General features: G+C 45.7%; 1 protein-coding gene across 1 annotated transcript; it reads left to right on the top strand.

The window, feature by feature from the left end:
* The first annotated feature begins 46,613 nt into the window (after positions 1–46,613).
* Positions 46,614–120,672, top strand: LOC119464328 (homeobox protein MSX-2-like). Its single transcript, XM_037725250.2, has 4 exons — positions 46,614–47,016; positions 94,812–94,999; positions 117,355–117,635; positions 120,530–120,672. Exons 1-4 carry the CDS (start codon positions 46,695–46,697, stop codon positions 120,531–120,533), a joined length of 795 nt encoding a protein of 264 aa, XP_037581178.1. The 5' UTR covers positions 46,614–46,694; the 3' UTR covers positions 120,534–120,672.
* Positions 120,673–144,179: the final 23,507 nt, after the last annotated feature.

Genomic DNA, 144,179 nt, shown 5'->3' with positions numbered 1-144,179 from the left:
CACCATAGCCACTGAGCAACCACGGCGGGTTTTAATGAAAGTGAACCTGCTACAAACCTCAACAATGGTTCGTCCAGCGGCTGCTTTCAGATGCGATTGGCAAACGTCTCGCGCGTCGTACGCAAATCTCACCGCCTCGATGCCGCTGGCAATATCAAGCTGTCCGAACGATTCAGGCGACCGATGCCTGCCAACTGCGCTGTGTCTGAGTGGCATGTTGCCAGCCTTGTCTGAATTCAGTTTAGTTTAGGCATCTCAAGCGTCATTTAGCGAAAAACGTGCATTAAACTAGGTACAGGCTTTTTTGGACATCAATATGTTGAACATTTATTGCATACTGATCACTTTGTATTTATTGCATAGTGTGTTACTCCATGTATTGTATTAGCTGTATAAGCTCTTCAATAGACTTTCGTCTGGCGTTTTCATGCACGGACGTCGCAAGTTTTCTGCTTTTCATAACGCATATTGGGCATGTTATCCAGATCAAAATAATTTTTATAGCGTACATCTCTAGCCGTTTTTGTTGGTGGTATACGCACAGAGTTTGCTTTTTATCAACTTCACATTTCTTTATTCGCATGTTTTGGTCCAACCAATACGACGAAAAATAAGATTTTAAAAGACGTCTTACTCCTTTGGTGCGTTATCATTTTAATATTGTCTTTTTTATGACAAGGTGTTTATTTGAAACGCGACAGCGTGTTTCACAAATTCAATATTTTCTACCCTGATGAAGGTATTTGTATTTATAGGTTTTCTACAGATATTAATCTTGCCTGGTAGGTGGTTAGACTTCTGACAGTTTTTACTTGTGCACAAAGTTCATTTCACGCACGCACAGACGCATGCAGGCATATATATATATATACTGTCCTTTGAAGCACTATGTGCGATGGAGATCTGTAGAGAACGAGGAAATATTGCGCCTTGGATTTCAGCCAAGTACGTGCTTTTGCTATTGATCCCGCTTTCACGTAGCCTTATCTCCTGGTGGTTGCAGCTTTATAGATGGTATTTCATAATGGACAACTCGACTTAAGTACCAACAGCCGAACAGGAATAGTGCGTCCATGCGACAATTAGGCTGATGGTACAGAATCCCGCATTTTTAACTATATAAAATCGCGCGAGAACACTATAATATGGTCGTACGTCGTCCTGTAGGGAACATCGCATTAGACGACTCTTGCACACGAGAGTGCTTAGTGCACTTGAGGGTACTTCTGCCGGTCTCGCTGATGATCGCCGCTTAAAGGCGCTAAAATGACGCATGATGGACGCTCACGAAATATAGCTAAGAATGCGGGAGGCTGTAAGTTGAAAAGAATCATGGACTTTCATTGTAAAAGAACTGTATTCACGAGCGGATTCGGCTTTATTTGTCAACTCAGTCTGTGATTCGATATGTTTAAATAAACGAATCAAGTCATTGTCTCCTACGGCTTTCTAAGTTTGTTTATTATTTTTTATATCCGTTATTACCTTTCCCCAGTGCAGTAGAGTGAAGAGGGCCTGGCGAACGTATCCCTGCCTTTCCTTGTGTCTTCTCTCTTTCCCACGCTCTTTCATTCCTGTTATTTCGAAGAGGGGGCATCAGCATGCACAAATTTTCTGTCGAAAAAATATACCTTGAACAGGCACCATGATGTGGCAACGGCGAGATTGAGTTATTCTTTTCACTTTTCTGCGACGAGTCTTAGTGAAATGTGAACGCGTCATGAGGAGGTTGTGCGTTCGACTCTCACCCGCGGCAAGCTGTCTTTTCTTCCCCTTTCATTTTCTTTTTCCTTATATATATTATCTCTACATTCCAATAAAAAAATCACAGGTAATTTTCCTTATGCTATCCTTGGCGTCATGGAACACCATGCAAGTGTTCTCCCTGGATGATCACTGTGACAGTGCCAGGTGTAAAAGACAAAGCTGACACCCTCTTACCAGTTTGAAAATAATTTGCCCTTGTGCAGATACCATCGCTTGCCGTCGTGCTGAACCAGGTGGACGACCAGCCTCTGTCCGAAGAAAGAATTCTGCAAGATCGACGCGACTTAACATCGCATCAGAAGGCTGTGCAAGCGCTACTGCGCTTCTTGAGATCGACCGGCCTGTGTGAACGCATGTGATTGGAACGCCTTTTAAGTTGCCTGTTCCTGTTGTGTGCGTGCGTGCGTGCGTGCGTGCGCGCGCGCGCGCGCGCGCGCGTGTGTGTGTGTGTGTGTGTGTGTGTGTGTGTGTGTGTGTGTGTGTGTGTGTGTGTGTGTGTGTGTGTGTGTGTGTGTGTGTGTGTGTGTGTGTGTGTGTGTGTGTGTGTGTGTGTGTGTGTGTGTGTGTGTGTGTGTGTGTGTGTGTGTGTGTGTGTGTGTGTGTGTGTGTGTGTGTGTGTGTGTGTGTGTGTGTGTGTGTGTGTGTGTGTGTGTGTGTGTGTGTGTGTGTGTGTGTGTGTGTGTGTGTGTGTGTGTGTGTGTGTGTGTGTGTGTGTGTGTGTGTGTTTTCTTCTTTTTGAGCGAAGGTATGAAGTAACAGCGCGTAATGAACAAGGACGAGAAAGGAACGAAGACCACAGGACAAGCGTGGTCTTCGTTCCTTTCTCGTCCTTGTTCATTACGCGCTGTTACTTCATACCTTCGCTCAACTAAGAACCAACTAGCCCTCATCAAGTTGTTACTTTCTTTTTGTTCTCTCTGTCTCTCTGCCATTTTTCCAACCCCTCTATTCCCCACCCCAGTGCAGGGTAGCAAACCGGAAAGTCGCCTCTGGTTAACCTCCCTGCCTTTCCTCTCTCTCCCATTTGCCCTTCAGTACATCTGAAGGTGCTACGGAGGTCGGCGCCACATTTATTCAACTGACTCACTGATGCCCGATTATTCTCCAATAGGCGCCTGCACTACATCCCCTAAACCAACAATTTCAGCGAGGCTCAGCCATACATGACGTCCATCAGTGTCGCGGAGCTCGCTACACTGCGTGCTGCCTTCGATCACGTTTTCGATCAGCCAGCAAAGTGATGGGTGCTCTTTACCGAGTCTCTGGCAGCCCTTTTCTCTTTGAAGCCGCCATAAGCAAGATACCAGCTTGTTCGACACATCAACTGTGCAAACAGAGATGTGTAGGCTGCACCACAACATCGTGCATCTGTGGTTACCCGCCCGCGGCGATATAGTGAGAGAAGTTGAGGCTGACCTCGCTGCCCGAGTGACGCACGGCGACTGGTCGCAACTGGTGCCTGTGTCTTTCTCCAAAAGGGACGGCTCAGCCTTCGTAAGGGCCGTCGCCGGCTGATCTCTGGTGTGTTGTGCAGCGACAGTACGGACCTATTGTGAATACTGATCCAAAAGGTGTTTTTCATGTGCCGAGTGGCCTTACAAGGCGTGACCGTACATGTCTACACCATATTTGGTTTGAAAGTTTAATTGAAAGTTTATTTGAAAGTTTATTTAACATCAATAAGGTATACAATTACAAAGTACACACTCCTGGGACCCTACAAATTTGTTAAAGGGTCCCTACCGATTTTTATTAAGGAAAAAAAAACACTTATATAGCAGCTGCTATATTTTATGCTGCGATATCACATAAAACAAAAGTAGCTGAAATAAGTAAAAGAAGAAAATACGGTAGTAGAGAAAATTTTACACATAAGCTACAAATTTTTCTAACAATTTTCTTTTTTAAATCATGAAAAACATCTGCACAGAAAAGTTGCAGCATTCTTGGAGCACATTGAACTTTGAATGGGGGTACTTGCACACAGGAACTACATGAGAACAAAGCACATTTACCATTTTTATACCCTTTGTTTTCGGAATGAGAGGCGAACGCGAAAGCTGCGATTGATCGACCTTTATCCAGAACCAAAGTGCGGCAAGTTTGAATCGTCGTGGTCGTATCGAGAGCAGGATAATAAAAATGCATGCGTGCCCGCGGCGCAGTTTCGTTGCCGATATTTCCATTTCCAGAACTTCTCACTGATTCCTCGAAGCGGTATCGCAGAAATCTTGCTGAGATGACTCTCGTACAATGAGCAACATATTCACACAAGCGCAAGTCTTCAAAGTACACTATAGTTCGCGTACGGGAAGAGCAGACTCGCTGCGCAGCCTGCGTCCTCACACGATAAAGTTGTAGTGAGCTTAGCGATCCATGCATAAAAAGAAGGCGTACGTGCCCATCACTTGTGATTTCTAGCTCACGAGGAAATTTTTTTTATGGCTATTAAAGCGTACTTTTGTATGGATGTTGTAGGTCACGGGCCCAATAATTTCTTTAAGGTGAGCGGTCTACGGTTTATAATGTCATTAAAGACGATTTAAGCCGACGCCTTGGTGTGTTATGACAGCGGCAAAGCTGGTCGTTATTAACACATGCTGTATGAAATGAATTATATGTGTTATTATCTTGGTTCGCATTATTGCGTGAGTGTTATTTTTTGTAATGTCGCAGTGTTATGTGATATTGTCATTATTCGCATTATTGCTTTGAGACTCTTTGTTATGTCGTGGTGTTATTTTGACTTCCATGTGACAACGTCGTTGTATGGTCATTCTGTTACTCTGGTCTTTCTGCTACAGACCTATGTGATAAAGTACTCAAAGCTACCTATAACTGCACCACCTTTTCAAGGGCCAAAGAGTAGCCGGCGCCGTATTTGTGGGCCAACATCCTCTATTGTGCCAATAATAATAATAAAAAAAGGTCACGAAGGATGTCGTACAAGGAAATGCAGCCAACAAAATAAATTATATTCTCTCTCTCTCTCCCGCTAAAAGACGTTTCGAGTGCGCCAACGCATACGGCACGTTTGTGGCAGTCGATGTGATTTCTTAGTGTCCTCGCGTTCTGTTGTGCGTGTGCGTGTGTGTGTGTGTGTGTGTGTGTGTGTGTGTGTGTGTGTGTGTGTGTGTGTGTGTGTGTGTGTGTGTGTGTGTGTGTGTGTGTGTGTGTGTGTGTGTGTGTGTGTGTGTGTGGTGTGTGTGTGTGTGGTGTGTGTGTGTGTGTGTGTGTGTGTGTGTGTGTGTGTGTGTGTGTGTGTGTGTGTGTGTGTGTGTGTGTGTGTGTGTGTGTGTGTGTGTGTGTGTGTGTGTGTGTGTGTGGTGCGTGTGTGTGTGTGTGGTGTGTGTGTGTGTGTGTGTGTGTGTGTGTGTGTGTGTGTGTGTGTGTGTGTGTGTGTGTGTGTGTGTGTGTGTGTGTGTGTGTGTGTGTGTGTGTGTGTGTGTGTGTGTGTGTGTGTGTGTGTGTGTGTGTGTGCGCGTGTTGTTTTCAGAAGCACGTTCAGGGCCGCATTAATTACCTTGTGATGGGCACTGAATATAGATATGCAAATTATAGCAATAAACATCACTTCTTAGAGCGCTTTAGCTCTTTGCTTTTGATAACTGTATCTCGATTGCATAGCGCTACTTCACAGACATCTTATTGAATTAAATTATGAAAAAACGCCTATGTATATTAATATAACCTCCTGTCTTTTGTGAAAATCTGGTACGAAGAGGGGTACTTATAAAGCTTACAAACTTTACTCTGGTTAATTAACCAATTGGGGCTCCTTACTCGTTCATATCCTTTGTCGTCGCACCTAAACGCGGGGAATAAATGCCGCAGTATATTTTTATTATAAATATGCTGGACAGAGAATAACGTATTTTATACCGATAGTTCCCGCAGTCAGCACTGAATACGCCTGGAATACCCAATTTTGTTGCGTTCATTCTTTTTTTCTTTAACATCACTATAACAAACCTTTGTATCTAATTACGGTGTAATAAGACACGAAACAACGTGAAGTAAGACCAGGACGGGAAAGAGCGTCTTTCCTGTCCTAAAGATTCACACTCTTTCCTGTTCTGGCCTTACTTCACATTCTTTCACGTCTTATGACACGGCAATATGCACGAACCAACTATATAGCCGTATAGTGATACGTTACATTTTGTAGCTACGTTTTTTGTCTCTCATAAGTGTTTTTTTTTTTTCTGAGCATTTCTTGTGCAGCTTCCATTTCCAATTGGCCTCGTCTTATCAGCACTTACTTCTCGGATTTCAAGTCTTTCCCTCAGCCCCTCCTTTTTCTTCTGCATGTCAAAGACGTTAGGGAGAGGATCGATTTCTCGGCGCTGCTCGAAGCTCCGTGTGACCCCCCCCAAGAGTGTGCACGGTAGCTCGCCTTTCAACGTAGGCGTCTTCCGTCCGAAAAATCTGGAAGCCGTACTTTCCTGCCCGGCGAATGTTCAGCAGCAACGAACGTGCGCGCGTTGCCCACCTACTCACGCCGACAGCCCGCTCTGTCATGTTTTTCCGGCTAACAAGCTCGTATATTCCCACGCGGCCACATGCGCGAGTGCGAAGCTTCAGCGCCTGCTAACTGGTCCGCGAGGAAGACGATAAAAAAAGAAAGGAAAAGAAATGAGGGAGGGGGCAGGAAGCTGAAGAGAGGCGTCTTCGCGCCACCCCGGTCTCGTGGAGAAATGAATGGCAGGGCTGTTCCAAAACGAGCCCCGCGTCTTTCTTACCGGGAATCGACATCGTAAGGACATGCGGTAGCAGTTGACGGAACATGCGATAGCAGTCGCGGGCGTCTGACGTCGTGGGCCATCGCTGACGGGAAGTGCGGCTTTCCGCAGCAGCAGCAGTAGTGTAGTGGCAACGCTTCCTCGGCCGGCTGCGACCCATGCGTCGTTACCGCTGCGGCGCAACCCTTCGCCTCGGCCGCCGAGAGGCCGCAATGCTTCATTTGGAAGGAAACACAGCGCGGCGAAGCAAGCGTTGCGCAACTCGTGGGACCTCACTCGTGCAGGCTTCAAGTGTTGTCTGGTTCATGAGAGAGCCGAGATTTGTGTTCGGGGTACTTGCGCGGGTGCCCAGGAACGGCAAGTAACGTACAACTGTGAGAACATGGTCGTTGTGAGAGAAGTGTATGGCGCTGACATGCCACATCGTGCACTGTTGCAAACATATTTTTACTATGACTCTCAAAAATTGTGTAGGAAGGTGCAATCACTTTTCTCGCTTAAAAAAAGAAAGAAAAACAAAAAGCCTTACGTCCGGCTACCATTGCCTAAGTTTGATCATGGAATCAATATAGTTGCTACACGTCTCCAACTCACCGTATAAACATAATACATAGCATGTGATTACACAAACCGGAACAGCAGGAGGGGAAACGCCAAAAATTTGTTGCTCGATAGCTTCCAGAGTAAGCTTTATTATCGCTTTGCGCACCTGGTTTGTTGTTTATTGATTGCGACAAAACGGAAAGTGTGGCTACTAAAAAGCCCGCTATCCCAAAAACCGAAACAGCGCATAGCGCGATGACAACAAGCTGTGAAATAATTATCTCCATTCCGTAAACCATATACTTGTTAAGGCAACTACAAAACGGATATATATTTTTTGATTACGGAAAAATAGTACTTCTACAAAGCTTTCGTAACCAAACAGTTTTACTGAATGGGATCGAACAGCGCCTAAGACGGGACGAAGTGTAGACGACATACACAGCTTTATATGCGCTTCGTCTCGTCTGTAACGCTGTTCGGTCTCCTTCAATATACGCCAACCAGCCCAGTTCAGCACGCTCCTGCATCTAACAGTTTTACATAGAGTCTTGCCCACCGCGGTCTTTCAGTCGCGTTCTGCTGCTGAGCACTAGGTCGAGGGTTCGATACCAGGCCGCGGCGGCTGCATTTCGATTAGAGGCAAAATGCATAAACGCTCGTGTAATTTGATTTAGGTGCACGTTAAAGAACTGCAGGTGGTCAAACTTAATCCGGAACCTTCCACCAAGGCGTCCCTCATAACCTACTGAGCAGTTAACAATGAACGCCATAATTTTTTAAAGATAACTCTCACTTGTAGAGTTTGTCCGTTCGAAACGCTCTTACAGGTGAAGTTTACCAAATCGCGATACCAGTTTCTGCTCCGAAGTTCCGTTGTAAACTTAATGCTTCATTTTTTCCCCTCCAAATGATCAGAATTTTTCGAGCTTTTAAGTCCTTACAATGAAGATGTGCCCCCAACATATGAATTACCCATTCTTAAATGCTCTACAACTCCCCCTCCTCCGACCACCCACCCGCCCCCAGGGGCCCTTGCTTATCCAGGTCAGCTGAGCAGTTTACCTAATAAGAACATTTCGATGTTTACCATGGATTTGAATCTATAAAGGAAAGGTCCGAGCTAGAGCTCTCTGCTAATGCATTCTGGCTACTCAGCAAGGAGTAACCGAAAATTACAAAGAAGTATATACTTTGACGGTCCAAGGCAGACGTTGTCATGGATGCACCCGTAGTAATTTGTGACCTGGCCTAACATAATGGCGCGAGGATTAAGCCCAATTGGTGTCCCTCGCTTCAATGTTTGCGCTTACACTGAGGTGTCGAAAGGCTCGAACCAGGTTAATTTTTGTGACGCGCTGGCTTTACGGAAAAAAAATTAGGAAAGGAAAGAAACATGCATGGTATTGGGAACAAGGGACAGACACGAATGACATGACATTTGAATGATATGTCGAGAGAAATCAGAATATGCCTATTTCACACAGCGGTGGGTAGTTTTTTTTTTTTTTTTAATCGTGAAATAACAGTGGCAATGCCAGCTGTCTGTGCAAATTCTCGGTGGAACGCGCCGCTCGTCTGCTTACAGCGAAGTCTCCTTTCAGCCATTTTCGGGCGCGCCCTGTGCACCCTCTGGAAGCACTAGGCAGGGCCGTGACCAGACTGGCGCAGCTGTAAGCGATGCTGCGAAGGGCCAGTGGAGAGGTCACGGGGGAAGCCGAGAAGTTGACAGCGAGCTCCGAAGGCGCGACTTCCGTCACACCGGCGCTGCTCATCGCTCAGGGCGCCACTTCCTGCGTCCCGCAAACTCCGGCATGCATGGCCAATTAGAAGCTGATCTGCCTCGGACCACTGTTTCAACCATGGAACCAACAAATGCTCCAGTTATTTTTGCGACTTCTGCGCGGCCGCTGGGAGGGCGCGCGTTTCTGCAGTCGCGGGCACGGTTTCGTCCCCATCTGGGGGCTCCACGAAAGGAAGCTCGCTGCGCGCGCGTCTGCCGGGGAGGTGTCGAAGCCGCGCGCATTCTAGCGACGACCCGCGATAAGCGTCGCCAAGATCGTCGCTCGGCCGGGAAAGACCGTAGCCGAGATGCGTATCGTGCCGTCTTCCAGAGCTCCGTTCGGGCGGGAAGGCGCGGTCCGCGAAGCCAATTAGGGAGAAGCGCTTCACTAAGCAGTCGGCGCCGGCATGTGAGGGGGGCTAGGAGGCGGGGGGGGATAGCGTGGCGTGTCACGGGAAAAACAACACGGGCTCGGGCTCCCGCGATCGAGTTTCAGATGAATTATTCCTCTCTCGCGACGGAGCCCGTGGATCGGCCGGGGCTCAGCGCTCGTCGCCGCGGGCCCAGCAGCATCCGAGGGGCGCCGGGAGCAGGCCTGTCAAGAACGCGTCCCGTAAAGCTGCGCATTTCGGGCTCTGGGCGAGGTGATTAATGCGCTCCGTATAGCTGAGACAACCGTCTAATTTGTTCCCCCCCCTCTTTTCAAGCTCCAGCGTGCTTGTCGCGCAGAACGAATCAGATAAAGTGCACGAAGTGTGTCACCAAGGCGCCCGCGCACACACGCATGCACACACACACCCACAAACACGCACGCACGTGTGACCGAGGCACACAGTAAACACACACATGCACGCACACGTACGGAGGAGATGCACACGCCCGCGAGGCGGACGAATATATCGAGTTTCCATTTTGACTCTGCAGTCGAACTTTTCGAAGCGCCCTTTCTTATACCGAATGTGAAGTCAGTGCGAACAGTTTGTGCGCGACCTATTTCACTAAATAACAGTGAGGTCATCGGGACTGACCATGCTTTTGACGCCAAATTGGCTTTTTTCCTGCTAAATTTAGGAATTTTTGTAGTGACTAACGGGTGGAACTCGTCTTTCGCGCACGTTGGGGGTTTTGCCAGTCAAGGCGGTCATGATAGCTTCCTTCTCTTTTCTTCTGCTTCTTTTTTTTTGGTGACGAAGCGGTCCATCATTTTATAGCACAGATGATGCTTCGGATGTCGAAAGATCACTGCTTATCTGCACCTTCAAAGTTAAGGGGAATGTTATCATCCTAAGTAAACATTGAAAAAATTAATTAAATTATGAAGTTTTACGTGTCAAAACCATCATCTGATTATGAGGCAGGGCGTAGTGTGGGACTCCAGAATAATTTGGACCACCTAGGGTTTTTTTTAAGTGCACCTAAATCTATGTACTCGGTGTCTTCGCATTTCGACCCATCGAAATGGGGTCGCCGTGGCCGGGATTTGACCCTGCGACCTCGTGCTTAGCAGCCCAACATAAGTAAAAATGCTTCACGACTTGTAGCTCGCTCGAAATTCTTCATTAACCTTAGAAGAGCACTTTTTTTTTTGTCGCGAAGTAGAACTTTCTGCAAGACACAGGGTACTGTATTTTCGAAGTTTAAAATTGTACAGTCGACCACAAAAGTTTACGGACCATGGAATCTCAGAAAACGATGAATTTCTGAGCAGCTTGTGTCAGAAGCAAGGAAGCCTGTTTATCAGAATGTTATTGCATATACTATAGTAGAGGCTAGAAATGCGAATACCAGGCTGCGTTGTGAGACTGCCGTGACATTCAGCTCTTCCTCAGATCCCGTGGTCCGTAAGCTTTTGTGCTCGACTGTACAATAAGAAAGCTTGTTGATAGTCAGTATGTCTATTAATTTTTCTGCGAAAAGGAGGATATCTTTGTTGTTCCCAATCTGTTACAATATTATGGTTACATTCTATGTAGGAATAATAAGATTTACGCGTTCAATATAGTCCTGACTGTATAACATGAATTTAACGGGTTTTTCGGTAGTTTCGGGAGACTCGAACTGATGCTTTTAGTGTTGTTTGAAGTCTCAACTTGCCATTTTTTTTACTCTTGGTTAATGATACTTGGCTTTACAATGTTCAAGGTCCCCCCCCCCCCCCCCAGAACAAAAAAATAAGAAAGAAAAAAGAAAGAAAGAAAAGAAAACCTATGATCTATTCACCGAGGCTCCGTACTTAAAGTATTAAAGTTATTGCTGTTTGTGTAAAGAAAACGATGATTTATCTATATTGCAAGGACACTATTTATGCATCAGAGTCAGTGGAATGTTCGTTTGGGTGCTCTCTGGGCTCTTCCCGTCGATATATATAGTGGCAGAAGTATTGAAGGACTTGGTGGCGGTGACCTCAGCGAAGCAGAAAAAAAAAAGTGAGACATCATTCTGCTTTTTTGACTCAATTCACAACTAGTTATTGCTATTAACTGCATTTTTGCTATTTTGTCAGTTTTTGCTATTGGGCTATTTGCAATTTGTTAATAGCAGTACCTGCATGCGAAGCACTCGCCACATGACTCCTTGAGCGAAGTACCTTATCAGTTCATGCAGAAGGGCAGTGTTGCTCGGATGCGACCTACACAACCCCCGAGATGCAGAAAACACCATGTCGGCTATCTGCACCCAGTATCCATAATGCAGTCAATACAGGCACCTGAATACCCTGAAGGTATACCTGAATGGACTGCCCAATGATCCGAATCTGCATTATTTACTGCGGCAAATTAGTTTCGGTATACCATAGTAAAGACTTATAGAATGCAGCTTCTTTGTTACTTGTTGCGTAGAACGTGATCAAACGCCTTGGAAAAATCCACAAACAGGGCATCTTCTTGTATGCAACAATAAAAAGTTTCTGCAAAGTCGTGTGCCACTTCCAGAAGTTTGGTTAAGAACTCTTTTGAATGACTGGTGTTGTCCACAGTATAGTAAATTGTTCTCTGAACAAGCCATTATTGCTTTGTTGATCATGTGCTCAGTTAGTTTGCAATATTAGCTGGTTAATAATATCGGCTGGTAATCTGTTTGTACATTAATGAGTCCCGCTCACCATTGCGCGCAACTAATCATATGGTGCTATCTGTACCTGTTTCTGTCCACATGGCGAATATTACATATAGCAGAGGAAAAAAATCGATTTCAATAATCTTTTCCCCCCTCAATATCTACCTTGTACCACTACCTATGACTAAGAGATCAAATCAGGTCGTATCAGTCTCTTCCCTGCTTTTTTTCAACCAATACTCTAAACGTCTCTTGCTTAGTCTCGACTGCTGACCGGTTGATGCTTCCGTCCACTTGAAACACAAGCGCTTCTGGAAGGTGTACGTTACCTACTGTTCTCACTGGGTTAATCCCTTCACAATCCATTAGGACGCGTTGACATTGTTTGAGAATCCCGCCCCCTACCTACTCGATCCCCCCATTCAGGGTAGCCAACCGGAACTACGCCTGGTTAACCTCCCTGCCTTTGTATGCATCCATTATCTCTCTCTCCTGGATAGATCAAAAGGTCTTCACAATGCGCGATTCCTTCCACAAGGCATTAACATCATCTGATGCACAGGCAGAAAATGTCTTCGGACATTGATTCTAAGTTCATTATACTTTGATCATTAGCTCTGTTATAGCTTTTTCATAATAGTATACGATGGCGATTTCCTCGCGATATATCTGATTAGAGATGGGCCTGACACTTGAGATGACATATATGCTGTTCACCAACGGCACGGATCAAACATTTAATCGCGGCAGAGGTCCTCGAATTTGAATTACTGGATGCGCTTGGTCGCACACCTTCGTTCTTGGCTTTTGTATGAGATAACACGCTAACAGGATGAGAAATAAACGCGTTTGACATAACCCTTCGAAAGTGTGATGCCACAATCCGTCATTGCAAAAACGACAACTACATTACTGTTGGTGCAATGTCTAGACCACCCATTCATCATTCAGATGAACAGCCAGCTATCCCAAGCCCCACAGCAACTTTTTAGGGACATTAACTTTAGGACCAGGTGAGCCAGAACTGTTGTGGGTAATGAAGAGAGGCCATATTTTGGAAATGAATCTCTTTCCTTCGATTCTATTCATTTCTTATAATACCTATCACCGAGTGGCCTATCTCGTAAATATCGTGGGCGTGACGGCGTGAGAGCCAATTACGAAGTGTAAAAAGAATGAACAAATGAAAAGTGTCATTGCTATGTACGGCCCCTGAACTGCTTCCATAAAAAATGTCGCAGTTTCACCTGAAAGGCAAAGCATCAATTGCGATAGCAAAATTGTAGAGAGCTATACGGAGTAGGGATAGTAGAGTAGTTTTATTGGCAGCATAAACTTGGACACATTCGCTTTCTAACTGAATTGACAAGCGTGGTGTCATCGCGCACAAGCAAACATGAATAGATCACACTGAATGACCGCAGACAACGACTGTCAAAACGCTGGCGCGGCCGCTGCAGCGGGCGAAGAATCAGCTGTATAAACTTGGACATGCAGCAGCACCGGCAACACGCAGAACTGTTGTCGACGCCGTCGGCGTTTTGCCCGCGTTCGCTCAAAATGCGTGCGGCGTTGGTGACTGTTGCCGGAGCCTCTGATATAAATAGGCACTTAGTGCCGCAGCTAAACGTCGCCTCCCCCCCCCCTCCCCCACGGCCTCTCGCGCGTCCGGAAGAAGGCGCGTTTGCTCTACATATATGGTGATTGTAAAGGAGGAAAGAGACGCCTACTTCTGCAGCCCTTAAGCGAGCACGACGCAGAACGCGCGTTTGTTCTCCACCGTGCGTTCACTCCCCGTGAAAGCGCGCGCCCCTCGTGCTCTTTCACTCGCACATACAGCGTTCGGCGCGCGGCGACGATCTCCATTGACGTCATACGGAACCTCACGGCGACGGCGACGGCGACGGCCGACGGCAGAAATCTGCTTTTGAGTGTCCATATAATTGCTATCGCAATAAAATGTGATTAGCATTTGACCTGCAGATACTGTGACTCCTATTGTGGCATTGTTTGATATTTCTGTGTTACCAAGCTGCGAATTGTAATAGAACGGCAAAATTTCCCTTGCTTGTGCACTAAACAATGTATCTCGGAAGGTGAGGGATGCAAGGGTTGGCGCCATTGCTCATTTCATATTTGCATATCTTGGGGCACTATATCAGCGGGACATTCGTAGCCGGCGAGCCTCGTCTCACATCTATTTAGTTGCAACGTCTCAGTTATAGCGCGAGGCACATTATGTATATAAGTACAGCTATTGTGAATTCCGAAGCCTGGCATCACGCATAAAAACTGATTTCGGGATCAACTAATAAAAGACGGAAAAAATGCACAGTTTTGCCTGAAGGGCAAAGTATGTGACAGCGACAGCAAGCGTTAGCTTTGCGCTCTTTATAGCTACTCGGACGGTTTTCTTACGATACGCAATACCGTAACTTATTTTGCTTGTTGATTACGGAACTGTTCTCAGCGATGCCTGATATATATATATATATATATATATATATATATATATATATATATATTTAAGTACGTCTTTCTCTCCCCTTATTGTGATTCTGCCCAAGAACGAGGGCTATATTCGAGAGAGGACTTGAAGATCTGTCAAGGCTACTAACGGATCAAGTAGACACTTATAGGCGTTGGCTTATGGACGATACGTTCACTAAGCCACTTCTGCAGTTTCTACATGAGGAGGACCCGCCGTGGTTGCTCAGTGGCTATGGTGTTGGGCTGCTGAGCACGAGGTCGTGGGATCGAATCCCGGCCACGGCGGCCGCATTTCGATGGGGGCGAAATGCGAAAACACCCGTGTACTTAGATTTAGGTGCACGTTAAAAGAACCCCAGGTGGTCCAAATTTCCGGAGTCCCCCACTACGGCGTGCCTCATAATCAGATCGTGGTTTTGGCACGTAAAACTCCATAATTATTTACGCGAGGAGGATCTCCACGCTTTTATTTTAATACGTGTCTATGACGCAGGGCAAGCTATTCAAAGAAAAACAAAAAAAGGAAGACAGAAAAGGGGGAAATCCACTACTTGTGCATGGAAATGTTATTGCCGGTCACATTTTATTTTGCCGAAGACAGCGCTTGTCTCGGGCCTCATTGTGATTAATTTTTTTTACGACAATTCTGTTGTAGCCTTTCAATGCATAAACTTATTTCCCTCTCTCTTTCCTACATGTTTCTTTTTGCCCATTATTGCTTTTTTTTCTACTAACTGCGCTTGTCAATTGCAGGCCGACATGTATTACATGGTAGCACATGTTTGCTACGAAGGCAGTAGGGTGCAAGAGCTGTCGCGCGTGATAGAGCAGGGCTGCGCCGCACGAACGAGTCCTTGCGCAGGAGAGCTCGTATTCATGCGCTCAATGAGGAGGTAAATAGAAAGTACGCGTAACGGAATGCTGAAGCCGTGAAGGCCAAAGGACGAGTGTCAACGCGAAGCAGTTGGCGCTGAGTGTTTAGCTGCACTCTTTGACAGCGTCCGCCCGGCTTTCCATCCTGTCACCACAGAATTTGAGCGGTTTTACAGCGAAGCTGTTAGCCTCTAGTTGGTCTTATAGTTATCGTTCTTATAGGTCTTATAGCCTTATAGTCGGTCGGAATTTTTCGTGGGCTCGTTCTGTGCTCACCCAAAAACAGTACCACCACCTAGCGGTCGCAGCCACTCAGAAAGACTTCAAATGGCAGCTGGAAAAGGGCTTTGTCGTTGCGTTTCCGCGTAACAGAATTATGTTTTCTCGTATATTCGCATTACAATCCAAAGCTATCGTGTCTGAAGCTACTGTGTAAATCGCACCTTACGAATTTTCTGACGCAATTTACTTTGAGAAATTCAATTGGTTCAAATAACGCACTTGCGCATGGCGGAGGGCCTAGGAGAATGAGGATGTATGCTGCACTTCCTCACACGTGTGTGCGCGTGACGTACGTCGCTTGAGGTGGTGGTGCCTGTCTAACGTCATCTAACCGTATAACGTCGGTTGTGTATACGTCGGCGACAGCTTCGCTGTGCATCAACTTTCACAGTGTGGTATGGATGCGGATTTTTTTGCAGAGTGACTTCGGTTGTGCGGCGATTTGTGTGACCACTTGAGCTTTAGTCAACACTTCATTGACCACCATCGCTGTTTCAGTGATGAGTGCCGGAGGATGATACGCCATTGCGTGACTTATGTGTGATTGTGTTGGCATGTATTTTTGACAGACTCGTACGTAACAAATGACATGTATTCAGTTCCTCGTAATCAATTACATTTTTCGGTAATTTTGTAACCTTAACGATTATTTTGTTTACTCGGTAACGCTCACTGTAATTCAATTACATTTTTCAGTAACCAATTACATGTAACCAGTTACTTCAGTGACGAGACAACATGTAACAGACGTCGCAGATTTGAGAACCTGAATATGGTGGGAGCTGCAGTAGAATACCCGAGATGGTGCTATATACGCAGCAGCCTCACTGAACGTTTTCAGGCAGTCAAACCCGGGGGCTCAGTATTTGTTTCTTCATTTAGACGATCCACCAGATGTTTGCCGATGAATTGAACAGGTGCTCGTGTTTCTCGATAGCGAAGGCTACTTAGGACGTAAATGCGAGGAAACCACATACTGGCGATTTTTTCAGCTTTACAATGGCCCAGCCGAGAGCGTCTTCTTCAAATCCCAGCAACAATGAAGCGCTGCGCTTCATAGAGAACCCAGATGCTGAGTAACTATACAGTACTGTGTGCAAGATCTATATACGTTAGAACACCGCCTTACCCCTTAGCGCGCATATTGAGCGAACTGATTAAACCTTCTGTCTTTCCCTCTCTTTTTCCTCCTCGAGCAAGTTTTCAGTGTCGCTGGTGATGTCTTCACATCAAAAATGAAAAACGATGACTAACGAAATTTTTTAACTGCAATTGTTAGTGCAGATAAGCAATCTAAGAAGGGCTGCAGAGGACGCACTGACAGGGGTAAGCCAGCTCCTTCTGTTTTCTGTATCCATGCAATGATAATAAAAGTTAGGAGGAAAGTAACGTAGAAGTAATCGATTACTATTGTGTGATTACTCAGTTACTTTCGTGAGGCACTAATTGGTAACTGTAATCAATAACATTTTGAATAAAATAATTGTAATTTTATTTGGTTACTTTTTTTCTGCAACGCTACACAAGTCTGATTTTTGTTAAGTGTAGTCTATAGAGGAAGTATGCATTACAGGAAATTTACCTAGGACACTACGTAGGGCTGCGCAGGGGCCTAGTTGTAGCACTAGACAGCAATAAAGAGAGAGAGAAGAGACGAGAGGAAAGGCATGGATGTTAATGTGGCACACGCATGGTTTGCTACCCTGCACTGGTTGAAGGGACTAAAAGAGAGAATTAAGGGGAGAGAAAGAGCACTAGTTGCGCGCACGCATGGAAGTGCTCGCTAAGTGTATATAAACGGTCACCAAGACCTGTCAAAGTGAGGTACTGTAGTATTAGTATCATTTCTTTCTGCGCCATGAACGCCCGCGACCATGGCCAATTACAAGACCGTTTTCGGTCTTGTAATTGTAATTATAATTTATTTTTCACAAGAGCGAGTCAGCGCTCGGGGGCGTACTAGGCAAAACAGCCGGCTGTCCGGAGAGGTCCACACTGACGACGCTGGACGTCATACCGGGAACAAAGGCACAAAAGGTGTTCAATAATCTCTTCGCTTCCGCAAGAGTGGGGACGTCTACATGCTATAGCATGTAGACGTCCCCATTCTAATGAGGAACCAGCAAACCTTTGTAAATGCCACCCCCCTGAGCCAGATGTGACACAACAATATCGCATCAGAGCGGGAAGCTTTTGATGGCACCTGCAGATATGGTGTATGTAGACGACAGTTCGAGAAGTTAGGAGAAGACCAAGAACTGTGTGTCGAAGTTCGGGGCAGGAAATTTGGTTTTCTTCCAGCGTCGGTTCTGTATAGGCGGATCGTAACCGTTCGGGCTTTTGTTTGGGTGGACCGGGCAGCGTCGTCGGCGAAGTAATTGCCAGCAATGCCGGTGTGTCCCGGCAACCACTGAAATATGATGTTGTGCCCTTTATTCAATTCGAAGCAATTCAAGTTTATTACATACATTAGAAATGATACATAGTTATGCATATACAGAAGGAGGCCTCAAGGTTTTAATCACCGTTGACGGGACCTCCTGTGCAAGTAAAACAAGTAAAACTACAAAGTAAAAAAAAAAAAAACAAAGCAAACGAGAGAGCATATACATTACAAAAGAAAAATACATAGATAAGTGTATCAATAACGCTCACTGGTAGATGAGATTATTTATAGTTTAGAAACAGAAATTGTTTTAGGTTTTTCTTAAACATTTGCAAAGGAAGCTACATATTTCACATGAGTGGGTAAACTATTCCAAAATGTTACTGAAGAAAAAAGCAAAAGTGGTTCTATCATAATTAATACGGATACTAGGCAAGAGCAAGTTACAATGGGTAGCGAAGCGAGTATAATTAGGACTATAGAGCACATTTTGTGGGAAAATGTCTAAAGTGAGGTCATGGTTATACATTTTAAAGAATATAATGCCTGTATTATAAAGATAAAGGCTAGACAAAGGCAAAATATTAAGATCAACAAAAATGTGAAAGGAAGGTGAAAACCGTGGAGTGAATTCAATAATGCGAACTGCTTGTTTCTGGAGTTTAATCAATGGGGAGAGGTGAACGGAGTATGTATGACCCCATGATGAGATGCAGTAATTTATATGGCTCTGTATGAAGGCGTAATATAGTGTTGTGAGTACAGGGAGGCGGAAGTAGAATCTGGTTTTAAGCAGGGCACGTATGCCAAAAGATATTCTAATGCGGACTGACGAAATGTGTTTATGAAACTGAAGATGAGTGTCAACAATGACTCCGAGAAAAGTAACATGATCAGGTGAAGCAAGAGCCTGGTTGTTGATGAAAAGACAAGGAGACATCATTTTCCTGTTTGGTGAATGAAAAAGCATAAAAGACGATTTAGAAGGGTTAATTGAGAGCCGGTTTGGCTGCGCACCACTGCACAAGAAAATTTAAATCTGCTTGTAAATTTGAAATTATAACATTCAGGTCAGGGCTGTGAGCAAGATGGTGGTGTCTTCTGCATATAAAATACACTTAGAGCGAGGAAGACAATAAGGCAAGTCATTAATGTATGTTAAGAACAAAAGGGGTCCTAAAATGGATCCTTGGGGAACACCTTTAATAATATATGAGGAATTAGAAAAGCAATCATCAACAACAACAATATGCCGTCTATTAGATAAAAAGTTTTTTAGCAGGGATAGCGCTGGCCCAACAATACCATAACACTTAAGCTTCAAAAAACGAATGTAACGATCAATAGAATCAAAAGCTCTAGAAAAATCTATAGATACAGAAGCTAAAATGCCGCCATGATCGATGTAAGATTTAATATTATCCATGAAACATGCGATGGCAGCGTCACCCTGAGCGGAATCCAAACTCAGAAGTTAGTATGTTAAATTTCGTGTAGTACTTGTGTAGCCTTGTTTCAATCAATTTCTCTAGAACTTTGTCAAGGAAGGGAAGAACAGAAATCGGGCGGTAATTTTCACATAAAGATTTGACGCCTTTCTTCCAGACAGGTATGATCTTCGCAACCTTAAGTTGGTCAGGGAAAGCACCAGAACTGAAAGTAAGGGTAAATATGCAGCTTAAGATGGGTGAGATTGTAGAACGGATTAATTTGATGTGTTTTACGGAGATGTTGTCCAGACCAGGGCCAGTTGACTTTAAAGCCTAAAATGACGGATTCAGTTTCTTCATGGGTTAGAGGGTTGAAGAAAAAAGATTGTGGTTGACGGGCGAAGGAAGGAGAAAAATCAGGACTGTCAGGGAGGGTAGTATGTGCCGAGAAGTAATCACTGAAGGCATGAGCTATCTCATTCGGTGACGTTATGATCGCACCATTTATAGATAGTGATGTAATCGGGTCATGTGAATCAGAATTATTTAAGAATTCATTTACCAACTGCCATTTTCATTTAGTATTATTAGCGCGTATTGTTGAATTTGGTCTTCATAATAGCTGCTCTTTGCATTTTAAATAAGTGCGGATAAAATGTTTGAATAACACTTGTATCGTGCTTTAAGGCGCGTGTTGAAAGCCTGGCGCTTGGTTTTTTTCTTCTGTAGATGCCCTTTTTTCTTAAACAACGTAACAGGGAATTTGATAGCCAGGGGCAAATGGGAGCATGATAACGTCCCTTTGAGGACAGGACGGTAGCGCATGATCTCACGGCAGCATTAATAATGTGGGTAAGTTTGGTTAACGCAGCTTCAGGACCTGGAGCTTCAAGAACTGGCAACCAGTCTGCATCTTCAATAATTTGAGTGTACTTAATGTTATCAAAATAGTTTCTGAAGTGCAATTTATTTCCTTGAGAAATAGATTTGACAGTGCACAGAAATATAGGGTAATGGTTCGTAATATTAGTTTCAAAAACACCAACTTGAGCGGGTACGGTGAAATTAGAAATAATGTGGTCAATTAAAGACTGTGAACCACTGTTTGTATAGCGTATAGAATCAGTTATAAGAAAGTGATAGCCATATCTATAGATGTAGGTGAGGTAGTCTTTTGCCACAGTGTGAGAATATTCTAATAAGTTTATGTTGAAATCACCAAGAATTAAAAGATTTTTATTTTCGCTAGACAGTTGATGCAGTATAACTGAAAGTTCAGTGAGAAAGCTGAAATAATCAGATGAAGGAGAACGATAGATGGAACCACAGATGACTTTGCGATGGTTGTTATTTATGGCTAGTGTATCAAATTCTACCCAAACGGACGAACACTTGGGGATGTTCAGATTTCGGTCGTGACGTCGCGTGTATGATAAACCATTTAACACGTAGATGGCAGAACCTCCATATGGATCACCATCGCGATGGAAATACTCGCATGAGTAACATGATAGAGCGTAAAGGTCTTTATCTTCAGCCGAAATCCACGTTTCAGATAGACCAATAATTAAAAACGGACAGTCAAAAGAGCCAAGGAAGGCCGAAATCTCGATATAATTTTGACGCAAACTGAGGGCGTTCACATGAATTGCAGAAAAACCTGCAGCATTGGATGTGATCATGCTAGCATCATGCTATGATAAGTACGCCATGATGACTTTGATTGAAGAAGCTTGTACAAATGGCATGATCTAGGCATCTCTGAACACCTTAAGGTCTTTATCGTACGAAATGCGATAAACCCGTGTTTCCTGCGTTTTCCGTGCTTTGATATAGTGCTATTGTCAGCCCACAGGAATGACCATTTAGATTGTCTTTTCAAGGCAAGTGCTTTACCAAACAGAACCTTATTTTCAGGGGTCAGATGATCATTAAAGTAGATTGGCGTTCCACGAGAGTCAGCACTTTGCCTTTCATTTGCCTCATTCGACACATGCGCAGACAGGGATGATGCGCGGGAAAGGCCAAGACAACTTGCCGAAGGGCGAACCTTACGAGCTTTAGTAAGGGAGCTTGATTTGAGAGCTTGATGGTGGTACTTTCTTATCTGATGTATCAACGGTACTTTCATGTATGCCAAATTGAAGTGCTTTCAGAGTCGCAATATATGACCCAATTATAAGGTTGATCTTGCCGGACGTATTTTACAGCAGCATGTAAGCTCTGTTGATGTTGTCATATGCGAAAATTTGGACTTCATCGCAGTTAGCGTAGCCAGAATGATAAGAGCACTTGTAGACGTGGTGGACGAGACCAACACATCGGTATCGGTTGTGTAGTCGCGCGCGCGTGTGTGTTTGTGTGTGTGTGCACGCCTGTGTGCGTGCGTTTCATCCTTTTTCCGCATTGTGCCACGTTCACGGCGGTTCCGCTTTGAAAAGTAATTCTTGACACCGTTAGTTTCCCCCCTCGGCTCCTGTGCTTAGTACAAATGTCCAGCTGTGAGCGGGAAGGGCGTGTGCGAGAATCCGTCCGCAGAGTGACGTCCGAGACGCGATACTCCTCGACTCGGCGCGGTTAAAGGAGGGTTCCTCCCCCTCTCAAACAAATGCGCTCCCGGCGAAGATCGACTCGCGGCCGACCGTCAGCGCGTCGTCCGTTCGCCGGTGAGTGCGAACGGGCGCCCGTCCTCTGCCCGGCGGAAGAGGCCCGCGTGATTTGACGAGGCCGGACCGCGGGGTACGTTTGCGGCGCCGGCCGCACGTGCATGCAAAAGAGCTGCCGAAGCGCCGCCTGGGGGCTGCCGCCGCCGCGAGGTGGTGTCAGGGCGCAGACATGTGTTGCGGGAGAAGCCGTCGGGAGCTATTTCGGTTCACGGGATGACACGCTCCTGCCGCGCCGAGATAGACAGCAGTGTCAACTTGTCAGACAGTTTTGTTAACTCATTAGAGCGCCCATTAACTGTGACTCCGGGCACTAAAATATCCTTCGCAAACGGGGGCGGATCGAGCGGCTCGGGATAATTGTGTCCCCGCCACCGTCGCAACCAACGAGCGCCAGATGCTCTTGCCTCCGCATCGATGGCGCTACCCCCCCCCCCCCCCCCCCCCCCCCCCCCCCCTCTTCTATCCGACCGTGCCAGCGCGCGCCTCTGCCGACCGCTGACGCACGAAATCTCGGCGGCGAGCCTTCGCCGGGCCAAGAAGACAGGCGCGCATGCCAGCGGCAGCGGGGCACCCCGACTCTTCCTCCTCGGAACAGGCCGGCCCTCGAGCAATGTTACGGATGGCGAAGAAGTGACACCGCTAAGTATTTATTTACGTAACGGCAAAACTCACAATGGAAACATTGCGCGTGTCCTTTTTATCTAGAGATAGGAGTACTGGCAGGGACTTGTGTCACGAGCTGTCCCGTTTCTTACGGCGCTGGTCTGAAGTGTCGTTTTGTATGTAAGCGGGGTAGAAAAAGAAAGCAAGAGAAAGATAGTGGCGACGCTCATTAGGCAGCATGGACCAAAGAAAATTCAGAGACCAGCGCCGGTATACTTTCGAAAGATCTTGTATTTTTCGTCCCTTTTGCCCTTCGTCACTGGTTCTCACTAGGCAATTATCACCGGGATTGGGCACCGAGCACAATGGAAGATAAAATCCCATTGGCCGACAAGGAAAAAACAAACAAACAAAAGAATGAAAAATTAACTTGCCTCGTATTCATAATGCACTTCGTATGCTGAAGTCGGTGTATGCTGAAGTCGCAAGAACAAGCGCCGTCCAATCGCCATAGCGAACACATTTTAAGCGAAGCCGGTCAGCGAATTAAAATAAAATCTTCTTATGAAAGCGAAGATTTGTGAATTCGGTCCCTGCATCGTTACAAACTACAGCCCGAATTTTGTAGTAGTTTTCTCTTTTCTATTCGTTTATTCATAGGTCACTGACTGGCATGCTGCCGCGCTGTTCCCACCGATATGAAAGGAAAAAAAAATTCAAGGAGAGCAATCTTTACTGCCCCTAGGAATCAATTTTGTAAAGACCATTATTCTAGTTTATTCTTGTCGCCATTTGTCATTGATTTCCACGCTGCAATACCGTCTTTATTGCTGGGATCGACCATTCGGCGTGGTGGATGATAAGAAACAAGATTAAGGGAAAATATCGTTGCAAAATATAGTAACTAATCGTGAACAGGTGCACCGCTGTCAAATCAATGCGTACACATATGTTTACCTCGTCAGTAAATGAACTTGTTTTAGGTTAAATATGCTCGAGCACTAAAAAATCGCTTACCTTTATTCAACGTAGCGCTGACATTATAGGAATACAAGGGGCCAATGTGACGAAGCCTTTCTGTAGTCAGTGCCGTTTGTCACTGGCCGGCCGCCTTGTCTATTTCCAAGGTCACAAATTGGCTGGAATTAGCTCTTACGAAGAAGTGTAGCATAAAAGCTTTCTGTGAATACGGGTCCTGATGTGTCCAGCACCGATTCGCTGCGCATATAATTTAAAAACTGACCACCCGAATTTGCGTCGAAATGCAAAGCGCGCGGATGGATAGACTGCTAGGAAATGCCACTCCTATGTGCGAAGCTGCATGGCCGGATGCAAAATAATAGGATGGGCACAACGTTTAGATTACGCAGCGTAATAATTTAAATCGAAACAACTTATTTTCCTCTAAGCTTGCTCTAAACAGGTGCTTTGAAACAGAACACAACGGGAACAGGATGGCACGCAGCCCTGTCACCCATGCTACATTCGACGATTCACAATAGTAACTGTTCTCCGCGCTGAATTAATGCTGTAAACAAACCGAGGAACACTCGCGCGAGTCTCCAAAGCTGGAAAATCGCCAGCTCGTTACTTATCATCGCCATTAACAACATCAACAACGCCACCACCACCTCCTCCAACAACAACAACAACAACAGCAACAACAACAACGACAACAGCAGCAGCAGCAACAACAACTACAATAATAATAATAATAGTAGCAGTAATAGTAATAATAATAATGATGATAATAATAATAGTAATCATCATTAGTAGTGGTAGTAGTAGCAGTAGTCGTGAATGGGCGGGAAGAAACTTGATATACTCTCCCCCTCTCGACGTCAGGTTGGCGTAAGCTGAGTCGTGGCAAAATTGGCGAGGGCGAACGTGAAGGAGGGCGACGTGGCCGAGATGAAGGCGGGGGAGGATGTTGCTCCTGTTCTGCCTCTGCGTTCTCTCTTCGCCGACGACTGCTTTTACGCTTCCGCCCTATAAAGAGCAACATGGACAGAAATTAGAAATAGATATGCTTTAGTATTCATGTGTTTTGCAAGATCACGTAGGATACCTACAAAGGAACCATTTATGCTTTCCACTCTCCACTAAGCTGTTCGCGGTGGTCGCACTGGTGAGTGTCGGCGTCGGTGAGCAAGAACGAAGACCTTAGTTCTTCTATCTGTATGCGACGCTATACGAACGTTTGCGAGTATCATATTTGTTATATATGTCATGCTAGCCGAGCTGCAAAAATCCTACCTTCTTCATTCCATTAATAATACCATTTCTGTTACATATTGTTCAACAGCGGGCGAAAAAAAGTAAGCCTCAGCCCGCAGCTACTGTTGTTTAATTGAGCTCTGCATTTTCAAGGATACACGCTGCGAAGCAGCTTCGCCTTCTGGCAAGCACACTCTCGTTAGCCGAGTGTAATAACGCACATACAAGGCGCACCAGACTGCACAGACTAAAAAAATCGGACCTCCGTCACTGCATCGACGCGAGGCATCTCTTCTGCGTCGGTTGTGGTTGGAAGTTCCCTTCACGACAGCTTATTCAGCACTAATCGGAATGACTGACAGTCCTGCATATGATGTCAGCCGGCTTGCAGCGAGAACATAGGCCACCTACTGTTCCACTGTACTCGATTCGACATACAAAGAACATCAATGTTCAATGCATTGAGGCGACTAATATGATCGTCCACTGACCGTACAGACGTTACTGGAACAACGTCCTCACCGATCATCGGCCCAGAAGGCAGTGAAATAACTTTTGTGCTTTTTGAAAACGACTGGCTTATGCGAGTGCCTTTGACTGCGTGGTGGTGTCCGCGCATGTGCACATATTCACAGCCTTCCTCTCTTTCTCTAATTTCTATTCACCTCCCCCAACGTACGGTAGCCAACCAGACGCTTTTCTAGTTTACATCCCTGCTTTCTCTCTTTCTTTTCTCTTTCTTTCTTTCAAGTGTTCCACGTTCCCTGACCCTCTGTGACCCTCTGTGATCCATTCATCTGTTTGCTTCGAGTGTCCTTTTTGCTTGCATTTTAATTCTAAGTGGTGGTGCTCACATAAATGATAAGACATAGTTTCTTAGCCTATGTTGTTCATCATGGTCATTCCTACGACTGGCGACGACTTGTCTACGCGCTTGTGGGAGTGCGTTAGTGAACGTCCTTGATACGTGTGAGCAGTACACCGTCACACTACCACATCTTTAGATAAATCGTGTAACGGACATTTTGTTCAGAACATTTTAGCTCCTCGACGTTACTTACTTTTCGAAATAAATTTGTATCATGCCTGCGAGACACTTTTGTTGCGGCCAACGAGTTTTTCTAAGTTTTATTCTATTTTCATTTAACTAAAAAGCAATAAAAAAACGGAGAGGTAAACAACCTCAGAGGACAAGAATAAGAACGTTGTTGTTGACCCTATGACAGAGCGCGAGCACATCGTGAATGTACGCAATGTAAAACTCAGTTAACATCTAAGTGCGACACGCAAGCTCATTATTAGCTGCGATGTGGCGACCAAAGGGCTTCCCAAAGAGGTCTCGCAGCTTTTCCTTACAGACGTCCCAGCTCGTTATGTCGACTTGGTGCGTCCCGAACCAAACTTCTTGTATTTTTATTTTTAAATATGCATATATTTTTGTTAATTGCTTGAAGCATACCGCGCAATTTCACCTCTCCGGGTGGGCTGCCTGAAGAGGCGGAGATTACTTGCTCAACAAATCACAATATCCAGGTGGTAAATTAAGATTTATTAATTAACGTATTAGTTGATAATACTATTAGCATTCTTTGGTAACTTGTCCAAGTTCGCGGTATGTCTCTATGTCTCTATGTATCTATCTCCGCGCCTAACCTCTTTTCTGACGACTTGGGTCCCTGGTAGTCCACGGTCAAATGGGCAGAGCACCGGGCTGTTGTGGTAGGTGAACCGGGTTGAAAATCATCCGTCGGTCCAACTTCGGTCACTGGGTACCTAACTATAGGCATGTGGTGCTTTTCGATTAATCTCTCTGACGTCACCTTGGTTTACTGGGAACATGCCACTGGATGTGAGCCGGTGTGCAATGGACCTCTTTCACGTCAGCTTGAGTAACTGGGTATGACTCTGGGTATGGGGTGAACCTCTTCAATCACCCCTGAAGGATGGATGCACCGCCAATTTTCAATTTAGGGCACATGTCGCCATTGATGTATTGGAGCATAGCAGTGTTGCAGCCATGTCTGCTTTGCAGAAATTCGAAGATTAGCGTGGCGTCACTTTTGAGATATACGCCACCAAAACCTGCTAAAACAATGCATTGGCGTCACAGTTAAGATAATCGTAAACTGCTTAACTGGAACGCCAATGTATTTCGCAGCAAGCTTTTAGGCCGTATATCTCGAAAGTGGTGTAATCTGACGATTTCTGCTAAGCAAACATGACTTCACTATACTGCTCAGCTTCAAATTCGTATTTGCAACATGCGCCATGTCAGGAGAATTAAAAAAATAAATATTGTATCTTTTTAATTCGCTACCTGAACACTCAGATTTGTCCCGCAAGTAACGCCCACCTCTTCAGATGAAACACCTTAACAAAACAAATTGCGCTGTGACAGGCCACTTTCAAAATAACATTTTAACAAAGGTGCGTTTCCGACGCAGAAATCTAAAGGAAAACTACATTAATTTGCGGAAAAAAACATTCATTCACAGTTATTATTGTCCACCAAAAGAAAAAAAAAAGATATGTAGGGCGAACGCTCTCAGCAGAAATCGGTACACATTTTTTTTTAACATTTATAGCTGGATGAGTGCAGAACTCGGACGAACACTACTTTCTTAGCATCCCTTTATGGCAAATGTTCAATCCTGGCTTTCCCAAGAGCCCCCGCGCAAGCTGCCCCACAAACAAAAAAGGAATACCTCCTAAAAGCTGTGGAGAGAGCCAGAAATTACATAAACGCGCGATATCGCTCATTAATAGCCGAGCACCACGAAAAAAAATCCGACTTTCACTTTTCAAAGCCAAGCTTTCTTTGCCTGCTTCACAAGGTTTCGCGTGTCGTGCCTGTGTCTGCGCACGATGCAAGGGAGATTCCGGAATCTTCAAAAATCTCCTGTTGCAGATTGCGTAATTCTAGCCCCTGAGCTGGATTATTCAGAGAGGCGGACATTACTTGCACGCAAAAGGCTAAGTAATTAAAGAATCACAAATTACTTTCGTAATTAATTACCTTACGGCACGTATTGCAATTTACGAATTGTAGGTGGTGAGGTTGCAAGGCGTATCCATTTAGAATGAATTTCCATAATGACACCAGTTTCGAGATAAGTTCCATCAAACTCGCCGTAAAATGGCCCGTTGTTCCACTTACTTTTTTAACAAAACGCTCTTTTATGCATTGAAGCAGAAAAGTAACTGGAACGCCCATGTATTTCCTGCCATAGTTTGTGAAATAATATCTCGAAACTAGTGTCATCCTAGGGATTCATTTCAAGTGGATACGCCTTGCAAGCTCGCCGGCTAGAATTCATAAATTGAATATGTGCCGTAAAGAAATTAATTAACAAGTTAATTAGTGAAATTTTGTTAATTATTTGATTATGTGTTTCGATTTCTCGTGCTAGCCGCCTCTTCGAATAATTCGGCTCAAGGACAAAAATTATGCGATTTTTACTGGCGATTTTTTAAAAATTCCTGAAAGCTTAAAGTTTATCACCCCTTACATGGTCTGCGTACAGTGAAACATTAAACGAAGCATAACATCATTTACACATATAATGTCGGGTCATAGCTTTCTCTAAAGCACACATAACTTTCAATTGAATATTGCATAATGTTAAACATATTTGATTTTAGTAAATTTGTTATATTTCGGCACCCCGTCCTTGGGCCATTGGGTATGTGCCCATCCTTGGCCAATCTTCCAGAATGGTTATGCGGCACTGTGACGCAAGAGGTTTAGAATGCCTAAATATATTCGAATGCATGTCGCACTTCTCTGCGCATACATCTTTTATCATCATTCTTCTGCTCGACAAGCATCATGCATCGCATTATCGTGACACCGCTCCATCTATGTATCACATTGTGCAACCGCCTGATTTGGTATCTGCGTTTTGGCTACGCTTGTGAATGATGTAGTGCGTAAACATAACATTGCATGAGATTACGTGTTGACTAGGATGAAAATAAACACAATTGTACACATTACACTTAGTTGTATGATGTTCAACTATTTCCTTTAATTTCCCACTACTGTTATTACTATGCACAATATTAACGATAAAAATTTTGTTCTTTGTTGTACTCGCTTTGTACTTATTTGTTTGAAAAGCAGCTGCTGTTCTGTGAATTATTTCGTTCGTTTTGTGACATGTCCTTTTTGTTATTTCTCGTTCCCTCCTTACGTAATGCCCTGTAAAGGGCCTCTACGGGTAAAATAAATGATGAAATGATGACGATGATGAATCGCTGGACTAAAGCATGGCTTTACATCGATCCCAAGATGTGCGTTGTATGTGCATTGTTTCTTTAGTTGCTGCCGTTTGTGCTTGCCCTGGAGGATTTCCACGAAGCCTCAGCCGCGCTGCAGAATCAACAGCAGTCACTGAAGGTACAAACTGCATGACCATGCAGTGTGCCACTGCAACACAGCCGATTTCTCGAGCACAAGCTGTACTCGTATATCCTCCACGACAACGCAGCGTCCGCGGCGCTCGGTCTAAATTTTGCGCGCCGACCATAGTGTACTACTGAGCCGACCATGTGTACAGTTGAGTGAGCCAGTGTGATCACTGTAGTTGAGCCACGTGACTCTTCCGGAAGCAACTCCGCGCTCTGTGCCTAATTGCCGCAAGAGGTGTCATCTGCTTTCGTTCAACGCTGCATGATGAACGGTAGTAGAATTTCAATAACGACTCTTGGCTGAACCTTCGGTTGAACCGGTTCGGAACGGCTCCTCCAAAAGGCTCCGGTTTCGGTTCAGTTCCAAGATGACGAACAAAAATATCGGTTTGGTTCGGTTCCGGTTCGGTTTGACACCCAGCCGCGCATGGTCAACACTCGGACCAGGTGCGGAGCAAAAGGAGAAATGCCATCGACTTAGCATCTATGCTAATTGATCACAATACTCCCGACAAGAAAACTATTTCGACCTCTCTCGTTATTCTTTTTAATCAGCCTAGCTATACTTCAGCAACATTTAACCTATATAGGAAGAAAAAGGGAGAAAAAAAAAGTGGGCTCTACAAAATACAACCTTTTACGCGCAGCCTGCGCAGATGATTGACATCCGCCCTTTTACTTCTCGCTCTAGAAACGTTGTGCCAAAGGAACTGTTGGAGCAGAGGAGTGCGGTACTAATGAGGGAAGTGGCCCAATTATCTGCCCGTGTGTCCTAGCAAGGGAGGAAGATATCGGGCAGGCGGGGCCCTTCTCTTTTGTGCGTTGCGCCTGTCAACTGCTGCGGGGCAAAGGTGCGCGACTCCCGCGTGGGATCAGACATGCAATGTGCGCAAAATATGCCGCCGACTGCTCTCGAAAGGGGGGGTGTGAAACAGGGTGGTGGGGGGAGGGGGGTTGAGGCCCGACGTTGCACCTGCCACTCACATCACTGTCTGCCGGCTCAGTGCGCCTTCTAAGAATACCCACTTGTGTCCCACCGCATGCGCACGGCGGCGCTGGGGGAATTAGATGAGCAGAGGCCCCACGGCGACAGTTCGACGCCATAAACAAATTACAAGCGATCGTTGCCAGCATTATTTCCGTCTCAGTGCTGCAGCCACAATTCCAGTGCGTAGCGCATTGCCTGAGAACGAAAGAACGGGCTCCTTCGTAGCACGCGGGGCACTATTTTTGAAATGGCGAATGCGACGTCATGCGCATAACGGATGGTGAAATAGTTTTGCAACACCAATTTTCTGGATATAATCCAGCGGCATTCAATTCCAACTGGGTGGCAACGTAGAAAAAGAAGATACTTGAGGTACGGCTTCGTGCGCGAGAAGCTGTATAGACACTTGCGGGCGGTTTTATTCCGCGACGAATGTGTGTATAGTTTACGCCATAGGTTGATACGCGTACGTCTGCTGTGAAAAAGCCAGTGTCTAATTCACTGCGAAGGAGCGACTGACTCTTACTTAAAGAATCGGATTTTTTTTTTTTTTTTTTTTTGGGGGGGGGGGGGGTAAAATCCACATACCTATAGTGCTATCCCAATGCATGAATTCTGGGATTTTACGTGCCAAAACCACGAATTGATTACGAGGCACGCTGTAGTGGGGGACTCTGGACTAAGTTTGACCAGCAAGGGATCTTTAATGGGCCCCCAATGCATGGGACAGGGTCGTTTTTGAATTTAGCCTCTGTCGAAATGCGGCCGCAGCGGCCGGGATTTGATCCCGCGACCTCGTGCTTAGAAGCGGAACACAATATCCGCTATGCCACTGGGGCGGGTAGTGTTATCCTTACATTTTAGGTGAGTTCTGATGTCGCGAAATACCGTGCTCCTCTTTCTATTGACATCCCAATGCTTAGGCAGAACATGTTTATAGCGCTGGCTTATACAAGCGCATGCCCGCTCACACACAAAGGGGGCATCACGCTTGGAGCACTGTCGAAACTGAAGGTCGCATGTTTAGTGTCAGCAAGAGTGTCATTAGCTTGCGCAGTTAGGCTTTTCTTCCGCTTGCAGTAAGAAGTCCACCATCGTGGTTAGGTCAAACTAGCTACGAGGAGAAACACACTTGCGCAGTTTTACGCAAACCGTGATGTGCGGCGCCAATCACCCGACAAAACTGCGCCTCGCAAGAAAACCTAGTAAACGTGACACTTCCTCCCAAGCTATATAGTTTGATACTTTCCCCAGAAACATCAGCTGCTGCATATGAGGTCTGAAGTCTTGGTTATTTGAAAGGTATTTCTTCCGCAATCTCTCAAGAAGCTTCCACTTTTCGAAATGGTACCATGGCAAGACCAAATAAAGGTCTGAATGTATCCGCTTGTCGCACAAGGAACAAAGTGCAAACGCCCAAAACACTGCCCTTTATGTGACACCGGCTACTGCTCGTCGCGTTTCAAACAAGAAGTGAAATCAGGAAAGGCATTCAAAGACACTGAATGCACTTAAAGACACGAACACAGGGAACATTATGTACACGAGTCCAGGAATTTAAGGTGCAGAATACAGCGCAAGATCACCCAAAACATGTCAAGCATTCTGCGTTCTTTATAGAGAAGTGAAGCGCAAAATACGCAAAGGAGTCCGAGAACACGCGCAGAAGCTCGCTGTTTTGTAGACGAATTGAACAACGCTACTACAGATAACTACATAACACGCCACATAAATAATGGCGTATAACAAACATAAACGTGTAACCACACGAAACTAAGGAACATTGAAGTCAAATTAAGTGCTCTTCTTAACTGAAATGTAGAAGTAGAACTGTGCGAAAACTATCGACGATTTTTGTCAATGCAAGCGAATCGCCGAACGCTTTTAGAAAGCTATTCGTTCAGTTACTAAAGGAATGAAGCACTAGAAAGCGTATATTTCTTGCAGCGATGACAATTAGGTAGCGCTTGTTTCATTGAGTAAGTCCGCAGAGAACAGAGCCATTACTCAGTATACAACTGTAGGGCGGCAGGAGCCCTCTCGTGCAGCCGCTGTAGCGGGAGAGGGTGGTGTGAGAGGGCAATCCCTCCCGAGCGCTCTGCCACAGCGTCTAAACTTTCTCAAAGCTTTCGTGCGACAACGCGTGCCGGCTTATCCGCTCACACGCACAACTCTAGACGATGGGGCTAAGGAATGTCTTCAACGGAGCCAAGTTCTACCTTGGCATTGTCGCCAATTGCCAACGGGTATGTTCGCAACCACCGGAATAACCTTGGATGTTTAATGAAATTTGACTAAATATTTATTTTACCGTTGCAAATGCCATATCTCTAGAGCTCGTAAGTTTGTAAGAACTGCGTTCGCATTGAAGTTTTTTTTGTGTGATCTCATATATTTACCAATGGCGTTCTGCACCCGCCCTGCAACTTGCATGGTTGCGCGAGAGCACGCGTCCTTTGTATTGGCGGCGAAAGTCCGACCGCGAACCACCAACCACGAAAACGAGCGAAAAAGCCAAATAAAGCTGAGTAAGTAAACGAAAGTGGACGACAAGAAAATGCACCTCAAGTGGAAGCCGAGCGCCCATTTCCCGCATTACCTGTGCGATGCTCCACCACTTAGCTACTGCGGCGGATGTTCTATATCCGCCGCCTTGGCGGTGAGTGGCGCTAGCTCACACTCTCAGGGATAATTTTGTACACATATACAGATAAAGAGAGAGGCGAAAATGATAAATGAAAGGCAGGAAGCTTAACCGGGACTCAGCCCGGTTGGCTATCCTGCACTGGGGGAGGAAAAAGGGGAGGGAAAGATTAGGAAACATATACAAATACCAAAGAACGTTCAGGAAAAGACTATCGCCGCTGTAGCTCAATGGTAGAGCATCGCACGCGTAATGGGGAAGCAGTAGGCTGGGCTACCACGTACCTGCAGCAACTTCCCTCTTCTTCATCGTTTCTATACTTCCATTCAAAGGAACAGTCAGTTTCCCCTCTGTTTCCCTAGTCATTGTCCCTTGCTTCATTGTCGAGCCTCCTGGTTCCAGTTTTCTCCCTCATTAAATCTGCATGACACATATGATCTGAGTATTATTGGGACTTCTTTATTAGGGGTGGGCATCAAGGTTTAGTACGAATCTAGGCTCTTGGTATCTCCTAAGAAAATTTTTAAAACGACAGCAACCAAGCTGTCAATTGGCTTTGATATTCACGTTGAGACGTACGCAATAACAACGAAAATTGTATGTGGTAAAGACTTTTCTCTGCAAGGCCGCTTGACAACGCAGGGCGTCGCGGCAAAATTCAATGCAAAGAAAGAAAGCGAAAACACGCGAATAGTTGTTTTTATAATGTAATCATACATCAGTTGACTCTCTCCCTCTTTTCTGAAAGGGGGAGGCTTGCAATAGAGCTCCGTATACTCTAAAACGTCAGTTTCTCATTTCCCACAGTGTCAATGTGAAATAGAGAGAAAGAGAGAGAGAGAAAGAAAAAAAAGCAAGGATAGGAAAGGGCAGGAAGGTAAACCAGATGGGCGTCCGGTATGCTACCTTACACTAAGTGATTAGAAATTCAAAAACCAGCTAGCCCAATCTCTCATGTTGCTAAACTTGCACTGGTAGTAAGGAAAATTGGGAATACAAAGAAGAAATGAGGGAGAGAGCGAGCGCTACGCGCGTGCTGGAGGATGAATAGGAGTATAAACGGTCACTTAGGCTGGTGCACTTCAGACTCGGTTCTAGTGCTCGAATGTGGTCACGGCGCGAGTATTTTTGACTCAGAAAGTCGTCTTAAGTTCCGCCTGTTTAAGGTTGTCTGGAAAGAGGCTGTGGACGCCGTAGCGATGACACGCATACAACAGGTGCTCGATGGTCTCCTCGCATACTGAAGCGCCGCGCATGTCGGACTATCGGCCATTTCAATACGGAAAGAATAAGCGCTCCTAAACGTCACTCCCAGTCAAAAGTGGTACATCAATGTTGCTTCTTATCGGGACATGCTAATTGGCGTTTGTGCTTCAAGAGCCCTCTTTTGCTTAAAGGCGAAGGTTTCAAATTGAAAGTTGGTGTGGCCGTAACTTCCTCTGGACTATATTGATGATACACGGCATCCAAATATATTGAAGTGAAGACTAACAAGTTGTCGCAGCAAGTAGCCCACTCATGTCGTCTCATGTTCGTGTGTGCCGGCGAATAACGTCCTTAATTTTGTTATAACCTGTCTTCAGTGCTGGATTACCCTTCTTACTCATCAGGTTACGCCCCACTCAGTCCGCTGGTCTGTGGGCAGCACTCTAGGTTTTGTGCTTTAAATCAATGACGCCGAAATGGTATGGTAATCTCAACTCGGCAATAGCTGATTTCTTGCACTATATTCGACCGTTAACCTACAAACCTGCAGAGTTCGTAAAAGAAGGGAATTGGTCATTGCTAATTTGAACTACATTTCACGCCGTAGATTTCAGGAATGTTCGCTAGAAGCAGCAACAGGCCAATAACACTGCGCGAGGCTCTTTCCTGAAATAAAATTGGCTTTTCATGGTTGGCAAGGCAAAGCGATTCGGCTGGAGCACCGACTATTTTCTTTTCACCGACAGATCAAAACATGGCCACCTATGAAAGAGTAATGTGCGCGAAAATCCCTGGCATATTGAGAGCGTCCGGAAAGTTAGTGCCTGCTTTAGTTGTCCTGCAGCTTTAAAATTTCGCATTTATTTGAGATGAACAAACTTTATCATGAACAAAAGGACCATTAAATATTTATGCAGTGCGTATGGCAGCAGAGGGTGACGCCATTCGATGGCAGACTGCACAAGTCGCGCCACATGTTCACGGCGCATGGACACTGATTCGGCATTGATATGCGATGTGTTGCGTACATGTTTTGACGCCGTGCGACGTTTTTCCTCCTGGGCTCGGCGAAGGAAAGAGTTTATCGAATCAAGCGTGAGACACTGAATCTCTGTGGAGTACACAGGACAGGCGCTGACCCCTGTCCTGTACACAGGACAAGACAGGGCTCAGCGCCTGTCCCGTGTACTTCTCTGTCTTGGGTTGCCGTTACTTTTGCGCTGCTGTTACTATGAAGATAAACTAACTCGCCCGGGTTTACACTCTATCGCAATCTCAGGGGGTGCGGAGACGAGTCTTCATCGCTCAACCATGACAATATTTTCGCTGACGTTTCGCCAAATTTTCTGCTAATTTTAATCCTAATATCCTAATATAGTCCTAATCCTAATATTCTAATCCTAATAACGCAAGGTTGGCAGCAGAAGGAAATTTCCTGTTACCTTTATGTCATACTAATTACGGAAAGATGGCTTCCTCTTTTTGCGCACACAAACTTTGGAACAGTCTTTCATATGCCATTAAATTGTCATCTACCTTGTACTCATTTAAATACTAACTTAAGAATTATTTGCTGTCTGATTAACTTTCTATAATGTTATTTTGCTAATTTGTAGCTGCGTAATCAGCTGTGATTGTGTATGTTTCCTCTTCCTTCGCTTAAATATGTGTCCCCACTCAGCTTCTTGCTTATTTCTTGCTTATTCCATTTTGTTGTTTTCCTGCTCTAGCTGTATTCCACTTAATTTTTTATATAACAATTAATCAAGGGCCCCGGTGCAGTCTCTGACTATGGGACCCTTGTCTGTATATCATTTCTTGTGACTAATTGTATGAACGAATAATAATCTGAAATTTAATCCGCGGATGATATTGCTGAATGTCTCCGTAAACTTGTGGAAATTAAATGCTGACAACCACACAACATTTTAAGACAGCGTTTAAGTTCTCCGCCATTGTTGTGCTAAATAAAACTAGTTTTATTAAAATAAATGGATAAATTTCAAAATTATTTGAAATTTCATACAGGCATTGACTTTCCTGACATCATGGAAGAGGACAGCTTCTGTTAAGGTCGCTGAAGATTTTTTTTTACTCACACATTCTCATGAGGATTTGCTTCTACCGACGTAACCTGAGGTTTCGAGTGCCGATAACCGCACTTGTACACCCGTGATTTACGGAGAGCTTGTGCAAGGATCCTGAAAGTGGTAAAAACAAAGTGCGAGATTTCGCGCCGAATGTACGATTATATACGGCACGACACCCCCGTTAAAGCTACTCGGGGGGCTTGAATTTACATGCCCACCATAAACATGTAGTGATGGATTGGCTACTTGGGAGGCCAGCTTGGCTACAGGCATGTCTCGTACAAGAAAAACTTACATCAAATCATATGCCAAGTATGACCCGCAAAGCTTTGCGGCACTGAGGGACGTAGTGACGTTATAGCATCATCTGATAGACAGCCCGAAGGAGTCAGTTCTGAGAATCAGACTCTAAACCCTGAACTTCTCTCAACTTGTCCTTGATCGAATTAGAAAACATCTTCGCAACGTGGGACAGCAGATCCACTCATAGAACGCACAACATTTTTGCGGCATTCTTCCTGAGGGATCTCGTGTAAGCGCTTGCGGTCACTTCATTACAGCAGCTAATTGTCGCACTTAGGTTAACGAGGACGTCCTCCTGTATATATAGTCGGGAGGCTGTGTTACGATTGTGTTGCTTTTTGCATTTCTTTCAGCAGGCTTGTGATAGGAAAAAGCATAGAGCACTTCTAGATCACGGTACTATAGCTTCGGCTCGATACAACCCTCTTGATTTTGCCCTCCGGGCTCACTACAACCGTCCAGGTCGACGAAATCCGAAAACGAACTCTTTTCTCCGTTTCAGAGCAGCTAACCTGGTAAGGCACTTTATCGGCGAACATTCTGGTTGGATATTCGCCACCACGCAAGCTCTAAGTTGTTTAAACGTTTTAATGCGTTCGCATTCTTAGGGTACTACACACACTCTCTCTATGTTTGTATCTATACTTGTATCAATATCAGCCGTGGTTGCTTAGTGGCTTTGGCGTTGCACTGTTAAACGCGAGGTCGCGGGGCGAAATCCCGGCCTCGGCAGGCGCGTTTCCGTGGGGGCGAAATGCAAAAACGCCCGTGTACCGTGCATTGAGTGCACGTTAAAGAACCCCAGGAGGTCTAAATTATTTCGGAGTCCCCACTAAGGCGTGCCTCACAATCATATCGTGGTTTTGGCACGTAAAACCCCAGAATTGAAGTTAATGTAATGCTTGTATCTATGTTTGTATCTAACCATTTTCTCGCATACCTGGGTCACTGGGTAGTCCGCGGTCGAATGGTTAGCGCATCGGGCTGCGGTGCTGGGGTAACAGGGTTCGAAACCAGCCATCGGATCATCTTGGGTCACTGAGTATGTGCCAATCTGTTCATACGGGCCTTTCTTCAATGAAGCTCTACAAACAGGCACCTTCCCTACACCACTACTCATGTATCGAGTACACCCAGAAGCATACTCATCACACTGTAAGACATGCAATGCACTACGTGGAGACCTCCATCACATTAATGGGCACGCCCATCAGCTCCAAACAATATCAGACACAGCATAAACCACAATGCTAAAATAAAAACCGCTGAGCAGTCGGAGGCTATACTGCTCAGCGAATGCCCAGAAGACCAGCTCTGGGCTGTCCGACTGCCGGTGGACGCCGCTGCGGTTCAAGGCCTGGCCTGCGTCTGACGGAAAGGGGAGCTCTCCGTTTCCCTTTCGAAGCCAGCAGGGACTCTTGAATAAAGATGTTATATATATATATATATATATATATATATATATATATATATATATCTTTCAAGCCGACATGATTCACTGTAGATGCGGGACTAGGTAGGTACCGCTGTTCGAAGAAACTCTTTGACTGCCTACTTAGAGCACTGGGTATGTGTCATTCGGTCTGTGCTGGTCTTCAATGAACGCTTTTCACGCCAACGCTTTAGTGAGCTGCGCCGTGAATGCACTCGGTATGTGCCGCTCTTCAATGAACATCTCGCCAACTTGGGTCACTGAGTATGTGACATTGAGTGCGCGGCAAACGAGGGAACAAGTGTCAGCGTTCGCAAGCACCGGCACGCCGCGCTTCTCGTCGCGGGGGTCACGCGCGGACTTCTCGGCAGAGACACTAGATGGCGCGGCGAGTCCTGAAAAAATTGCGAGAGAGTAGCCCGGTTTTCGCATGACGCGGTTCTCAGCGTTCGCACGCACCGATGCGGCATGCATTTCGTATGCCACGCGCAGGCTTCGCGGCGGCGGCGCTAGATGGCACCGAGTGTTCTTATAGGGAAGCGCGAAAGAGGAGTCACGCTGCAGTACACGCCTCATACGCAACTCGTTTCGTCGGTGGAAATACGTTGTGTGACTATAATTATTCAATGCTAACCGCATTACCGTCGACAGTCATCATGAGATGGTTTCTGCCGAATTTCTTTTTCACTTCTTTTTCTCGACGTGAAACATCTTTCATTTCTGTCAGCATAGATGGTCGCTAGTGAACCGCATGTGAAAAAAAAAACATGTAATACTAATATCACGTATATATTTTCAACCGTGCTACCCACGCGTATTACATTGGTATCATTGTGCAGAGGAAAGAAGCCATTATTCGTTCATGCATGTGTCGTGTGCGGAGATGGCGGAGTTGTCGCGCCATGCATGGCGCTACCGGCTCGAGCTAAACGTACCATTGTCCATCCGAGCTGAAGTGGTAGTGTTTGAGAGAGCTAGCTCACTCTGCCGTATATATAGTAGGTATAGTCCATCGCACTCAAACCGGTGCTCATCAGGAGTTATAAGGCCTATAAGTGTGCAATTTGTCGCAAGAAATTTTACGCTTGCTCGGCTATGGCGCCCCTGCGTTCGACACGTAGGGTCTAGAATTAGCGTGGAGGGACTGGGGCAGCAAAATAGAATAATACCCAATCTCTTTACACAGGCACCACAGGGGAATGTGCCTGTGTTCATGGGGAGCGCAAGCGCTGGAGATTAAAGTGCTGGACCCGCAACCATCTAAGAGCGCGGCGGGCTCAAGCGGCGCCACCGGTAGAGGGGTCATTTCGGTACCCTGCGCCCGACTGTGACGCAACTGCCCGACCACGATGAAACGTAGATAAACATGACAACAATACACGATGGATTATCATATGCCAGTATTATCAAGATATATGCATATAACGATATGCGACATTATTAGGTCTGGGATTGACATAGACTTCTAATGAGCTGGTGGACGCAGGTTAGGCGTGGTCTTTAAGATAGAAACATGAACGGGTTCGTGTTACCATTCTATATTTCTTAAAGCAAGGTTTTACTAGAGCGCCAACTTTGAGACTTGTGGCGGTAGTTAGGCAGAAAAATGAACCTGTGTGTACGAATGTGTTTAACCTTTAAATAATTAAATTAATTATTTCATACCTTTCAATCGATTGATGAGTCGAATAAACAGGACTATAGGTGTATGTTGCATGAACCATAAAGCAATATTTAAATGACGTATATAAAAGAAAGAGAGGGACAGTGAGAATGTGCCGACGTTCTTGCGTTCGATTTTACTAAGTTGCTGCACTTAACGTTGAAGGTCGCTTCGCTTTGCTGGTTACTTTAGTACTCATTGAAATGTTTCATGCCGATAGCGAAGGGAGATGCAGACGACAGCATGTCATCTCTCGGATCGCATAACTTGAGAAATGTACCAGCCATGTACACGCGCTTAGTTATGTAGACTTCTTCCTTTTATCTAAGTGCGTTTAACTTGAGTAGTACAGAGATAAATCAGCGCAGCACTTAACCTATTCCTTTCGTTTCATTTATTAACTTTCAGGGTCGTTCAGGCGTTACAGAAAGGAGTGGCTGACAAAAAAATAGACAAAAATAAACAAATCGCGAAAACAATGTCAGCAAGCTGCATGTTTAGTGTAAGTGGCGTGCCACAAAAGAGCGCATAATCGAAGCGTGCGCCACGCATCACTCAAGCCAGCAAGGAAACAAGACGGCCCCGCGGCAGCTTTGACAGAGGGAGAGACCGCATACGCCACAGACAGCCGACGCGATCAACGGACACCAGAAGCTTCGAGAAGATACGCGAAGGTTACGGCATCGAGAGAGGGGAAAGAGATAGCGCGTGCGCCGAAACACCCTCTCAGACGGCGAGTCGAGAGAGACAGGGTGTACTACAACGTGAGCGTGCGCCAACGGATGATTCACCGCCCTCCTCGAAGGCTTCGGCGGCCGCGTCCGAAAACGCGAGGAATGTCTAGAAGATTTCCAGGCTTTGTTCATGGTACGGGATCATGACTCCTTCAGAAGGTTCGAGAAGCGCCGGCGAAGGCAATAAAAGCGCCATGCGGGAATCAGCAGGGGGATCAGACCGCGCCGGTGAAGAGATGTGACGTGGAGACTGACCGTCTGCGGAAGAAGGGGATTCCCCGGCAAGCTAGCCGACGAGTTCATCGAGCGTCTGCATTTCCGGAAGAAGTTCTTTCTTCGAGATTGCCTCGAGCTACGCCGAGATCGTCCGGTTCAAGACCAGCACGGGTAAATACGAGTGGACATTTTGTAGTCTTATTGATTCTGTACTTTACGTGTTGGAGTGTTAGTGCTTGTCGTTAATTATTTTCTAGTTTTGTTAACACCCATCTGATTTGCATTGTGTTGTAACTAGCCGAAGTTTGTATGTGTGTATGTAACTGCCTTATTTGAAGAATATATTTTGTTGTCTTTTGACAACTATGGGCTCTTACTCGGTCTTTGGACCACAACCGGCATTCGCTGGCGCACCAGAGGGCCCCTTATTAATTGTCCTTGCTTTCATGGGGTTATTTTCGGAAACTGATAAGTTGGCTTTGGAATTTGGCCTGGCGTTGGCGCCTCGTTCACGGGGTGTGTGACATTGTGCCAAATTAGACTTGTACATTGTGGAATCTTAGATGGATACGATGGAGGTGGGAAGGTGATTCCAGTCCCTTCTAGTATAATGGGAATAAACGATTCAGAATGCAGGTTAGTTCTTGATACTGGAACGCCAACTTGGTGTCTATGGTGAATGCGCCGTGACTACTTAAGTAGTTAGGATTCATTAGCAATGCTTGTTTCAGATTTGTGGACTTGGTAGTTCCTTAGCACCTTAATAAAGTTTTTAACAGAGACGCTGTTAAAGCTTGAGGAGAAACGTCCGAAGTCCGCAGAAAACTCCCCGCCGTTGCCTAGCAACAACCAAGCCACAGCTGCGCACCACCTGGCCCAACCTCGCCTAGCCGCGCATGCGCCGAAGCAGTAGCGATGACGTCACCTCGCGTTACCGAGTAACTGCCGGCGCAGGTGCGCGCTCACTTCGCCCGACACAGACACGGCTCCGCCGAGCCCCCGCCAGCTGCATGCTACTGCGCATGCGCCGTGACGTCATCCCGGCGCGTCGTCTGCTGCGTGCCGCCCGTACACTGTGCATAGCTTTCGCCCCACTTCCCCTACGTAAACTCGGACTGCAAGTGCTTCGCGAGGCGTTCCCCGATGCCACGGACCACGAGGAAATGATTTTACACTTCGTATAACTTAGCATCACTTGGCATTACTTCGCATAACTTAGCATCACTTTGTATAGCCATGACCAGCTAGGAACCGATCAGCTTCGCTGTGTCTTTAGCGTTGCGCCCCTAGCGCAAGCTACCCCGAATTTTTTTGACTGACTGACTGTTTCAGATTTTCATTATTCTAATACATTTTGTGAAATACAGGTAAACGAGAAATTTGACGATGCAGTAGAAGGTCAGGAAAGTTTAACGTTTTTTATTTTTAATTTGTGAAACAGCAAAGCAATCCGGGAGCCTTTATCGCTGCGATAAACCAAGCAGAGTGGTTCTGGACTGACTATATAGATATAAGACAGCGTACGTGCCCCAGACAGATGACGCATACTCTAGTTTGCCTAGTTTGCTTAGTTTGCCTACTATTATACTTTACAAGACTTTACGAAAGTCTTGTAAAGTCTTGTGAATGTTACGAAGAAGAAAACAAAGTGTTCTGTTTGAATTATTTATAATTCGATCAATATTTGCCTGCCAGGAAAGTTTGTCAGTAATATGCAGACCGAGATACTTGTACGGGCTAACGAAGTTCGGAGCGCTGACATTAAGATAATAAATATAGGGTTCAGGTAGTTGACTCATGCGTGTAATTCGCATGGCTTTGCATTTGTTAGTGTTCAGTTTCGTTAACCAAGTATTGCACCAGCTGGAAATGTTATCAAGGTGAGACTGAAGGGTAGAAGCATCGGCTGTGTTAAAAATTTCTCTGTATATATAACGCAATCGTGCGCAAAAAGCCTCAATCAAGAATTAACTGAGTTTGAAGGTCGTTAATATACGTATATATAAGGAAGAGAAAATGTCCTAGCACAGATCCCTGAGGAACACCTGATTTGACGGGACAATTAAGGACGGGCGTCATGCGCGTGAGTTGTTACGCGCTCTGTGTTCGATTGCCTAGGAAACACTCGATCCATTTAAATTTATTACCATGTAGGTTTAGTTTAGTAAGTTTGAAAAGCAGTAGCTTTGACACGAATCTTGGGTGGCGTGAACTTGATGCACGGAGCGAATCGCCGAATTGAAGTTCAATTCTTGGCTGGAAGCTCAGGATGATCAGGAACATATGTACTGGACAAACTAGCTTCAATATTTGTAACAAGTTATTAATGACCCGCTGGTCCGTCTGCTTAATTAATTAAAGACAGCTAAAGTTTTCTAGCTTCAGCTTTGGCGAGGGCCGCTTGAAAGTATAGCAGTTGACATGGCAGCCGAAAAAGCGCTCGGTCACTAACCACGTTGCGTTGATCTCACGGGCTCACCGCAATATTGGCCACGGTGGCTCAAAATCCTATGAAGCGCTACACATTGCACTGAGTCAACTCTCGTGAAGAAGCGACCCAAAGTGGCACTCGCTTCGCGGAGACGGGTTCTCTTGGTCGCCGGTATTCGGTACGCCGAGTTCACTACGAGTAGTATAAAGATTGTAGATGCTTGCCTCAGCCACTGCGCCATTGTCTTGTAGTCGGCTCCGTAAACGCCCTTCACCTTCCAGTCGGTAGTCTTCAGGCCTCCTTTTGTTCCCTCATGTAGGGGGGAGTTGCAGTGGTGTCGACGGGCACGTGCTTTGTTGAGCCCAATAAAGGCTTATATTGCATTTGATAATTAAATATCTGGCACAGTCATATGTGTGACTCGTGTTCTTTAAAAAAAAACATTACAAAATCCGTAACGGGGCGCATTGCAAGACGCATTGTGCGTTCAGCTATATTCTTCAATACACGCAGATGACATCTGCATCTGGGCTTCAGGAGTAACTCCCCCGCAGGTTCACGCAAGGTTACAAAAGGCTGCAACGATGGCGTCTACTTATTTTCAGAGACAAGACCTCGGCGTTTCAACAGAAAAATGCGCATTAGTCGCCTTTACGCGAATAGCGATGGCTGAATGCTCTGTGTCTTTTAATGGCCAGCCTATATTGTACAAGAGAACCTATCGATTTTTAGGAATCAATATCGACCGCGACCTCTCTTGGAGCCCCAATGTATCTATATACCTAAGGAAGAGACTCCTCTCGATCAGTCACCTTTTCAAAGCCATCGCTGGAAAAGCATGGGGACCGTCGGTGTGTTCTATGCTGCAACTCTACAAAGCGCTCTTCATGGGTTTCTTGCGTTGCAGCAGTCCGGCGCTATCCAGCACCCGGAGTACAAGCCTCATGGTGCTTGAGAGCATGCAAGCTCAAGCACTTAGAACCTGTCTTGGACTACCGCGATTCGCTTCAACAGCCGCAACAATTGTGATCGCCAGGGAACATCCCATCAGTACGTATGTCGCTACAGACACACTTCAAAATCATCTTCGACACCTTTCCCGACTAGTCTCAACGCCTTGCTTCTGTCTCGGAAAGTAGACCAGATGCAATTTTTTCGGCCATTGTAATCTCCTCCGATCCTCTCTTCTATCTGCAGACTTCACGCCTGCAGCAAGATCACCTTGTCCTTTGTTGTGTCTCCGGCAGCCACCAAGGGCGGTTTTCTATTCCAAGAGTTGCAAAGAAGTACGACTTGCCTACTTGTGCCCTGAATCAAGCCGCTCTACATCTACTGCATGATTCCTACTCCAATCAAATTCACATTTATACAGATGGCTCTTCGACTCTGACCAGCTCTACTGGTGCGGTAGTTATTCCCTCGACATCATTCAGCAAGAAGTTCAAGATCAGCCACGTCACAACATTGACAGGGTCTGAACTTGCCGCCCTCCGTAGCCGCAGTTGCTTTATGTGCACGCACCAACAGTCACCAAATCAATGGGCTATATATATTCTGTGACTCAAAGGCAGCCCTACACTTACTCTTATCAGCTCTGCGCCGCAGCCCATATAAACAATTGGTAGCAGAGATGCGATTACGCTACCATCAAGCGGTAGACAGAGGCCACGACATTCTATTTCAGTGGCTACCTAGGCATTGCAACATCGCTGGCAATGAATGCGCCGACAAAGCTGCCCGCGAGGCACATGGAGAATGTGAAAGAACCTCGATACCGTTGTCGATAACGGATGCAGCGCGGCTCCTCAGCAGTCTTGTCCTTATTATAACTCTAAGAAAATGGAATACACCAGAGTTTACCAACCGGCGCCTATAAGCCATGGACCCGCATATGCAATTAGAACTTTTACCGGGTTTACACCGACTGGAAGAAACATTACTGTGCCACCTGCGAATATGCGTTTCCTTTACAAACACTTATTGATTCCTAATTGAAATGGCGGACAGAGCCAATTGCAGTACATGTGGTGTTGAGGAAACCACCATACATCTCATATGTGACTGCCCCAGATACGAAGATGAGAGGAGTGCCTTTCGCACGGCTTTGGGGCACTTAGATGACAGGCCTTTTACGGAGGAGAAGATCTTGGGCCCGTGGCTTCGTGCGTCTGCTATGTGCAGGGCTACAAAGGCGCTGCTGTGTTTTTTGAGGTGCACCGGCCTGCATGACCGCCTGTGACTAACTCAGCGATGAACGCTTGACTTTGTAACTGTGCAGGATGGGAACTTCTCTCTTCCTTCTCCTCTTTCAATCCCCTCTCCCCCTTCCCCAGTGCAGGGTAGCCTACCGGGCTCAGCCTGATTAAGCTCCCTGCCTTTCCCTCATGACTTCTATCTCTCTCTATCTCTTCATTTGAAGTGCAGGAAAGCCTAGAGGTACCATAAACTAGTTCTGTAAGCAAGAATCTTCAGTCAGTATGTTAATCGAGAAATTGGTCATTTTTGGTGTAATGCATATTCTCATCCGCGATTGAGCCGATCAATTTAATAACTTCACAGTTTGACAAAACGACCCCACTTAAGAACATCAGGGCTGAATTGGTCCACACACCATGAACGTAGTTCCTGCATGCCGATATTGAATGAATGATGTCATATATTACTGAATAAGAATGAATTCTACACGCTCTGCTTGACCCGCCATGGTTGGTTAGTGACTATGGTGTTGGGCTGCTAAGCACGAGGTCGCGGGATCAAATTCCGGCCACGGCGGCCGCATTTCGACGGGGGCGAAATGCGAAAACACCGGTGTTCTTAGATTCGCGTTAAAGAACCCCAGGTGGTCCAAATTATTCCGGAGTCCCCCACTTCGACGTGCCTCATAATCAGATCGTGGTTTTGGCACGTAAGGCCCCGTAATTACTTTTTGCACACTCCGATTAGTTTGCTCAACGCATACATCTACAACATGACATATCGGCGGCGAGATAAAGTGAGGACAGTGGGATTTGAAAAGCCATTGCTTGATTTGACAGCATGTTGAATCTGTTAAACGAACACTGATCTATTTCTGTGCATGTCTTACACCCATTCGCATGTTTTGGTCACGCCGGTTTGGACACACAGAAAAACTACAGCGAGCCGCTGCAAAGGGCAAGGCCGCCATTACCAGCATCATCTAGGACGGACAAGGCTGCTGTGGCGCTGTCCGCATAGCTTAAGTGCAACATAGGGCGGCTCGTGAGTTACATGCCTTGTGACTAACAATGTTTTCCTTTTGCATCTGCAACGCTGCACGTAAACATGACTGAAACGTGTTCTTGAGGAGGCTGCGTGACGCGCTTCAGTTAGCGCTGCGCAGCACGTGCAACTCGCAGAGGAGGAAAGCCAGGGCGGCTTTCAGGTAGCGAAGCAGACCGTCAGCACGCTGTGTCCACGGCGGCTGAAGCGCGACCGCAGCCAAGGAGGCGCGTGACAGCCGTGGCAAGACGCTACGGCGGGCGGCGCGGGAGAACGCGGCGAAGGCGTGGAAGCGGGCCGGCACGCTTTCGGCGGTCCCCCTCGCGAGCAGGGGCGCGCCGAGCCAATGAGCGCGGCGGGGCGCCCCGCTGGGGAGACGGCCCCGAGGCGGGGGGAGTCGCCAGTCGGGCAGCGGCCGGCTCGCGCCAAGAAGTTGTGTAGCAGACCGAGCAGTGGCCGGCATGGAGGAGCGACGCCAAAGGCACCGCCGCCGGTGACATGTCTTCGCCGGGTCCCGCGGCAGGAGGGCCCCCCGAACCCGCGTCGCCCGAGACCCGGGCGGCCACGCCGACCAAGCCGTCGCCCTTCTCGGTCGCCTCGCTGCTGGCCGACACCCGGCCCAGCGGACAGATGAGGTTTACGGCACCGGCCTTCGCCGCCGGCATCCTGCATGCGGCTGGGCCGCCGCGCGACCCGGGCTTCTCGTTTCTGCACGCGCCTGCGGCCGGCGGTCACTTCGGCTGGGCCCTGCACGCAGCCAGCGGCACACAGCCCTGCGGACCCTCCTGGTTCGGCCTGGCGCCACACCACACTCTGCCCAGTGAGTCACCGCCCCCCTTAGTTCTTCGGCCGCCCCTATTACGCTCTGACAGGTGTCGCCTTGCAAATGCCCAATCGTCTTCAACTCTGTTCCATGCGAGCGATGGAACCGAAACAATCCACTATCGGCTTCCTGTCGCATATATTTAGTCGTGATTGTTCAGTAGCTTAACTTCAGCAGCCTGCGCGCCAACATAACGGTGTTTGAAACGACTAAAGATGAGTTTTCTCAAAAGTTGTCATAGAGAATAAAACGTGACTACGACATGTGCAATCGCGTAACTTAAATCTGATCAATGTAAATTTATTTTTGGGACATAATGTAATAAAGAAAAAAACTATGACCTCCGAATTTACACGAAATATGATAGCGTGTATGGCAAGCAAATGCACTACTGCCGTTTGTTGTGTTCGATGAAAATGTTCTTTGCTTAACGTTCCACTTATGATATAATAAACATAAAATACACTGACGACGTTTGCCAGCATGCATGTTCGGCAGCCTGCTGAGCTCAAAGCAATACAACACTATAGATGTATTGCTTTCAGGTGCATGAGGCGTCAGACAGCGCTGCTGCTTTGCATGCAGTGATCGATGAAAACAACCGCTGATTGAGGTTTGACCTCCGAAACGGAACCTCAATCACTGGTCCACTAAGCTTACTAATTCGCAAACTTTAATCTAAATTACGTAAACTATATGGTAAACAGAAATTTGTCCAACAAAGTGTTTTGTTTCATTTTGATGCCAGCACGCGCAATGAAACTTCAAGTATCTCTATTGCGCCAAGAAATTAACAAATTAACGAATGGATGCCCGTACGTACTCCAATGAGTTATTTGCAAAACCTATACGTTCTAGAAAACACTTCTTTTTCCGCTATACCACTTTGGTCTATACTATAGTTCGCACGTATTCTAAACGCGACAGCCTTTGTATACTTCCATCAGCAGCCGAGTTACCTTCGAACTCAATGCGGTGCAAGCCACGGCCGTGGAATTCTGTTAGAAAGCTGTGATGCTGGAGTGAATCAGCCTCGTTCGTCGCCTTGGGATTCAGTAAGAATGAAGCCGTCAATCGCTGCTGATTGAGTGGAAAGAGAATGCAGTTGGCGCGGTGCCTACCGAGGAAACTGAAGGGGCATGCTACTACGAAGGTAGGGACGCAATTAGGATTGCAGTCTGTCATCAACGATAGACGTCACTATCCGAACATTCGCTATCATTAACGACGTACAAGGAGCGTGTAAATTTTGAAGAAGAAAAAAGAACTAGTCGTCGTCAGGAAAGCTGATTTATGTACCTCTGTGACTTATGACCTCTGTCAAACCTGTAGCGGAATGTGATGTATATAAGTAATTTCACTCTCTAATTATAGATGGCAATTAAATCATCTTGCGTATACGTCATTAACACAAATGGGGTGCAGCGTTTTCCAGAGTTATCGAGCAATATCGGCACCTGAGGTAAAGCTGGTAAATGTAGTGATCAGAGATCTGTAGCAGAGATATTTCTATCGCCATGAGGACACGTTCTACAAAGGCGCAAGCTTTGTTACCATTTTAAGAGGGAAACTCCCGACCTTCTCGCGAAGGTCGGGAGTTCATGCATAACTTCGTACCCTTAGCCACAAAATAACAAATATAATACTGTTGAATGGAGTATTAATGTAAGCAGAATAGGGGGTTCGTATGGTATATCACATACGCTGATAGTTTCTCCATGAGTATTAATTCACAACATTGATTTGGTTCTCTAAACCAGCTAGCTTATTATTAATAATATTTTCATACTTTGAGCATTCAGTGCACGTTTAATCTTCGCAATAGCGCAAGCATACTGATAAACACAAAACAGAAACAGTGTAGCCCTTTAATTTTGTGTATTAGGTGAAAATCTCCGTTGACCAGCTCGCCAAACTTTTGCACTTTGATAGAATTCATGGTGAGCAGAATGACTGCCGGCTGCTTCCAGCACCTTGGTTAAGAACTCGCGTCATATGAAGAGCGTGCAAGAGATCCAAGCCTGACATTTTAGTTTCTCTTTTCATGAGCACAACCGTCGCAGCAGGAGCAAAATGTGCGTGTGCGTCCGCTCGCGAAAGTGTCCCCAATGATGGTTCCAAGGTGTTTTTAGTTGGAGACCAGACTCATTTGATGGCAAATTTTAATTCTCAACAAATGCCAATTTTCCGCATCACTGAAGTGCTGACATAAATTCGGCCTGTCATAACGAACAAACAAAAAAAAGAACAAAAAAAAAAGAAAAGAAATGCGTTTTTTTTTTCGTTGGCGATACGCATTTCATTGTGTAACTGCCAGTTGCTATTTGTTCAAAGCGTGGCTACATAACGATATGTTTTCTGCAGTGAGAAAACAAGAGAGCGCTGCCGCAATCAGTGAGAAACATCCTGCCCGGCGGCGCCTTTTATTTCATGTTAATATTTACGCCGGTCAACAGCTGCCCGCATTTGGGACCGAATTCACAAAACCCTTAGTGAGTAAGTGCTGTAAGTGCTGCTCGCATTAGGAACCGATTTCACAAAACCTTTAGTTCGTAAGAGCTGTTCGCCACCTTCGGTAATAATATTCCTGCAACACTATTGGCTCGCATTGCTCTTACGAACAGTATATACTATATTGCCGCAAGAGCTTTACGCCGTTTACATCATTTTCATCCCGTGCGTAATGCTTGCATATGAAACCTTAGATCACACAACAAGCAGCTATATGTATACTGTGAAAACTAAAAGCGTGGCTTCGCGAAACGTGACAACTTCGTACACGGTATGAACTATATCAAACAGCAGGACCTTCCTTCGTGTGTCAAGTTAAGTAATTAAGGGGCAGGGGCTCAATTCCACAAATATTTTCGTTCGTACATGCTGTTTGCCAATGGTTGACCGCCTTCACTAATGATATATCAGATATCACGATAGGCTGGCACCTGCTCTTATACTAACGTTTCTGGTGTAATAATTTTTTCCATTGTGTGTGTGTTTGTGTGTGTGTGTGATCACGAGCAAACGTATACGCACAGCGTCGAGGAAATTAAGAAAGGATGTTCCGGCCAGTCGGGGTAGCTCAGAATACACCGCGTTCCACTTTGAAGTGCACTGGATGCGGGTTTGATTACCGACCGCAGGAACCGCATTGCGAAAGGTGCAGCATACAAACCTGCCTGTGTGCGGAGATTTCCGTGGAGGATAAAGAGACCCATGGGTGTTCAAAATTAACCTGCAGCCCTTGGCTATGGTGCTCCTCACAGCCGAGCTGTAGCTCTGAGACGTACGTATAAAGAAAGAAAACGTCGATTAAGCATGCTCACATCGTTCTGTCCTTCCTTCGGACGCCAAGTAGCGAAAGCATGATAACGTCACGCTCTTTACGGACATATCCGGGAATCGTGCACGATAAGAAACTCAGTAAGTCAGAGGTTACATGTTCTGAACATTGACACAAATAAAGAGCTTAAGTACGGCCGAAAGGCGATAATTTTATGCCTGAAATGCTTTGTTATGACCTCTTTTCACCGCATTCCGCTCACTGCAATATGCCAGTGCATGACTACAGTCCGGCGTCATCAAACAAGCTAGTGCGGAACATGAGCAATATAATGGTTATATCTTCATGTAGGCGAGCAACCTGTGATCCATAATGAATACGCTGGCACTCATCTTTATGCTGGAAGCTTCCCTGACGCGTGAAGTAACGCTGTACGTGCCTGCATAACTGCATAACACAGTGAGCAGAGTATTGCTGTAAGTATTAAAAGCATATGTATATATATATATATATATATATATATATATATATATATATATATAAGGAAAAGTACCCATTTAAATAGCCAAGTCCATGTGCTTGCACTTGTCGGATTATTCGCAGCAGATGTACTCAGTTTCTACAACGTGTTTTGTTACTTCACATGCAGCGTTGGCTCTTGTATGAAACCGAGGCTATATAGGTGTTCGTTCCTCCTGTCCGCTTACTGCGATTCACGAGTGAAAAACGTCTGACATGAATCAGTAAATTTCGTGCATACGCAATGAATAAACAAAAGCTGCAAGGTAGCCCAAAATCGGAAGGTAACTATAGTTTAACTCCCATGCCGCACTGCTGAAAAAAAAAAAAAAGCAAATGGAGCTCAAATCCATGACAGCGAAGTCGTAGTCGGTAAGCACATGAAATATTTCTTTCTTTATAGCCGTGGGGTAAGCATTATTCCACATTATCCTGAATGATCTAACCTTAATTGTAAACACCCTCCATATACAGTATTCGTGGTTCCGAGTTTTACAAAAAATTTAACGCTTAAGGTTAACAGCGATCTTCCTCATAACAGCGTCCACAGATAAAAACGCAACATCGCGTCGTTGAACGTCATAATTATGCATGATATCGTCTTTTGGCATATTCTGATGAGTAGTTAAAAAGGAATACAATGAACTTGTATTCCTTTGTAACCAATGGTGTTGCAGCACGCGCTGTAAACAGTTTTTATCTAAGTCACGCTTTGTTTTGTGGAGTATCTGTAGCTCTACGATATTTCATTAGCGTCCGCCACATGACCTCAGGGAATCTTGCGTTCTGTAGCTAAACACGAGGTCGTGGGTTCAATTATCAGCCGCAGAGGACAGATTAAGATAAAGGCGGCATGTTAAAACATCCGTTTGCTAAAATTTTCTGCACGTTGAAGAACCCTGAGTGGTCAAAAATAACTCGGAACTATAGGATATCGGTGCCTCTGATATCCTAGGGGTATACCTATACAGGGTGTTTCTACGAACACTTTCAAAAAGTTTTTAGGGTTGCTTGTGGCAGATAGCACAATTCTAGTTCATGAGCTGGTCTACTCGAAGAGGCTGACATTACTTGCACAAAAAATTGAAATGCATAGCCGAATAATTAACAAAAATTTACTAATTAAGTTTTAACTAATTATATATGGCCCATATTGCAATTTACAAATTCAAGCCGTGGAGTTCACAAGGCGGATCAACTTGGAACGAATTCTCAGGATGACACCAGTTTCGAGATATTAATTCCCGAACTTGGCGAAGAAATGCATTGGCGTTCCAGTTACTTTCTTAACAAAACGTAGTTTTATGCATTGAAGCACAAAAGTAATTGGAACGCCAATGCATTACTCCGCAAAGTTCGGGAATTAATGTCTCGAAACTGGTGCCATCATGAGAATTCGTTCCAAGTTGATCCGCCTTGTGAACTCCACGGCTAGAATTTGTAAATTGCAATATGGACCATCAGGTAATTAGTTAAAATTTTCATTAGTGAATTTTCGTTAATTATTCGATTTCCTTTTTTTTTGTCTGAACGAGGCAGAAGTTCAGAGGAAGATGGAAGCTTGAAGTTATTAACAGCGGTAGAGCAAGGAATGTCGCTGAAGCCAACGTATTCGACAAGGGGACTTGAGGAAGACGAGCTCCCTTGCGTGAGCTGACGACCTTTAGGTGAAGCGGAAGAAAACATACGCTGAGGCCGTTCAGCTTGCCGTCTGGTGAAATAATTGGCTGATGAGATGTGCATATATGTTACTCTCTACAAATGCCCTTATTTCGTTAATATACGGAACTGTTCACGCAATTAACAACTAGAAAAGAAGCACCGTGTCGCTTGACGCTATAGCTTTCACTCCACATCTGCAAGCGCCATCGCCATAAAGCACGGGCCGCAGCGTTATAGTCAAACGGCCTTTTTGTTATTCAAGAAAGCAGTTTCAATTTGACAAATGAGTAGCGACTGTGCATGTTCTTTGGGCGTGTTGGGGCTTCGGCTTTCCAGCAGGACACCGAAAACCGTATGCACCGACATAAGTATCGTAAATCTTTCTGGACAGGATGGTTTGCTTAAGGTGAGTTTCACGTGTGCATGCAAACGACGAATAAGTTTCTGCCTGGCAATTCAGCCGAGCGATGTAAGGACATCGGCCTGCAAAGCTATCTGTACACATGTAGGTATACAGTATAGAGGTGAAGGAAAGGCTAGCGAAAGGGAAAATAGACTCTTAGAAACAGCCGGTTTTGACCGGTAATCAACGTAACTGTAGGGGTAGTTTTACGTAATAGAAAAATTGCAAGATATATCGATAAGTTTTGCAGTCTTGAAAGCGTCATTTATAATGATTGCTCAGTCGTTGCATTCATATTTCATGTCATTGCAACTTCGAGTGCGCGAGCAGATTGATCTGCTTAAGGTGTGTCCATAATTTATTAAACCGCTCGTTTCACCTGAGACGTGCTTGCGGCGCTGTGGACGCTATTTATAGTTTCAACTATAGACAATATACATGTATATATGGCTTCCAAATACACTACAATGTCTTGAGAGCGATCACAATAGCGCTGGGTGAAAACCGCGAAGACCCATTTGACGGTATACGTGCAGTCACGATACAGGTGACCAGCTTCCCCACGGGGCTTTCCTTTTACACAACTGAGCTGTTAAATGAACTGCCCATTATGTTAGCTACCACCATTCCACGATGACGCTTCTAAACCTGCGGCGCATCTGAAGTTGTGACGCAAAGCGCGAGATTTGGAGAGGTTACTGGAGATGAGCGGGACTGTTGCGCGCCGTACAATTCACCAGGGAACTGATGGAACAGCTGTCGCCGCTGCTCGCGTGGTGATAACGTCTGTTGGTGCCATATTTCTTTTTGACAATCGGTACCGGACAATGTAGTCCTAATGCTTACTTTCGATAACAGTACTTGATTACAACTCACGGTGCAGATTCTAACGGGAAAATCAACTTCTATGAAGTTCTTTTTTCTACTGTGTCTTTAATGCAGCCCTCTTCAAAATTTAAGAAAGAAATCAGGGGCCGAATTTACAAAACTTTTCGGTTGATCGCAACTGCTCTTTGCTATTCTATCATGAGCGGAGTTTTGGTAAGCCAGAAAAGGTGAGTACAGGAACGAATGACAGGGTTGTATGTCACATCTATACAGGCTTTTTTTTTTTTAGACAATACACAGTTTTTATAAAAAGTCTATAAGCACAGTGAACAAGGCGTTCTTGCAGATGAGTTGCTAGGCGAGGCGGACATACTTTACCGCTAGTAACGTGAGCTTCAGGAGACTAATTAACAAAAGTCAGTAATTAGCTTTTTTATTAGTGCCTAATAGGGGCAGTTGCTTAAATGGCAACATTGAAGTCAGTCACATTTTATTGCTCCCTGAATTTTTTTTTTTGAATCGTGAAAGTCGCACCTAATTCGAGTCATTTATCATCGAATTTCATCAGTAAATCCAGGCAAGTTTCCATTTTCTTTTGCGGGACACGGTGGAAATTTTATCACCGATGTGGAGTATCCAGAGTGCATGCATGCTCACGTGACCACGCACGTTGCCACGCACACTGGTCTACCCGCTTGGTGACCAAAACACGTGCTGCATGAGATTCAAACAACACAGAAGTTCACAGGAAGGTGGGCGTTTGAAGTGATGAAGAGCGATCGAACGAGGAATGTCTCTGGAGTGCAACGTTTCGACAATTTAAGGGCACTTGTCTTCGTCATATATCCGCTTGAGCAACTCGATGAACACGGTACGCGGCAATTATAACTCAAATTTAAATTTAGTGCAAAACTCTGGTGTGCCGAGATGTCATTGACAGTGGAGGTCGGTGTTCCGTATGGCACATCGATATCTGCAGTATGGCATATAGCGCTAGGGTGTAAGTCCCTTATTATTTTGCCCTTTATTGTGAGTTTTGGTATAGTTCTATACAGAACGAAAGCTACGCCGATAAAAAGGAGAAAGAAAACCACACGCATTTCTCATCTAAATTTGAGTGGCGCTTGCAGATTTAATGGCACGCCCTTGTTTATGTCGTCGAGTGTATGCTACCACGCAGTTTTTATTCAATCTATTTAAAGTAACCTAACAATAAAAGATGCCCTCTGTGACAGTGATGTTTATACGGTCATATCAAGTTCTTCGATTAGATCCTATGATATAACCTGCCGACAGATTCGACCTGTGTAAATTGTCAGCATAGTTGCGGGTTCTCAACGCAAGAGCGCGGGTCAAATAAAAAGTGACCAGGCGACTGGAGTATACCTCCGGTACATTATCTCACTGCAGTTACGTATTGCCAGCACCTAAACGAAGCGGAAAAGATCTCTGTTTTGCGAATGCAGATGTTAATGATTTGTTTTACATCAGTTCTCTGGACTCTCAGGCCGCGTGACGACGGCATCCGTGAATATCAAAACCTCACGCGCCGCGTAACGCGCGCGCAGAGCACGAAACACGTAAACCGATAAATAAATTAACAATATAAAAGGAGGGCGTCGTCGAGACTGTAGAAAAGTAGTCGGCGCATGGCTGAATACTTCGTGTGCGCCGCGTGCTGGACGCTGGTGAGGATTGTAGCGTGCCGATGAATACCCTACCCGGCCGTGATCCCGTATATCCGCAATTGTGCGAAAGGACTATATAGATAATTGATTGGTGCGTGAACACTGCCGCGTTCACTGGGGTCAGTGCAATGCAATGCGCGAATTGCGTGAAAACCGTCTAAACAATCGAGGTGCATTTGTGAGCTATACTGAACGTCGGTGGGCATACGATTTCCAACTCCTCCGAACGAATCATCATACCGTTGTTTACTATACGGGGTGATCATTCTTTAGTTTTATGGAGTTTTTAAAAAATCGCCTGTAGCGGATAACATAATTCTAGTCCTTGAGCTGGATTATTCAGAGAGGCGGACATTACTTGTGCAATAAATCGAAACACATATTCAACTAAATTACAACAATTTGCTAATTAACTTCTTAATTAATTACTTTACGGCACATGTTGCAATGTGCGAATTGCAGTCGGTGAGTTTGCAAGGCGAGTCCGCTTGGAATTAGTTTTAGCATTTCTATGCCTACCAACGAGGAAACCCGTCCGTCCGTCCGTCACGTTAAGACGATCGCTTTCAAGATAGGGCCCGCAGCAGCGAGCTGGATTGACATTCGTGCTGCCTCTCGCTTCAACGCGAACTAAGCGGCGAGAACACAGCGCACACGAAGCTATCAGCACTCGGCGCACTCTGTCCCCATCGCAGATCGCTTTCAAGGTAAGGCCCGTGCAGCCGCCGCCGGAGTACGGTTGAGCGCGGTTCATAATGGTTCGACGCAGATGGATAAGGCGCTAAGTAGCGATAACGGCTTATAATGATCTAAATTTCGTCAGCGCACCTGGCGCCGCCACCTGCAGTAGTTTGCTTGCGTCATCAAATCACCTTGCATCGCCGTCCGCAGCAGTTCGTGTCGCCGCATCGCTGTCGTTTATACTGGTCGGATCAAGTTTCATAGCATTGATAATGACACAGCGATGCGTGGAGATGAGCAAGTGTCACAATGCTTACGCATTCTTATAGACAACACCTAGAGGAGTATCTGCGTGAATTTTTCAGAATGACATCATGTTCGGAGATATGCGCCATCAAACTCGCCGTAAAACTGCACTGTTGTTCCACTTACCTTTTTAACAAAACAGTCTTTTATGAAGTGAAACACAAAAGTAACTGGAACGCCCTTGTATTTCATGCCACACATTGGGAAATAGTATCTCGAAGCTGGTGTCATTCTGGAGATTCGTTTCAAGTGGATACACCTTGCAACCTGACCAGCTACAATAACTAAATTCCAATATGTGCCGTAAAGTAATTAATTAAGAAGTTAATTTTTTATTTTCCTTAATTAGGTGAATATGTGTTTCGATTTCCCGTGCAAGAAAAGTCTACCTATCTGAATAATCGAGCTCAAGAACTAGAACAATGTTATCTGCAACAGGCAATCTTTAAAAATTCCGTAAAACTAAAAAAGATCAGCCCGTAGATAGGAGAGACGGTTCAGCCAGTGTCTTCTTTTGCGGACAGACCGGAGCTGCACACCTATCCGCACTTTTGGCCCAATGCGCGATATTCGCATGCCGTGTGGACTTGACAGCCGCGATCGGGCATGTCTTCACCGTATTCTTCTGAACATTGCCTATACAAAATACTTCTTGTGTAAAATAAAACGGGTAGAATCGTGATAGGGCCCTGCGTGCAATGTACCAGACAGTGTGTCGGAACGGAGCGAAAACCAAAACGAAAAACGAAACAAAACGATATTTTTGACCGGAACGAAAACGTAACCGAAACGTTATTTATATTTTGTTTCAGAGGCAACTCGAAATATAAATTTGATCGGTTTTCGGTTCAAGGGAAAGTCAGCAATCCGAAACAACCGACGTCAGAACGTCAGAATTAGCGCGTATCTCAGGGGTCCGCATATAGGCGTAGTGCGAGCGATAGCCGGTCGAGCGCTCCACTTAAAATAAGCCTCCCACTCGGTGCAATACCAGATCGGCATCGTAGCAAAACCAAGTGCTTGCGCGCTAAGAGCTTATTGTTTCGTTTTATACGGGTACAACGCTTTGTTACCGAAGTTTTATCCTTCGTTTGTGTTCGTTTAAGTTCGTTGTATCGGAACAGCGGTCTCGAATTATGGCGAGTACACTCGGTGATGTGCTGCTTCTGAGATCATGCTCAGTGCCTTGACTCAAGGCACTGAGCATGATCTCAGAATGCATAATTAACTTATTGAGAAAATTAACACTATGTTTTTATCGTTATACTTTGCTTCGAAAATTTTTGCATGGGAACCAAAACCGTTATGAACCGTTAGGATCATTTCTCTGGAACGAAACTAAAACCAGATCGAAAAACATTTCGTTCCGACACCCTGGACTACGAGAGGTCATAGCACACCTAATCTGCAATTACAAGCTCTTTGCACTCCAAGGTACCATTTTAATGACCACACTAAATGTACTTCAGTGTTCACACCCTGAGCTGCGAAATGTGCTTCGAGCATAGTGCATAGGCTAGTGCCGCCTGTGCGTCCTGCGCAACGAAAGCGCTCATAACATGTCTAAGAGGCACTGTAATTTACTTTAATACTTTAATATTGTATTTGTGCTAAGTGCGTTAAATATCGTATGCCCTGCGTGTATCATTTCATTTATCATCGCATTCACAGCAGTATATACGTATGCTAGCCGTGCCGCCAGGCAAAACTCTCCCGTTTTATTTATGCATTTATTTTCAGTACTGCTGCTCTGGGCTTCAGACCTTAGGCAGGAGTGGGTTGCAAATGAATACATACACTGCATACAATAAAATACATAAAGGAACGGAAATGATTGAAACAATACACTTAGTACAAAGACTATACCAAAAGTATTGTTTCGAAATTATTTAGGAGAGATGCGACAGAAATGAAAATCAAGGCCGGCAGATCAATGTGTTATAAATTCTAAGGCATGTAAAAAAGGCCGATACCGTCGGGCATTCAACAAACACGCACGTTTTCATGAGAGAGCCCCCTCCCCTTTTCTCTCTTCCTCTCTCTCTCTCTCCCTAATGGGGGCGGAATGCTAAAACGCTCGTGTATCGTGCATTGGGCACACGTTAAATAACCCCAGGTGGTCAAAATTAATCCGGAGCTCCTCGCTAAGTCATGCCTCATAAACAAATCGTGGTTTGGCACTTGAAACCCCGGAATTTAATTATTTTTCTGTTCGCCCCTCAATAAAATTTGACAGTGGGGTTTAACCCCCCAAAACTGCACAATGGGTTATAAGAAGGCCGCCGTAGTGATGGGCTTCGTAAACTAAATTGAATCACCTGGGGTTGTTTAAGTGCACCTAGACCTAAGTATACACGAGTGTTTTTTTCAGTTCTTCCCCATCGAAATGCGACTGCCGCGGCCTGGAATCGAACCCACAACCTCCAGCTCAGCAGCACAACAACACAGCCTCTGAGCCACCGCGGCGGGTGCCCTCAATGAAATTCGGCCGATGTGGTTGAGGGAATATGGTTTCACGACTTTGGAGCAGATATCTTTGTGTTTGTTCGCAAGGTAAAGGATTTTGAATAGCGAGATTACGTGAGAAGAATACAAGGAAAGACAGAGCGCTATGTCTTTCCTTCTATTATTCTTCGCACGTATACTTGCGCTATTCAAGTTCATCTACCATGGTATACCAACAGGCCCAAATTGCTGCGGTTGTGAACTTCCATTTTGTTCTCAACTTTTTTTCTTTCCTCTGTCAAGTGGATGCTTACAAAACTGTGATGCCTGTTTTCCACGGGGACTTTAATATTTGTAAACGAGATATGTTTGAATTTCAATTACTGAAGGAATGCAAAGCATTCCTTCGGTAATTCCAGGCACTTTGCGATACGTATAGGTACGTTCCTATCTCACATCCGTTCTGGGTCTCCCCAGTAAAAAAGAAGAAAAAATTGCCCGCCAATCCACCCTGTGAAAGTGGTTGTAAAGCGAAGCTTTTTACACCACCCTCACGGTGACTGCGGCGCACTTGATATTTCACACACTACAACGTAACTTTAACCACGGCCTTTATTATTATTTACTTCACAACAATGTTCACTACTGCTTTATGATCGGTCTGATATACACTCAAATTTTCAGTTTTCACTGTAGTTACATTCTTTGCCAAGGTTAAATCAATGCACGTTCCGCGAATGCACGTTCTGCCGTCTTTACTTTCCGTGGTCTACCCATAGTGGGGTAGTCTAGAAAATGAACCGAAGCAGTTACTAGGCTGGAAGGGTTTCGAATGACGTCAACCCTCTTTCAAGCAGCTGCATAAGCTTTGCAACAGCTGCAATCTAATCTTACGGACCGCGCCGAGCCTGTTTCCGTCGTTTGCCCGCAGCCCTTATCATCCATAATGTTGGCTCATCACTTTGAAGCTTGTTTTTGTGGTTTTTCTTGCGAAAACGAGTGCTTAGTTGTAAGCTGAATGCCTGAATTCAAGTAAGCTATACTGCTATACCTGCAATTGTTAGCGGTTCGTCGGGATCGTTTTTTGATTACAACGACGGACACGAAGGAACCCTTGGCTGGTAGAGGTACAAAGCTTCGCTTTAAAAAATTGAAGCTTCCGATGGATCGAACCCCGATCAGCTAGCACAACAGCCGGATGCTCTAACCATCAGGCCCGCATATTTCCCTCCTGCCAGCGTAAACACTTTGACACGTCTGGCGCATGTGGCCCGTCGCATAGCACTAGCGAAAGCACGCGCTCATGCGACAGTTTCCACTCGGCACAGACTCGGGAATCAAACGCGCGAATGATATCCAATCTTAGCACTGTCTTACGACATGAACAAGTTGCTTAAAAAACCGAGGCTGTGCCTGTTTCTCCCTTTCTTCAGCCTTGTGTGCACGAACTAGTATTATTGGTCGAGATTATTTAGGCTGGAGATCCAATGGTAATCCGCAAATCACATATCGTAGTTTTAACGGCACTGTGACAGATCATACCTGATGAGCCCGATCCCACCCTCGAAACCGCTCGCCCGCTCGAAACGACATGATGTTTAGAATTCACCTGGCATTTTGCGTGCATTAAAGGATCGTCGCATCGTAATCAGATGGTATAATATCCATACGACGGACGAAATCGGCTATTAAGTTTGTAGACGAGCTCGACCGTGGCGGAGAAGCCCCATAATGCCTCCCAAGCACCTCGCCTATATACGGCGTCATTATGAGCTGAACTGAAACAGTGATTAGCCACTCAGATGAACCCCGCGACATACGATCTTTAGACGTACAAGATTCAGAGTGTGGTGTTCTTACGGCTGGCGCATCACTTCATCGTTAACGACGACGACTAGCGTCTTATCAACGGGCGATCAAGCCCGTTGACCCACGAGCATCTCGTGGTGAGTCAACAGCGATCGAAAAGCGAACACGTCTATAGATTAGTCAGTTTACTGCTTCTCAAGATTGAAATATCCATGGTTCAACCTCAACCACTTGGCAGAACTTTTTTTTTAATAAGGACATGACTTGCACATATGTGCATGCATGTGTTCGCGCATGTGCGTGTCAGCACATACCCCATGTTTCAGCAAACACTTTGAAAAATTTTTAAAGGTTGCCTGTGGCAGATAGCACAATTCTAGTTCATGAGCTCGTCTACTCGAAGTGGCGGACATTACTTGCACAAAAAATTGAAATGCATAATCGACTGATTAACAAACATTCACTAATTAAGTTTTTACCTTATTACTCTATGGCCCATATTGCAAGTTACAAATTCTATCCGTGAGTTCGCAAGGCGGATCCACTTGGAACGAATTCTCAGGAATGACACCAGTTTCGAGATATTAATTCCCGAACTTTGCGGAGAAATGCATTGGCGTTCCAGTTACTTTCTTAACAAAACGTCGTTTTATGCATTGAATCACAAAAGTTAGGGATATAATATTTCGAAACTGGTGTCATCCTGAGAATTAATTCCAAGTGGATCCGCCTTGCGAACTCCACGGCTACAATTTGTAAATTGCGATATGGGCCATCAGATAATTAGTTAAAAACTTAATTAGTGATTTTTTGTTGATTAGCCGATTATGCATTTCAATTTTTTGGGCAAGTAATGTCCGCCTCTTTGAGTAGACCAGCTCACGAACTAGAATTGTGCTATCTGCCACAGGAAACCTCGAAAAATTTTCGAAATTGTTTGCTGAAACACCCTGTATATCTGGCATACGCAGTATGCGTTCGCGCATGTAGATGTAAATGTGATTGTGTCGCAAGCGCCAAGTATAGTCCGTAAGCCTGGTGAGTATTTCTTACTTCCCTCCGAGTGTGACCTCACACTAGATTTTTTTCCGCCGGAACTGTCTTCCCGTGGCATCGATGGCACGAGTGCCAGTTAACTGCCACCTTTATAATCGAACGTGTGGGAGTTTATGGAGCCTCCACTACCAGTTTAAGCTTGCGATGACATTTTTAAAATTTCGCGGGCTTATAAGCGCGAAACAGCCACGCAAAAGAGCACTCTGAGTCTGTGAATACAACGACGTTTTGCTTAGAAGGCATAGTTAGTTTCATCAGCACAGATGGCTTTGATTCTCTTAAGAAACTCTGTGTATGGTAACTGGGACGCCTTGTATATTTTCGACACATTTACTTGCGTAAAAATAACGCAAACAAACAAAAATGAAAAGAAGAAACCTCAGCACATCGACTATTAAAGATTGTATGACCACACTCTGCAGGCTGAATGCCACCATCCTCACTCTCATTAATTTTCCGCTGCTAACGGCAAAGCACTTTCAAGTGTGCTTACGAAGGCAATGGACCGGGCGCGTGCGCATTCCACCATGAACCATGAAATAAATGAACGATTAAAACGGGCGTTATGCTTCTCATCTCTGCGCGAGTAGGCGCGCAATAAGTGCGGCCGTATAGGAAACGCTTGGCGCTGTAGTTGACACTATTATGTCAGTTACGAAGTGCTCCTTCACATTAATTCCCGCTGCCGCATTTCTGCCTTTCTGTCCTGTCTACTTCCGCTTCCTCGATCTAAATGAGAACTGAATGCTGTATACGCTTTTTTCTGAAGGAGAAAGAAAAAGAATGGCCACGTTCACATACAGCATTCGGCGCACTTGTGTGCAAACGAGGGCATAAGTCCCGAATTCTTTTTTGAAACTAGAGAGGGGAGTGGTGGGGGGGGAGTAATGTAGGCTCCCGCTTCCTTACTCTTTTTTCGCCGAAGACATCGCACTTTACTGAAGCCACTTTTCTCAAGCTCATTTTCTTCTGTCTCCAGGTGGCCTTTTCTCATTGCTTTCTCATTGTGCTTCTGCAAGTGCTTTCTCATTGCCTCTCCCATGACTTTCAGAAGTGGAGTACAATTAAGAGATAGATTAAACCGAGTTGCGAAATTTGAACAGCTGACATCGCAGAACATTCGGATGAGGTCCGGCAGAAGTGAATGAAGGAAAATTATGTGTCTTTGCATGGTGCTTTGGTCTTTGGTGCTTTGTGTCTTTAGTCTTTGGTGCTTTAAAAATTGATCTAAAAATTTATATTGCCAGCTCGCGAAAGCGTTTTCAGAATGTTATTACCGATTTCATACCTAGATATTTTACAGGGTCGTTTTATATTTCAAATTGCTCAGACAGAGAGAGAGAGAGAGAGAGAGAAGGGATGAAGGAAAGGCCGGGAGGTTAACCAGACTTTGTCCAGTTTGCTACCCTACATGTGGGGCGGGGGATGGGGGACTGAAAGAAAGAGAGAAAGGACACGGAGTCTTAATCGCGCTTTCACATGCACTAAGCGGGGTGAAGCATAGCTAAAGTCGGGCACTCAAGTCTGTCGCCTTCAGACAGAAGAGCTCGAATGGCTTTCTGGGCTGATGAGCTGTGAGGCCAGGCTACCAAGACCATTGCTTCGGTAAATGGCCTATCGTCCAGTCTATTCAAGGCACACTGGAGAGTCTGGCGTTGTTTATCGAAGTGAGAACACTGGCACAGAATATGACCGATGGTCTCTTCACACTTACATTTAGCGCACATAGGCGAGTCCGCCATTCCAATACGATAGTTGTAGGAGTTAGTGCAGGATTCTCCTACCCACAGTCGACACTGCAGTGTTGTGTCACGTCATGAAAGGTTTACCGGTAATTGCAGTTTTATTCATGGGTCTAGGCTGTATAATCGACGGTTAGAGTTTTGCAAAGTATTCAAGTCGCTCAACCTAATGTTACGGGCGAGATTGCGAAGCTCTCTTGTAGCGTCTACTCTCGATAAAGGTATAAGGAGTGTCGGCGCTCCAACCTGGGCATGCGTAGAGCAGCGTCATTGGCGATGTGATTACCAACAATGTCCCAATGTCACGGCAGCCACTGAGAGATTATATCATGTCCTCGTTCAGAAAGACAATGGCAAATTTCATTGATTTGGGACACCATCTCGTCATAATTTCCACGTCGTAAATTTCGCTCGTTTTGGAGGGCTGCTTTCGAGTCACAATATATTGTTCATTTGCAAGGTGGTTATTTTTCAATGTATTCCACAGTAGCGCGAAGAGGGGCCAGTTCGGAACCTGTAGATGTCGTGACGTGTGAAATCTTAAACTTCATGACGACCGATCGAGATGGTATAAACAATGGCGCCCGTCGAACTTTCCGAGACCTAGCCGTCCGTGTAAATATGGATTCGGTTAGCTTACGAACAATGCAAACGTTCCAATGTCATCTTCTTGAGACCCGCGGAGGTCAGGATAGCCTTCTTAGGAATTCCTGGAACAGCAAGGTATACAGGAGCCTTTTTCAGGTACCACAGGGGATGGCGTTCTTGTTGCGGGCAGGGATCCCAATGACAAAGAGTGTTTGTTAGCCGCAACTGATCTGGAAAACGCTGTTTTAGGTATTTTCTCATGCAAGCGAGCGAGGTGGTGATCAGGAACTCTGGATATATACCGAAAATGCGCCCGGAGTGCGTCGACAGCTATATAAGTCGTTATTGGGTGGTCTCTCTCGATGGCAATTGTTGCTACGGTTGAAGCACATCGAGGTAGCCCCATACATGTTCGAAGCGCTGGGCCTTGAATGCTGTGTAGGACACGGATGTTAGTTTTGTTAGCAATAGACAACACTATAGTGTGCTATACGCAAATATCCTAGGAAGAGCGTCCTGTATAGTTGAAGCATGGATGCCATGGATGTGCCACGCGTTTTACCGGCGAGACACCTTAATATATGGGCGATAGAGGTAAGTCTCTTCTTCAAACTGCTCTGGATGTCAATTGCCTCTATATGGTTTTTTATGCTGCATGTATCGTTGCCAGTGGGAATACGTTTCTCTAGCTCGCCGCCACCGGGCGGCTTCGACACAACCAAATTATTCTTCCCACTTCTACGCACAGTCAAAGTCGTTCCTTTTTTTTTTTCAATATCCGCCTCTGTTCTCTGTGCCACCTCACATTCACGCTCCATATATAGCCATGCATACATCTTCGTCTGCGTCTTCTCTTCGACCGCGTCTATCGCCAACGCTTCCGATTTGTGCATCAAGGCTGTACATGACTGCTCCGCCTCTACTTCAAGTTGTCAGATCCACGTTAACATTCAGTTTGCGGCATGGTTAATGTTCTGATTCTGGTGATGGCGCTGAAATGCTTATTGAAAGTCAAATGGCGCCATTTTTCTTCTGGTGCGGCATAAAACCGTGTACATCTCGTTACAGTCTAAGCAGTTCACTTTGTCGCATGGCGATGAGGCGTCTCACCTCCTATATTGTATCCCGTAGTCGATCTGAAGCTCCTAGAGGGTTTGGAAGACCGCTTTCTTTGCTGTACAGTGTTTCGGAGCGCCGGAAGCACAGCATGCAGGAGCATCGCCACGTAATCTGATGACAACTTTAGTCATCCTGTTACATGAAGTGCGTTGTGCTGAGACATGTCAGCAGGCCCCAATAGTAGCCGCCCACATGCAGTGACACGCATGGTAACAACACGCCACGTACTGGTCTGAGAACAAAAACGTAGAGGTAGACAGTGAGTGAGAAGGACAAGAGAAACCGTGGGGCTCGATTTTTTTTTTTAAGTTACGACCATATGAAGCAAACATACAGACAATAAAGCCAGGGAAGGCGGGCACAGGAAACATCTCCTATGCTTTCTCTGACTTCATGACTTGATTGTCTGTTTGCTTCACATCGTTGTTAACTCGCAGGAATGCTCAGCAGCACGCTGATTGCCATCACACAGCCTCGATACGTCATTACCATTGCCATTGCATGCAGTTACCGCCGAATTTCTCATGATGTCACGTAACACTGCTGTGTCGGCTGAAGACCGTAGTAGCCTTCTCTAATTGACGCTGCTATATCACAGGAATGGCTGACTATGTGCGCCCACTATGGCTATGTGCGCCCAGTACAGATATGAGGAGACTATATCAAGCATCTTTTCTGCGCCCGTTCCTGCTTCAACGAAGAATGCCAGACTCCCCGGTGTGCTTTGAGCAAATTGGAAAATCGACCGTTTACCGAAGTTAAGGCTCTGGTAGCCTGACCTCACCCCTGCAGTATGCAGTTCCTGAAGACAACAGACTTGAGTGACGCACGCGTGATCAATCTGAACTCTTGCCTCTTCTCTCTCTATTTCGTTCCGCCGTCCCTATCCCCAAATGTAGGGTAGCCAACTCGATCGACAAAGTCTAGTTAACATTGCTGTCTTTCCTCCCCATCCCCCGTCTCTTTACTGAGCTGGTTACGGCAGGAAAGCAGAGAATAACAGTCGCATGCATTGCTGAGCATGCAACTGAGAGTGGAGAGGGTTCAAGTCAACAGACAGAAAACTCTCATTTCGTCGTCGCCTCGACCCCAAAGTACTGATCATTAGCTTTAACCTTCTGAAGATTAGGCCTCTTTGTCAGGCGAATATCGATGGTGACGTAGCTGACGTCCAACATTCACTAAGCGAAGCGTGCAGCGAGCTCTGTTCTGGGGGCTCGATATTATACAGCGAAAAATTATCTACTGCATGATTCATGAAATAGCGCTAAAGAAGCAACAGAAACAGGAAATTGCGGCACTGTTTCAACTTGGCGTAGTTCGGTGGCTGCTAGTACGCGCACGTTCAAGCTGAAATTAAACGTTCCGTGTATACGACAGCCAATTGCGATGCCGAGATTGGAGGCAGGATGAATCGGTGTAACGTCGGCAGCACGGCTCGCCAAGCGCGGCCTCCGGCGAGGCCCCCTCTGAGCGCGGACGGCTGGAGCGAGGAGCGTTGAATCTTCGTTCCACCCCTGCCGTGGAGGAGAAGCAACGGAGCAAGATAAAGCACACCCACCGCGGCCGCCGCGGCATTGCGCTGAGGCGGCCTTTACCGCCGCCCCGCTATCGGCCCCTTGACAAGCGCGCCGAAGCAGCTTATGCGGTGCGCGCTCCCTGTAATGCCGATAAATTGAAAGCGCCGACACAGGGCATCGCGGCCGATTGCGCGGCCCGCAGCGGCTGGCGCGCGTGCATTAATGCGGCAGACGTCGCCGATAGACTTGTTCGCCCCGCAACCATATGCCCGTGGGCGCGCAGAAAGGCAAGGTGCGCGCGCGCGCACCTCTGCAGACGTGCTGTGTGTGAGTATCGTTGAGTCGGAACGGCCTCTCAATGGCCGACCGCAACGTGTTGCCCCCTCCCCCCCCCCCCCCTTTTTTTTTTTTGTGCGCGTGTGTGCGTGCGTGCGTGTGTGTGTTCACCGGGTTTCTTGCGGGTTAAAAATGACGACCGGCATTCTGGCCTTTATTGAAACAGCAGGAAGAAGTCACAGAGTTGAGGCGTGCTTTTCCGCAGCTCCGTATGCCTCGCGGCATTGATGGGATGTCTTCACTTTTTTTTTTAAATTTATTTTATTTGAATGGTGGCCAAGCTCGAACCGATGTCATGATTCTCGATACGTGCCGCAAATCAACGGCGAGTATAAAGTAAGAAAGAAAGCGCCCAAGCGAAAAACAAAGTGATTTGCTACATGGTTTCCTCTGGGGTATGATATACGGTCTCGTGATCAGAATGTCGATTTATGGGAACGGAAGTCGTAGTTCAACTCTTGAAGGGGCTATCGCGACTGGGCCAGCGTTGGCTCTAGTTTGCCGTCGGACCTCGCGCCGCCTAAAGGCGGATGACAGTATCTGCAGCAAATACAAAGAACAAATACGTTGGCGTTGCTTGAATATCAGATTGCAGATCTCCGCCAACAGACCGAAGAAGGCTGACGGCTCCTCTTCCTTACTGTTTGTGTTTCCTTTTCCTTCTCCCTTTTCTTTCTTTCTTTCATTTTTCTTTCTCTCTTTCTATCTTGGCATCAGATCAAATGTGCGTTGTAGTATTGGCCTGTCCCGCTGAAATTTATACGTTGTGCTCATATTATTCTCGCATGACCGTCTGTGCGACCAATACTGTTACCATCATTACAGCTTTAATGGTATGTACTCACTATTCTGAAACGTCTCATATTTTCGTGTTAGTTTTCCACAGGGATGAAATTTAAACAGTAATAGCAGCAATCCGAACGCATTGCTCCTGTACACTGACCATTAATAGTATTATCGGATGCACCTTATAGTGGGCGAAAAAGACGTTACTCGACCGCGCTGTATTTGTACCAGCCATCCAATTAAACGTTTAGTGGTCTATTCTCGCACATTGATCATCTTAGCAGCCTAATGCAAACACTGTACATATAGCGTTCGTGTTATAAGACAAGCAGAGCCACAGCAGATTGTGGAGTTGCAGTAAGGCGAAACCATTGGCCGCGATGCTATTTGGAAACGCAATACTTGTCCTACTTTGAATGGCGACATTAAGAAATGCAATACTAGAATGCAATGCGATAGGATAGTCATGAAATGTAAAAAGGCGCATTATTTTCTTGTTCATTGGCTGTTCCTATCCACAATGTCATCCAACTTTTTCTATCAGTAAAGCTTATTTATTTAATTATACTGAACATATCACAAGCTGTTAGGACAGCTAGGGGAAATGTTTTTTATTGTGGAAGAAAAGGAAGGAGAAAATGTCTATGTTGCTTGTTTTTATAATGGCCTCTCCTTCAAGGTTTCTTTTAAAGAAATACAGTGATGAAAAAAAGAATGCAAGAAGCAACTGTAACCAGTGGTTATCTAGCAGCATGTATTCTTGTTTTGTTCTTCCATCATGAACGAGCATCGTTTCTAAAGACTGAGAAATATAGACGTCTGGCGAGATATCTGCGGTGGGCTAGCTGTCTGCGTTCTCAACGTTAATCCGCATTGAATTGAAAACACGAAACTTGACTTATGTTTCACCGTATTCTTGTCATCGAGTGTCATCGATTACTTTTGACCTTAAAGTCCCTTTGAACGAAGCAAGGGGTCCACTATAAAACAAGCACTTTGACAACCACTAACTCGAACATTTCCTTATCGTTGTATATATGAAACTTTGGAGCCCAAATGTGCAATTTGTATGGCTTCCTCAGGCTCGCCAGTAATCATAGCGGCGTCGTTCTGTTGAGCCACGTCCAACCATGCTGTGACTGAAGAAGGTCAAGTGCCGCTCTCAGCGGAAGCGCATAATAGGCACCTCTGTATACTATACAGAGTGGGTCTCTGTACTACAAACTATTTCCCGCAAGTTCCTATATCTACAGGGCAGGAAATTGCGGTCTATTTGCGTGGTGACACTTGATTTAAGTCTTTCTTCCGAGTGGGCCCGACAAGATAAATGTGGTCTTACAATTAAATTTTGGGGTTTAACGTCCCGAAAGTGCACAGTGGGCTGTGCAGCACGCCGTGGTGGAGGGATCCGGGTTAATTTTTGGACACCTTGAGTTCTTGAACATGCACACGAGCGTTCCTGTATTCCGCGCCCATCGGAATAAGGCCGCCGCGGCCGGGATCGAACCCGCGACCTCGTGCTCTACAGCGCAATGCCGTAGCCACTGAGCTATACTGCGGTCGTGTTTCGTGGACTTCCTGCTGCTAAACCTACTTGAACGCCGCCTTCTTTTTTTTTCTTTTTTTTTTGTAAGCCCGAATGAATATATATACGTATGTGGACTAAAAGAATCGGGCGAGACGCTATTTGTTAGCTATAGGCACGAACGTTGGAGGTATTGGGCTGCCCCGCAGCGAGGGCACGCATGCGACGTTGGAGCTGGGTAATTTGTTTTATGCTAGCTCGCAGGTGATGGCGATAGTTGGCCGTGCCATGCTTGGCGGAAGGTGTCAGCGAACACTCATTTCTTCTTAAAAGGCCCTACAACCGGTACACGAGCGGCAGGAATGATGTTTGTGTTGTCACACTCTCACTAGGTGTGCCAAGAAGCCGGAAGCCTGTTACTGACCGAGTGGTGCGGTCTCGCTCGCACGATGATCGGCTCGCGAGTTTTGCGCAGCGCTAACGCACCTCCAAAGGCCTGCCATTGAACGCCAGCTACTGTAGATGGGCGCTGTTGGAGCAACTGATGATGTATGCTGATGGAGAATTTGACAGAAAAAAAAAATGGCGCATCCAATGCGTGCAGCAATATCCTCACAGTGCGTATATAGCTTAAATCAGACCAGCACAGGCAAGCCCCATGTGGTGGTGGTAATGTGTCGCTGAGGAGAGATCTGATGTACCTGACGTCTAGTTTGAAGGTCTGGAATTTATTCATTCAAAAGCTGAATACGCAACACAATATATACAAAGGACATATCGGGTATACTTGGACGTAAGTTGGCCTCCGAGGAAGATACAGAAGTTGAACATACACGTTACTGGCACAGAAAATGCATTTCAATTAAAACAATAAACTACTAATCACTCAATTACAGAAAGTTACACCGATACAAACTAAGAAATGACATGCTTGACATTACGAACAGTACTGGGTTAGAAGTGTGCGTACAACAACGCCGATGCTGTTAATAATGTCTTTCATAGGCATTATATATACACCCGAAAGTAAAATTGATTGGAGAAATGTTTTGTTGTTCAAATGAGTTTGGGGTAGTACGACGTAAGGAAAAGGTAATAAGGTGTCTTGAAAGTTATGAAATAGTTTTGAAAATGCTTGTACCTCGAGGCTTCTTCATGTCAGTCTAACGAGTAATACTACAATGGAAGATGCGTGTTTAAATATTACATGTTACTGGAGAAGCGTATAAGCATATCTGTGCAAGTTAGCATGGGGATACCCTGATTTTAAATGTGTTGTAGTGCTGCTAATTGATTAGGACATGCGTTACATCACGAAGTAATGCAGTAAGCGGAGCGACTATGGGAAAGGAAGGCGTAATAAAGAGAAATGAGGGCGTCAAATGAATATTCCGTACATGTTATCGTCAGTATCGGGAGGTCATATACAATTCGTTGTTTCATGGACGAAATGCGATTAGTATATTTCGGCTTCGAGTCGATGATATCCTTAAATTGATATTCATTGCTCGAATTAATTATGTGGTTTCTATATTCTTGCTGCTAGAACCTTCTGCGCGGCGAATTACCATAAATGTAATTGCTCTGGGGTTAATTTCTAAGTTAATTACGACGCGCACCAGCACAAGAAGCCGCGAAGTTTAAATTAGTGCTAAGAGAGAAAGAGAGATAGAGATTAATGGGGTGGGAAAGGCAGGGGGGTTAACCGGAAGATATTCTGGTTTGTTACCCTGCACTGGGGGAAGGGTAAGGGGAAATGAAAAACTAAGAGATAAAGCAAATTAACGAAAACATTAGAGGAGGTGAGGAACGTCCGTGAGAACTATAGTCGCTCTGATTGGCCACTCGAACGCAAACACTTCAAAAGTGCCTTGACGTACTTGTGCTGTGACGACTGTAGAGGCCGGCGGAACGTTCCGGCACTGTCTGCTCCGAAAGCGACCGGTCATCAAGACGGCCCAGCGCGGTCGCGAGTGACTGCCTGTGTGCGCTGTATCGGGGACAACGGCAAAGAACTGGTTCAATCGTTTCCTCGCTGCCGCAGTGGTCGCACGCAGTATACTACCTTCCATTTTGACGCGGAAAGCACAGGATTTTGTAAAAGCGACGCCGAACCACAGTCGGCAAAGTGCTATTCTCTCGAATCGCGGATAGTCCAGGCGGAGGACGAAGTCGGTGCAGACGTGTGTTGTGGTGCTTGCTGCTCAGTACCGAACACGGATGCCTTAAAGTTCTGCTGCTACTGCCTGAAGACGAGGCTCCGAGCCTATATATGTGTTCTAAAAATATCTGCAGAATGTTCTTGAAGTATTATCAAACTTGAATAACGGCAGTTCATTTCGAGCAAGGAATAAAATATTCCGGTACTCGTATCGCTATTCAGGAAACCCGAGTACTCGCGCACACATATTAACGCCTTTCCCGTGTTCATGCATATCTTGAACTTTTTATTGGTTGTGAAAAACGTTGCAGCCGGCTTGTCGTAGCTGTTATCATATCCCACATTTTACAGGCCCCGCACTTGAAATGCAATCTGCACTGCACATTTGCAGGTTAGGTCCAGAGGTATTCGCGCTTCTTCGTTTATGCTTTCCGCATAAAAAAAAGAAAAAAAAAAAACCTTTTGAGGACAGCTGCACATTCCGATATAACCACTGTTCTTCCGTTTATTAACAGAGAGCACAAATAATTCTAACCTCTCGACCATCTCCTCAAAGAAATCTCGCTAAATCACGTCCACTTGTCCCGTACAGGAGGGTTACGCGTTTAGAGGCTGTTGCTACATCGACACTGCGTGCGAGAGCCGAAGAGCTCTTCGTTTTGGCAGCAGACGTAATGAGGGTGCACTGACGCTAGAGAAGAGGCAGAGAACAGGTTGCTGAAAACCGCAAAAGCTACGTATAAGCGCTCACTGCTATTACACCATATGCGATCGGCACATCAGTACAGCTCTTCGTTCATTCAGTACCACGCATGAATCAAAAAGAACGGAACAGACTGAAGGGAGGTGCACCCGTGCAGAAGCCTGCACTGAGCAGTCTCTCGGGGATCACCAGCAGCGCGTGGCTCAGCGAATCGCTTTGTTCTCGGCCGCCGATGAAAGTATAGACGTACAAGACGAATCAGGAACACGCGGAGACGCGAGACGGAACATCCTTTCGGCGTCATTAGGCATGATATCCCGCCCACTTGGCGGCGCCCTGAGCGAGCTGCTTCCTTCGCGAAAGTGGCCCATCCTTCAAGGTGGAATTACACGAGTAATCCAATGTTTCCGGTGAACAAAAACACAGCGCCAAGCAGCTCGCGTGGTGTGGTGTAGGTTTAAAGACACCTGCGAGCGAGCTTTTTTTTTTTTTTTTTTCTCTCTTTTTTTCGCCCAAAGCTGAGGTGTTTCGCGTGTCTCACCAGCTGGAAGCGTCGCGGGCTTTGGGAGCGATTAGGAGGTTTTTCGTCGGCATATTTGCTCAGCACCGCGCTTAAAGGAACGTCAGTCTTTCGTTTTGCCTGCTATTTTCTTCTTTGCTTTCTTACCGCTTTTTTTTTTTTTTTTCTGACGCAAGCCAGATGAGAAGTTAGTACCGCATTACCTATAGGCGTCTCGGAACTGTCGCGGCTTATTCACCGTGATGGTTGCTCACGCGAAGAAGTGTACCTGCGCTACATGGCTGAAAACCTAAGCCGCCCAGTGTGGTTGGCCTGTCCTGTGCGCCGAATGAACTCTCTCGAAAGCCTCGAGACTAAGAAACCGGGCGCTATTAAACGCGTCGCTAAGTGCACCGTAATTTGTGTGCACGCCAGAAACAGATTTGTCCCTTCAATAACCTGTGCATTAAAATAAGAGAAATAAGTAAAAAAGAAAAGTGATTCTCACGCATTAATGACAGCGTGTTGGGGAGGCGCACTTCAAGAATCTTCTCGAGGACATATGTTTTCTCTGCGGCTCCGTGCCCGTCGACAGAGAAGTGCACTGAAAGAAAGGAGAGAGCAGCTCGTGCGGTTGGCAGGGTCGGGGGCGCGCGTAGCAGCGGCGGCTCTCATCAGAAAGAAGTGAGGCCACCCGCGGACTGCGCCAACAGGAGGGGCCTCGGGTCCTGCGCGAGAAAAAAAAAAATAAATAAAGAGGGGGGTGGAGGTGGGAGGGGGGGAGGCAACTCGCTCGTAAAACGATTACACGCGGCGCCCGTGGTCACGCCAATTCTCACGCGTGAGCGCGTGAAAGCTCTTTTGAAATAGGCAATTACGCGGCGTCATTTTTCACGAGTCGTTTTCAGATGCGTTTCGCGGATTCGGAAATGGCCAAATAATCGAAGCAAACGAACGGGCGCGAGAAGCTCCTCGAGTCCGGCCCGCAAGTGCGACCGGTCGCCGCCGACCCCCTCTCAACCCCCCCTCCCTTTGCATGCTACGACGGCCCCTGGCGTGCCAAGAGGTGCCACCGGCGCGCGGGACCGCCGGCCGCTTATTTACAACCGCCGCAAATGAAACGCAGGCATCAAGTGGAGGAAGAAATAATCACCGTACCAACGAACGGCACGACTGGCGCATGCTCTGCCGACTCACGTGTGAATGGAAGAAGGTACACGCTGATGCAGCCGAGGTTAACAGGCTGCGCCCTTGTTGCTAAAAGTGCTCGCCACAGCGGCGGCCCGGCTTTTTTTTTTTTTTTTTTTTTTTTTTTTGGGGGGGGGGGGTGGCCACACCAGTCGAGGAGAGCCGTGAGGGCGAGCTTGGGTATCGAAGGGTGCACGGTGTTCTGGCCGGTCAGTGCGCTTCGCGAAGTCGCGTTCGTAGGCACTGTGCCCGGCGAACCTCCTGCGACAGCCCGTGCCAAAAGACCGAGCCACGAGGGAATACCGCCTACTTTGCCATACATTCATTTACTTTACTGAAAAAAAAAGATATCTCAAAGATATTATATTTATGTCTAATTAGCGAGTTACACTGTAAGTACTGTCTTCGATGAGATAACATTGAGGGCTAATCGGCGTAATCGTTGTAGCCGGCTTAGTTCTTCAATGTTGTCGCGTTTTGTCATTACACGTCTATACTGCGCACACTTGCTGTTATTTCAAATGTCCATAGTCCCCCCAAAATTGGGACCATGGTCAACAAGTGAATCCAACAAGTATGTGCCTTAACATCCTTTTTCGAGGACTCAGAAGTGTTGCAGATGACTACTAAGTAAATGGCTTCTGTATTCGTGTTCCTTGGTAGTGCTTGTGCTTGTGGTGTTTCATGCGACGCGGGCATGCGAACTATTCCCAAACCACGTTACCGTGTCCTAGCTTGTGGTGGTACACATGTATTTGCTGAGCGGTGCACTGTGCATATCTAAACTGTGTAATTTTGTTTTGCTACGAAGAAAGAAGTAGTCGACATCTCCCATGATGATACCATGATGTCCTTCACAAAAAACGCTGCCTACGGTCTCCCACGTTTACTTTCGTGAGAAAATACAGTGTACATTTTTCATATTTACCCGCAGTTAATAAACGATATTTTTCTTGTCACTATCAGAATTACGTAAGACAAGGTTTTCATTTGTAAAGCGTAACCCGAATCCTTAGACAAGAGCGATTCATAAAAATTGCTCCCAGCAATCGTCGTAGCGCATCAGATAGACGCTTGGCCAATAAATAGAAAGAAAGAAAGAAAGAAAGAAAGAAAGAAAGAAAGAAAGAAAGAAAGAAAGAAAGAAAGAAAGAAAGAAAGAACAGCTACTTCACATTGAAGCGTTGCGAATTCGACCCGAGGGTCTTGTAAACTAAAAGCGAAAAAGAAAAGGAAAAAAAAAGTGACAATTTCATTTTTAGACGCAACAGTTTCGCTCCTCGAAGGGTCAAGCCATATAAGGTCAAACTTCCCGAATACGTCGCCGTAGCCAAGGAAGCATGCAGTTGCCAGTCCCTGTGCTCAAATGCTGTACGGCGCCGACTAATGCATTGTGAGGAAGCATAATCGTGTACATAGTGAGGCCGTAAGCATTGGTACAGATTATTGAAGGAAAACAATCTTAAAGGAGAATTTTGGTAAAATATAATATCTAAGGCACTGAAAGTATTGACTAATGCCGTTGTGTGCGCATAATTGCTTACAGTGTATATTCGAAGGTGGTGCGTTTGATTCACAGCGTTCATCATCATTCATCATTTATTTTTCCCCTTAAGGACCTTTGTCGGGGTATTACACAAGGGGGGGGGGGGGGGGGGGGGGGGCTTACAGAAGGTAAGAATGGGAACAAAGGCATGGTTACAGTTTCCTACAGAACTCATCCTGTGGATTCGTTTGAGAACAGAACTACAAATGGAAAACTTAGCGGCACACTGAATACAATGTGAAAACAAATCAGCAGAAAAAGTCACAATGTGAATCGGCAATCGCAAAAGAAGGAAAACACATTAAGATCATTATAAGGTTAGAGTTTGAGGTGGTCAGTAAGCAGCTATTCAAAGATAATGGGGTCATGCTCGCTGAAACTCTTATCTGGTAAATTGTTCCACTCTGCGATGGCGCTAGGCAAAAACGATTGATTAAATGAAGATGTTGAGCCATGCAAGCGCTGGATGCTACAAGAGTTCAAAAGGTGACGAGATGTACAGGTTGGTGGGATAAGAAGCTTTCCCTGTAATTGTGGGAAGTTATAATATAGTCATTGGAAAAGGCACAGCTTTGCAATTTTTCGACGCGACAGCAGTGGTTCGAGTCCTAGGATGATTTAATCGCACTGACGCTTTCTTGACGGCTGTACCTGCAAGTCATGAATCTAGCGGCACGATTTTGTATTGATTCTAAAGTGTTGATTAAGTAAGCTTGGTGCAGGCTCCAAATAGCTAAGGCGTATTCAAGTTTACTTCGAATGAAAGTTTCAGAAGCTAGTTTTCGTGTGGATGGGGGCCACAGGGCAAGGGGACGTCTGACGCAACCAAGTGATTTAGTAGTGTCGGTAGCCAATTTTGCGATGTGGTCAGTCCAGGTCAATTTGCTGTTAATAGTGATACCGAGATAACGATATGATTCAACGGTGGATATGGTTGTCGAGTTTAAAGAGTACTGGTTAACCTTGTTAGAGTGTTTACGGGAGTCCAGATAACTTTACATTTGGAGATGTTAAGTTTCATTAGAGAATTGGAACACCGGGTTTCTATTAAATGTAAGTCTTGTTGAAGCATTGCATGGTCGGTTTGGTCTGTGATGCGACGATAAGGTACGCAGTCGTCTGCGAAAAGTCGGATAGAGGATGAAGTGCCGGAAGGTCGTTTATGAAGATGAGAAAGAGAAGGGGAACGGAGGACGGACGCCTGTGGTACGCTGGAGATCACGCTAGCACTGGCAGAGCAATGATTTCTGACAACTGTGTACTGGAAGCGATTAGTAAGAAAGAAACGGATCCATGACAATGCTAGAGGTTCGAGATCGAGGCATGAAAGTTTGGTCAAAAGTAGCTGATGGGGAACACAGTCGCATGCTTTGGCAAAGTGTACTTAGATGACGTCGGTTTGAAGTGATGAGTCTAACTTTAGGTGAAGCTCAGTAACAAAGTCAAAAAGCTGTTTTTCGCATGATAAACCAGGCCGGAAACCGTGTTGATTGCCAAAAAAAAGGAAAGATCACCAAAATGACATGCTATTTGCGAATATGTTATATGTTCTAGGAGTTTACAGGCAATGCGTGTTAGAGAAATGGGACGATAGTTGGAAGGATGAGAGCAGCTGCCTGACTTATATACCGGTACCACTTTACTAATTTTCCCGTCATTTGGAAGTGAGCTGTCGGTAATGGACTGGGTAAAAATTATTTGTAATATTAGACTGGAAATTGCTTTCGGACCTTTTAGTATCTTAGCAGAGATGTTATCTGATCCGGGGGCACTAGAAATCTCCAGGTTTTCAATGAGCTTCATAATGCCTTGAGAATTAATCGTAATAGGAAGCATGCATATGCGGGGAAAATAGTAGCTGGGCAAATCAAAGTCCTTCAGTGCAGACGCACGAGTGAAAAACAGAAGAAAAATATGAGTTGATTACGTCTCACCGCTGATCACGTGGCACATTGGAACCGTCAGTGTAAGTCAAAGAAATGTTATTGGAGCTGTTGTTTGGTTTCAGAATATTCCAAAACTTTTTTGGTTGACACGTAGAATGTTCAGCAAATCGCGGTGGAAGAATTTCTTTTTGGATTGTTTCAAAGTGTTAGTGTATTCACGCAGGCATGTAAAGTACTTGTCCCACTTTGAAGAAGATTTCGAGCTTTTCGCATCACGAAAAAAAAAACGTTTTTTCTTACCCCAAAGTCTCCATAATGTATTAGAAAACGAGGGCTTTCCTAAATCACCGCGAATGCGAACAAAAGGCACATGTCTCTCAACAAGCGATAATAATTTATTCTTAAATATCATCCGGTTTTCATCTACTGTACGAGAAGGAGCAGTCTGACGGAAAAAATACGAAAATTTGTTTCGTTCAGTGTTGATATTGCTAAAGTCCACTTTGTTGTAGTCCCTAATGTGTTTTATTGAGGGCTGCGGATAGGAACTGCGATGCAGAGATTAAATAGTAGTAAGTTGTGATCGCTTAGACCACCAGCGGATGATAGCGATTTTATTATTTCAGGATCAGAAACAAGAACAAGGTCCACAATGTCCCCCCCACGGGTGGGCACATTAACCATCAGAGTAAAGTTAATGTTAGGATCGTGTCAAGAAAATCTTTGGATTGCCGGTTATGTATACCTCTATATAGATCTGCCCAGTTAATGTCCGGAAAATTAATGTCAGGGCATTCAACACGCTTTCGACTCCAAATGCGCTAAGCCTCCAAATCTTCAGTATTTTGTTCACTTTCATGCGCAAGGGGACAGATAAGACAGTGTGAAGAGCGACTTTTCGTCATATTTACCAATGGACGCTAGCCACACATGGCCTATGTCTAGTTCCCACGCATCTTTAAAAAGTATGCATTACACAAGATTTTCGTTGCATCTCCGGTGTTTGACGTCATTTAGTCTCATGAAGCATTCCCTTAGTGTAACTCAGCAGCAAGGCAATGAACCGCGAGTAGTTCACTCGCAGAAAGTCGTTGTTGAGTGTTTTTGTGTTGCTATTGGTTTGTTCTTCCAAGAGTGTTCCGCTTATTATTGCACGTAGGAGCAAAGGAGCAGCCGACGCCTCTACAAGGCGCCAACATCTCCTTACATACATTCATTAATAATAACAAAAAAGACGGCAATGAACCTGGCGGGACAGAGCAAGCGCAGTCAGGGAACCGCGCCGAAGCGCCCTGCTGCGCTATCTCTTTCGAAAGTTCTGAATGCTTCGGCGTTGTACAAGCATAAACGTGGTCGTAGAGAGAAAAATTGCGCAAGATATTGGCAACATTACAAATGTTAAACACTTTCCGCTGCGTTGGCATTCCATATGCATCGCCGCTTACGGCTGATAATATACCGCGAGCGTATTAACGTGCAAATGTGGAGGAGGCCTATGGAATTGCAAGTATATGTATTTGCCATCGAGTGAACAAAGTGGTTCCATAAATTTGAAGTTCTAGAACATCTGTCAGAATATTAACATATTTATTTTATTCTCTTTCTGTTTGTTTCAAGTTTCGCGGAAATACAGAAAGAAAAGTACAAGGACGAAACGCTCTTGGTGGCCTGACAGGCCAAGCGCATTTGCAGCGGCGTAACCTGCGATGGGGGCCATTACTTGGTCATGTATAGACCAGACTGCGTACATGATGATGATGATGATGATGATGATTTATTGGCATCCCCTTTGAAACGGGGCGGCGACAAATAGTCACCTAGCCTGCTTGATTTAATCAGGTATACTATACATGTTCTTTTTCTAGCATTTTTGTATACCTCTCATTATTTTTCTTTTTCAAAACTTTACCTTGTACCGCTGCCTATGATTTTAAGAGATCAGGTCGTATCCATCTTTTCCCTGCTTTTTTTCCACCAGTACTCTAATCGTCTCTTGCTGATCTCTACGGCTGATCTGTTTATGTTTCCTTCCACTTTAAACCCAAGCGCTTCTGGGAGTTGTACGTTACCTATACGGTTCTCGCTGGGTGGATCCCGTCGCATTCCATTAGGATGTGCTGAGTGGTCTCTGGATATTTACTGCAGCATACAATATGTCTCATCTAGTTCCGAATATTTGTTCCGATATGTTTTTGTCCTTAGGCAACCGGCTCGAGCCTCAAATAGCAAGGCACTGCCCTTTGTGTTATCGTACAGATTTTCCCTTCTAATTTCTTTCTTCTCATTCTTGTAAATCTCCATTGTCATTTTCGTTTCCATTCTTTGCATCCAATTCACGGTCTCTATTTCTCTCACTTTCTTTCTGATGACCCCTGGTTGTCTATCTACAGTTTCGATTATCCTGTACTTGGTTGCCAACTTCCTTGACCTCTTCCTCCATTCTGTGTCCACGCTTTTCATGTAGAGATACTTGTGTACTTTAGCCGCCCATTTATTTTCATCCATGTTCCTGAGCCTTTCTTCAAAACTAATTTTGCTTTGTGCTTCTCTGACTTCAAAGAGGCCCAACCCATGTCACCATGCACTGCCTCATTTGTCGTATTACCGTGTGCTCCCAAAGCCAACCGGCCTACTGATCTTTGGTTAACTTCCAAACCCGCCAATATATCCGATTTTAAGCATATAATGGCATTTGCGAATGTTAGCGCTGGCACCATTACTCCTTTCCAGATTCCACGCACCACCTCATACTTATTGTAGCCCCACAGTGCTCTGTGTTTCATTATTGCTGCATTCCTCTTCCCCTTTATTTTCAGATTATCTTGGTGGTTGCTTGAGTAATTCTTTCCTTCGTTTATGTGTACGCCGAGGTACTTATATTGCTTCACTATGGGTATTACTTGCTGTTGAATTGACACCACGAAGTTACTCGTGTGTTCATTAATACATGCATAGTACAACAGCGCCCCAGAAGTTAATTATATTTATCTCGCACTAACCTCGGTCATTTTGTGGCAAATAATCTCGCGCACAGATACCCATGTTGCATTCTTGGAGTTAACAAGTCGAAATAATTGTTTCCTTCGACCCCCCCCCCCCCCCCCCCTATGAATCTTCAACTGACGTTCCAAGAAATCCTTGAAACCACGCTGTACCGGGAGCTGCCGTGTTACACAAAACATATTCGAAAATCCTCGTATTTGATGACTGATATTCAGATGTTTGCGTTTGTGCAGGTGCGGAGACGTACCTATCATTCTTGCTGGTGTCGTAGCAGCAATCTATAATCCTCCTAAAATGTGATAAAACCACCTGCTTTGTTCGATTGCAGGTCGAGCAGTCGCGCGCTATTACTTGCATTCTAAATAGCCGCAGTATACTAGCTAAATAGCTAACCAGCCGCACTATATACAGCTCGGGCAGTCTCCGTACATCTACTGGGGCTGGAGTTGTACTTTGCATGTAACCGGACCGGCCCCTCTGGTACACGAAAAATACGAAAAAAAAAAATATACGAATAAGGTCCCTCTGGAATACGAAAACAATAAAGAACGAAAAGAAGAATAAAACGGGGCGTTTCTATAGCGTGCCGTCTATTTTTCTGCTCGATGTCACGTGATGCGCTCTCGGGAGAGCCACCTTGGACGTGATGTATACGAGGGCGACGTGCTAATGACACGCGCGCGATTTCACGCGGAAACGAGTCGGAACTGATTGCTGTAGCCTTGCTTTCGCCGCTGGTCGGTGAGAGCGACAAGTCGTCCCAGCTCGGCCGGGGAAGACGCCTAGCCTCTCGATATCAGTGACGAATGTTCCCGGCACGCGCGTGGTAGGAAGGCAGGGGTGCTTTTTATCTCTAAAGAAATTGCGAAAAAAAGAAAACCGGGCTCCGAAATGACTTCTCGTTTGGAGGGCCGGCCGCTGGCTAAACCAGAACCGCAATCAGCTGCGACGCGTTGCCGTACGAAATCGCTCGCACGTCATTAGCATGTCGCCCTCCCGCGTCGACTCGCGGGCGCAGCTTGCTGGCGCGGGGCCTCGCGCGCTTGTTGTCGAGATAAAGTGAAGTAAGCGGCGAAATTGATGACGGATGTGCAAGTACACGTGTTTCTTTCGGCGCATTTCCCCTCCTTTCTTTCGATGCCGGAACTTGTGCTTTTTTTCTTGAGGGCGCAACAATAACCACCTCCCTCGAAAGGGACTATTATAGGCTCTCGGTTCCCCTTGTTCTCGCTCATTTACTTCAAAATCAGGCGCCAAATTCAGAAAGCTTTTTGTTTCCGAAGAGCTGCTTGCCGTCGGGCGACCGTCTTTGCTAATAACACGTCCAACGTCACGATTGAACTCTTCCGAAAAGTTCTAACGCAAGAACTTTTTTTTTTTTTTGTGAATACCGGCCCGTATATTCGCAAAAAAAAAAAGATGTATTACGCTCTAGTTCTTGGTAAGAGAATATTTTAGCCAATCCTGACGTTGTACATACCATTAGCGAAGGTGGCCAGCAAATGGTGGCAAACAGCACTTGCGAACGAACAGCTTTGTGAATTTGACCCCAGAATCGGAAGTGTGTTCCGCCTTATAAAGCGTTCAAAGGGACACCGGGAAAAATTTAGTTTAACTACGTTGGCACTTCAGGAATCACAAACAGATCAGTCCTTGCATTAGCAGTACATGCGAGAAAGCGCGCAAGAAAGGAACATAGGCCTGGGGCGACTCCACCTCCCCGCACCACATCCCCGTGGCATCTTTGAGCTTCAGCAACGCCTGGCGGAGACCAGACGGGCCTGTAATCGCAAAACGTCTCTCACACAAGTGCCGGCTATGATTGGCCCATTGCCGCCGCGATCGTCTCGCTGTCACGACGATCGTTATCGTGAGCAGAAGGCGCACGAACGCCGGCTAAAGAGGAAACCACCTCAATAGAAGTTTGTGAATACGGGCCCTGTGTATTCATTTTAAGAACATAATAAATTGTGTATTCGAAAATAAGCAAAGACTCAACCTGACAGATACTAACGTAATTTGCGTAGTTAAAAAAATAAAAATAGTTTGCACATCTTCGCTGACTATATATGCAACGGGACATTCCATTTAGCTTGCCGCTAAGTGCTCCCACTTCGCCGCAGGAGCAAACATCTTTTCCCTTTCTCATGGCAGAAGGTGTATCGCTGCGAAGCTGCCGAAGCTTTTTTTTTTTTTTGTTTCTTTTTTTGTCTCATTTGTAGCAAATAGCATGAATACAGACGACGCAGTTGTGAGTAGACTTGTCTTCAGCGCATGTATTCTGTGCATCAACAAGTCTTCGCAGCAGTGAGAAGTAGGAATAAGAAGCACTAAACCAGTCTTGACGGTTAGACTGCTCGCTCAGAACCACCTCTGTACTATAATACGAACTGCGTAAAAAAAAGAAAAAAAAAAAAAAAAAACCTCCTCTGCAATCTATTGGCGTGGACTGTAAAATGATTTAGGCGCTTAAAAGTGAAGAAGGGTGTGAATCTGTCTATAAATCGCACCATTTACACTCAAAAAAGGTGTAAGTGTGTGATTACAGATCGATTTACGCTCTTATTTACTTTTAAGGGTCTAAATCATTTTACAGTTTATCTGTATTTCCACGGCGGGAAATGATTTTTTTTTTTATTAATTGGGGAACTGAAAGCCAAATCTCCATCTGCATAAAATTTGTGCCCAAGCCACTTCTCCTATACGCCGCAACATGTCATAGCGATGTCACTGACTATAGTGAAATTCACTGTCTTTTCACGTATATTGGCCGTTTCTGTTCAAGCAAAGTCGACAAATGTTGTCGGGTGAGGTTCTCTCTCGTCTTTTTTTCCGAATATAGGGCCTGGTACTTTTCCCCATATACCTGCAACGGCAGGTCTGGCACCACGTTCGACAACCGGTCTCATCTTCTTAGGAAGAGGAAGTGTCTTCAGGTTTTGGCAGAGGGCCAGCAGTTCCCATACTTGCAGCCGTAGCAAGCTGAAGACGTTGACGAATGCTTCACGAGCACTGGACAGCAGTCCCCTCTGGTGGAAGTCGGCAAGAAAGCACATCGCGGGGCCCACAAGGAAGATGGGTCCTTCTGCCATTTAGATGACAACCGACTGCTGTTCTCGTGTGTATGTTAATTAACATCATCGAGACGTTGCTAAATCCGTGACGTCATTGGGAGAGAGTGCGGGAATTTCGGGGTATCATCGTTTCGTTTTCGCACCGTTACTAACGGCAGCGCCACTCATTTTCTTTTCAGGATTATGGCCGGCGCGTTTGCAATAGAGAACCACAAATTTCTCGTAACTGCAGTTTGACAATATACAATATGAAGAACCGTCCGGTTTCCGGCATTAATGTCTTTACTTTAAAAATGGTTTAGCACCCAGTCAGAACCAGCTTGATGGAACAGAGTACAAACGTATATGTTACAGCTTCACTTTCCATTTGGTCGAATGGCATAGAGCTCTGAAAAGTTGGTTCCGCTGCCATCGACAATTAATTAATTAATTAATTATCGGGTTTTACGTGCCAAAACCACGATCTGATTATGAGGTACGCCGTAGTGGGGGACTCCGGATATTTGGACCACCTGGGATTCTTTAACGTGCACCTAAATTTAAGTACACGGGTGTTTTCGCATTTTGCCCCCATCGAAATGCGGCCGCCGTGGCCGGGATTCGATCCCGTGACCTCGTGCTCAGCAGCCCAACACCATAGCGCTGCCATCGACAAACGAACATTGTCTTTGACGCAGTAAAAGTCACAGGGATTGCGAACGCTGTGTTCTTCATGCAAAAGAGATCGTTCGTGCAGAGCGTCATTGTTAGTTATCTTTCTATTTTATTATGATTATTTTCTTTATGCCTGAGGTTAGCTATCAGCACTTATTTGACCTTAGGAGCTAGAACCCTGTTTTCTGTTTTAGGGAATGGCAATTTCACACTTTTCCACTCCCAGTGCTATACGTATATGGAACATAAGCTCCATCTGGAATTATTCTAGCAATGCTTTGTTGCACTTGGACTAGCTCGTGCCGGCCATAACCATCAATGATAGAGCCTCTAGTCACCGGTGTTGCTCCAATTTTCGCATGAGTGTGAGGCGTTCCCCGTAAAATCATTGACGCTGATTGAAAATTTATTATCAGTTTAGGCCTACCACACACGAATAAAAAAGAATAATACTTGCAGTGAAAATAATTTTCACAGAAAATTCTTGGGTCGTAACAATGTTAAGATATCTGTACGTTTAATGTCTAAACATAGCATCTCATGTGCTAAAATGCAGTGCATGGGGAAGCAGCCACTCTTCGGTCCAATGGACCGCGTTAATTAGTCTCCGCTGTGCAAATGTTTTGCCTTATCAGCGTTCGAACGTGTGCCTTAATTGTACCAGCGCGTCACTCGTCATACACGAACAAATTTATCCTTGCTTACTCCCACATCAAAAGAAGCGCAACACATTTTATCATTCACAAATAACGGGAACGGGCGGCGCTAGTCGAACCAAGCACTGAGGTATCGGGCGTTTCACAACCACGCCGAGCATAAATACGATAAGGCTGTTTAATATGACCTACCACACACACACGCCGCACCGGCGATAAGAGTCGCCACGGGCGTCCCGATGCAAAGCGAACGCGAAAAAGAAAAACCCACAAGCCAGCCGGCCGGAGAGGGGTGCCCTCGGCCAAAGGGAGAGTCCGTCAGTTTAAATATCCAAAAAGTGGCATCTCAGTCGCTCCCGTCTTGCTGAGAGATCGGCCACGCGATGCGTATGAGCGTGGTGGCCGCTCCCCCCCCCCCCCCCTACTTTCCCCCCTTTATTTTTACTTTGCATTCGGTTCCTAAAGCTTCCAAAGGGTCGGAGCAGTGATATCGCATGCCGAAACAATTTTTCAAGCCGTGGTCCAATGTACACATGGCAAAAAAAAAGTACGTGCGGCCAGTTCGGGAGGAGGGAAGAAAGAGGGGGGGGGGGGGGGGTCAAGGAAGAGGCCGCCAGGAGAGATCTTCTTTTGCTCAGCCGACGTGGATTATCCGGCGTCTCCGCTGCCGCCAAGCGAGTGGCAGCGGCGGATATATATGCTGCCGCTCAGCAATTACTGCATGCCACATCCTTTCGAGGACACCGAAGCGTCGTTTATTTCTTCCTGGCAGAGCCCCTCCGCGTCCCCCCCACCTCCGCTTTCTTGCGTAGCGCGCGCGGGGGTAGCTTCTGTTTTCTGATGTTACCGATCAAAACGAAAATGCCGACGCGACCACGAGCTAACAGCCGTAATTAATCTTCATTTCAAGAATCGCTTCAATTTGACAAGTCCAATTTATAATCAATCGCCGGAGATAGATTACCATCGAAGAGCGCGGGACGAAAGAAAACAAAGGTGAAACTGGCCGTCGCGGAGCTGAGAGGGGCCCGCGACTGGTTTTGAAAACGGCGGCCGCAGCGCTTCCGAGGCCGTCGCTGCTGCTGCTGCTGCTCTTCCCTCCTCGAAGGAGCGCAGCCTTCGTCGTGCCCATGTGTGTGTGTGTGTGTGTGTGTGTGTGTGTGTGTGTGTGCGCGCGCCCGCGCGCGCACCAGACGCACACACATCGCGTCGCGCGGCCGCCGACAGAGAGCGCGCCTTGAGGTCGCCTCCTCCTGACAATACGCGTGACTTGCGCTTACTCATAATCTCCGGACGAGGAAAATATTTAATCAAGATTAAGTTCAGCCGGGGCGGGACGCACGCTTCATTTCCCTGGCGACCAAACAGCGCAGCATACACGGGTGCAGTCACCTCTGAGTAAGAGGATAAAAGAAGACAGAAAGAAAAAGGCATTCAAGGCAGCTGCTCTTCGGATGCCGTCTCTGTATGGGCGACTTCAGCTTAGAAATTGAACGTGAAATCGGCAAGATTGCAGCTATGAAAAAGGCGACAGGCCTAATTTCTTACGCCCGTAAGGGGTTGTTTACTCTCTTCGAACGAACATGTTCTTTCCGTATTGTTACAGTGGAATTTATGACTAATTCATGTCTTTTTATTGCTTGAAGTAGTTGGTCGTCGACGGCAAACTACTTCAAGACAGTCTTACAATAACTATGCATGTCATCGTCACTCAGTGGCCCACAGACCTCAACACTGCTGTTGATGCTGACAAAATTCTCAAGAGAGACATCGCCCAGGGCACAGCGCAAGTCGTCATCATCCCTGCAGGACTGGTTGCTACCATCACCATTGTCGCATAGGGAAGCAGTAGTGCCGTCTACAGGATTTGTTGTATTTTCAAGCTTTTGGTGATCACAGCGCGCATGGTGGGGCTGTGGTGGGGGCCGAATTAACCGAACCGGCATGCTTTCGCGTTCGAACTAAACGGGTTTTCCTTCCTTAGCCGCCAATGTATGGTTTCTCACCGGTACTTTCCAGAGCGTTCGAATAAAGCGAGAAGTCGAATTAACCAAGGTCGAACTAACGGGAGTTTACTGTATCTGATTAGTGGTCCATCACATTCCCTCGTTACGTTCCCCCCCCCCCCTTTTTTTTTTCATTGCACACGTTCCAGACAACACCAACAGAAAAAAAATAACAATTTATTCAAGACTCTATAGTTGTCATGAATCGATGGCAGTCTGCCAAAACGACCCACGACAGAGGACGGAGGCAATTACTGCGTCCACTGTATATGACGCATCCTGGAATGTCTTGGTGCGACTAAGCAAGGAAACCAGCTTTAGTAAGCCCGCGACAGATCTATGCAATCAACAATACAGAAGTCACAATAAGCTTGAATATCTTTTTCAGAAGGGAAGGCGGAGACGGAGCGGAGCGAACGAAAGAGATGTCTGTATCACAACAGGAAAGTTTGGGAATATATATGAAGGAGAAGGCTGACTGCTGCCCATACGCACGCAAAAGTGAACCTATCATAGAGCGGAAGATTGAAAGGCAGAAAGAGGAGCTCACTTCAAGGAGGCATAAATCACGGCTCGACATGCGCACTGTTTAAGCTTATTACCGGCCCAAAACCGGCCATTAATCTTGACTCCCTGTAGTCCCTTCCTCGGTGCGCGCAGTACCCTGAGAGTGTTCGCGCTTGAGTTATTGGCCTTGACTTTCATCAAGGTGTGCTTCTCATGCGCAACCATTTGATCGTTCCGTCTGCCCGCTTGAAATGACAAGCTGGATTTTCAGCTATAGAGCGACCGTTCCAGTCATTATTAAATCTCCTTTTCTCTGCTCTCTTTCTATATGCGATGATATCTATGTACACACATTACTATGTGGGTAACTGAACGTTTATGTAAAGCGGCTTATAGTCGATGTGCCGCCAGTCGATGGTGTAAACTTTAACTGGGAAGTATACAGAGCATGCGTTTCAGTGCGTATTACGAGATACGCGCACTCAAGCAACAAAGCTATAGGGCGCTTCGCTTGTCGCTGTGTTCGCATTTGACATGGTAGATTGCATATGCGCGAAATATTCTCGAAGTACACATGAGGGACGTGACAGTATAAAGTTCATGTTCAAGATCATGAAGGGACTTATGGTGATTACGATGGCCTCGACTGCAGCGATGGGGTTACTGTACGCGACGGACACCTCAAAATATACGCGTATTTTTTACAGATTACGCTAAGTATTTAATTATAGCTTTATCAAAAAATGAATCCGCTGCAGAGCTTGGGGAAGGTTGCAAAGCATGCTAACGTTGGATGCAAAAAAAAAAAAAAAAAACACGTTGCCCCACGTCGTACCCCTGTAGCAAGTCACTTTTTCTTCGATTCCTCCTTTCCTAAATTTACCTGGTTGTCATCACTCCTTCCAAGAACAATGCCAAAAAAAAAAAACTGAATGTTGATAATAATTATACAATTCGTAACTGTCGCAGGATGGGAATGAAGCTTGTGCACGCACGCTATGAAAGGCAGACCATGCGTGGATCCTAGCATCATGCGGGCGCCTAAAATACATGTAATAATAAATCTCCGTGACACTTCCAAACTTTAGCTTCAGTTGACAGGTGTACGAATTGCGCACCTTGGGCAGCGCGATGTGTATTCGACTGCTTACCCCCTGGGCGCGTGCTTCGGAGCTGCTGTAACGTACGTTATAGTAACATATCGAATCGTATGTTTCTCTCTTTCTCTCTTTCCTCTATAAAGCACCGCGACTGTCATAGTAGGACGCTTGCTCTGCGGTTGACTGGAATCTGTGACGACGCGTCCCTCGAGAACTGCGGCCTCTTTGAGGATGCTGCTCTCGCGTACATGCGCGCACCGGAGCGGCGCTCTATGCATGAGAAGGGGAGAGGGAGGCTGCGATAAGAGGAGCGCGCTGCTATTAGCCGCGGCCGGCCCAAAAGGACCTGCCGATTCGGCCATGATAAATGGGGTTCTGTCAGTGGGCGCCGTGCTCTTTTGCAGAACGCCGCGACGCACCTCCCTGCAGCATGCGGGAGGGATGTGCACCTCGGCGCCCAGGTTTAATTAAACACGATTAGCGCCAGTAATTACTAAGCAAATTCCGCAATTGCTTGCCACCACCGACGACGACGACCGGGGAGGCCGTGAGTATTTGCAGGCGTTAATTGATTTCAAGGCGGGGCCGGGCCGTCCGTGCGTGGCGTGATGGACGCCCGAGCTGCGGCCGAAGTGCTAATCGTGCCTCACCGCACCGACCTTCGCAGACGAGGAGCAACAGAGCGGCCCGCCAGGGCAGCTGTCACAGCGCGAGCACGCGTGGAGTAGGCCCCGCCGTGGAGGGCACACCGGGTGCGCAAGCCACGGCGACGCTTTCTCTCTCCCACGGCGAAAGGGGCAGCCGTTAATAGGCTACGGGCGCATAGGCGATCCCCGTGAACCACACGCTGACCCCGGAGCAGAGAGGGGGGTGGGGGAGGGGGGGAACAGATGCCAGCGCCCCTTTTTATATGGCTAAAATACCCGAGGGCTCGCTTTTTAGTCGGAAAGTGCTCAGCGTGCGCCTTATTATCGTCGCCACGATGACAAGTCACTGTATATTGGCCGCGCGATGGGCGGCCCGACCTGATCGCCGGTAACCGTACGGTCGCAAGGTAAAGGCCTAAAGCACTGCGCTAAAGATTTGGGGGTTGCATTGCATGGGGAAGCGAAGGGGGAGGGGGGGGGGGTCGTCTTCTCCCCTCGGGCTGTTTTCAAGCGTGAACCAGTTCTGCCGAACTGCACGTTAAACCAGGCTACTGATATGTTCGCACGCTCTTACTTTTACCGTTCATGCCGTCAGTGTTTGCTTTCTGTATACGCTATCAAGCGTATACAGAAAGCCCACAGACCGTACCGCTTCCGCGGGGACATTGACTGAGGGCTCCGTAACCAACTGCAGCGGGGACAGACCTCGCGCAAGACGCATCAAGGTATTACGTCCCGCGTGCATAGCTAGCCTGATGGACCCATCGTTAACAGATGTATACACGATGCTTGTAAAAATCATTCTGAAGTTACTGCGATGGCATTAGAGCGTTCCAGAACACCTTATAAACTATGGCGTGATTCCCAGCAGTGCCCTTTGATCCGGCGACCGCCGACCGTAAGCGTCGCCACTATCACTGCCTACCTCTACTTCCCTTTGCGGGGCATAAGTTTGCCCAATAAGTTTTCATTCTTGGGAAGCTCTTCAGCACCTGTCAGTCTGCGCCCATCAGTTACATTTGACGACCATGCCGGTCTTTTTTTTTATGTGCTGAGTCTAACCGTATTTATGCGTCCGCTTGAAGATAGGATGCGTGTCGTAGACATTCGCAACAAGAACAACAGGTATGCGGTCCCGCAGTACCGTGATATACGTCCCTGATTCATTCCGTATCGGGCGGAAATACGGTTACATCGCCGCTGTGTTATCTTCCTCTTGAGTGACTTCCGCGAAATGGAATGCTAACTGATGAATATCACTCACAAAACACGGGACTACTCCGTCATTAGCAGTAAAAGCAGGTGTTATTCAGTGTTCCTTTGACCGGCAGTTTGAAACGCTTCCTTAGTGGTACTGCTGTTCTAACGAGCATTTGATTAAAGAATTCATCAGAATACCAATGGAAATCGGCTTAGCACGCCCAAACAACCTGTGCTACTACTTACATGGCGGGTTTGCTACAAGTTTCCTTTCCCTCGTGTTGCATGCTGGAATAAGCCGCAAGAAAGCAACTTCAGGCTAGCCGCGGCTACACTGCTGGCGCAGATAAACGATACCCACAGCAAGACGCGAGCTTGGCGGCACGAAGAAGGGCAGGCCGGCATCGGGGGGCCCCCATTTGTGATTGTCAGGGTAGTGGTCGCTGAACTGCAGCAGCGCAGCACGCTAGTGCGCGTGTGGGTAGGGGTTTCCTTTAATCCTGCCCACGAACTCGGCGGGGAGACCTTTTGAAGAGTGCGCGAAGAAGACTGTAAGAGAGTTGGAAGCACGGCTGCGCCGACCGCTCGGGGAGCTCCATTAGTAACGACGACAAATAAGTCGGCGAGGAGCTCGTGACTGCACAGTTACGCGCGCCACATGGTGGGACGAAAGCGCCGCGGAATGAATTCGGCCCCGTCGGGGTCGGGCACTGGCAGCGTGCTTTGGGTTCACGCCGCACCGCCCCACTTCGCACGCAGAGCGCACGGCGTGTCGCTGGTCGAAAAAAAAAAGAAAAAAAAAAGAAAAGAAAACGAGTTTCATGAACTATTGCGTATTCCGTGCCGTGCGTGTTCCAGTGGCTCGCAGAAATGCATAATAATCAGCAACGCCAGTGAAACACACCGACTATCGCTGTCATGACATATGAGGAAAGACTTAATGAGAAGAACCATGTTTGTCATGGACGAACGAGCTCCCGTTGCGCTATATACCAGTTAAACGTAATTACTTGCTACTTGCTCTTGACAGTTTCGGCATCCTGTGTGTGCCGGCTATACCCATGAGCGCGGTAAATCAAAATATCTTTCGACTGCTTTCCACTAATAAAGTGAACAGCTGTATTATTTTCCCTTAAATAATGGTTTCTTTATTGACCGCTCAATAACCAGTGCGAATCACCAGTAAATCTATATAGGCATTGTTAGCCTAATGTCACCTTTAAGCAAACAGTAAAAGAAGTGCGATACCAAGGCCGCATTGTTATCTGTTTTATTTATTATTATTATTATTATTATTATTATTATTATTATTATTATTATTATTATTATTATTATTATTATTATTATTATTATTATTAAAGAAGAAGAAGAAGGAGCCAAGTGTCACGTTATGAGGCTGGAGAAGCTAATGATAGACTGGAGCAGCAATACTGGTGTCACCTGGTCACCTCATCCAATAAGCCACAATATCTCGTTTATTATTGTAATAAACTTTAAGGAATGTTGTGAGTCCGGTAATCCAAGTAGTTTCTGCGTTTATTAAAATATATCATCAATTCTGACACAGACGCGCGTATCAAGTACCGCTTCTGCGGGGACATTGACTGACGGCTCCGTAACCAACTGCAGCGGGGACAGGATTTTATATGCGATATTCACACACTTACGCGCACACGCACTTTTCAGTGCATGTTGTTAATCACAACTGTTTAACGTTCCGAACCTGCACAATGTACGGGTTAACAGGAATGCCTTAGCGGAGGGCTGCGTATTAATTTCGGCCATCTACGGTTCTTCAACTAGTACTTATTTCTAAAGCATGCCAGTACTTTTGAATTCGGCCACCATCAGAATGTGGCTGGATATTAAAGTCCCGACCTTGTGCTTAGAAACATGCTGTACGCCATATTCATTGAGTCAACTTGGCAGAAGCGCGTTAAGAGGCCACGGCGACATTAAAACTATGATTGCACACTTCCTGCGTACGCAGCCGCAGAAACACAATCCCAGAATCCGCCTAAGCTGAATAGTTAATATGACAATGCATGGGCTATACGCGCTACTTCGTTTCAGTTTCTGAAAGTGTGCCACCGATCGCAGTCGCCCTATGTATATGATGCTAAAGGGTAGCTATACGCTAGCAGAAGGAGCAAGAGTGGCTCCTTGCGTGGGAAACTGCAATGCACATGGTTTACCTTGCAGAGAAGAGTACAACGTGCACTGTACGTATTATCTCGTAAATGCTATAGCATGGCATTGCGTTTAGCGCACGTCTTTGAGAAGGAAGGAAAATAAGAGGTGAAAGGCAGAGAGATTGACCAGGTTAAGTGTCCGGCTGGCTACTCTGCACAGGGGGATGGGGTAAGGGCAGAAAAGATAACAAAACAAGAGAAGATAAAAAAAGATAATAAAGAAAAAAAGGAAAGCATCAGTTCGCACATTCTATAGTTTTTCAAAAGCATACTAGCGCTTTTAAAGCAGTTCGCGCCGACGTCGGCTGGGACCAGGGACCAAGAATTATGGCTTCCTTAAGGGAACGGTGGTCAATCTTGTCGAGCGTGGTGCTGAGGACTTTCCTTTATGCACTAAAATGACGACGATCACACAGAAGATGTGTTATCGTCTCTTTGCACCCGCAAGTTTCACAATCTGAACCGATAAGGTATAGGAGTACGCGTTGGTAAAAGCTACTCCAAGCCATGCATAGGCGACAAATGAGAGTTACCTTCCGTCGTGGTAAGCCATGTGGAAGGCGGAGCTTCAGATTAGGATTCAGGGAACAGAGGCGCTGGTTTTAAAGTCTGTTGAATTTCATTGGGCTAACGTAAGCTCGCGAGCAAGCGCACGGAGCTTTCCCGCTGCGTCTATTCTGGACATTTAGGGATAGCGACGCAATCGGCACTGGTATTTGAAGATCGAGCGGCTGCGCCTGCTTGCTCGTTTCCAAGGATACCACAGTGACTTGGCAGCCATTGAAAGACGATGTCATGTCCTTTGCCAACTCCCAGATGGTAAGCGTAAACGGTAAGGACACACACTGTCGCGTGTGTCCGCGACAAGTACGTAGTTCGTGGGGTCCACGGCTTAGTGCAGAGAGCAAACTCTGGAGGGTGGCTTTGGAATCGCAGAAGATGGACCATTGCTGGGGCGATTTCTGATCGATCAATTGCATTGCTGCACGCAGAGCTGCAAGTTCGACAGCCGTCGTCGATGTCAAGTGCGATGTCCAGAATTTTATCACTATAAATTTTGCTGGGACAAATACTGCAGCTGCTGAACTGGAGTGCATAACCGACCCATCGGTGTAAACATGTAAGCGGTCACTGTGGACATCATGTGGTAGCAATAATGCTGCCTGCTATATATATGGACCGTCCTTGGCAATCATCCAACAAGGCCTAGCAGTGCTACGTTGAAGAGCGTGGGACTTAACACTCCGCCTTGCAGCACACCTTTGCTGGTGAGATGGTGGGATGTCATTCCATCCTCTGTAAGTACGAAGAAGGATCTATCCTCCAAATAGCTGTGAATCCAGCGCAGCGCACGGCCACCAATGCCCACATCGGTCAAAGCATCGAGGATTGCTTGGTGCACTACATTATCATATGCGCCTTTCACATCGAGAAACATCGCCACCAATAATTGTTTCATGCTCTTTTGGTGTTGAATAGATGTTACGAAATCAAGCACGTTATCGACCGATGACCGACCGCGCCGGAAGCCCGCCATTGCATTCGGATATACCTCATTATGTTCTAAGTACGATTCAATTAAGGCGCGTCAACACGCAACTAGCAAGAGCGATGGGATGGTACGATGCCAAGTCTGATGGAGATTTGGAGCTCTTAAGTAAAGGTATTAGGCGGCTGACCTTCCACTCACAAGGAATCAATCCTTCGCGCCAGGATTCGTTGTATCTCTCCAAGAGTACACTGTGGGCTTTGTGGCCAAGTTTTCCAAGCCTTGTATGTGACTTCGTCGGGCCCAGGCGATGATAACTTCCTACAAGTGACCAAAACTACTCATAGGAAAACATAAGTGTTATTAAAAATTTCAATGCGCGTTTGGGAATCCGACGTTAGGCGTCGTGATTAGCGCACGATGAAATCATCCCGCGTGCCATTCGTCATTTCAAAAATAAACTACTATCCTTCTCTTGTGTGCGACATCTTCTACTTCATCTGCAGCTTGTACATTTCTTTTAACGTTACCACTACATTTTAGACGCGATGGTGAACGATGACGGCTACGATTTTTAGCCACTAGGCGGGTGCACTACGCATACCGATTACTGTTAGCGCAAATGGATGTGAGCGCGAATTATTGCCAAGTGTTGTAATTCCACTGAGCTCCGTCTGCGAGTGAGCATTATTATCCTGAATGTGCAAGTGTGCGTTAATGAACGTAAGTGCATGACGACCTGAGTGGCGATAACAAAATCTTCTGCACTATTATTAAATTAATGATGGTTGGTTACACCAGGGGATGCGCGACGTTGTAAATTGGGCTATTTTCCCGTTGTTATCACGCACGTCGCACCTTGCTTCCTATTACGACGCGGATGCCTTGAGTGGAAGACGTCTTTAATGTAACCGAACCTCGTAATGCACGCGTCATTCTCCATTGATCCGTACGACTGCGGTCTCACGGGCACGTCTTTCCGGTGCAGAGCCGGGCGAGGTGCCTTCGCTGCCGGTCAAGTGTCAACTGCGACGCCACAAGAGCAACCGCAAGCCACGGACTCCCTTTACCACACAGCAGCTGCTTGCGCTCGAGCGCAAGTTCCGAGTCAAGCAGTACCTCTCCATCGCCGAGCGCGCCGAGTTCTCCTCGTCACTCAACCTCACCGAAACGCAGGTCAGAAGCAGCTACTCTTCGCGCACGCTCTAGTTCGATGCTGTTGGCCATTAGTCAATCGAGTCCCCATTGAACATAGAAAGTGACACTGAAGTAAATGATCAAATCGACGTAAGATATCTTGAAAAATACAAAAGTCTGGCAGTGCATTATCGCATCGTTAAAGAGAAATATAATTTTTTTAAATGCCACCTATGTAGACACCACGAGTGGGCCTAAACTTCGAAGGCGTGTTTATGTGGCATTTTCTTACTCATTATAATCAGTAATCACTGTATTATCATCTAACTAACGTGAAACTGTAACTACAAATGCGCGCGCACGTGGGTACTCCATAAATTGACCCACATTTATTGTACGCTACCGTATTTCAAGAGAGACCGGCTTTGTCGGTTTTGAACTTCTGTGCGGTGAATTGCGACAGAGTGCGACAGACTTTGTGCTCGCTGCTGAGATAATATAAGTCGAAAGCATATTCTTGTCACCGGTTTGAGGGACTGCCCTGTGTTGCCTCTTTTCCCCTTTTCTTGAGGGAACGGGGTGAGGTGGGGAGAAGAGACAATTTAGGCTAGCTATGTATACAATTTATGTTAATACGGGTCAAGTAAAGGGGTCATCCGACCCTACCGTATAGGCTCACCAACATTCGAAGGTTTCAGATGTATCGTGTTCTGGCTCCGAAAGAGGCAAAATAAGAATTTTTCGTGCACTAGAGAACCACCATTTACATATTTCTCTCTCGGTGAACAATGAAAACAAGATTTCAACCCCTGTCACGTTAACAAATTAATATCACGACGCCAGGCTGTCGCATTGTGATGTCAAAGGAGGCTCTCTTCGGCATGAGTGGTCGCAGACAGTTGCCGGTGAAACACACAGCTATACAGTGAGTCTAGAAGGCCTAATTTGCTAAATTAAAGGAAAGTAGTAGATGCGACTCAGGCAAGGGGCGAGAAACGACCAGGAATCGAGATGCCTGTATGATGTAACACCCGGTTCACTGCCCAGTCTCTCCAAAAGCACGCAAACTGTTTCCCCTCTAAGCTGAATGTAAACCAACATTCGTGCACATTACACCATTTGTCTTCCTGTTTGGAATAGCCGGACTGTCCCTCTAAGAAATGAGCTGGTGAGCCCAATTACTGTTTGCAGTCCGCGCTTATGAGCTGTGATTCTCTTCTAAAAAGTCCACTTTATGTCATCTCGTATTAGTTCATCCTTGTCCATATATAGTCACAAGGAGCCATTATTTTTCAATGACCCTCACGGAAAAAGCAATTAACACTATAGGGAGACTATGCTTGCGAGGGCTATAGCCCTTTTTGCTGCGACAAGCTAAAAACCGATGTTCCCGTGGCAGTTTTCGCTATGGACCCCTGTGGGAATTTTGGGGACGCGTGGGGTGTGTATGCCTTCTGAGCGTCAACTACAAACCAACTAACGACTCGCGAAAGCAGCCAACCACATAAGAGCTGCGTGTAGTTCTTAAGACCATAATTTCTGCTTTTAAATCTCTCTACAGGATTCTAAATGTTCGGCACTATTAACCATTTGATACTCGGATGCACTGCGCGCATTTACATGTATTATCTTCCGGTATTGAGATTTTTGACCAACACAACATGCTCTTATGATTCTTGTTGCCGTTACGCGGCGTGCATGCGTGTACGCGGCGGAAGCTTGACGGCACGCCATTTTGCGGACTGTCTCTCGCAACCAACGTAATAGGTAGCAGAAGAAATGGCAGTGTACTCTTGTTGTCGTTGTTGTGGTTGTTCTTGTTGCTGTCTCTTTTCTGTAAGCTCTTGTGCATGCTGCATAACCAGGCGATTTGTCTCGCCTTCTCCCGTCGTTTAGGCCTTCAGTGCTTGCTCTTGGCTCGACTGCAAATTTGTTCGACCTAAACATTTATTTTTCATTTTCCGTCCATATTTTCTTGTATGCTTCGTTCACCCTTCTGTTTGTCTTGTGTATTACGGCAGTACAGAGGGCGCTACTATCGAGAGTCTCCGCTGAATGCATTCTGAACTCGGTGTGCTGGCTAGAAAACGAGGGTCTTTACATTTATCGTGTCATGCGACGGCAGGCCATTAGTTTTGCTACCAGTCTGGCGCGGGGCCATTTGGCGCGTTTAACCTCGCGGCACTTTATGTAAACGTATGTCAACACACGTCCAGATTGCCACGCTGCTTGGGCGTGAAACTACGTAATAGCCCAGTGTGTTGTTTGCATTGCCTCTTCAACCCCTTGTTTGGTCTTCCCGTGCCTTAGTATCTGGTCCTGAGGACCACATAATTTAAAGCGTGGGGGAACAATGGGATTTCGCCACCCATTAAATGCGGCTGCTGCTAGAGATGTCACTTCAGGCCTGGAAATAACGCGGTGTTCTTTTCGACAGAGGTGAAGCAACGGCTAGTACGTCGTGCTTCTGACCTTAAATGGGAACTTATTGAGGAACCCTCTTCACAATTTTCAGTAACTAGAAAAGGAATTCCTGTCAAACTGTAGCACCATTAAGAAGTGCTAAGTTTATTATCGTTTAAATGACAATACAACTGAAGCGCTGGCGTCACTAGGAAGAAGCTGCTCTTTACAACTTCACACTGCCGTTGCAACAACCTTTACATCTCCATAGTTTCCGCCGAACTTAGTGCTTTTACAGATTCACCATTGTACAATGTTAAGTCAATTATGAGAAATATTGTCATTGTGTGGACAGTCTCTTTAAGATTAAGATTCATTTGTTCATGATTTTGGTGGACTAAAAAATGCTGCTGGTAAATCGTGGTTGTGAATGATGTAATAGCGAAAGCGATGGACAATATTGAACTGCGTTTACGGACCAGCGCCTTTGTGATACCGGCCTCTGACTCGGGCCGAAATTGATCAACAGATGACATGAGATATATACAGGGTGTTTCAGCTAACTTGGGCCAAGTAATAAAAATACAAACAAAGGCGCTAAGCGTGTAGTATTGGCGCAGTATTGTTCTGAGCCGTGTGGAGCACGTCATGATATTTTTTCCAATCCGCCAAGCTGAATAATTAGCAAAGATTACTATATAACTCTTTAATTATTAACCCTAGCGAGAAATCTTCAATGCTAAAGTTGTAGCGCTTGTTCAGAATAACCGGATTATTTAATCTGTGCTAAGATAACTGCCATGCTTAATGTTTTTCCAGAGTTTCTTTAGAGAGCGCGAAATTTAAAAAAAAATACCACGTGACTGCCGGCTCACCGTCGCGCTTTTAGTGCCCTCAAATGTAAGCTGAACGAATGAGCAAAGGCTGCTCCGCCCACGGTCGATTGAACGGGCTGTCGGTGACTGCGATGGACGTTATATGACAAAAGGGGCGTACCGTTTAAAGAAAAAAATTCTACGACAAAGCGGCCGCCACGTGCGAATGCGATACGGGACCGGAGACAGCATTTAACGCAGCGCAGGCATTTTTTTCTTTTCTTTTCGGACCAATGAAGAAACACGATGGAGAGGGTGACAGTGGGATGAAGGATGGAGGTAAAAAACACGATCGCAGTCACCGACAGCCTGTTCAATCGACCTCTGTGCACGGAGGAGCCTTTGCTAATTCGTTCAACTTACATTTGAGGGCACTAAAAGCGCGGCGCTTTAGCCACGTGGTATTTTTTGTTTCGCGCACTTTAATGAAACGCTGGAAAAAATTAATCAGGGCAGTTATCTTAGATTTTACTAAATAATCTGGTGTTTCTGAACAAGCGCTACAACTTTTGCATTGTAGATTTTTCGCTAGAATTAATAATTAAAAAGTTAATTAAGTAATCTTTGTTAATTACCCAGCTTGGCGGATTGAAAAAATACCGTGACGTGCTCCATGCCGCTCAGAACAACACTGCGCCAATACGACACGCGTAGCACCTATGTTTTTTTTTTTTTAATACTTGCCCCAAGTTAGCTGAAACACCCTGTAGGTTGTCAACAGAGGCTTCACTTTGCGTAGTTTCCTGTGACCCCTGTTCCAATTTCATCATTTGTGCACCGAAATTCAAGATAGGGGGGCCTTAGCTCGACGGTTACTTACTTCTCGAGCGTCACACGCACGCCACGCAGCTGTGAAATGAATAGTTGGCACATTTTACTCAGTCAGTAAAACTTTTTCGCGGTTCGTACACTACGGCTTTAAATCAGGGGAACAAAGGTTTGGTATATCATCCTCTCTAACACTCTCATTGAGGGTGGGTAACATTCGTCTTGGTGTTTGCTGTCGTAGAATTTGTTAGGTGCTCGTGTACGAAGTCCCTATTTCAGAAACACTACATTGAATTTATGATTTGTTTATGTGCACCTACAGAGGGGCGCCTGCAGGCGCTATAGCACTCTTACATAGCCCCAGCATTGACAGGGCTGTCTGCAAAAAAGAACTCCGTTTTCCCCATTAGAGGGTTCAATTGCATTGTGTCGGTATATAAACACCGAGAATTTTTCATGGAACAAATAAATTGTTTTCCATGCCAGTAGACTAGTTTTGGTTATGGTCACGTAGGACGAGGAGTTTGTGTGAAGAGAAACACTACCGTGTGTTTTTTGTGCTTGTTTTCTTTTTTTCCTTGCTTTTCTTTTTGGATCCAACTTCATTGGGTGTTTCTGAGCACACTCTACAGCTTTTCAAATATTACAATTTATGCATGCCCTAAAACGAATATTTAAAATTTTGTATTATTGAACTTAACTAATAACGTAACCAATCGCTGTTCAAAAAATATTTTGAGTAACTGAGGACGACTACGAACAATGTGCTTTTATTGCGATAACAACTATATGGACACTTCAAGCGAATTTCTGCCGTCGTCGTCGTCGCCGTGAGGTTCCGTATAAAGTCCAAGGGCGATAATATCGTCGCCGCGCGCCGTATGCTGTATGTGCAAGTGAGAGCGCGCGAGGGACGCGTTCTTTCACAAAGAGCGAACGCACGGCGGAGAGCAAACGCGATGTCTACCGCCGAGCGAAAGGCCATGGGAGGATGGAAGGGAGGGAGGGGGGGCGACGTTGTGCTGCGGCACCAACGGCGCAAGGCTAACTGGCGACTCAATATCGCACGCGAATGGAGGAAAGCGGGAAGGCAGCGTGGCAGGGAGGGGGTGCGCCTTCTACTCTGCCAGCAACTGCGTATTTGTACTTAGCGCGGCTGCGGGCGGTCGCGCGCACCGTATCTTGAAAGCGTTCTGCACACGGCTCCTACCTTTGTATGGGCTGTGCTTTCGGCGCTCAGTTTCGGTTTAAGACCGAACGAACCTTCGCTCACTGCAGCCACGCTTGCTCACGCCAGCGTTTTGACAGCGGCTGTCTGCGGTCATCGAGTGTGATCTATTCATGGTTGCTTGTTCGCGCTGATAACTGCTTGTTAATTCAGTTAGTAAGCGAGTATGTACAAGTTTATACAGCCGATAAAACTACTATCCTTACTCCGTATAGCTCTTTACTAATTTGCTATCGCAATTGAGGCTTCGCATTTCGAGCGAAACTGCGACTTTTTGTCATTTGTCTCATTTTTATCACTTTTTTTAGAAGCTTGGTTCAAGTTACGTAAAACATCCGGTATAAGAGTTAAAGTTCAAGCACCGAAGTATTTCTTGAATGGCCTAGGGGTTCTCTCTCTATAGCAGCAACAACTGCGGGGATTGTCGGAAGCATGCATACTTTCTCTTCCAATTGCGAGCCTGCAAGTCAATTTCTGCCTAACATAGGAAGCGCTGTTTGCTCGCGTAATGAGTGAAACCAAATAAGCCATCACAGAACACTGCTGACATGAAGTGTATTCCTCGTATTAGCGATTAAAGGTGAATTAATAGACGGAGCGCATCGACGCCAACTTTCTGAAGATTGTGCAGATAGATTTGAAATATTGCAGAACAGTCGTGAGGTGACCAGTGCTGCGTTCGTGTCTGGCGTCACTTCTATAGCGTGTAGTATAATTTTACGCCATAATGGAGACTTTCTTCATCCGGAAACTGCCACCGCGGTATATTTATCAACTTGCGCAATTTTTTTAGCTGCACTTTTTTTTTATCGCATGTGGCTGATTACACAATTCTAACCTAAATTACTCGATAAGGCGGACATATTAATTCTACGAGAAATCAAAGAGCATAATCAACTAATTAAGAAAAATTTATTACTTATCTTTCGTTAATTATATACTTCACGGCACACACTGCAATTGCAAAATTGTAGCCGGTGAGTTCCCAAAGCATATTAACTTCGAACGAATACTGAGGGTGACACTAATTTCGAGATATTAATTTTCAAAGTGTGCGACAAAATACACCGGCGTTATGGTTAATTTTGCGCTTCAATTCCTAAAACAGTGTTCTCGTAAAAAAGTAAGTGGAATAATAGTGCATTTTTGCAGCAAGTTTGACGGCGCATATCTCAAAACCGGCACAATTTACAGAATTCGTTCCAAGTTGATATGCCTTACAAGTTCACTAGCTACAATTCGTAAATTGCAATATGTGCTGTAAATTAAATAGCAAAAGTCTTATTCAAATAAATGTTGGTGATTAATCAATTACGTATTTGATTGCTCGTGGAAGTAATGTCCGGATCATGGAGCAATTTAGCACAAGGGTCAGAATTGTGTTATGTGCCACAGGGGATTTTTAGACACTTGGTGCTGCTAAAGAAAACGTCCTATATTTTATTTATTTATTTGAACATACTGCTAGCCTCACATTTGAGGCTGTTGCAGGAAAGGGGCAGGATACATATTCAAGAGAACACGGTTTAGGTAGGCGCGGACATAGATAAGTTTAAGTGAACAGGGAATATGCACTCTATATTCATTATACAAATGCTATAAAACGAGGGGGAAAAGTAGTAAACGCCGTGTTGGAAGGTTAGTACAAAAAAGAAGAACGAAGAAAGAAAATGTAGTCATGAACAGCAAAAAAAATATATATATACACATATATATACACACTTATACAAACACACATATATACACATACACACCCACATATATATCGGGGCATAAAACAAGACACTGCGAAGTGATTCAAAATGCCATTGTACGACACAGCGCGCCTACGTGCATATAGCAGCTAGAAAGCGTTGTTTGTTAACTTGGCGATAAAGGTTTGCAGTGATGTGCAGGTGACAACGTCATCAGGCAACAGATTCCATTCCCGGATTGCCTGTGGAAAAAATGAGTACCTGAATATGTCGTTGTGAAATCTGTATTCTGTTAAGTGCTTGGTGTGTTTTGTTCGAGAACTACGTGTATCTGTCTGCTGTAAGTAGTCACTCGCATTGATATTCATACTACCATTAAGAAGAAGGAAAAGAAACTTAAGACGAAGTAGTCGGGCTCGGTTTTGTATAGTGGGAAGCTCAGTTTGCCTTAATAGTTCTGTAGGGGAGTCAAGATGGCGATACTTATTAAAAATAAATCTAATCGCTTTCCTTTGTACGCTCTCCAATTTTGCTATGTACTGTTTACGGAAGGGAAACCAACATACTATTCCATAATCCAGTATAGAGCGAACTAGGGACTAAGCGTTTAGTATCTATGGATGCGGATCTAAGCGACCGTTTTAACGAGTATAGAACTGCCAGTGCTTTATTAACAACATATGTATTACCTGCTTGCCCCATTTAAGATCTGATGAAATTATGACGCCTAAATATTTATAGTCTTCTACTTTCTTCAACATCTGTCCTTGTAAATAATACGGGTAGTTCATGGGCGCTCTTTTATTCGTTACTGTCATAAAAACTGTTTTTTCTGTGTTGATCACCATCTGCCACGTTTGGCACCATTGTGTTATATTTTCAAGTGTACTGTTTAGTTATCTGGTCTTCACGACAGGTTATTTCCTTGTAGATAACTATATATGCATAAATATGTAACTATATATATATATATATATATATATATATATATATATATATATACAATGTACTCCGCAGCAGAAAGGTGGCTTTCCTGCGTGACTTCATCTGCCAGTTGCATTAGCATGAGTTCTGCTTCAGCGCAAGACATTCTTGTAACGCGGTGCAGCGTTTGAAGTTTCGTGGTGGATTGTGGAGAGTTTGGTGGATAGGCGGGTTTAGTCTAGCGAACAAGGCCGGCACATGCTCCGCCTGAGCATCTCTTACAATATCACTGCGGTATTTTGCCACGCTCTTCGTGGCAAAGTTGATCTAGTCCAGAGACGTACTGCATATCCGGCTCGGCTCCTAGTTTCGCAATGCCCCACGTCTTATCCATGATGATGATGATGATTGTTAGTGTTTTTGTTATTATTATTATTATTATTATTATTATTATTATTATTATTATTATTATTATTATTATTATTATTATTATATCTTTTATATTACAAGACTGAAACGAAAGGTAGAAAAGGGTGAAACTGGAACCAAAAGAATAGTGCATAAATGAGTATAATTAGACCTTATGAATGGACAATTTAACCACTGAACCATTTCTTCTTCCGCGGCTCCTCCTTACGAGCAATTTCCACCGCAATAGACAGGAGGCCTGGATTTGCAGCATACTGCAAATGCTAACGCAAGTGGAACAAGAGTACATATATGTACTCTTCCATTTGCGTTAGCGTAGGTGCTACTTCACCTTAAAGTATTACTATAACGCGGTGCAGCATTTTGTGTTTGCTTGCGCCCCGATTTATCTGGTCCACAGGCGTACTGCATCGCTGGCTCGGCTCCCAGTGCTGCTATGTTCCACTACATTCCACTACGTTCCATGTTTTTAATTTTGTTTGGTTTGCCTCTATATATTGCGCATATGTTTTATTTAACCATCTAATTGATTTAGTCACCTTGTCTCCTCCTTACACGTATAATTGAATTGTTTCCGCCGTAATAGAAGGCTCGTATTTGCTGTTTGCACCCCTCTGCCTTTTGCGAGAGCACGAGTTCTACTTCGCCCCAACGCAATGCGTCTAGGAAGCGGACCGGCCTCCAGAGCAACACCGACCGCGACGATACCAGTGTCTACTCGCTCAGCAGTGAGGACTTCTCCGATGACGATTTTCAGCTTGTGAGGAGCCACAAGGCGAAACGAAGAAACACCACGGCCTACCTGTCTTCAGGCACGTCGACTGTAGGACCAACTCGGAATACCGCTGTCAGTACGATTCTATTTATACTAGAACTTGCTACCGACAACCTGAGGCGGCGACTCAACAGACAGTCTGTCTCGGTGCTCCTTGAAGCGGTGACGCCAAATCAAGTCGAGGACGTCAGAGTCAACACACGAAAAAAATGGCTGTGGCTTAACTCAGTTATGCCTGGGTGTGCGTAGTGAGAGGTACTGTTATCTTATTGTTTAGCTTGGTTCTCTCTACGGTTACATCTTTATCGTTTAGCTTCGTACGTCTGAGTGTTTAGGTTTGGTTGTTACCTCTCGTTAAGTTATAGTTCCATTAAAGACTAGACATTTTAAAAGTGTAATTAACACATCTATTTTGAAAGTCTTCATCTTGTTGTTTCTCAATTGCCACAGTGACGGCCCGATGGTCGGTGAGGCGGGAGGATAAGGGGTTGTCGTCCAGTGACTTGAACACGTTTCGGGTGGTATCCTCATCTGAATCCACTCGCCGGGCCGCTTCGTACTAACGACGCTTTTTGAGGCGTGCGGCTCGTTCTTCCTCCGTCTCCTCGGCTCGCTGCCTCCTCTTGGTCACGTTCCGACGACGAAGCCTGGCTTCTTTCAGTCTCTCCGACTCACTTTTCATATCTGCCCACAAATCCCACCGAGCCGCCCCTTTTATATATACGATGCAACGCCAGCTCCTCCTCTGTTGCAGCACTGTTTCACCGGCTCCTCCTCTGACGTGATGCCGCATGCAAGCGGCGAACGCTTGCAACACAACTGCGGAGGCGGCGGCGCGTCGCCGCGCCGTGGTAACTCGAGCAGACAACGCCAGATGGCGCGGCGAGCGGCGCTGCCAACACAAAGGGCAGTGCCTTGCTATTTGAGGCTCGAGCCGGTTGCCTAAGGACGAAAACATACTGGAGCAAATACTCGGAACTATATGAGGCATGTGTATGCTGCAGTAAAGATCCAGAGACCACTAAGCACATCCTAATGGAATGCGACGGGATTCACCCAGCGAGAACTGTATAGGTAACCTACAACTTCCAGAAGCGCTTAATGTTTCAAGTGGAAGGAAACATCAACAGATCAACCGTAGATATAAGCAAGAGACGATTAGAGCACTGGTGGAAAAAAAAGCAGGGAAAAGATTGATACGACCTGATCTCTTAAAATCATAAGTAGCGGTACACGGTAAATTTAAAAAAAGATTAATTAGAGGTATATAAAAATGCTAGATAAAGAACATATATAGGGTGTCCCAGCTATCACTCAGCACGATTTTAAAAAAGAGGAAAGGCATTACGCGAAGCAAACCTAGTGCATATTGTTTCCAGTACAGTGGAGTGCCGCCAGTAATTTTTTCGTTACTGATATTTAATTAAGTAATTATAATTAGTTATCTAATTTGAGAAGTGCTGTCCTAATTATCAAAGTGTCAATGAGAAGATTGTAGAGCAACATGAAAAAGTCCCGATACAGCTTTCTGTTGCTCAATACGTTCTACATAAAAGTGTTTTTCCGAGCGTGAAAGAAGCCTGCGAATACACGGAAAATGCTTCGAGCGGCCAGTCGCGCGGCAATTCTGCGTGTATTCACGGGCTTCTTTCACGCTCGGAAAAACACCTTTATGTAGCACGTTTGAGCAGCAGAAAGCTGCATCGGGAGTTTTTCATGTTGCTCTACAATCTTCTCATCGACACTTTGATAATTAGGACAGTACTTCTCAAGTTAGATAATTAATTACAATTACCAAATTAAATATCAGTAACGAAAAAATTACTGGCGGCTACTCCACTGCACTGGCAACAATACGCACTAGGTTTGCTTCGCGTAACGCCGTTCCTCTTTTTTAAAATAGTGCTGCGTGATAGCTAAAAAATGTACGTACAGGCGCAAGCACCGGTAACCACGGAACTATGCTCACACAAGGTGTCCCAACGATAGCACCAAGATTTAAAAATATGCAAATGCCACGTAGCTGGACAGAACCAAGGTAATGTTGTTTGCCGTCACTTGGAGATACTCAGATGTCTTTCTTTTACAGCGTAAGCTGTTATGGGCTCATTCCAATAGCCGTTTTTGGTTCGCGATGATGCCGCCGCCGACGGTGTACGCCGCCGTAACCGCTATCGCCGGAAATGCGAAAAAAGTACCCGATTCCCGCCGGGATCGACTCCGCGCCCACTGCATGGGAGCCAGATACTCTACCACTGAGCCACAGAATGCTTGCTATGGGGCAGCGGAAAAATGCCCTATAAGGCAAGCCGCAGGAACAGACGACCCGAGCCTCCGCTAGTATGGTGGCGCCATCTAGGTAAGGCGTCTGCAAACGCAGCGTGCGCAGGCGCAGTCGACGAGATGCGATTCAGACGAGGCGCGCTATCAAAAAAAAAAAAAAAAAAAAACGTGACCCCCAGCCCTCGCCAGTATGGTGACGCCATCTAGTTAAGGTGCCTGCAAACGCAGCGTGCCCGACATGTAAGTTGCAGTTGTAAGGCTTTATCGGGCCCAGCAGACTGCTGTGCATAGAGCATTACAAGCCGCAGCTCGCCGTCGAGGCCGGGGGGACAGTTCAGATCGTTCTCGTCAAAACGAGGCGAACGAGGCGACACTCGCCAGCGAAAAACGCTGGCGAGTGTCAAAAACAGCGAGTGTCCGGCGTCATCGAGTGTGATGCGTTCATGTTTGCTTGTGCGCGCTGACACCATACTTGTTAATTCAGTAGTAAGCGAATGTTTCCAAGTTTATACGGCCGATAAAACTACTATCCTTACTCTATATTGCTGTCTACTAATTTGCTATCGCAAATGATGCTTCGCCTTTCGGGCGAAACTGCAACGTTTTCCGAGCTTGAAAGAAGCCCGCGAATACACGCAGAATAGCCGCGCAACAGGCCGCTCGAGGCACTTTGCATGTATTCGCGGGCATCTTTCACGCTCGGAAAAACACTTTTATGTAACACGTATTGAGCAACGGAAAGCTGCATTGGGAGTTTTTCACGCTGCTCTACAATTTTCTAGTTGGCACATTTCATCTAACTATAATAATTGCAAAAATAGTCTGAGTATCTACCAGCGACGGCAAACAACATTTCCTATAGGTTCTCTGCAGCTACGTAGCATTCGCATATTTTGAAAGTTTGGCTCACCCTGCATGTATATACTGTACAAGATGCCACAGGGGGTAGAAAATAGAGCGCATGACTGAACGTACTTACACTTTCTGTCAGTCTTTCCGGAGCCTCGACTCGCACCCTGGCCTACGGCTGGTCCGGACGTGGAAACTGACTGAGACTGCCTCGACTGCGGCAGGTATCAATGCCCACGCCAAACGGGAGAAGACGTCTGCGCGGATGCACTCATCGTCCCCACACTGTCTGTTCCCATGCTCGGCCAGTGGTCGCAGAGCTGCGCTTTTCTACCCTTTCGTTGGCTGTCTCTCTTTCCTCCCGCAGTCGCCCAATATCGCGCGCTGCTCAGAGGTGTTGGCATCTTGCATTTCCGCGGCGTCCTGCCGGGTATATCTCTCACGTTACATCGTGTCTCGTGGTCCAGCACGGCACAAATGAAAGCATCCAAGGCAGGAAATCGCACGACCCACTCTGCATGGCCGTTTCAGGCGGACGGCGCCGCTACGGAAAGCGTCCCTCGTAACACGAACCTCACCCTTCACTTCGTTTGTCTTATTGTCGTTGTCTTTTTTTCCCCCCCTTTTTTATTTACCTCAGTCTCCATTTTCCTGCCGAGAATGCTGTCGTTCTGTCTGCCTCGTGCTCGTCATTGACGACACCCGCCATGGTGGATCTGGGGTTGTGCTGCCGAGGAACAGGCCGCGGCTTCCATTCCCTACCCCGGCGGCAGCATTTAGACGTGGGCGAAATGTAAAGAAACGCTCGTGCGCCGTGTTTTCTGGGACGTTAAAGAACCCCACGTGGTCAAAATTTTGAATATTTCAAATTTTGAAAGAATATACATTTTGACGCTCTATTTTCTCCCACCACAGAGAGAGCCCTGATGTCAATCTTTAGCTTTTCAGCACCTCAATTTAGCCATTTCTCGCCGCACACGAAAAAATAAAAAGTCCCATCGATGCGTCACGATTATAGCAGTATACTGTTTGTAGCGTAGGCTCACGACAAACGTGTGACACATAAGCTTGCTGAAAGCATTTCCGGGGTGAAGAAAGCGAAAACAGAAAAAAGAAAAGCTACTAAGTTTTCAGGCAAAGTGCCTTCGTTTACTCCATAACTACTCCGTCGGGCAAGTAGTAAAAAGGTCAGTCGGTATTTCCCGACGCGGCACTCGGAAAACAGGAAACTTGGGGTCACGTGATGTCGCACCCACGGGCATGTGTAATCCGTCGTGTGTATCCAGATTAAACAGCGTCCTTAGGCGTCCTTCCAGTGCATGTGGTGCACCTTCTGCGATTAGCTTCTCCTACAAAGAGCAAAACAGGCTCGCCGCACAGCATCGAATCACTTTCACTTGACCAGTAATTATAGCAGCCGCTTTTAAATGCCTTAACACCATCCTTTCTCAGAAAATAGCATATAGCGATAATGCAGGAGAAACTCGATCCGCGCAGTAGACAGTGTGTTCCTATAGTAGTTCCTGCTCTGAAGCACACCCTATACGTAAAAGAAGTCATCCAAAATTTCTGGAATCGTGCTGCTCTGCCTTGACGCAGAGCGGTACGATGCTCCGCCGCTGGGGAATGCCTCTAGTATGAGGAATGCGCAATAAAAGCAATTAAACATGAAGAAAATTCTAAATTATGTTAAATCTCTCCGCAGAAAGAATGAAGCATTCAAGTATCGCACTCAGGACGCAGACGGAATCAATTTCAAGGGACAAGACGCGCTGAATTTGATTACAGGCACTGTAGCCGTGTCATTCGAAAGCGGTGACGGAACAATCCGTGAAAAAGTGAATAAAAGGAACAAGGCGAACGCATAAAATGAGTTACGGCTTAAGGATACCAATTGAAAAATGCAGTCGAACAAATTTCTACCTGCACTGCAATGAGATTAAATGTAACACCTGTGAGGCTAATTAAGAAATTCGGACCAAATATCAAGGAAGCATTGCTAAGTTGTTAGAAAAAGTGATGCAGGACAAGAAAATTTCTGAAAGTTGGCGGCAGAGTAAAACTTAAAATTAAAATTTGGGTTTTTATGTGCCAAAACCACGATCTGCTTATGACGCACTGTAGTGGGCGGACTCGGGATTAATTTTACAGCTGAGCTGTTAAAGCCTCGCTAGGTTGGTCTCATTGTGCGCAGCATCGCCGAGCTGGGAGAGAGTGAGAAGCAGAGCATAGGAGGAGAGGAGGCGCAGAGGGAGAAAGAAAGAGCGACAGACAGAGAGCGAGGTAAAGAAACAAATAAATAAACTTTCTTGGCGAGGCGGGATTCGAACCCGGGTACCCACGGTCCGAAGGTGAGCGTAATAACCACTGCGCTATTCGCCCCGAGATCTATTAGTGGCGCCCTCTCGTGTGTGACGTCAATGGCGGGACTCCGCTGCCGCGCCGCGCGCGCGCTCGCTACGTGAAGGCAGCGGGAAGCTCTCGGCCGTCCAGCTCTGCTCGAGTTTTAAAGACGATAGTCTTTCTTGGGCTACTTAAACACGAAAAACTTTGTCTGTCACTCGATTCAACCGCCCGGCCAAAACCAAGCATGAGGAGAGGAGGTGCAGAGAGAGAAAGAAACAGAGACAGACAGAGAGTGAGAGTAATAAATAAATAAAATAAGCTTTCTTTGCGAGGCGGAATTCGAGCCCGGGTGCCTACGGTAAAAGTTTCTTTGCGAGGCGGGATTCGAGCCCGGGTACCTACGGTACGAAGGCGAGTGTCATAACCACCAGGCTATACAGCCACGCTTGTAGAACATGCATTCATGGGAACCATATGATTGCGTTGTACCAACGATTGTAACAGAACTTGCTATGGGCGAGAGAAAGAGAAAATGAGAGCGAGAGAGAGAGACATTTAAAGAAAGAGGGAGAGAAAGAAAGAGAAACACAGATAGAGAGGAAGAGATGAAAAATGAAACGCTGTAAATGAAAATGAAAAATGAAACAGCGCCCTGTCCTGTGCTCTTTACTTGTCCTGTCTAGCGCTGTTTCTGTATTTTTCTAATGAAAAAAATCAACGCGTTAGGAATGGTGTCGAAGAGACGCTACCCGTTAAAAGCAAGCCCACTGAAGCCGCGGCTCTGTATATAGCCGGCCTTAAGCCAACAGTAATAAAAGGTCCCAACAGATGGCGCGAGAGCAGGGCGAAAGCGGGAAATTTGAATTGAATTCAGCAAAACCTCCATTGCATTCGTCATGGGAGGAGTGAGAAGGGAGGGGAAGAGCGTGAGGGGTGGGAGGGGGGAGAAGAGAGGGTGTTACGTTACTTACGTATCAGGGGCGGCAGAAGACTATCGTCTTTCGACATCATTTGCAGCTAAGCAAGCAGATATGCGGCCAATTTTTTTGAAAAGCGAGTCTGCAGGTTTTTTGACCAGTATGTACGGAATGTTCCAGGACACTATATATTCCCTACGAAATCTAGCCGAGTAGTCGTCACCATGCTCAGTGTGGATTGCTCCTGGCGTCGTCTGCTAGTTATCTGTGTGTATGTATACGTGCGTGTACGGCGTTGGCTTCTCGCCATTGCTGTTCCATTTTCATGGCGCACTCACAACAATTTGTCGGTCCTTCCTTGACAATGAAATGCGGGATTTAGCCTTCAGCTACGGTGCCTGCGCTTTAATAGCGTGTTTGTCTGTTCAGCGCGTGCTGCGTGTTCGGTCGCCGACTCCGTTTGCCCCAGACATTCCGATTTTGTTGCTGCCCAACGCGTTAAGCATATCATGAAGGAAGTTTGATGCCATTCTCAAGAAACTAGGTGGTCACTGCGGTGCGTTAATGCATGCACTGCTTTAGCGTCATTGCAGCAAAAGGTGATCTGGAACGTCTGATACAAAGGCGGATAAATTTAGTGAGAAAAACACAATTACATTGTCCTGTGCTGCAGTACTGACCTTCGCATAATTTTTAATTAAAGTGAATTACTTCCACCGGGATACAGCTCGCTCCTGCGTGTTAGTCGGCTCTGCATAACCCTCTCTTTCCTTGCTCCTACCGTGGGTAGATTCGTCTAGCGATGATAATTAGTGCTATCGCGTTATAAAAACACGCAACAACCTTTTCTTAGATCACCGTTTCCAAAATATTTTGCTCTGTAAGCGGGTCATACCTATTCCAAACTAAAACAAGAAAATTGATAAGTTTAGGTTTGCTGGGAACTATACCGAATAATTTGCTGGAGTTCTAAACACACAAAGAAAAAGAAGCAGGGGAGGGGGGGGGGGAGGGAGGCAGACGTATAAATGCGAAATGTCTATAAGCATTTCTGCATTTTTAACATAATAATTTTATTATTACTCTGATAAAATAATGTTTTCCAAGTGGCTTACGGTAGTCGGAAAGTGCGTTGAACGAAAACGGTATAATGCTAACCTAAACAATTGTTTTTCTGCATTAGAAAGTGGTAATGGGATTTATTTACAAGAAAATAGTGCAAAGCATGCTTGGCAATAGGCAACGATAGTGCGTGATGCCCTTCTAATGTTCGAAGTAAACCACTTCTCAGTAAAATAACACGACTTTTGTTGTCAGAAAAAGCTTTACATTTGGAAACCCAAGTTACTGTAATTACAAGCAAAATGTGAAATTCGCATTCAACTACAATGCCGCTTTGTCAACGCAATATTTTGCGCATGAACCCCGCGATCGTGCTTCATTTTCAAAGCTGTGACGATTCTCATTCACTGCCTCGGCGCGATGTTTTATGACTGAGACACGAGATCGTGTCCCTGCCCGCGTGAGATGGGTTATATGAAAAATAATAATATATGTAACAAAAAAATTCTGAAATATTACGCGTCAAACACACCCCATAATTATCAGGCACGTAGTGTAGGACTAGGGATTAATTTTGACCACCTGGGGTTCTTTAGCGAACACCCAAATCTAAGTACACACGAGCGTGTTTGCAATTCGCCCCCATTTATATGCGGCAGCCACGGAAGAGATCGAATCGGCGAACTCGAGCTAAGCAGCGCAGCGCTAGAACCACTGAGCGATCACATCGGGCGGTTATATGGAAGATACTTTTAACATGCAAGGTTTGTTTTCCTCATAGAGCTAGGAATATTAAAACTAACACTAGGAAAAAATACAGATGGTAATTAGAGCGCGCCGTGCTACGCGAGCCAACACATGAAAATGAAGCTATTCTAGCCGCAGCGTAGCAGACGACAAAGCAGAGTCCCCCCTCTGACGTCACAGGTGCGCCGTTTGCAGCCCAGCCATCGGTAGCGCACGAGGCCAATACACCCACGCTTGCAGAACATGCATTTATGGAAACCACGTGGTTGCATTCTACCGACGATTGTAATACAACCTGCGATGGGCGAGAGAAACAGAAAATGAAAGCAAGAGCGAGAGATAAAGAAAGAGAGAGAAAGAGAGCGAAAGAAAGAAAAAAAAACAATATAAACTTTCTTGGCGAGGCAGGATTTAAACCCGGGTACGAAGGCGAGCGTCATACCCACTACGCTATACACCCACGTTGCAGACCTCCGCTGTTTCATCAGATTTCACAAGCGTGGAACTGGCTTTTTTTTTACCGCCTGCGGTTCGGTAACGTGCACCTGAACCTAAGCACGCGAGTGTTCTTGCATTTCGCCCCTATTGATATAGCTCAGGAGCGCAACGCCATAGCCACTACCATGGCGGGTGGCGCCAGATAAGGATGAACTTAATTTGCATAGGCAATTAAGATGAAACCGACATTAGATCATACAGACCGACTACAAAATCATCGGTGGTATAAGGGTCAAGAACGCAAGTCATTAAATGGAAGTTTCAAACATGGACAGAATAGAACAATGTATTGCGAGAACTACCGAACGGTTGTAGAATCGCCAGACGCATCGGCTGCGTTGATGACATATTTGTAATGACACGGTGTATAAAAGTAGCCAAGGAAGAGAACAGGACATTATTATTTATAGATACATCATAGCCTCATGTCGGAGTATTGAGTGATGGGTGGTTATTGAGACACTGAACAAAAAGCCTTTCTAGATATTAGCTAGGTGCACGAAAACGTAAACAGGGAGATTTTGTGAAGCATCCTCAAGATAGGAAGGCCTCGGGGAAGGCAACTCCTGGAGGAAATACTATACTGGAATAATTTAGTTTAGCTACCATGAAAAGGGTTAGCTAATGACGCGGCCGTAGATATCCGGAAGGGTCTACGCCAGGGTTCCCATTCTCTCCACTTGTTTTTGCAATATAGATAAGGAAGGAAGGAGTAATAGACGGTAAGACATCGAGGTTAGCCAGTTCTCAGGCAGGCTGGCTACCCTGTGCTGGGCAAAGGGGGTAAGGGGAATAAAAGATAATCGAAAAGAGATGTTAAAAAAAGGAAAGAAGAGCAAAAAAAAAAAATAGAGAGAGAAAAAGCAAAGGAGAATACGCATTTAAAGAATATAGACCAGAAGCAAGTAAGTTGGGTTAAAATCTTTCCTAGAAATAGAGATGGTGTACAGTTGCAACAAGTTCTGCATCAGTTGATATTGACCTATGGTCTAGTTTTAACCGTCGAGCGATGACCATATGGATACCACTTGGATACCGATGGGTCAGTCAAGCAGTACAAGGTTTACGCAAATGGCTGATTGTTCCCGGGGCTTACGCTCGCTAAATCGTTGCTGTGCATAAAATTTGAAGTGCTGTCGGAAGTGGTAATTTTTTCGGTGGCTGTGGGAAGGCTAGCACTGGGTGCACATGGAAAAACCACAGATGAAGCAGTACAGGGAGGCATGGACTGTTCGTCATTCGAAGGGCGGGAGGCCGAGAGCAAAATCAGATTCGAAAGACCAATGGGAAAAAGAATGAGTATAGAGGGGCGCTTAGGTTACTTGGGTACCTGTATAGGAAACATGTCTACTCACAGTGGAGAAAAATAACCAGTAAACTAACCAGTAAATTACGCTAATGGTGTGGACAGTGACAGAGAAAAGGGTGCTAAATGTAAAGTTAGCGATGTAGATCTAAACAGTGCACTGGATAGGAGCGGAGAAAAAGCCAGGTATGGAACAATATCGAGCAGCAAAGAATGAAATCAGAAGGGAAAATTTTTGTGATAATTCGAAGGGCAGTGACCTATTCGAAACAAGACCAGGGTATGTGAGAATGCGTAGTTATAGAAAGTTTTAGGACGAAGATGATTCGCACATGGCGTGTGTATTTGGTGCATAAACAATCGAGAATAATCTGGCAGAACGTCACAGTATCCAGTCAGCGATAAATCTGGAAGCAGTTGTCTTTACCGAGGCTTTACTTATTGAGTGCAGTAGGAGAAACATTAATAAGCCGTTGGTGGAGACTAATAAGAGACGGCTGGAAGATTAGTGGCGCAAAGGTAGCCAGTCATTATAGCAGCATGACAGATGAAGTAGTCCCAGAAAACAAAGGAGGGTCAACTTGTGAAGCACGAGATAAGATGCAGTCTTTAGTAGGATGTATATGAGGCAAATAGAAGAGAAGCGATGAGCGCGACAGTTTTCTATCATTTGTATCGGCTACGATGTGAATACTTGGTGAAAAAGAACTTGATAACGCACAAGTAAATAGGGCTGTTATAGTGGAGCACGAAATACTCATTTAACGTGAAAAATAAATTACGATATTCCGACAGGAATGACTTGTGCAGTAGATTCTAAAATAAATGGACATTATATCCTCTGGGCGTGTAGAGAATACAACGAAAAATACATTTTTTTTTTTTTGCAACTCCAAGGAGAGCGCTCTATTTCTCTAGGTGTTTGCGGACCAAAGATTACAAGCAAAAACATGACAATGTAGATATTTTCCGATTATGTATGCAAGCCAGGCGAACGAGCGAACATGATTTAGTAAAGTGTCATTTTTGTTAAATCCCAAGTAGATGAGACAAGCAGAGTCATTTAAAAGAAGTCATGGCACTGGCCCTGCCAAGACACTAGCACTACACCTCCCTTGACTTTCCCTCACCTGTACTAACTCGTTACATGCGATGTCTACATCGATGGTAACACCCCGCCCCCTTTTCTCTGCATGTTTAGATGAGCGCGCACGTACGCGTGCATGTGCGCTCGGACACACACACACACACACACACACACGCGCGCGCGCGCGCACGCACAAACTCATCGTCACGGCCAACGCGAACAACGTTGACATGCCACAACACATGATGTAAATAAATGCCGTTATCCCCACCACCACTAAGTTCCGAATTTGCGCACGGATAAGTGGCAAATGGGTGAATTTTCTTTGAATAAGGGTGGAAGATTGGCCAGTCCAGCTGGTTCTTCTTACATTCCTGTTTTAGACTCATACTAGAGGCGCCCTCCCGCGTCAGAGAAGTGTACCGCTCTCCGTCGCGGCAGGAAAGCATGCTAACGGGAACTTTTGAGTTATGCATCGTGAGCACTGAGTAAGTAACTCATTCGCTCTACCCTGCACCTTTCAGTGGCGCTTCGTTACCGCAACCATACGCTCATCACGGGTGTTTTCGCATTTCGTTGGGGGCGAAATGCGAAAACACCCGTGTACTTAGATTTAGGTGCACGTTAAAGAACCCCAGGTGGTCCAAATTTCCGGAGTCCCCCACTACGGCGTGCCTCATAATCAGATCGTGGTTTTGGCACGTAAAACCCCATAATTAAATTAATTAAATTAACTTTCCGCCTGGTCAGGCAACATGCCTCTTTGTCGAAGCCCCCGCTCCCACAGGGCCATCACGCGATTACTAGTTCGTATTCATCAACGGCGTCGCTGAGGACGGCGCGAATAGTAATCCGCTTGTTGCCAGTCGGCACACGGGATCTCTTCTTGACTCGTGTCAACTGCGTTGTCGAGAAATGTCTGAGACGTGTGCAGTTCCCACCTTGTGTGTGTGCAATTGTGTCAAAAAAATTTGATCCGGCTTTACCCAAGGCACTGCAATGTTTAGAGCCGCACTCGTAGACTGGATATACGCCTTTTGCTTTACTATTCTCTGTGAAATATGTATATTATTATCTACTGCCGTGTAATACAACAACCTACATTCTAATTATGAAGAGATCACCTGTGTTGCATTCTTCAACTTGCCTTCGTAGCATCGCATTGTGTTCTGCAAGAAGAAAGTTGTAGGTGGTGAAACAAACGCGTTCATGCATGATCACAAGCTTGTAACCCATAACTATTAAAAGAACCTTCGCCCGTGAAACAAATTAACGCTTCTCTGCTTTACCGCAAAGCATAATGGTGAAAACACTTCTAAAGCATCCCTTTATCGGCAGTTTGACGGGATACATGTTTGCAGTGGAATCAGCTTGGACTGAAAAGAGTGTCACTGCAACTATTCCGGTAAAAGAAGTAGAAGAACATTCATTATTGAGCTTTGTACGAATGCTTACGACATTCTCGAAGTTCGGTGCAGTAGACTTTGTAAAAAAGAAAGGTTTAACACGAGTTCGCTTTCGAGTCGTCTGTGAGCTCTTTCGCACTTATGATGCTTTTCATGAGACCGACTATAAACTCGAAAATAGGAAACTTCACGTTTCTGGCTGCTGCAGAGATCAATGCGGTTGTGAGGCACGCTTTGCCTGAACAACACTAACAGTTGGGTTTCTGAGTGTCGCACTGTGAAAAAGGAATTGAGCGTTGAACTAGGAAAGACAATCGGGAGTAGGACGAAGTCCGTTTTTCTGTACAACGGCCCTGTTGAACTCCTATGCGTGCATTAACCACGGAATACATTGCGCGTGAATTGCATATGTTTTACTCCCCACGCATCGTCTGTGGTGCTAACGGAACCTGACGTCGCATGTCTTTACTCCCTTTGATTGCTCCTTTGTTTCCGTTTATGTACAGACGAAGACGAATAAGGCACGGCATGCGAAAGAAGCTTTACAAAATAGACTATGTCTGTGATATGATAGAATGCGCGGGAGTCGTCTCTCAAGTGAAGATGTATGAGCTAGCTCAGAAGAAACCATTATTATTCTCAGTTACTGCTCTTTTAAGTGGCGTCGATTCATTCAATTTTATCTTGTCCGCTTTCCTCTTTACACCAGTGAGCATCTTGTGAAAGACTTGCTGTGCCTGTGTCCGTTCCTCACAGCCCTGACAGCACACCTCGCGGCTGCTTCTCGTCATACGCAGGTGAAGATCTGGTTCCAGAACCGGCGCGCCAAGGAGAAGCGGCTCAAGGAGGCCGAGCTAGAGAAACTCCGCATGGCCATGCGGCCGCTACTGCCTGGCGCCTTCGGCCTGGGACTGGCTGCCGCGGGCCCGTTCGGCGCCTCCGCTGGTGCCTCGGGTGCCGTTCCCCCCGGCGGCTACGTGCACCCACCGCGGCTCGTGCAGGCTGCACCACCCGCGCACCACCCACCGTTCAGCAGCGCCGAGGCCGTGTCGGCTCTGCAGCAGCAGCGTCCCTCATTGTGAGTACAGCCGAAGCGTGGACGCGCGTTTCTCATATTGCCGGCACGACAACGGCTCGTGTCGACACAGCCAAGGCGAACGTATACCCAGTCGCGGCCGGAGGCGTGACGGTGGGCACGTGAAGAGCTTGTGTTATTCCTCACCCAAGAAAGATTTCACAAAGCTCCCCTTTCAGACGAGCGTTGGAAGTGTTGCATTAGGGACAAAAGAAAAAGAAAAATAAAAAAAAGAGAGGAATTAACGCAAAGCGTCCGTGATTCCAGTTCAAAAATAAACTGACAGTGACTCCATGTAACGATCTATCACAGGCGAAGGGGGCAGGACTGGTCACATGCAGTAATATGCATTTGTGATGAATAATCGAGCACGTGCTTGAGGAATATAAAGTGTGGTACCCGATGGCGTACATCTACAGTTGGAGCAGGTTGCTTCTTGTCACATAAAAGAAGTGTCCAAAAGGGTGTTCGTAATATTTACTCGTTTCACATCCCAAGACGCACCGAAATGCGATAACATGTGAACAGGCGAGTTTCACATAACCGACAGGGTGGTTCAAACGCGGAAGGTCAGTAATTTAATTAACACACAAAGATAACAGCAGCGTTCAAATTACACACAAACACACGAAGGAAGGAAGGAAAGAGTGGAGAAGGAAAGGCAGGGAGGTTAACCAGTTCAGCACAACCGGTTTGCTACCCTACACGTGGGTAATGAACCGAACTGAACTAGTGTGCTCGTCTGTAGAAGAGTAAATGTCAAGCCCATAAAGGTCACACCGGTAGGCACATTCTCTCAAGCCTGCGAAGGCACTGTCTCTCGTGGGACTTAATTAGTATATGCCAAGCACAAGTGACCCATGTTCCACTGAAGCTACAGCAAAAACCAACAGGTCTTTCGAAGTCTCGCCGATGTTATCAATTTCACCCATCTTATAGTTTGGTCAAAACACAGTTCATTAGCTGTCATGGAACATTAATTAACATCGAATCAAACACATTTATACTGTACCACAAACTACTGATGATCCTACTCGCCTCCCTCGATATCAGCCACCAGTGACGCTTTCGTAAAACATTTTGTAACTTTTACTCATTCGTGTGCTGTGTATGAACTTATTGGGATTGTTTTCTGATAACTTCAGAACAGAAATAGAACTAGAAGCGCACGGAAAGCTGCTATAAACTGAGGCGCCTCGTGGCCACCATGTGTTTCTACTTCCAACTATAGTCTTGCTGCTGTGGTGGAATTAAAATACTCCAACAGGACCGGCACATTTAGCAAATCTTCATTTGGCATCTGTCTAGTGATCAGTGCGTATACCGTTATCGGAATAAAGTTAGACAGCTGACTGATAGCTGTCAAGCTGTCTGCTGTACGAGTACGCGTTCAACAGCAAAATTTATTAGCTTCGCAATCATGTGTGTGCTCATTCTAACATACACAGTGATTTAACGAACTGGTGTTGCAATACACCTGCAAATAAGGCATGCAAAATACATCGGTGATTTCATCGGCGTCACTGCACCGACGTACGTTACAGAAACATTCCAGCGGACTAATTAGTGAGCTAAAGAACCAACGGGCACGAATTAAGTTTGTAATTAGCTTCATCCAGGTGGTTTATGTCCCATTTTCGAAGCTGCAGCCTCACTGACATGCATTTGAGTACTCTTTTTATGTATGTTCTGGAACGACAACGTTCCGCAAGTTCTGCCAACTGCCATTTGTCCACGGAACGGACGCATTTTTCGGCAAGCGCTTATGAATGTTTCCCGACGAGAGAAAGCAAGAAAATGTATAGCAGAATGACCACTCCACATGTTAACGCGTTTCGCACAAAAATCACAGTTTGGGCTCTTCTATAGCCACTAGAAATCGGGTGCTCGTGGAGTGGAAAGTAGTTAATGACCGGTGTTAATGAGCTGCAGGCTGCGGCCTTCTGTTGTCATGCAACTTCCTCCATTTTGAGTGTGCATTTTGTGGCTGAATTACACCGACCGTGCTTCTCTTGAAGCCCACATTATCCATCTTAGATAGACAGTCACTGTGCAACACATCCAATTTCCCCAGTGACTTGGCTGAACAATGATTTCTATACAGTGTTTTAGCAGAGTTAGTGTAACTTTCTAGATGAACTTACACATCAATAAGAGAATGGTTCTATACCGCTGCTAATCACTTACCGAGCACTAGTAGTTTGATCCTTACTATTGCCTGGCACTTTGTTATACAAAGATTTTTCTGACCCGATTTCTGGTTCTCTCTAGCAAATCTACAAGGCTTTGCTGACAGACGTTTTTTGGAGAGGCCCTAAGACACGTTGGTACGTTAGTCAGGCAGTGAACCTGACGCACCTCCTTGAACGTTCTGGCATAAAAAGATAGAGAAAAGAAAAGAACAAAACATTGTGCATTCAAAGCATGCAATATCTGTATAAATATCTGTATACCCGTAGAAAAAAATGGGCATGTCACATTCCAAACATGCGAAAAAAATGATTGACTTATCAAAGTGTATGTTTGAGTAACTATAGGTAATTAGGGTACTCTAGTAAATTATTCGCCGCCAGAGATTACTCACAGGCTGAACACATGAAGCCATTCAGACGAAAGAACATTTCTTTTGAGAGAATGGGCGCTGCCCAATTGTGATAGCGTAACAGTGGATACCTCGGTAAATTGCAAACGGCGTATACGAACGTAAACGCATTGGTCATCCACCCCCCGAATTTCACCAAAGTATGTTCGGTGTAACTAAGACTAAGAGTAACAAACTGCTTCTAAAAGAGGGTTGCGAACGCCGACGCAAATTAAGTACTTTGCTATATTACGTCTGAGTTCAGTACCTTGCTTCCTGAATCATAAACGAGAAATTTTGTTTTTCACTGTTTCAGATAGCGCCAGCTCCGTGGAGATCTAGCACCCTGCCGGCCAGGGTGACAGAGCCACCATTCTCGAAGTCACCGGTCAAGCGCGAGGAAGGCCCTCGTTGTAAATATGTAAAAACTAATTTTATCGTAATAGGACGTTCGAAAAATAAATTACACAAGTTACTCGAGTCGTTCTGGCGGTTGTGCTTCTTATTTGCTGCACATGTGTTTGCTCCGCCGAACGGCGGCTTGGACGCCGGCACGCACGCTTTGCCATGACAGCAATGTGACCTGTACTAAAGGCAAGCGACAATGATGGAAAGAAAGCGTTAATCGGGTGGCATGCCGGATGCTATCTATGCGCGGGTAAATGCGCATGGGCTGCGCGCTCAGCTGGAGCGCAGTGCGCTGTGCCGGGCGAGTGCTGTCTGACCTGCTGGGAGGCCCGAAGTTCGTGCGGGAGGGTGAAGGTTTGGGCTAGTTGGTTTTCCATTGGGCTATTTGGTGTAGGGCGAAGCAGGACGAGGGGCCCAGAGAAACGAAGACAAGCGCTGAGGGAGCCTGTGGTAGAAGTCACTCAGGACGGCAAACTATGCGTCGCCGTCTTATTTGCCTCTTCGGGGCTGATTGTAAGTCTGTGCCTGCACAGTAAGAGCGATGACGATGTGGCCACGTCCTACCTGATTCCGCCAGTTGCGGGTTTTTCTTTCTTTTTTTTTTTGTCAGGCAAAGTTCGGATCTTTTGTTGACGTGGTTCGTTTCCTTGAAATATATGAACGAACCGCTATATAATCACATGACGACGTGAAAAATTGCAGTGTCGTATGACTCTACAGTTTCCTCATAAATCAAGGACGTGCGTTTTCTCGTGTTTGAGTGCTACTGCTGATCACAAAGGCAGCGCTTAGTAATTATGTGTCACGCGATTGAAATAACTCCTACGTTCGTTGGCACATCTCTTTGAACATTTTGAATTCCAGAAACTGGCCACGCCACGGGCCCAGTGAAAGCCATCCCCCACCCCTCCCCTCCTCAAATAGAGAAGAAAAATGTTTAATAGTTTTTTGTTTCTTTTTTTCTGTTTGGCGCTGATTGGGTCCTTCAGTCACCTACTGTAGACTTGTGGTCTGTATTTGCAGACTTCTATTCAAGTGCGCGGAGTTTCCGTGAACAACATGAGCATTGTCCGGCAGTACAAGAAGGCGAGAATAAATGCATTTCAAGTTAATGAACATTCCCCCTCTTATTTACCAACATTTACCAACAGTAACAGAGGGAATCATGTGCTGGTATTGTGAACGAACATCCAAAGAGGAATATGGGTTTTACATTGCCAGACAGAACTAATCGCTCGGCACACAACGACGTAGCATAGAGGAGCGCAAGGTTTTGCGCCAAACCAATAGGTAGCTCAAGAAACGCAGTATCTCCTCTGGGGCATATATGCTTCAATCTTGAACTTTCTTTTTTTTTTTCCTTCTTTTTTATGGGTGTGCTGTTCCGAGACATTGCGAAAAAAAAAAAAGAGCTGAAGTCAACAACTGTCAATTCCATTGTTCCCGTTATGGGGAGGGAAAAAGAGATGTGGCTGATGAACAGTTTGGCACAAACGGATTGCGCGATTGATCATCGTCACAAGGTAGGAACAACTTTTTTTATTTTATCGAAATCTCATTTAATGATTTTTCTTCCTTGCACGTCACAAGAATGGAACCACCTTCTTGCTGACATTGCTTCAGTAAACGACAATCATGCCTTTGACCAAGCATTAGCGAGGCAAAGCATTAGGGAAGCAAAGATTTTACTTCGAGATAGCTGGTGCTCCGTTTTATATCGTCTCTAAAGGTTTTGCATGCGTGAGCAATACATTAATTTCTTTGTTTGGTATTTAAGAGAGGTTTTTGCGCGGCATGATTTCACTATTTAAAAAAATATTCTTGAATGTGATCCACATCATTGCGCATGTGTGGTAATGTGTTTATATTGACGAGTCTGACGGAAATAAAATTTGTTGAAAGTTTGCGCTTGTCCGTGCCTCTGCGCTCTCGTCTTTGTCTGCGTTGCGCATTATCTTTTCCTGTGCATTAGATAACATTCTATTAGAAGCTACACTTTTTGTGTATATTTTAACCTTCCGCAAATTTCATTGTTACTGGTTGATTGATCATAATAACTTCCCCCTCTAACGCTCTGGTGCAGAGAGCACAATTAATTAATTAATTAAATTAGCCCTGGCTTAGTATAAGCATGAGGAATAATATGCGATCACGCGTGGTGATTTCAGCCGAAGGATGTAGTCGGCGGCACTCCTTACAAATTAAATTTTTTTGAGACCATAGCTAGCATTCTTCCCATACAGGCCACATTTTGATATAGCTGCTGTTAAAAACTCTCGAAGTAAATTGTATTCTTCTTGGAGACGATTCTGCGGAATATTCTGTATTACTTTAACTGAGATTAATTGTTTGTATTGTTTGAGCATCTGGCGGAGACCGCACTTCGCACATGCAGTCGTGTAACAGTAATTACCGCTCACATTTTCAGCAGTAGTATGCGACTCTAAAAGGTCAAATGTTTGAAAAAAGTGCAGCGCCGTAACTGTCTCTCACCAGGAGGTAACCTCAACAGCATTCCCCTCCTATTTTCACCTTCTAGCACGTAATACGCATGTACATGGATTCCATTTAATAAGAGGAACAAGGTTCACAAGAAAGAAATTAATAAAGTAATGTGTGTGTTTATCTTTGTCCTTTCTTATATATTTTTTATGTTCGCCACCATGTGGTAGTGATGGTAATGTAAGAAGGCTAACAATAAAAAAAAGCTCGCTGCATCATAAAAATATGTGGTATACCGAACGTCAAATCATACTTAACTAATGTTCTTTATTTAGAATTAAGAATATAATTTTACGTCACAAAGCTACACATGGACTAAGAGGGACGCGGTATTTTAGGGTCCCGGAGAAAACTTGGACATATACGATTGTTGACTATCGATATAAATATCAGCGAAGGGGCGCCTCTGCATTTCGACCTATCGGAATGCGTCCGCTGTGGTCGGGAACCGTACCTGTGACCATGTGCTGGGCAGAATGCCACTGCCGCTGAACTCCCACGGGGGTAAGAAATGCTTCCCCCTTTTTGGCCGCTCAAGGTGAGGTAGAAGGCTGTATAGAAGGGCAGCCAAATGTTATTCAGAAAAGCTTTGAGCGGAAACAATTAAGAGGAGTGCATAATGGGATAAGTGAATGAAGAGGGAAGAATCGACTGCGCTACTGGTGGCTTTCCCGCATGTCACCAACTTCTGCAGCATGGTTGTGCAGCTGAATTGTTGAAATTGCGAATAAACTTTACCAATGTGCAAATAATGTCTGTGTTTGTGTGCTGAATGTGCGAAGCTAGCGTTAAAAATAACTTGATGGCCATAGGATAACGTATTCTCAATGCGTACCGCTCTTGTGGTGCTGCGCCGCAGTGCACATTCGGCACTCTGAGACTGTACAGGAAAGCCAACGCAACGCTTCTGAAACGGGTTTGTCGCTGGGCCCTCGTGTGTGTCAGTAAATTCATCAATGATAAATAAATGCTTGAGATACATCCTACCAGTCAAAATCAACTCACTAAAAGAAAAAAGAAAGAAAACGAGATAAAGAAAGGTGCATAACACATAGCGATCTCTGGGAATTTTACGTTGCTGTGCACGATACGTTAGAAGGAGAGAAAGAAAGAAAGAAAGAAAGAAAGAAAGAAAGAAACGGGAGTCTACTTGAAGGTATTGCTAGAAGGAGATTACAGAAAAAAGAAAAGAAAAAATATTTAAATTTTTGTACGAGCGCGTACGTACAGCTCCACTAAGTACTTTCGAGAGTGATTTCTCAGCACCTCGAATACAGCGATCTGGGCTAGTTCTAGTGATCTGGCAAAATGCGACAGACAGGTTTTAGAGATAAGAAACAACAAACTTATATTTTTATATGTTTGGAAGCCGAGCCAAACATGAACCCCCAAGGACCGTGAATTTTTTTATCGAATGTTTTTATCAAGACTGAAAAGTTCGATATGCAAGAAAATGAAAGAAGGTGTGTTGTATTAGCATTCACCGCGTACTAATACAACACGCAAGAAAATTACAATACAACACGACAAAACGCACAATACAATAAACTTGTATACTTCAACTTGAATAACTGATATTCTGCTTCTAGCCTAATCTTGAGAAGCGCATAAGTTTGATGTTTGTGTTGATTGATTGCACAGCCGGAGACGTTTCGAGTTCGGAATTGTTCAAATAAAATGGTTCCACTTGTTTGGGCTAGACATGCTGCAGAAGCACTAAGATCACACTTACTCAAACAACTAATCAGACGGTAAGTCAATAAACGCATAAATTGTGTATTTGCTTTAAACGACAAGAAGTCAGTGTCATTCCTGTCGTATATTAGTTGCGTCGCAAGCTTGTGCTGAATACCTATATTTATCGAATTCAGCTTCTTCTTAAGGCACTCGCACATGGTGATAAAATGTATGCCGCTTTTCAACCTGCCTATATTCGCGAAGCACAAAGACACCTCCAAATTAAAGTTTCACATACGTTTAATTTCAAGATTTCCTTGGTACCACTACGTACACTTTCAACACAAGTGTGTACAACGTTTCAGTGCGAAGTTCTCAGCTCATACCATTCGTGGCAGAAAAAGTAGAGATATGTATTAGGATTGCAACAACTTGGCGGCCCTGAGATTCAGTTTGTATTATCCAGCACAAAAAAGGGAAGCATGAAAAATTGATGCTTTTCTCTAAAAAGCCATATCGGGACATGACGCAATTTCAATTTCTCTAAGCGTACACACTTAAGCTCCAGTTAGGTTTATTTATTTTTAGAACAGTATAACCGAAGGGACTTGCAAGTTGTGGATCCCCATTATTGCTTTGACATAGACCGTCTCCTGTCTAATTTATATTTCATGCCTGTGGCACTTTTTCAAAAAATAGTTCACCCGCCTGTTCGTTTTCAGACAGCACGCACTCGGAGCAGGGAATAGTGCCAGCGCAGGCCAACGTCACATTGCGAAACGAGCCGACATTACCCAATAGCAATTAGGCGAAGCTACCAGACGCAACGTCCATGTTTGCTAATCTGGCCATATAATAACTTACGGCTAGCAAAACAGAGCGAACGAGAGCAAATAACCCGTCCCCCTGACAATGGCGGGCCGTCACCCATACCGAAAGGCGACTTCATGAATCGCTTGGAGTGCGCACCGAACACATGCCGCGCAAACTTGATTGCAGGAAACGCAACGTCTCTTTATGCTTTTGTTTTTCTTCTCCATGCTAGTGTTTTACAGCGAACAGCGTTGGCTCCGTTCAGTCGCAGCAATCACATGTTTCCCGCGCATGTGTCACACAACCGCATGATAGGCATGCAGCTACGCTGCGCCGCCGGAAGGGAGCTTCGTAAAGAAAAAGAAAAATAATATGGGGCCGTCGGCGTCATGGCGGCATGTAGAGCTGCCACGTGGAGTCTGCCGACGGTTCGAAGGCTCTGGTTTAAAAAAAAAAAAAGAAAATAAAGAATGTGCGTTCACGTTCATCTTAACCATGGCGAATTAAGTGAAAATTTTTGTTTTGTTGATTCGGCATTCGAGTTTGGGGGCCAGAGTCTGCGAGAAGCATTTATGAAAGGTATTCGATTGCACCTTATGCTACCACAACCCTTACAAAGGGGGAAGACTTAAGAATAAAGCTGCGGCCCTTCCGAGCCAGCGCTCTGTCGCTGCTAAGACATACCGTAAACTGCGACTTGGGGTACTATCTAGAAGTGACTATACATTGCTATCGCAGGTAATAAACAGGGGTAGACCACAGCCAATATGGTAAATTGTTCTGTTGGCGCCTTCAGAGCTCGACTGCTTTCCCATCACTCTTTGTAATCGTGCGTGCTTTGTATGCCACAGCCATTAGGGTAGATAACGTCCTGACGTATAGCGCAGAGGAACCACCAAAGCTAGCGAAGTGATTCGGCTTTCGCCGAGCAAAAAATTAGTTGCAACTTAGGCATTCCGCATCTAGTTGCTTAAGTGAGGATGACAGAAGTTTTCAAAGTATGGCAGTACGGCAAAAGAAAGCGGCTTCTTTTTTTATTTCTCGGAGGCATAATGGCGTGGAGGGGGGGGGGGGGGTGGGGGGGGTTGCATGTTATTATGGACCAAACACTTCAGGTAGTCCCTGATATTAATTAACAGCATAATACACTGAAGAACACTAACTTACACTTTGACTGATAGGCTTATTGCTTGGGTTGCAGATCTGGAATTAAAGTGAGCCAATTGTCATTGAAGGCATTGTTTGTTTACTTGAAATAGAAACTTATAGGCAACAGTATGCCTAAACGGTGCCTTGAAATACATTGACATTCCACGTAGCGTTGTTTCTAAACCCACGCAGAAAGGATCCGCGGGGATACGTGGAAGGTTAGGCTGATATCTTAACGACGATCTTGGGCTACGATTTCTATAGTAAAAGGACATTACCTGAATTACGAGCGGCTTTACATTCTATGGTTAGTTGCATCAAATATCTAGTAATTAAACGTTATCAGTGCACTTACGTCAATTAGACTGCTAAATAGCATGCAACACACTACCGTTAATGCCCGCCGTGGTAATTAGCAGGCTGCACAGAGAGTATCTTTTATTTATATTAGCAGCTACTGCAATTTTATAACTCTCTTCATCTTCACTGAAACAGGTGGTGTGATATAACCAAGCACTGCAGAACTTCGCAATGCTCTAACAGAACTTCTTAAAGTTTAACTGCGAATTGAATCTTCAGTTGTGTATATCGTTATAACACAAATTGAGACAGCGGCCGAATAGCGTTTTTCGTACAGCCGGTCCACCTCTCAGTCACCTAGCTCATATAAACTTCAGCTCAGCGATGTAACTCTTGGCGCCGATACCTGTCACACTGCCCGAAGCAAAGTGCACAACTTCTATTTCAGAAACACCTGCGCGCGTAGTCTCGACTCCGATTGTCCCCATACTGAAAGCACGAGCGAAACCGAGCGTAAAATGAAACCACCGCTGAAGCTCCATGTGGACACAAGCTATCTCACAAATGCAATGCCGTTCACACCTGTCGAAAATTGGAATGAAATCGAACTATGAGCAAGAAGGTAGCGTACAATAGCAGTATACGTCTTGTCCTCCATAGTATCAGTCAGTCTCGTCGTCAGTGCGCTTGAAAATAACGTAGCGCTTTATATCGAAGGATGTGCGCTGAACGCACTTGTGCTTTGCATGTTTGCAGTTTCACGCAAAAATGAAGCACGATAAATTCTTACAGAAAAAAAGAAGCTGCAAGCATTTTCAGATTCCTCGCTCTCATTTTACAATGCCTCTTGAGAAAAATTATATACATGCGATCCACGCCCCAAAACCACGGCTGTATAGGTTTGGCGGGAGTTATCGGCAAAATGGGCTTTTCTTTCAGTTTCCATCAATGCACGCGTAGCATGATGTCAAATTGATTACGTTTGTTATTAGATACTTTGAATGTATGTTTATTGTAATAAATTGACCGTAAACGTAGGCATAGACAAAAAAATATAGCGAAGCCTCGTTGGCCTCGCCATCAGTTATCGAACCTGGGGCTCACGTTCAGTGGAAAGCAGTTTCAGCAGGCGAGCCACCGTGGCTATGTAGTATATGCGATCATTGGAATGGGCACTTGTTTCTGGCCTGCCTTGCCTGCAGCAGCAATAAATGAGGTAGGCAAATGACTGCGCAAATATTCTCGCTTACTAAATCTCAAAAGCAAAAGAAACAAAAAGAAACAAGCAAACAGTAGAATTGTGCTTGGGACAGGACATCACGCATGGCTCGTGGTCACCGACAAGGGCGCATACGTCATCAGTCGCCACATGAAGCGTTGTGGTCTCGGCACCCGGTGCCGGTGATGCAAGTGTTATGGCAGCTGTAGCAGGTGGCCCGATACGGTCGCCGGTCTCTCATCGTATCTATTTCGCTCTCCCGACTCGCTCGGTGCATTTTGCCTTCCCTCCACGGCCGCATTTGCGCCCAGCCTGGATTGCACACGTACGTGGCTGAGGGAAGCGCGACAGGTATCCGCACAGCAGCGCCAACTCTGCGGCTCAGGGAGGTGCCTGCAAACGGAAAAGGCAAAGGGAAAAAACTGAGTGAGAGGGATGAATACATTGTGTATGGGAACCGTTGTCTGCGTTCATGAAGCCCTTATGTGTGAGCGGTAATCTGGGATGCAAAGAACACTGTGGCATAGATTTAAATTTAGTCGAGAAAAACTTTACTCTTTTTCCCTACAATCTGCCACTGTTGATTGCGCTAAATTGTGATCCTAATCCACTGACCAACAGGGCTCCTGGAAATTCTCAATTGGTAAAAATCACTGGACACACTAATATTTCTGTCGCCAGCTCAAGCGAACAACATCAATAACAACACCCCGCACAACCTTATGAAGATGTTTACACTAAGTGCTCAAACTCGCTAGGTCTTCAAGTATGGCTACCCAAAGAGAAAGCACTGCTTAAGCCTTATGGACCTTTCGCATAATGCCGACAACGCTTTGCACACATTGGGTTCCCACCACCATCGTGAAGGATAGACATGCAGGCGACCGCACGACGCATGTAGAAAGTTTGCGGTCCTCACGTGCTCTGCCACATGTATAATTAAGTCTGCTGTTGTATTTTGGCGTACACATAGCGTGTTCACCGCGTAACATCGCCCTGGCGAGCGAACGCAAGCTTGATTCACCCCAAAGGGATAGGCGAAATAGCTTGTCATGCTCCCGTGCTTGCACCACAAAGACGACCTTGACGAAAGCGGTGACGGGGTGACGCGTTCACTGTAGAAGCCACAACTTTTTTCGAGTGTTACGCGGATTCCAACAGAGCAGACTGCGCCAAATATAGGGAAGCAAATCAAGGAGCCGGCATACTGCGAAATGGTTATTAGTGTCGCGATTCCACGCGCGGTCATCTAGCACGACTGAAGTACAGCCTCGCTAACGCTCGAGTATTCAGCCATGTGATTCTGCCGGCTTGTCGCAGTCACTGTTGCCCGGAGTCTCATCCTTGGCTCAAGAAACGTGGTTGCGGTCACCTACATGGCTTTGGGCCATTTACACACGTAATTACATCAGTACTATAACTAATGAGCGCGAAAAACGGATAACTAGTCAAGTGTACGCTGTACACATTATTATTGCGATAGCAATTATATGGGCACTCCAAAGCGGATTTCTGCCGTCGTTGTCGCTGTCGCCGTAAGGTTCCGTATGACGTCAACGGCGATGAAATCGTCGCCGCGCTCCGGACGCTGTATGTGCGAGTGAAAGGGCGCGAGGGACGCGCGCTTTCACAGGGAGCGAACGCACGTCGGAGAGCAAACGCGCGTTCTGCGCTGTGCTCCCTGAAGGGCTCCAGAATTAAGCGTCTCTTTCCTGCTTTACAATCACCATATAGAGAGAGCAAACGCGACTTTTTCCGTTGCGCAAAAGGCCATGGGGGGACGGGGGGGGGGGGGGGGGGGGAGGAAGGGGAGGCGACGTTTAGCTGCGGCACCAAATGCGTATTTATATAAAAACGTTGCCAGGCGAGAAGGTGGGTAAGATTTACGACGCAGCTCGATGAGTGTCCCAGTCTGATCTCGTCGAAAACCTCCGAGCCGCCCCCAGATGCACTGGCAACAGTCACCAACGCTGCGCGCGTTCGGTGCGAACGTGGGAAAAACGCTGACGGCGTCGACAACAGTTCTGCGCGTTGCTGGTGCTGCTGCATGTCCAAGTTTATACAGCTGATAAAACTACTATCTTTACTCCGTATAGCTCTCTACTAATTTGCTATCGCAATTGATGCTTCGCCTTTCGGGTGAAACTGCGAAATTTTTTTAAATATACTGAATGACTGATTAATTAAAGCTCCTGCACTTAAGTGTGTGAAAAGTTGGTGTGAAATATGGGTCAACGTTCGGCACGGCCACGGGCTGTCGAGTTCAAGGTTAAGTTGGATCATTGAACACCGTATTGAGTTTTGCGCACTTGTATACCTTACGGCCGCCACTGTTCACACTGCTTGCATCGCAGCATGCAGCTGTACGTCGGCATCTCGAAGTTTAATGGAGGGCCGTTGGAGAAAGAACGCAAAACATACAAGAACGCGGTGTGGCAGGCGACCGGCTACTATAGAGCTGGCCCCTGACTATCCCTCACAATGGCGACCGAAAACCAACGTAGACTGACTGCAGAACAAGGTTTTCGGCCTTATGCAAGTCACCTATAGACTTCTCTAATCTATACAGTGTATATCGTTAATGATGTTCTGCGCACCCAACCCCCATTTTCGTCTTTCGGTGTATACAGAAGCTTAAGAACATGAAAATACAAAGCATTAGCTAACACAGCCGCCTTTATTGGCCTCAATTCGGAAAGATTTTAGTCAGTGACCGTGGGCACCCGGTCACTCCCTGCCGCGATTGGCCCACGGCAGTTCTGGCGAATGGTTCGCTTTGATGGTGGAAATTGTGAAGCTGGCCGGTACTGACTCTGTATGAGTAGCTATTTTCTGTGGCTCCTCTTTATTTTTTTCGGAGGACACAGGGATGCTTGATTTGCCGTAAATCTTGTTAGTCACAGTTACCACCGGATGCTCTTATAGAGAAGACCGAAGCAATCGCTGCGGCGATTACGAGCTATACCACACCACTGCAACAGCTGTGTTTTTCAAGCGACGTAGGGCATGGACCCGAGACTCTCACATGCCTGGCTAGTACTAGCTTCGTTACAACTCTCATCACATTGGCCTACCCTGATAAAGCAAATGTATAAAACAGAAAATACATTTCAACTATATGGCTTTAGGACGTATGGGTCATGTCGGTACAACTCAATGACATTACAAAGGCGTGCGCATCGCAAAATGCTAACGCGTACAGGACACTCAAGCTAACAGGGAACTGCGAACACTTATGGTGTCTTCACGTATGGCCAAGTTACATGTGTTACTTGTTTACGAATCAGCGACTTTAGTGCCAACATTAACGCCAATGGAACTGGACCGTGTACCAGCACAAGAAACAAGCGAAGTGATAACGCAAACGATGACACACAGAAAGAAATCACGTTGAAGCGTTGACCGAAAGAATTCACGTGCATCCGCAACCCCTACCAATTGAACAATACCAATAGCAAAGCATCTGAAGCGCGTATGTAAAATAAAGCGGCTCCAGGAAGAGTAGGACATGGGACAATATGTACGTATTTAGCTTCACCTAGAAAAAGTTCAGACAACTGCGACACTACTTTACATCATCCCCTAGGAAATCAATACACTTGCGACATCTGTTCTGCCGCTTCTGAAGTCCTTGCAAATAAAATTCTTTTGTCTCCTAGTGTAACCAGTCATTTACAGCACTAATTACCTCCAGAACGCTACCAAATCGTTTTCCCTTTAAGTGTTTTTTTTTTCTTTTCAGATTTGGGATAATATAATAGTCAGAAGGAGCCAGGTCGGACAATAGAGGGCAAGGCGCATCACCTGAAAACCTAAGGAGGTCAGTTTTGCCATTGTTTCACCCGCAGCGTGTGACAAGGCATTGTCATGCAACAGGATGACATATTTTGAGAGCTTTCCTCGCCGTTATTCTTTGATGTTTTGCCTGAACTTCATCAATAAGGCACAGTAATATTCTGGGTTAATGGATGAACCCTGATGGATGAAGTGCAACAGCAGAACTCGCAAACATTGTTGCCATTTGCTTCTACACCGACTGTTGCACAATGAACTTCTTTGGTCGAGGAGAACCAATGTGCCTCCATTCCTTAGACAGTTTCTTTGTATCGGGATCATAACAGTATATCTATGTCTCATCACCAGTGACCAGTTTGTCCAGGAAATGTGACGCAGTTTTTGCAAAATGTTCCAGAACAGCCATCGTTGTCTCCAAACGTTTATTCTTTTGTCAAATTGTCAAAAGTCTTAGGATCAACTTGGCTGCAAGCTTTCTCATTTCCACGACGTCGTGGATAATGACACCAACTCTCTCACATGATATTCCCAGGTATAGAGCAATACTTCTGGCTGATATTCGGTGGCCCTGCATGAACATGTAATGGATGGCTTTCACACTGGCAGGCATAGAGAAAGAAACAGTACTTCCTCTGGGTTCCTCACTTTCAATAGCGAAAGGACCAGTTATAAAATTGAGAACCCAACTTATAAAGGGCTACTGTCATCCAAATTTTGAGGTATTTCATGAATCTACTTCGCACCTTTCCTTTGCAGAAACGTGAACTTGATTAAGGTCCTATGCTCTTGCACACTGAACTTTTCTGGAGGTGCTGCCATGTTCACTTTAGACTTGAAAAAGAATGATAAGCTGACAACATGCGACATAGGCAGTTGATTTTTGCACCGTTGAATATAGAGGAATTGGGCAGTATACCTTGCAATTTAAGGCTATCTAGCAAAATTTTTTCTAGGTAGGCCTAAATACTTATCAGTATCCTTGTTGTGCACACTACCTTGGCGTACCAACTATCCAGTACAGATAAGGAGTTGGGATTTCACGTACTCCCTGTTACCTATACATCAAAAACTGTGTTTCGCGATTCGATAAATCTCTGGGAAATTATTTCGTGCAGCACATCAGCTACAAATAAAGCTCTCATTTTGGCCACTTTCGAACGCTGTGTCCTTTTGTTGCGTCTCAAAAGAGCTGCTACGTTCAGAAGCAGGACATTAGTAAGACAGAATGAACTTCACTTCTTGTTCTGTTGCCATGAGCTGTACCTTATTCCAGTACGTGGTCGCTTGAACGCTGAGGTTCCAGGACGCCTCAGATGTTTCTCTCTCTCTCGCTCCCTCCCCCCTCCCTCCCCCCTTCTCTTCTATCCTTACCTGCCGTTCTCAGGAGGTCTCCGCTTCTCCGTTTTGATGACCCGGAAAATTAAGGTAACGCTTGTTGTCATGTTATGACAGAGTAAAGATGGAAATAAAAGGCATATTAGGTAAGAAATATTTCGCCCGAAAAATAACGAGAAGAGGTATACTCCTCACGACTCGTCAGATTTTATTTATAAAACTGAGCCCTTCTGGGGTTGAGATGTAGGAAGTTGGGCTGCGGCGTGCTCTTTGTCGGGCTCACAATGTCGGAAAGCCGTTCCAGCGTTTCTGTTCGTAGGAATGATATGGTATTTCTCCGGCAGCCACATCTTTTCACTGTCGTCGCATACTACCTTGTCTGGTGCGGCAACTGTCGGTGCGTCGGCTTGGGGTTTCTGTTTGCAAGCCGCTCTCCAAATTGCGATTTCCTGCAGTGCCTCTGTGAATCTTGCCCTTGGCTTTGAATCCTGATTTGACGATTCGGGGCTACGGGACCGACTTCTGCTTGGTCCCGCTTTTGCGGTGGATTTTGGTTGTTTACAACCACCTGTTTTCAATGTACACTCAGCGTCCAGCTCTGATGCTTCTGTCTTTCGGTGCTCTTTATATTCCGCGTAACTAAGAACTCTGAAGAGTACTAGTCCCTTCATCCCAAATTCAGGCAAGTCTGTTGGCCTCCACAGCGAACGAGGAGGTTCGAAGCAAGCTCCGTTTTTGCGAGGAGTAGATGGAGAAAGGAAGGTAGCGCAAGGCTTCGTACGGCGCCAGCACCTTTTCCGAACTTGCCGCCAGTTTCTCCAGCTAGAACAAAATATTATTTCGGCTGCACGCCGTCTCGCAGCACATTTTCTTCGATTTGGCCACCAGGCACCATGGTACAAAAAAAGAAGAAAAAAAAAAGATTGAGTTTGGTTGCACATCATCTTGCTGCGCAACGTGTCGAAGTGAAACGACACTCACGGCAAAGCAAGAAAAGGTGGTCGGCCGCAACTGAATCGTCGCGGACACTTCGAAGCGCTGCCGTGAGTGGGAGTCACACCGCCGCCGACACAAAATGGCCCTGGTTGCAAGGTGATTCCAGCACTTGGCACTCTTTCCTCATTGACATGCAGCATGCATGCTCAGCGCCTGCTTCGCTGAGTTTGTCAACTCCCGCACTTCTCCCCACTAACCCATTCTTAAATTTTGGAATCATCTGTCGGCACTAAATTCCTCGAAATGAAGGTGTTCGGTGACAAAAATGCGATGTTTGCGCGGGGCCAAGTCTTCATGCACGATAGACTATTCGCGAAAACGGCGAAAACTGAGCCCCTGCAAAAGTGAGGTTGTGCACAATAAGAATACAGTGGGTGGTAAACACGTACTGCCCCGTAGTTTCTTAGTGAAGACATCATACAACACCCCGAGAACTGTTTGATTGGAAGCCACATTTGGACGCTTTGCATGATTTAGTTCTGTTGCGTTTTCCATTGTCAGTGCACGAAGCTACCCACTTTCTGACCCCTTGAAAACCATGTCTTCTTTCGCGTAATCGCGCCAGATACAAGTGACTTTCGCAAGTGCGATACCATATCTCAAGAGCGGCTTCCGCATGCAGCCATCATTGCAGCTGTTTGCCTTCACAGCAGCTGCAAGGGTGCATGCGAGTTTTCTTTTTCTCACAGGTACGGCGGAAAGCAACGCCTAGTGCTATACCAGTGCGCGCTGTTGTATGTTACATATTAATTATAAAGCGTTTCAGGTAGCGCAAACACCCTAAAACTTATGTTTATCGCAACGAAGATAGCAGTAGTGAAATAAGTTGTGTTGCAGACGTTCATTATTTGCCTCCTGTAGTCTCATTCTTGCTATTGAGATGGTAAAATAAAAAGAAAGGGTATTACGTCATTGCAAATATATGAATTTTACTTCACGTTTACACGCTCTTAAAGTAAATTTCTGCCCGCTTAACCGGCGCATCCCCGGTGTTTATGAATATGAATATGAATATGCATAACATTGACCAGCTTACCCGGTCCCTGAATCCGAACTGAGTACGTCGGTGGAGGACAAGATAAAAAATTTGATCAAAATATTAATTAAATGATGGGAAACCGCACAGCGGGTTATGAGTGACGCCGTAGTGGTGGGCTCCGGATTAATTTTGACCATGTGGGGTTGTTATAACATCCGAGAAAGCACGGCGCACCGAGGGTCTTTTACATTTCGGCCACGTCTATAAATGCGGCCGCCGCGGCAGGGAATCGCACCCGGGCCCTGTTGCTCGGCGGCACAACGCCAGATCCACCACGACGGGTATCGTTCTATCAATGGCGCGCACGAGGCAGACAGAACAACAGCATTCTCGGCAGAAAAATGGAGACCAAGGTAAAGAAATAGGAATAAAAAAAAAAAACAATAAGACAAACGGGGTGCAAAGGTGGGGCTCGGGTGACGAGGGACGCTTTCCGAAGCGGCACCGTCCGCCTGAAACGGCCACGCAGAGGTGGCGTGCGATTACCTGCTTTGGATGCATTCATTTGTGCCATGCTGGACCCCGAGACACGATATAACGTGAGAAAAATACTCGGCAGGACGACGCGGAAACGTAAGATGCCAACACCTCTGAGCTTCGCGCGATATTGGGCGACTGAGGGAGGAAAGAGAGACAACCAACGAAAGGGAAGAAGGGAGGAGCTCTGAGACCGCTGGCCGAGCATGGGAACCGACAGCAAGGGGACGATGAGTGCAACCGCGCTGACTTTTTCTCACGTTTGGCATGGGCATTGATACCTGCCGCAGCTGAGGCAGTCTCAGTCAGTTTCCACGTCCGGACCAGCCGCGGGCCAAAGAGCGAGTCGATGCCCCGGAAAGACTGACAGAAAGTGTAAGTATACATTCAGTCATATACGCTGTATTTTCTATCCCCTGTGGCATCATATAGTATAGTACATACATGCCATCATCATGAGCTGGTGACAGGCCAGAAAGCATAATCGAATTTCGAATTTTGCGGCTTTTGTGCTTATTTGCTAACGCAATCGGCAGCACTGTGACCAAGGCCGCCATCCTTGAAGCCTAATATACGACCGTATTCATAAAGGCGTTCGTTCGTAAGAGCTCTTTCCATTGGCCGGCCGCCTTTGATAACAACATGTCTACATTAAGGATTGGCTAGAATTTGTTCTCACGAAGAATTAGAGCGCAACAGCTTTTAGTGAACAGGGGCCATGTTTGCACAAACAATTTCTTTGCTACACCCTCTTTCGTCCTCTTAATATGACCTCGTTGTTTCTATTAGTATTTTTCCATCCATTAGTATTTTTCCATTAGTATTTTGCCATCCCATGCCAAACGTGCCTATGCGACTTCGTTAAGTGTTAAGCGGGTATCCGCACTGTTCGTTAGCGGCGTAGACACACTACGTACCAACGGCTCAAGGTCCTGAAGCTTCGAAGATAATCGTATGCAGGCGATTTAACTATGATGCCACCGTGTTTACACCACGGGCAATGTTGCATGAGAAACATCACAATAATCGGAGAAAGCAAACAGTCCAACAAATTTTGTATTAATATGTTAAGGTGGCGACGCTTTTTCGCCGCGATGTTGACTATACCGCTTATACGAACAACGTCTCCAGCTGCTTTGGAACAAAGGTAAATAATTGACGGCATTATCACTTTCAAGGCGAAAGCCTTAAAGGGAAGCTGAAGAGGATTCAGAATTGGAATATTTATGGGGGTTTTGAAGGCTGACAAAGTATAATTCAACTCCTGCAGTTATTTTCTCAATTATGCGCATAGCAGCACCGCAATCACGGTTTAAATTTTCGTGGAAGCTCCGCCTCCTTCGCGCGCAGAGTGTAGCGGCGAAAGACCGGGCGCATGGAGGAACGAAAATGGACCTGGCGCGAGGATGACGTCTATACAGGGGTCACGTGAGCGCTCTATTCGAATCACGCTCCTCGACGATACCTAAGATGACGTCACGATCTTCTCCGCCATCAAAGCCCTTTAAACGACCCGCGGCGTCTCCCGTATAGACGCTGCGGCTTGTTCTTGCTGAATTAAAGCAACTAGCGGTGACTTCTGGCCTGTTAAACTATGATTTTCGTATTCAGGGGGTGAAAAACGTAATAAGTCATTGAAAGCTCACTTTATTTTAAAAGTGCTTCAGCTGCCCTTTAAATCTCTATGTTTCAAGGTCGCTGTGATGTACAGAAAAAGTGAGCGAGCTCGCCTCGCGCCTCGCGCTTGCCTCGCGTTCGTGCCACTACTCGCGCGTTCGTCGTCTTCTTCCACAGCTGGCTCCGACGCCGCTCGTGATAAAATAAAGGGGAAGCGGAATGCAGCAATATTGCAACGTAGACAACTTTGCGGCTATAGTACATATGAGGCGGTGCGTGGCATCTGGAAAGGAGTAATGGGGCATTGCAAGTTTGCAAATGCAATTCTGCACTAGCGTTCCCATACTGCCCCTAGCGCTTAAGGGCGTTGAGGGAAAGGGTAACATCTGCCTGGGGAGGAGGAGGGAAATGTCAGCGGTAGCGCTGGAGGGCGTTGAAGGAAAGAGCAACGGTGGCGCTAGGGAGGAGGAGGGAAATGTCAGCAGCAGCGCAGTAGGGGCGTTGAGGACAAGGGCGGTCGCGGCGCTGGGGAGGAGAGAAATAAATGTCAGCGGCGGCGCCCGTTGAACGTTCTGGAAACGGCGGCAGCACGCTCGCAGGGCGCTCGCGCTAAAGTCCCTATAGCTCGCGCGCCTTGTATAGGCCACCACGTGGCGTATACAAGGCGCGCCACCTCGCACATACAGCATACGGCGCACGACGATGAGTTTATCGCCGTTGGATTTTATACGAAACCTCATGGCGACGGCGACAGCAGAAATGCGCCTGGAGTGTCCATATAATTGCTATCGCAATAAAAGTTATTTGCTTGTAAGTTGCTTCTGGGATCGCGGCAAGAGAGCCGCGTTTGCTGCTCGACCAGCACCTTCAGCTGTTTTGTACGTAATAGTTCAGCGGAAACCCGCTAGGTGGAGAGAGGTAATTAAACGGAAAATGAGACATCCACCCAAAGTAGCAATTGCTTCAAAGAAAACCTATACGGGTTCCTCGAAAGAAATTCCTCGCAGTTCAATAAAAATTCGTCCTGGTCCGGGACTCGAACCAGGGACCACCGCCTTTCCGGGGCAGCCGCTCTACCTTGGAGCTGCGTTGGTTTTTCGCCTGTCGCTTTCCGTTAATAAATTCCCTTATCATTTCAAAAAAAAATTCATCGAAGCATAGCGGATACACCAACGATGTTTTTCAACCCTATTATTTGCCCAGGTAAACATATTTCGAATATGTAAATTTCGCACGGTAGAATTAACAGTTAAATTTTCGCGAGAATAATATATAGAGTAAAATACATGATTTTTTTTTCGCCTTTGACAGATAGCGCTGTTCCGCCTTTTCATGTGGATTTCTGGAAAAGGCAGGAATTACCTCAATCAGACATTGGAACGTCCAGGTAGTTCATTAAAGAGATTCACTATTTATCCTTTAAATTATTTACGTTGGGCGCATGTTCCAATTGCGAAATTGAAGGCCCACCAATATAGCCGTGTCGACTTAACAGAAATCCTGATACTAGCACTACTTTCGAGACATCCGTTTTTAAAATATACTACATTGCGTCTAGTCACGACTCCGCGGATCCGTGGACGTAAAGAAAATGCTACAAGATAAGTGTGATCTCTGACGACTGCTGTCTCTAACTTTGTTATAAGTAGGGAGGGAGAAAGATTGGTTAAAGATAAAGAAGAAAGCTTGCTGGCTGCACCGTGAAATTCCAGCTCGACGTTTAATCCTCAGCTTAGGTTAGCAGTAGGCAAGTGTTTAGGGAAGGCTACATAGAAACAAATTAACTGTTTAGTATAATCTGTAAGGCCTGCAGTCACAAGCATTTAAAGGAAATTGTGTTCATTTGTACTCTCTAAATTTAAACTATTTAATTGCATTTGCTTGGCATTGATGATGACGAACAAATCCCTTTTTAATAGAAGAAACGCTATGTTAAAAAATTGAAAGCTTTAGTTCAATGCCCCTTAAGCCTCAGTTGTGTGCATCGACAATAGCTCGACCTCATCGACAGTAGCATCGACCTCACCGCCCCATATTTTCAGTGATAGTTGGCCTCTGAAAAACAAGAGCAAGCTGGGCAATTCGAGTTTCGAAAAGGGGCTCTTTGTCGAAAGAGGGGGAGGGGGGGGGGGGGTGCGGAGTGGTAACGTATGGGTTATACAGCTTGGGGGGCGTCATTTTAACACGTTGTTGCTACTTTTTATGATCTTTTATTATTTTTTCCCCCTTTTTTTTGTTTGAGAAGCTTTGATCTGCCTTTCACCATTCCCGGTCTTTCTAAGTTCAATTTCAATCTTAAGCGCCTTCTTGCCGATATACTTGTCAGTCATCACTACGCGGCCATCTCAGTTTTTGATCTTAAAATAGCTGCTTTGACGACCGCAACATTTGCCATACCTCGAACGTGGTCCTTCTCTGGATTCTATCTTTCCTAGGCGTGCCGTTTATCGAACAGAAATTTCGCCCTCGAAAGTCAGCCTTATGTAACCATTACACGAAGCAGTGACACGAAGCAGTGACAAAGGATAGAGCACGGCAGTAAGAACAGAAGAAAATCACCGCAGGTTACACTAATTACAAAATAATACTAAAACAAAAAGACAGGTAAAAGACGGTCTGAGGTGCCTTCATTCACTAGGAAAAGTACGCTACAAAGGGGAAGCCAAGTCAGTACACCGCAGGCCAAGAAGACGATAGTCCCTCTGTCGCCATGTGCGCTACGCAATTAAGGGAAGCGGGACACTCCAATATCAGACGCTCAATTGTCTCACAGGAGCCCCAAGAAGCACACAACAGGCTGTGCACACGTCCCTGTCGGTGTAAACTGTCACACACCAAGACACAGCTAACGCTTAACTTGAGTAGTAGTGCTATAGAGCGACGAGACAAGCCACAACCGTGAACACGCGAAGGAAACATCCCATCTGCGACGCGCTATAGTCGGGGTGACGCTCGAGGTGGAAACGAGGCATCCAGCGTACGATCGTCGTCCAGCTTACACGAAATTTCTGGACAGTCATGCTCGTTGAGAGCGCAAGTGAAAGCCTCTTCAATTCTGTGCGAAGGTAGGCAGGTGTTTAACTGGAGAGGTTAGAAGCAGTGTATGCCTCCGGCTAATTGTAAGTTAGGAAATTTGCCGGCGCAAGTTGGAATCAGGGGTAATTGGAGATCGCAGGAAGAGGCCTTCTTCCTGCAGTGGACATAAATATAGGCTGATGATGATGATGATGATGATGCCTCCGGCTACTCAATTTCACTTCTATGCAATCAAATATAATTAATTTGCTTTAACATAAATTAATAAAAATGAAAATAAATACAACACTTTCGCACGTACAGACACTCACACATATAAGAGCAAAAAAAAAAAACGAAAACAAAAAAAAAACAGACGAAACATAACAACAAAGGTGAGTCGCTGCACAAAATGATGCAGCGACTGTTGCAACTGGTGCAGTGGTGCGACTGGTGCAGTCTATGGAGCAAAATACACTTAACTGATGGCGTTGTTCACGTTGGAGCTTTCTACAGGCCTCCAAATTCCGATGCAATGCATCTCGACCCTTTGTTCGGCTACTTGCTTAGGCATGCTTCCGGCGGGAGGATTGTCATGGCTGGAGACTTTCATCTACCAGGCGTAAACTGGAGCCCCCTTAATCCCGGAAATGCAACAAATAACCTCATGATAGACTTCTTGTTCACGCTCAACCTTACACAGATTGTTGACACACCGACTCGAGTTCATAACCAAAGCAATTCAATTTTAGACCTAATCTTCGTTAGCGACCACTATCTAACCAGTGGCATAACAATACAAACACTTCAAGGCCTATCAGACCACGACTTAATACTATGTAAGTTGCCCCTAACTAACCTTGCTCGCCCATATCGTACTGAAAAACAGGTCTTTGCATTTAATAGAGCTAATGATGATGCTATTATGACTTGCCTCGTTCATGAATACCAGAATTCCTCCCATCTATGTCTTGATAAGCAGTCAAGTACTGACAGCGTCTGGCTGTCTTTTAAAGATATTGTTGTATTGTTATCCCCGTGAGGACATTTAGACGCTCCAAGATCGCTTCTGCTGCCGGGGGATTATGCTACACGCGTGTTGCATTTGGTCGTTTGAACAAGGCGTGCGGGCGCCATTCCTCGACCAAAGACGAGGAAGAACGAACTGGGTTCGCGCTGTGAATCCAACTGGTCAGCGCTGCAACCGCTGCTGTAAATATAATTTGCAAATAGTTTCTCGTTTAACTGACTTGTCCTTCGCGTAACAATATAGTTATGCATTGCATTGAAAGTTTCGTCGCCACAGTTCAAAAAGTTGTCAACAAACAATCCCTGGATAACACGTGAAATTATTCCCATTAAACGGAAGATTAAAATACTTGGACAGCGCAGTAAACTTCGTACTATCCCTAACTACCGATCTCGCATCAGTGAATTAAATACACAACTTAAGAATACAACCCGGAGGCCAAAAGAACATTTCTGCAGCCCTACCTTACACAATTTTATTAAAACTTCGCCAAGCAAATTTTGGCGTTACTTGAACATAAAGCAAAAGTCAAGTGTTCCGATGTCATCCCTTGACGGCAAATTTAAAGCAGATTCATTTAACAAATACTTTCAGTCAGTCTTCACCGTTGATAATAACGAACCATGTTGACCAGACTGCGCCACAACATTTTCACCACGAGAAACTGATCGCTAGCCCTACAATTTCTGAGGCGGGAGTACTTTCCTTGCTCCTAAATATTGACGAAAAGAAAAGTAGATGTCTGGATGACATTCCTAATAATTTTTGAAACGTCATGCTGAGCCTTGTAGTAACAATATCTTTGCCTCCTATTCCAGATAGGTATTAATACCTTATGCAAGATCGTGTACGAATTCCACAAGTTGTGTTACAGTGGATTGTCTATTTCTAAACCTGTGCTGGCAAGGGTGGATTAATCTTTGCCTCCTATTCCGATAGGTATTAATACCTTATGCAAGATCGTGTACGAATTCCACAAGTTGTGTTACAGTGGATTGTCTATTTCTAAACCTGTGCTGGCAAGGGTGGATTAGTTTAGTTTATTAGCCTCTACGTATGAGTCAGAAACTTGAGGATAATGTGCTCAAGAATTGTCCCACGTGTACATGTGAGAGAGATAGGCCGATAGTTGTTTGGACAGTATTTGTCACCTGATTTACAGATGTACAGATGCGTGTACAGATGCGTCTACAAATACTTTAAGAAAATCCCCAAATATCCAACGTTACGCGGAGATAACGTAAAAAACAGTCACGCATCAAGACCCGTGTCTCTCGTGCTGCGACCAAGTAGAAGCAGCAAGAGGGAGAAAGAAAGCCAATAGAGAGATAGAACGAGAGAGAGAGAGAGAACGAGAAAAAGCAAGGGAAGAATTTTTTAGAAAATTTATTGGAAAATTGTTCTTAGGAATAGAAATACGTTATGAGGCAGACTGGGCCACTGCCCCCCCCCCCCCCCCCCCCCAATAATTTTGTCGCTACGTACTCAAATCCGATATGAAATATTCTTCGAAAGAGTGTCAGTCAAAACAGGTTATTGCAGGGTATTATTTCAAAAAAGAAAAGGAATATGCACTACTTCTTGTGGATTACAACTACGTACAAAGCTAATTACAAAGTCAGCAGCCTCAAATAGTACTTTCGTATACAAGCGTTAAAGTAATCTTTGGTAGCGTCACTTTCGAATTGTTTTCTTCTCTCTCTGTGTGTGTTACTGTTACAAACGCGAAGTAAAAAAAAATGGTTGATCCTTCTTTCAAAGGAATTGATCATAATACGAAAATGAAACATGTGTTCTAAGAAGCAGTGGCAGCTTCGTTGCACATTCACAAATACAAGTCCATAAGATGCGCACTGTATTTTATTAATTACAGTTTCACTCGAAGGGCGATGCAATGAGAGTGATAGCAAGCATGCGAGGCCTGTGCGACTGCTCAGAGTAAACGGATTCCCGGAGGCTACCAGGCTTCATATGCATCTCCGACGCGACGGTGAGTGCGAATGCGGCGAAAATGCGTTGTTAGAGCTCCGGCGGCATAACGCGCGCGCTCCCGTAAATATGTTCAAAGCTCAGCCGCCGCGACGCGACCGAGCGGTGATGGTTGTCGAGATCAACGCGCCAGGAACGCCGTCACCCGTAGACGCCGACTGAGTTGACAAGAGACTTCCAAGCACTACCATCTTTACTATACCCTTCTAGGTGTCCAGGCGGCCGGCCTTGTTTTCTACAGAATTGCTAAGGGATGAAATAAATGATACTTCAATGTCCTAATTGTAACAAATATACGTAATCAAGAACACAATTCCTTTAATAAAGCAAACCTTTCTATTTTTTCTGCGCCTACTTTCCTAACCACTATGAGCACAAAGCGGAAAATATCAGCACTTTGGGGATTTCGTGATGATTGTGTGACACGTACACGGACATATTTCCGCTGGAGCTCGGCAGAAAACACTTTCGTGTTGAACATAATTCTCAGATACGTAAGCCAGTCATACCGAATGGGCATTCACGCAAGGTCCTGCGGCAAGGTTCCACAAGATCATATTGCTTGATCATCCAAACTACAAACGCGTTGATCTTGCTAGAGATCA

Source organism: Dermacentor silvarum, chromosome 1, assembly GCF_013339745.2.
Source record: "Dermacentor silvarum isolate Dsil-2018 chromosome 1, BIME_Dsil_1.4, whole genome shotgun sequence".
Lineage (NCBI taxonomy): Eukaryota > Metazoa > Arthropoda > Arachnida > Ixodida > Ixodidae > Dermacentor > Dermacentor silvarum.
This window is presented reverse-complemented; position numbering and strand designations above follow the sequence as displayed.

Excerpts from the sequence above, each read along its gene's own strand:
- LOC119464328 (XM_037725250.2), top strand. The coding sequence starts at position 46,695 with ATGTCTTCGCCGGGTCCCGCGGCAGGAGGGCCCCCCGAACCCGCGTCG. Across the intron at positions 47,017-94,811 it reads GCCACACCACACTCTGCCCA|AGCCGGGCGAGGTGCCTTCG; the intron begins GTGAGTCACCGC and ends TTTCCGGTGCAG. Across the intron at positions 95,000-117,354 it reads TCAACCTCACCGAAACGCAG|GTGAAGATCTGGTTCCAGAA; the intron begins GTCAGAAGCAGC and ends CGTCATACGCAG.